The sequence below is a fragment of the Camelina sativa genome, chromosome 19 (assembly GCF_030686135.1).
Source record: "Camelina sativa cultivar CO46 ecotype springtype chromosome 19, ASM3068613v1".
Classification (NCBI taxonomy): Eukaryota; Viridiplantae; Streptophyta; class Magnoliopsida; order Brassicales; family Brassicaceae; genus Camelina; species Camelina sativa.
The window spans coordinates 18576362-18720540 of NC_141898.1; the positions used below are offsets into that span (position 1 = coordinate 18576362).

The window sequence follows — 144179 nt, forward strand, 5'->3', positions numbered from 1 at the left end:
TGGGTAATCAACCATACATTCTTTTTTCTCAACAAGACTTCTTACCTTATTATGACCACAGAGAATATCTTCATAAGGCAAAACTTGTAGCCTTCATCAGTATAACTAACCCTCAATGCCATAACTTAGTCATATCCTCTGTACAAATATTTGTATATGTATCTGATGTACTATAACTATGAAAGTTTACAGAATACCTATATGACACCTTCATATTCAACTGATCTAAGTGATCTTTGTGCATACCTTGCTGCATTTGCAGTCAAGATAGACAATGTTTAAGAATCAACTTGTTTCTTAGAGATTTTGTCGGGTACAAACTCTGCAACTTCACCTAGAGACTAGTAGAAGTATTTTTCACCTAAAACTTCAACTATGATATCATATTATCACATACGAAACAAGACATGAACGTTAAGTGTGCCTCATCTTCCAAACATGCCATTTAAACAACATCGTATGTACTTCTTGTCCTCTACGTAATTGGGCTTTCCACAAGCTTTGTTGCTTCCAAAAAGCTTGCATCTTTATCTGCCAAAAGCTGAAAATAATTTTCTGAATAAACTTTATTAAACTCCGATACATTGGAGAAACCAAATCTGAGAAGTAAAGAGAAGAATATCAAATCGTAAATCTAAGACCATCTCCGATGGTTTTCCCTATTTTTTTCCTCTATAATAGAGATCATTATAATAGAGGTGAGTTTTACTCCAATCCACCTCTATTCTCACCTCTAAAATAGAGTTCCACTATTTATAGAGGAACCCTTTGTAGAAAAAAATAGAGTTCCTTTATAAATAGAGGGAAAAATAACAATCTCTATTTTAAAGGTGAAAATAGAGGTGAATTGGAGCAAAATTCACCTCTATTATAGAGGATCTTTATTATAGAGGAAAAAATAGAGGACCATTGGAGATTCTGACAAAAGAGAAAACTTTATTAATCAGATAAAAAGTTTGTAACCAACATTGAATCAGCATCAGGTTAGCCAAAGTTAACCGGTCAAACCATGTATCCAAATACAAATCGAAACCTGAAAAGTCAAACATTAAACGACGTGGTTTAGCAACATGGTGTTAGCAACATGGTGTTAGCTACATGAAGCGGCCTTTGTCCATGGACCACTGAGGCACATCATCTTTTAATTTTAGATTACTAATAGAAGGTTTTAATTTAACCCTACACTGATCGATCCATAATTAAATCTTGAGCCCAAATGATTAATCAAGATATATTAACATTTGTTATTAAATTATTTACAAAGCGTATACTATATAGTAGTTTTATTATGATTAGAAAATAATCTGATTAAACTATAAAATATTCATAATAATAATATATATTTTTTTTGGGTAGGCCTTTTTTGTGAATAGAAATCGTTTTTTTTAAATATATAATAAGAAATATAAGATTTTGGAAATATACAAAACTATCAAAGAAAAAAATGAATGACGTTAAGAAAAAGTCATTTCATTTTTATATAAAAACATTGCATGAATATTTTAGTAACAATGTCGTAGTTACCAATAAAATACAATTACAGGAAATATTATGAAAATATTCATATGCACAAAGTTGACAAATATTCGCTAAAATTTAATTTTTATAACCATATATTTACCGAAACTTTGTTATATTTATGGCCACACAAAACGCGAGGTAGTTTTCGTATCTCTATATAAACCATGTTTACCAATCACAACACACAAACAAAGCTTGGAATAATCAAATTATCAACTAACAAAAATGAAAGTCATTGGCTATTCTCGCATTCTAATAATCTTGGCAGTCCTTGTAGGTGCTCTTGTTGTTCTCTCCAAAGCTCAAGACGGCAACCAAGATTATGTAAACGCTCACAACCAGGCACGATCCCAGGTAGGCGTAGGCCCCATGCAGTGGGACGAGGAGATTGCAGCCTACGCTCGGAGATACGCAGAGCAACTAAAAGGCGACTGCAAACTCGTACACTCCAATGGGCGTTACGGGGAGAACTTGGCCAAGAGTAGCGGTGACTTCTCTGGCGTCGCTGCCGTGAACTTGTGGGTTAATGAGAAGGCTAACTACAACTACGATTCAAACACGTGCAATGGAGTTTGCGGTCACTACACTCAGGTTGTTTGGAGAAATTCAGTGAGAGTCGGATGTGCAAAAGTGAGGTGTAATAATGGTGGAACCATCATAAGTTGCAACTATGATCCTCCAGGGAACTATCCGAACCAGAAGCCTTACTAATGTGTAACCATGCTGCAGCTGCACACACATATAAAACACGTACGTACCATATATATAGAAATATTACAATAAGGAGCTCTGTTACGGCGTATGCAGAATTTGTCTCAATATTTATTAAATAATACAAATATGGAGCTCATGTCTCTTGGTTCATGTCAATATTATATTATATTATTGATATAAAAAAGTTCCCAATATCATTTTTGAAAAGTATATCTTATATATGAGCCATTTCACTGAAAAATAGCTATTGTAATATTTAAATCTTAATTAATTCCATCAATGATGCAGGACTAAAAAAAGTTGCTCACTAAGGAAAATTAACAGAAAAAAAGCTCTATTGTATTATGTTCGTTGAACATTTGAACTTTGAGCAATCCATCTTAAAAGTTTGGCAATCGATCATAAATGTTTAATTTGACATCTTGCAACTATCAATAATATTATTTTCTTTTCAACAAAAAGAAAATCCATCGTTAACCCGAGGTCAGTTATAAGCCTTTCGGATGGCTAAAACTATACAGTCTCGTTTAAATTGAAATGAAGGGAATAACAAGAAAATAAAAGTTAATAAAACCAATAACATTTAAGATAGGAGGTATTATTAAAGATTGTATTTTAATGGAGTTGAGTGTATTTTAAAATCACATATTATTCAATTATGTATTTGGAGAAATACATTAAAATCTATCGTTACCGGATTAAACATATGTATTCTAAAATACAATTTTTTTAAAAAAATTCAATATCCATTAATTTGATTTTGTTTTATTTTGGAATTTAATGTATTATTCTTAAAACATTAACGAACACAATCCTATCATTTTCTCAAGTATTTCTTGAAAGATCAAAAGACGGATCGAAAATATGGTCAACCGGAATTCCTCATAGCTTTCTCATCGATAAGACCCGGTGATTTCGTTATCTTCATCATCACTCGATCGCTCATCTTTGTTCCTTCGGTTGAAAAAATGAATGTAAATAATTGTGAAGCCAAACATCTGCATCAGAGGATTTTACATATATATACATTAACTACAACCGCGAAACAAAGGGTAATAAAACTTTCTTCTTCCCCCTGAACCTTATATATCTTTCCTTTTCTCCGTATAATTAAGTTTTTAGTCTGCTTCTTTTTTTTTTTTTTTTTTTTTGTTGGTCAACCAATTAATTGGATCTTTTACGAGCACTAACGCGAATTGTTTGCTAATGAACATTAGTAAAGGTTTAGCTTTCGAAAAATGTGTTTGATGCTTTTGGAAACCTTAAAATTCTTTCCTACGTTGAGTGGATGATAACATAAAAATACCCCTTTGTTAGTCTAGTATATGCAAATTTTGCACTCACGAGGGTTGCGTTTGTTAGGGTTATAGACTTGGGCATGAAACTGTATGTTGCATAGTCTTTTTAATAGTATTAGGCAAATTCCTTTTGTTTCCCAGTTTGGGTATTCAAGGTTTGATTGAAAAAAAAAGATGGGTATTGAGGTCTTAAATTGGTACTATAAGCCAATCGCAGAAGGATTCTGAGAAAAAGCACCGGATGGTGCGTTTGGCGCCTACACGCCTTGTCCAATTGAATAACTATAACTAGTAAAACACGTTGATATAGCTACGGGTGCTTACTACGGAAAGAGTAGTAGTAAACTATAACCACAGAAAGTTATAAATTAGTGACAAAGTATTAATTAATATAATTTGTAGCTAATTAGTTAGTTACTAAGTGTAGTTAAAATCACATGTGGAGAGTCCTCGGGGGATGTCTAGTCCACCGAAGAAGGAGACATGGGTTTCGATGGTCCAGAATAAACAAGTTTTACGGAAATTTGACGTTACTATCAATTCTTCAGAGGGAAAGGATTCCGTGGAGCCCTGATGAAGTTCTTGCTAACTCTACGCCGTTTTGGGAAGATTTTCTTCTTGGTAAGTTTTTAGATACTGCTCCTCATGTTGACAAAGTTCATGTGATTTTAAATAAGATCTGAAAGCAGGGGACTGAGTTTCCCAAGATCGATGTCTATGAAGTCAATGCTACTACATTGCGGTTTAGGGTTTCTGATCACATCCTCAGGGCTAGGGTACTTAAACGTGGTATGTGGAATATTGCTGAGGTGCCGATGGTGGTCTCGCGGTGGTCCCCGATTACTGAAAAAGAACAGCCAGAAGAAAAATCTATACCTCTTTGGGTCTATTTGAAGAAGGTTCCTCTGCATATGTTTTCTTGGGAGGGGTTGAGTTTCATTGCTAGTGCAGTGGGCTCTGAGGATGAGGAGAACGGTGAAATCACGGAAGACGTTGCCTCCGAAGCTGATGGGAAACAGTCAGCTGCGGACTTTGATATCATGGTTGGTGTGACCTCTAAGGAAGTCTCAAAACAACATGTACCACATATGACAACTGCCACCAATGATCGTGGTGGATGTCCCCTATCGACGAGAATCACTCAGCATAAGCAGAAGGAAATTGCGGAAGCTTCAATTCAGGCAACTAAGGTTGGCACCTCTGTTGCTTCAAAGAAGAGGCTTCCTAACTGCATCTTTTAAATGATGAGTTTCTCATGGAATGTGCGGGGCTTCAACAAAACTATTAAACATTCCGTGGTCCGTGAATAGACAAATGACAAGGAGATGCAATTTGGCTGCCTGTTAGAGACGAGAGTCAAGGAAAAGAAAGCAGCTTGAATAGCATCGTCCGTTTTTAGCATCTGGTCTTTTCTTTCTAATTATGAATATCACCGGTTAGGCCGTATTTGGGTGCTCTGGCGACCAACTGTCCGCTTAACTCCGGTTTACAAAAGTGATCAAATTGTCACTTGCTCTATTCTGTTAGAGGGTGAATCAGAGGAATTTTTCTGTTCTTTTGTCTATGCAAATAATTTGGTTGAAGAAAGAAGAAGTTTGTGGGAAGATATGCGCAATCATAAGGACTCACCGCTTTTTCAGAATAAACCATGGATCATTATGGGTGATTTCAACGAGATATTGAGTGGAGAAGAGCATTCTGGCTACCTCCATTCATCTCCCTTGTCTCCGGGTATGTGTGAGTTTCAAACCGTTGTGAATTACTGCAATCTGTCGGATATGGGGGCTCAGGGTCCTTTGTTCACATGGTGTAACAAACGTGAAAACGGTTTAGTCTATAAAAAACTTGATCGTGTCCTTATTAATCTTTTAATTATGCTAAATCAAATTATTAAATTAAAAACAATGCAAAAACAGAATTTAAAGGTGTTGTAAATTCAAGGGAACAAAGAGCTAGGCCTAGGGAAATTCTCAGGAATTTATGAAATATTAAATCAGTCAAATAATAGGATTCAAGCATTTAAAAATCAGATCTAGAACTCTAAACACTCTTGTAAAATAAATCAGTTCTCACTGCAAATATTATCTAAATTTAAAACCAGAAAATCTAAATCTCTTTGCAAAATTCAAGGTTAAAAATCAGCTTTAAAAACAAGTTTAGATGGTTCACAAAATTATTAAATCAAATCTCTTTGCAAGAAATAATTTTGTTCACCAAAAGGTTTTATTAGGAAAATCAATTATATTCTCATATCAATTTATTTTCCTAGGTATTAATTCTAGGTGATCAATCAAGAATTAATATGAAAAACAACCTAAGATGAAGATCATAGAAGATAATGAATCCTAAAATATCAGATCTAATGCACCATAAAAACCCTATGAAAAACCCTAAACCTAACAAACAAACTACTCAGACATATTCAATGTAGAACAAAACATCTTTTCTGAATAATAAACAATTGATATTAAGAAGTAAGAAAGGAGTTCAAGAATCTTCTCTCTACAGATGAAATCAGATCTGTCTCTCCCAAAGCTCTCAATATCTCTTTTGGTTGCAGAATAAAACTTAGGTCTAAACAATGACCATAAAAATCCTATAAATACTCTAAAACACGTCTTGGACCTTAATTGTAAATAAGAGAAACTTGGGCAAATTTTGTAAATCTTTTAAAGCTTGTGGAAACAACTTCCGTTTGGTTTGTGGCAACTACATCGATCGATGATGAGATTGCATCGGTCGATGCATAGTCTTGATCGCGTCTCCGAGCATCGTTGATCAACCTTCATGCTTTGATTATGCTCCAAATCATCCTCTTTTAGCTCCTTAGTGCTCCATCCGTGACAATGAGTACCTAAACCTATAAAGACTCAAAAACAACCTAGAAAACAAATCAAATGACTCAAAAAGCACACTTATACCATGGTTAAAAACCACAAAAACCATGATATATCAACTCCCCCAGACTTAGCATTTGCTTGCCCTCAAGCAAAACAGAAACTTGGACCTGTGAAAGAGGTTTGAAAACATGGAATCACTCAACTACATGTAACTGTTTTTCGCACTCGTCATCGCCTTGATCTTCAGAACTTACTTCATATACTTTGTCAATTGAGAAGCATCAACATTCCTTACTCAAACCCCACAATCCTTAGGAATCTCTAGTCTCACCATTGTCATCTCATTACATAAATTAAAGCAAATACAGGTGAGTTCTTACCTTGGTGTATCGATCAGTGGAATATGGACTGTCTTCAGGCCAAGACATTCTTCATACATCTCCTTTCCTCTCCCTTTTCTCACTTCCAAGGGATTGACTTTTTTTTTTTAATGAAAAATCAAAGATATAAGCGAATACCGAGGTCATTGGTAATTTACCTACCCCTCGCTTTCAAGCTTTGTGTGATCATTTGACTGAAGAATAGAATAATGAGGTCACAAGTAATTTACCTACCTCTCTAAACTGATCAAAATCATCTCATCTTTTTTCTAATCTCTTTTTTTTTTTTTTTTTTTTAAGTACTGAAGGGAAGAAAGAGGGGAGACATACTTTGAAAAATTGCACTGTCTTGTATGGCCCGAAGAAGAAGTCTAGTCCACTGATTTCCAACCCCAAAGTAAGAGATTAAGTCCGGTTAAAATCCTGATTAAAGTTGAGACAACGTTAGTTTAACCAGATATCCTTTGAATAAGGGCTTTCATGATTGTTGATACAGCTCATAGTCTTTTCTAAACTTCAGTTCTGAGATAAAGCATAATCAAGATTCATAAGAGTGTTAGCCAAAGAACAGAAACCATTAGTTAGAGATCATAATTCCGAAAAGAAATTTTTTTAAAAATTTGACTCAAAAATATGGTTTTGACAGACACACAACAGACACAAGAAAGAAAAAGTAGTTAGTTAGTAACTAGCCTCCCCCAAACTTAAACAACACTGTCCCCAGTGTTGTCAAGCCTGAGATTGACTAAGAAACAAAAATTAAATTGAAAAAGTAGTGAACAAATGAACCAGATGCGTGTTACCAACTGTTAGCCTCTGTGTCGACCGATGCAAAGCCAAAACGTCCAATAGTACGACGTTGAATCCTGTTAGCCGCATGTTAGTTGTGTTTCTCTCATAGAAGGCAGCTCTGTTAAGAATCACTCAAACACAACATTAAATGCAACATGATAGATAATGGTTCATAATGCAATACAAGTTCAATCTGAAACAAAGAACAAACTGACTCAAGGAAAAATAAAAATGACTCAAAGTGAAAGAGAAAAAGGATAAAAGAAACCGTAAACAGAAATAGGATCAATCCTCAGGATCAGCATCACCATCAGGAAGATCTGCATCACTTAAACTCAAAACTAAAAATTAATATGTTAGTAAATCCTAAAAATAAAAATAAAAAATAATTAAAATCCTACCAGTGGGTTGCCTCCCACTCAGCGCTTGTTTTAAGTCATTAGCTTGACTTGGCAGCGGATTAGGCAGAGGGTGCATCGTCCAAACGCACAATGTGTCCGTCTGGTATCCCGACTTCAGCCCAATAGTGTTTCACCCTCTGTCCATTGACAATAAACTTCTCACCCTTGGAGTTAAGCAGCACAATGGCTCCATAAGGGCGGACTTCTTGGATAGTGAATGGTCCGGACCAGCGAGAACGAAGCTTTCCTGGAAACAGCTTCAAGCGAGAGTTGTACAGAAGTACCTGGTCATTTGGCTCAACATTTCTGGAGATGATCTTCTTATCATGATAAGCCTTGGTTCTCTCCTTATATAGCTTAGAGTTCTCAAATGCATGATGTCTAAACTCATCCAACTCATTCAGCTGAACCAACCTTCTCTCAGAAGCTGTCTTGGCATCAAAATTCAGCAATTTAACAGTCCAGACTGCTTTGTGCTCTAACTCCACTGGAAGATGACATGCTTTCCCATAAAGCAGATGAAAATGTGTAGTGCCAAGTGGTGTCTTATATGCAGTCTGATATGCCCAAAGTGCATCATCTAACTTGGCTGCCCAATCCTTTCTAGTAACACCCACTGTCTTCTCAAGGATTTCTTTGATTTGACGGTTAGAAACCTCAACTTGACCACTAGTCTGGGGATGATATGGGGTGGCCACTCTATGTTGAACTCCATACTTCTTTAACAACTTATCAAACACTTTATTAATAAAGTGCTTACCTCCATCACTGATAACAATCCGAGGCACTCCAAACCGTGGAAAGATAATGGTCTTAAACAGCTTAAGAACCACAACAGAATCATTCTTGGGACTTGCAATAGCTTCCACCCACTTGGAGACATAGTCAACAACTACAAGGATGTACTTGTTCTTGTAAGAAGAAGGAAATGGTCCCATAAAATCAATGCCCGAACAATCAAACACTTCAACCTCAAGAATGAAGTTTTGTGGCATCTCATGCCGTTTACTGATTTGACTCTTCCGCTGACAGGCATCACATCTTGAGACAAACTCATGAGCGTCTTTGAACATCATTGGCCACCAAAAGCCTGCTTGGAGAACCTTGGAAACTGTCTTGAATGTAGCAAAATGTCCGGCATAGTCAGATCCATGACAATGAAACAAAACGTCAGGTACCTCAGTTTCTGCTAAACATCTTCTGTAAACTCCATCACTGCAATGCTTATACAAGTAAGGTTCATCCCAATAATATCTCCGAAGATCTCTCAAGAACTTCTTCTTAGCATACCCTGTAAACTTGTCTGGTTCCACCTCAGCAGCAAGGTAATTCGCGATATCATCATACCATGGTTGATCAAAAGTAGTTACAATAGCTATGTTGTTGTCAAACACATAACCCAACGATTCCTGGACCAAGCGTCGATCGATGCTTAGTGATGTATCGGTTGATGCAATCGCCAGTCCTGTTCATATCAAGATGAAGCATCGATCGATGCACCAGATGTGTCGATCGATGCATTGCCATGACTCTGCAAAATTTCCCGAGACTGCAGCAATGTAACTTGAGAACCAATATCAACAAAGTAGACATTCTCTTCTGGCAGTGAATCATGAATTGGAACATCATCTTTTATCTTTATCCTTGATAAATGATCAACTACTCCATTTTCAATCCCTTTCTTGTCCTTAACCTCAATGTCAAATTCTTGAAGAAGAAGAATACATCTTAGTAACCTTGACTTGGCATCCTTTTTCTGCATCAAGTATTTGAGTGCAGCATGATCTGTATGAACTATCACCTTTGATCCAACCAAGTAAGAACGAAACTTCTCAAAAGCAAACACTACTACTAGCAACTCCTTCTCTGTTGTTGCATAATTCCTTTGAGCATCATCAAGTGTTCTACTAGCATAGTAAATAACATGAAGTTTCTTATCCTTCCTCTGTCCTAGCACTGCTTCCACTGCAAAATCACTGGCATCACACATTACCTCAAAAGGCAAATCCCAATCTAGTGGTTGAACAATAGGAGCACTCACTAACTCTTGCTTAATCCGTTCAAAGGCTAAACGACATTCATCAGTAAACTTAAATTTGACATCCTTGCATAATAGAGCTGAAAGTGGTCTAGCTATCTTACTGAAATCCTTGATGAAGCGTCTATAGAACCCGACATGTCCAAGAAAACTCCTTACCAACTTCACACTATCTGGTGGTTGAAGACCTGTCATCACTTCTATCTTAGCGCGGTCCACTTCAATACCAGCTTCTGAAATCCTGTGACCAAGCACTATACCATCTCTAACCATAAAATGACACTTCTCCCAATTAAGAACTAAGTGCTTCTCTTCACATCTAGCTAGCACTTTGCAGAGATTATCCAAACAGCTCTTGAATGAAGACTCATAACAGAAAAATCATCCATGAAAACCTCCATGTAATCTTCAATCATGTCTGTGAAGATGGACATCATACATCTCTGAAATGTCGCAGGAGCATTACAGAGACCAAAAGGCATTATGCGATATGCAAAAGTACCATATGGACAAGTGAAAGTCGTCTTCTCCTGGTCATCGGGATGAATCAGAATCTGGAAAAACTCGGAGTAACCATCCAAAAAGCAGTAGTATGGATGGTTAGCTAACCTCTGAAGCATCTGGTCAATGAAGGGCAGCGGGAAGTGATTTTTCCTTGTTGCGGCATTCAGCTTTCTGTAATCAATGCACATCCGGTGTCTGGTGATTGTCCGTGTCGGAATCAGCTCATTCTTGTCATTCTTCACCACTGTAACTCCACCCTTCTTCGGAACAATATGAACTGGACTAACCCATTTGCTATCAGAAATTGGGTAGATAATCCTGGCATTCAGCAATTTCATGATCTCCTTTTTGACAACATCTTGCAAATTCGGATTTAGCCTCCTCTGATGCTAAATAGATGTCTTAGCCCCCTCCTCAAGATGAATCCTATGCATGCACAAGTCCGGAGAAATCCCTGCAATATCATCAAGAGAATAGCCAAGAGCTTTGCGAAACTTGCGCAGCTTGCTTAGCAATAAAGTGAGCTCTGCATTGTTTAAGGAAGCATTAACAATAACAGGATAAGAAGAATTCTCACCTAGAAATGCATACCTTAAACCTGCAGGAAGTGGCTTGTGAAGAAGTACCAACCAATTCCTCTTGTGCAACCAACTTCTTTACTTGCTCATTAGCATCTAGTAGCTTGACATACCGAGCATCAATGTCATCTAAATGCTCAGCTTCTTCAGTAGAAGCAACTAATGCTCTCTCAAGAGGATCTTCAGGATGCAGCTCCTTGAAAATCTCTTCAGCAAGATTAGACAATGTATCCACATAAAAAGTTTGACCATCTATGGTTGGCCTCTTAACCAGCTTATCCATGTCAAAACGCATCTGCAAATCTCCAACATTAAGACCAATCTGTCCTTTCTTGACATCAATAATGGCTCCAACAATAGCTAAGAATGATCTTCCAAAGATTAAAGGATCATTAGGCTCTTCTTCATACTTCAAGACCACAAAATCAGTAGGTATCAAACAATTACCAATCTTAATTGGAACATCTTCAAGAATACCGTCAGGAATACGAACTGATCTCTCAGCAAGGATAAGAGTAATCTTGGTGGGTTGGAAATCTGTCATCCCAAGGCTGAGTGCTACTGATCTAGGCATTAATTTGACACTAGAACCAAGATCACACAAAGATCTAGCAAACCTTTCACTGAAGATTGTACAATCAAGAACAAAACTACCTGGATCAGGAAGCTTTTCTGGGATCTTGTTCTGAATGATGGCACTGACTTGGGCTGAAATCATCATTACTCCCTAATCAACAATCAAATCCTTAGTCACCATCCTCTTAACATATCTCCTAAGCATTGGAGAAGTTCTAACCGCATCAATCAATGGCAGCTCAACAATAAGTTTATCCATCATAGCCTTACACTTAGCATCATCAAGCTCTTGTTTAGAATTTCTTGGATTCTTGGGGAAAGGAACCTTGGGTTTATAAACTCTCTCAGCAACTGGAATCGGAGTTTTCGTAACTTCCTTCTCGGTCTGGACGTTGCATCGGTCGATGCTGTCTCGCAAAGTCAATTCTTCTACGACCACTGAGGGTTGCGTCGATCGATGCATTGCAGCTGCATCGGTCGATGCTGGTTCCAGATCACCAAGCTCATCATCCTCATCGATCAGTTCCTGCAATTCCTTGGCTCTCTGCTTCTCCTCAGCTTCAGACTGTAATTGCTTACCACTCCTTAAAGTCACAACATTGCAGGAGTGCTTAGGATTGGATTCAGTTCTTCCTGGTAAGAATCCTTCTTGGCTTTTCACAGCTCCAACAGTTTGTGCAACTTGGTTCTCCAGCTTCTTAACTTGGACATTCAATGAATCAAATTTGCTAGTAAGCTCATTATAGACATTGTCAATCTTCCCATTGAATGTCACTATCAACTGCTCCTGTCCCTAAAGAATCTGCTCAAGCATTGCTTCCATCCTACTTTCAGTTGTCTTAGGAGGAGGAGATTGGTAAGAGGAGTTGCCATAGGTCCTGGTGTAACCACTGCTCTGCTGCTGTTTCTGATAATCTTGCTTAGGAATGAAGCCTGTAGAATTAGACTGATAGTTGTTGCGCTGGTTGTTTCCACTGAAAGAGCTGTTACCTTGCTGATTTCCAAACCTTTGGCCTTGATTCCCATACACAAAGTTGACATCTTCTTCTTCATTCTGCTGCTCTGGCTCAAAGATCTCAACATCTTCTGCAAAATGGACTGACTTCTTTCCAACAAGAAGGTTATGCACTGTATCCAGCTTGGCATTCACTATAGCAAACTGATTTGAATCATATCCTTCATGTGCCCTTTTCCGTTCTAAGTCCGCATTCTTAGTACTGTTGCTGGATGCTAGCCTCTCTATCAACTTTTCAGCCTCATCTGGGTACCTTATCTTGAAGTTCCCATCACTAGCAGCATCCAAAACCATCTGATACCTCCAGTCAATCCCGCTGAAGAAGATACTAATCAACTGAACCTCTGAGAACCCATGATGCGGACAGTCTCTCTGATATGCCTTAAACCTCACCCAAGCAGCTTTGTAAGATTCAACAGGTCCTTGTCTAAAGGTTGAAAGCTTAATCCTCAGCTCATCAGACATTGCATCATCTCAGAAGTAGTTCAAGAACGCCACCTTGATGTCATGCCAGGTTGTCAGAGATCCTGGTTTGAGGAGTCTTAGCCATGAGAAGCTATCCCACCAAGAGAGTAGGGGAAGAGCTTGCAGTAGAGATAGTCCTCAGTGACTCCATTAGCCTTGATGCTTGTAACTATATTCTCGAAGTGCTCAATGTGGTCTAGAGGCTTCTCATGAGGCAAATTATGGAATGGTCTTTGGCCAACAAGAGCAAAGTAGGCAGACTTTAGCTCAAAATCATTCCTTGGGAATGGAGGAAGGACAATTACGGAATGGTTCTCATAGAATAAGTCTGGCCAGTTGAAGTCCGCAAGAGTCTTGACAAGCTCTCCATTGTTGTCCCGTCTAGGCTGAAGGTCCAAATTGGCTCCATTCGCACCAGCTCCGACATTGCGTCGATCGATGCCAGCATTGCGTCGATCGATGCCTTCCTGGTTGCGTGCATCATCCTCAACCTCGACGCCACGTGCATCATCCTCAACCACGACGAGTTCTTCCTGAATAACTCGTCCTTCAGCATCAAATTTCTGGCCTTGCTCTTTGTACACATTGCCCTCTTGATCCCTCAAAACTTCAGCCTCATCAGGTCTCAATATGAGTGTTTTGACCATCTTTGCTGAGTTGGCTGATTTTGTGTTATCACGCTCTAGTTGTCCCAACTCTTGGTTTCTAAGCTTAACAACTGGACCAGTAGGATTTTTCCTGGTGCTAGGCTTAGGCATGTACCTGAAACACACAAGAGAAAAGAAACAAAAGCGTGTGAGTAAAATAGAAAAATAAAAATCTAGACAAAATCAAAGACTTTAATCTAATGGTGATTCAAAAGAGTCCCCGGCAACGGCGCCAAAATTTGATAAGCTCAAATTGTAATACCCTAATGATACTAACAACCTTTCAGTTCTAATATTCTAGGGGTCGAATCCACAGAGATTCTAGATCACACAATAGACTTATTAATCTTTTAATTATACTAAATCAAATTATTAAATTAAAAACAATGCAAAAACAGAATTTAAAAGTGTTGTAAATTCAATGGAACAAAGAGCTAGGCCTAGGGAAATTCTCAAGAATTTATGAAATATTAAATCAGTCAAATAGTAGGATTCAAGCAATTAAGATCTCTAAACACTCTTGTAAAATAAATCAGTTCTCACTGCAAATATTATCTAAATTTAAAACCAGAAAATCCAAATCTCTTTGCAAAATTCAAGGTTAAAAATCATCTTTAAAAACAAGTTTAGATTGTTCACAAAATTATTAAATGAAATCTCTTTGCAAGAAATAATTTTGTTCATCAAAAGGTTTTATCAGGAAAATCAATTATATTCTCATATCAATTTATTTTCCTAGGTATTAATTCTAGGTGATCAATCAAGAATTAATATGAAGAACAACCTAAGATGAAGATCATAGAAGATAATGAATCCTAAAATATCAGATCTAATGCACCATAAAAACCCTATGAAAAACCCTAAACCTAACAAACAAACTACTCAGATATATTCAATGTAGAACAAAACATCTTTTCTGAATAATAAGCAATTGATATTAAGAAGTAAGAAAGGAGTTCAAAAATCTTCTCTCTACAGATGAAATCAGATCTGTCTCTCCCAAAGCTCTCAATATCTCCTTTGGCTGCAGAATAAAACTTAGGTCTAAACAATGACCATAAAAATCCTATAAATACTCTAAAACACGTCTTGGGCCTTAATTGCAAATAAGAGAAACTTGGGCAAATTTTGTAAATCTTCTAAAGCTTGTGAAAACAACTTCCGTTTGGTTTGTGGCAACTGCATCGATCGATGCTGAGATTGCATCGGTCGATGCATAGTCTTGATCTCGTCTCTGAGCATCGTTGATCAGCCTTCATGCTTTGATTATGCTCCAAATCATCCTCTTTTAGATCTTTAGTGCTCCATCCATGACAATGAGTACCTAAACCTATAAAGACTCAAAAACAACCTAGAAAACAAATCAAAAGACTCAAAAAGCACACTTATACCATGGTTAAAAACCACAAAAACTATGATATATCAATATTCATCTTTGGTTGTTCTTCATATTAATTCTTGATTGATCAACTAGAATTAATATCTTAGGGAAATAGATTGATATGAGAATATAATTGTTTTCCTGATTAAACCATTGATGAGCAAAATTACTTCTTACAAAGAGATTTGATTTAGTAATTTTGTGAACAATCTAAACCTGTTTTCAAAGCTGATTATTAACCTTTAACTTTACAAAGAGATTTGAATTTTCTGGTTTTAAATTTAGATAATATTTGCCGTGAAAACTGATTTATTTTACAAAGATTTTAGAGTTCTAGATCTGATTTTAATTGTTTGAACCTTAATTAATTTATTGATTTAATATTTCATAATTACCTGAGAAATTTTCTAGACCTAACCTTTTGATATTCTGAATTCACAACACTTTCATTTAATATTTTGCATTGCTTTTTCAATAATTAAATCAACTTATTTAGCTTAATAACAAAACTCTACAATTTATTGTGTTTGATCTTGAGTCTCTGTGGATTCGACCCCTAAGTACTACAGTGATCTCTTGTTTGAGAGAGTAGCTCCAGAGATTAATTTGAGCATATCATTTTGCAGCTTATAAGCTCCTAACCCAAACACTTCAATGATTTTGTAAGGACCTTCTCTAGTGGGACCGATTTTCCCAGCTCCATTGTATTTTGAAAAGTACGTCGCAAGACCCAGTCTCCTACTTGGAATGTCTGTGTCCTGACATTTTTGTTGTAGCTCCTAGCCACTTCCTGTTGATAACACCAATTTTGGTTATCTGCCTCGATCTGTGTCAGCTTCTGCACTGATCGTTCAGCTTAGTAGTCAGGACTTCCAGCTGAGCATCGACAGTCGCGTCGACGTTAGTCGTGTCATTTCCGTTTCCCTTCATCTCACGTAGATTACTCTAGCCCCTCTCTCTAGCGTCAATTATTTGGGCAAAAATAATAGATTCGTTTAGAGACTAGGGAAACAAGTAATAGATGTTGAATAGTCATTTTTATTGTTCAAAGTCTCGAGCTCAAATACAAGAATTCAAGGCACAATGAGTCAATCTAGAAACCCTAGCCGCATTCTAGATTTGAGTTGTGTGTCTTGTTTTCTAGGTCTCTTGCTTTGCTCTCGGTCATGTCTCTCTTGGAGGTCGCTCTTCTTTTTATACAGAAATCCCTTTACCCTAATCCTTTAGGATATGTCTTGGGCTTGCCGTCCTATCTATAATAGGGTCGGTCACAAGACTCTTGGCCCATCTAGTGAAGTCGGTCAGTAGACTCTTGGTCCATTAATAGATCCAGTCATGTGACTTTCAGCCCATTGAAGAAGTCAGTCGCCAGATTCTCGGCCTCGTGACGGAGTTAGTCGGGAACTCTTTGCCCATAAACAAAGTCAGCCACAAGCTCTTAGCCCAGTAACAATGTCGGGCACGTGACTCTCAATCCATTGACAGAGTCAATCACATGACATTCAACCCATTGACAGACACGGTCACACGACTTTTCTCTTATTGGATTGGCAGACTTATGTTGACTATTTCATGTAGAATATGAGTTGAGTCTATCCAATATCTTTGTGAATATTCTCTTTGCTTCTCCTGATTTATTGGGTTTGTCGAACTAATCACAATATTTATTTATTCAATAGAGAAGAGAAAATTATACCCAACAAATATAGTACCTCTCCTACGATAGAGAATTTAGTCGATTTCTTAATCATCTCATTATATTAAATTATATACAACAAATCCTCTCAAATTTTGAATTAATTTGTGAATGGGCGCAATCTTTTAGAAAATAAGATCATCAATTGTAAAAAATTTGCTAAAACAAATTGTAACCCGCTCTGTACAGCACGGGAAAATGTTTGCATAAACTTTACTATAATTTGTTAACTATAAAATAATAGTAGAAATTCTATTTGATTTATTCTCTACATTTTAAATTTTACATTTAATTTACTTAGTTTCATACTCTTATTTCCACCCATCTTGGCTACATGATACAATGTTCAAATCCGTGAATCATATAAATTTGGTAAAATCCTAAAAAAAAAACACGTATTGAAGCGGTCATGTTTAGAAATCTCGATTTAACTTTTTGATTTATTTTTGAGTTATATATATTATATTAATAAAATATAATATTTGTGATTTTTGGATTTTAATAACATATCATTGCGTCAATGTGTAGAGCAAACAAATATTTAATAAATTAGATATAATATTTTCTATTTCAAAAATATAAGAAATGTTGTATCTTAGTTTTAAAATATATATGTTATTATTAAACAATTTAGGGATGCATATATTTGATCTTAGTTTTATAAATAAAATTAAGTGTTATAATTGTTCTAAATAGTTTATTATTGTTTCCTAAGATTTCTGAAACAATAAATGAATCTGCTAAAATAATTTCATTAAATAATTTCAAAATATTAGGCTATATATAAAAAAAAATTGTTTTATAAGATTTATTATTGTTCTGAAATATTATTGAAAAATATTTATAAAACATTTACGCTCATCAATCACTGGATCCGTTCTTGTTGAAAAACTAAATTTTTTTTTCTGCTTTTATAAATTTTTTTGAGTTGAAAAGTAAAAAAAATTAATTAATAAACACTAAAAAAAATAACTATATTAATCTGTAGGGCTCGCATATTTAAAAAATCTGAGTATATCTTTGTGATATCTTTTTTAGATTGAATTAATTTGTATAACAATTTATATGATTTTATTTTTTGGTTTTCAAATATATATTTATTCATTGGCATTTTTTATATTATGCCACATGGTAGTAGGGTTAAAGTTTAACAACATTGCTTAAATAAATATATAGAAATTTTTGCGTGAATTTATTTTTATTTGTTCATCACATAAATTTAATAAATGTGATGTTAATTTTTTTAATATACTCCTTTCAATATATTTGATAGAAACTAAAAAAATAAAAAGATAGAAACTAAACGAAAACCCTAAGTGAGGCGCATGCGAAGAATCTTCCATGGGAGTTGATCGAAGAGATACTCTCTCGTGTCCCACCTAAAGTTCTCGTTCGCTTCAGAGCCGTATCGAAACAATGGAACGCTCTTTTCAACGACAAGGCATTCATTAACAAGCACAAGATGACGTTTAGGTTCATCCTAGCAACCAAACACAAGATTTATTCGGTAAGCATCGATCCCGTGATAGTGGTACGTGAGTTACCCTTAGATACTCCTGGTTTAGAAACTCTGGAGACTTTTTCACTATCTTATTTGTTTTGGAAAAATAATTTATTTGGGGTGAACGAAACAGCAGACGTTAGATTTAATTAGCTACCCACCCTTAAGATCGGCTCGATTCAGTCCTTAGGAGAGGAGATCATAAGCACGATAACACTCTTATCATATGGTTTGGAGTCCGTCAGTCAAATTAATCCAATTATGGTTTCTGTTTATATATCTTAATAATTCTCTAGTTTATAATTCTCAGAAAAGTGATCATTTAAAAATAATGACCAAAGCACAAGTTCCGAATCATATCTCCACTTGAATCACCTTATAATATGTTGATTATGTAACTAGAATCACAATTTTATTTCATGTGACGTTAAAAAGTTTTCACCATAGATTATTTTGGTTTCAACTGGAATCAACTTATCATACTTTCACAAAAGGTGTTGAACCTCGTTTTGGTCTTGATCCTTTGGTAAATTAACTCGCAACCATTAAATTGTTTTTATTGAAAATGTCATATTTTCCTAGCAATTTTTTTTTTGTGCACCGAGCTAGCAATTATAATAAAGAGGTAGACTTTGATTATTCCAAAGTCGCTGCAAGTAACAATTACCATGGCATTATTACCGGTCACAAGGTCGTTTTTATAGAATAAGTTGAGAAGAATGGTGACGTTGTCACTTAAATCAATTTTAATATAACGATTTTAATTTACGTTTGTCGTTATTTAAAGTTGTATTTTTATCGCTAAGATATATAATTATATACTAGATAAGGCTCACACCATGTGTTGGTTCTAAAATTGTTAAAGAAAATAAATTCCAAATCTTAAACAATTTTTAAAAAATATAAAGAAAAAAAAATTATTTCTTAAAATAAATATAAAAAATAATTTTAGTTAGAAAAAAATCATATTTGTACTTACATTCATACACTTATTTTTATTTTTATATTTTAAATATATTATAACAATTATTATAATAATCTAAAGCTAAATTATACTCCACCAAAACTTTTGCCAAATACTCATCATTACAAATATTATTATTGTCAAATTTCAAGAACATTTCACAATTTATTAAAAAATATTTTACATGCAAAAAATTCATCAGAACAACATTTAATTAATAACAAAGTACAATTTTACTGTATGATTTACCATTAAAATTATGCTCTTACACCCAAAATTATTTTATGTAAAATTAGGCTCTTTATCACCACCTATAAAATGTTTTTAAACAAATTAAACAAATTTTATGTTGCTTTACTTTCATTTTGGAATAATTATAGTTCTTATAATTACTAAAATTGTTTTGTGACATAATTTTTTTAACCATGAATTTGTTTTACTCCAAAGATATTTTGGATGAACAACTGGTGAAAATTATAAGCTCGAATACAATGATTTTATGACCAACCCAATAAAAGTTTTTTTATTGAGAAATTGAAAGAAAGTTTATATAACATAAGAAAAATAAAAATTTGAAAATTATAATCATGATGGTATATATAAGTCTTAGATAATTCAGATATACAAAATGGAAACTTTATAAACAATCCAAAACATGACATATGTCATAATCACGTTAAAGGATCTATGACCTGTTTACTCCTTAGAAGTATCATATTGTACAAAACTACTTAGAACTATGACCTCGTCTCAAATATTCTCGAATCGTAAGTTCTCAACTTAGGCCCCGAATGGAGAGAGCGTATCGAGCAGAGAAGATCAAGCGGTTCAAGCAGATCAAGCGGAACAAAAGTGGATCAAGCAAATTTGGTTGTTCAAGTGCAGATCAAGAGTGAACAACATCAAAAATCTGTAGACCAGATCTGCATGTATGTCTCCTGCATTTACCACAAAAAGACAAAAAAATATGAATTGCACACAGTTCAATGCATTAACTTTTATATTTCTCTATATACCTGGGTTTAAACGGTTTACGAACCAAATTAGATAAAAAACCACATAAATCCGGTTTGAAACCAATTTTAAAACGGTTTACCGTTCTAACTTCCCAAATTTTAATATCGTTTCTCAATTACTTGATCAAGTAGCTTTTGTTTCAGTACAGGAATCATTGACATTATCCATAAGAGAAAACTCTAGATTTTGACCAGAAACACCAACCATCGACTAATCTTAGAAACTTATAACACTACTAAATGTAGAATCACTTTTGGAACCTCCATCAGTTTCTCCATCCTTGATCAATTTAGCGGGCTTTATATACTTTGATTCCATTTCATTGCATATGATAGCTTCCATTGAAGAACCTGCACGAATCAAAGACCTATAATATATAAGCAAAATTATATCAGAAAAAAACAAAGATCAAAACTTTCGATATAAACATGTAAATTTATGTAGATATAATGTTATTTTCTTAATTAGCTGTTATATTACGTTTCAAAAATAATATTCTTTTGACATAACTTATTTTATTCTTTTTAGATTTGTTATTGCTTATTTATTGATTAATAATATCTATGTTTAATGAATTATTTTTTTGCTTATACATGTCAAAATCTAATTGAGAAAACACGTATAATATAATTAGCGTACAATGAAAAATATATTAGTTTTCTTAATTTTCCTTTTTGATTTAGGAAATTTCTTTTTAGATATAAACATGTAAATTTTATGTAGATTTAATGCTATTATCTTAATTAACTGTTTTGAAAAATAATAATTTTTGATACATATCAACTGATATGATAATGGGAAGCGTCAGGACATGCTCATTGTTTGATGTGTATCTGCCAACCACGAGGAATTTGTGCATGAAACCAGTTGGAGAATCTGCTTAGCTCAATTACCAAACTCCTCGAAGAATAATCAGATCAAACAGAGTTCAGATGAAGGAGTTACGCAATTTACAAAACAGGTGATCTCCAGCTTACGCGAATTCAGACATACGCCCATTCAAAGGAGGATTATGACCAGACCAGATTGAATTAAGCTACGAACCAAATTGTTCTAAAATCTTGGTCCATCAGAGAAGCTCAAAAAAGTGGATTCAGCCCAAAATCAAGAAGAAAATAGAGATTTTCGTCCATTCTCAAAACAACATTTATTTATGTGGTTTTCTCTCTCTTACACGCACTTTAGAGTTGCTGCATTCCCAAGTTGCTGCATGTTATAGGAAATTATTGTATCTCCTCTATATAATGAGGCTTAATTCATGAATAAAAAATAAGTTTTGTTGTTGAGTAAAAATCAGAGAAGTTTCTCTCTTTAAAGATGTGATACCTTGTAATTTTTGGAACTCCATATTCATGGCGCGTCATATCTATGTTTATTGTTGGTTCAGACTTACCATAGATCCTTTCACAGATCTTTGTGGCGTCTCTCGATCCATTCCTTGTTGGTGTTTCATATCCAGCAAGTTGTCGATCCCTTTTGGTGTGTAATATCCAAAGAATCGATCCACCTGTATATCAGGAGTCTTCCGCAGCTCTTGTGCGACCATTCGCTCCACATCCTTTGATCTTTTAGACTTCACAGTCTCTTGAATGCAAAGTTTATCCCTTTCACCACCTTAGAGTGTCGACTCCTTGGGAGAATCATATCATCAACATCTCATTAGTATATTTGACACATGTCATAATTCTGTTGATGGCTAACTTTGAAAACCCAACTTTATATAATAAGATATATATATATATATATATTTCTATATTTTTTTAAAGCAATGTTGTTGAAATTTAACAATATTTTCGAAATTATTTAATAAAATTATTAACAGATTCTATCTATTGATTCCGAAATCTTAGAAAAAAATAATAAATTGTTTAAAAAAATTATAAAAAATAATTTTAGTTATAAAACGAATATTAAATATTTGCATATGTAAATCGTTTAATCATGACAGATATATTTTAAAACTAAGATAAAACATTGTTTATATTTTAAAATAATCTCTCTATATATACTTATTTAAACAATATAGTTAGAACTTTAATCAGATGTGGCATATTAAGAAAATGCTATTGCATTTTAATTAATCTAATAACTAACAAAAGAAAAGTTTACATTTTCAGAAACCTTAGGAAACAATAACAAACTAGTTAATTGGCTAAAACTTATTTTTTTTTATATACAATATTCACTATATAAACAATACTAAAGTGTATAATGTTGACAATATACATATACATAATCTAAGAGGGGGTATTCAAATGATAATTTTGGAGAATTTTGGCTTTTTATTAAAATCATCTGTTATTCAACTTATGATTTTAAAATCACTTCCCAAATCCAATGTTATTCAATTTGGAATTTCTATAAAATCATTCAAAATTACTCACAATACCATGTTATTCAATTAATAATTTGTCAAAATCATATAAAATATACTGTTATTCAAAGCATAAGTTTTTTTTAATAGAAAATCAAAACACAGATTTTAGGAGACTTTGGATATATTTTTACATGAGAAATCCAACAGAAAAAATCACACCTTGGGAGGTGTTATTTTGAAAGATTTGTTTTAAAAAAAAAATAATTCACAAAGAAAAAAGAAATAGTCCTCTGCAAATAACGTCTTCTGTAGTGAATGTGATGATACGTTTCTTTAAATACATCCCTACAAGTGATCATCATTCTTGTGTGTCACTGGCGTAAGATGCAAGACCCGGACCATTAGTGATGACCCATCTAAGAGCGAAACTAGCAAAGAAACTGTCCTGAAATAACCAAAAGGGAACAATAACATGTTAAAACCAACCAATTATAAGCAAGAGAACACCCAGATCAGTGAGAAAGACAACAAGACGTACCTGTAAGTCTTCAGTAAGGAGGACAGGCTTTACAGAGTCATAGAGTCCAAAGTACAGACCACAATAGACAATGATACCAACACAACACAAGAGATGTTAAATCCAGGGTAAAGACCAGCAATACCATTAGACTTGAGTGTCTTTCTGTAAACATAGACAAAACCATCAAATTGTCTACCACCACCTCCTTTCTTTGCAGCCTTGGCATCATTGGCAAGACGGGTACATATGTAGTCAAGGGAATACACAAACAGAAGGATATAACAGAAAAAGCGTTTGGGTATATGCATTCAAATAGTAAGCGATCCCTTCTTTTAGTCGCATTAGAGTGTAGAAGACATGATTAATTCCTTCACAGTTCGATCGCATCGTCCAAAATGGAAATGTTAGCAGTAATGATATCAACAACCTTCGAGAATTTCCTATTCGATATAGTCATGACGAGAATGGAGAATGAAAACGATAGGGTGATAATTGAAAACAATGACCTTGCAAAATTATTCACTTCATGACGAGGATGGTTTTGTTTGGAATCCAGTTTTTTCATTTTGGTTATAAAAATCTCTTAAAATCACCCAATATATTCTTTTAAAATCTCACCAAATCACAAACTATATTTCCCTTTTTAAGATTGAAAAAACTAACAAATCCACTTAGTATCCTAAAAACTCTCAAAATCCAAAATCTCCTAAATCCCATCAAATTCTTCAAGATATAATTTGAATACCCCCCTCTAATTGTAATTTTCACATATAAAGTTAATATATACTAACAAGCTATACTATTAACTGCAATAGTGTTAATAATATTAACACCAATCACTATTGTAAATTTAGTATATTAAGATCTCTAAGCATGATCACATCAATTTGTAATACCAGATCACAGGTCAATACATGTTTTGTTGGGTTTTTTTTATAACTTTACTGAATTTCTTGTTAACGAATTTGATACCGCACCCAAACCAAAATAGTAGTACCAACTACAGGTCGAAAGAAAATAGTAGTACCCCATACCGCACCCAAAGCAAGTAATAATTAACTAGTGACCCCATACTCACTAACAACCTAACAACATTCAAATCAAACAGCGGAAAATACCAACATTAAACCAACAATTATCCAAAAAATACCTCAATAGAATAAATAACCAATATCAAACATGTCTACAAATCCTAAACCAATAATTATGAAGCAAACAGCATAAATCAAATAACCAGCAACTTAAACAACTGTTCTAAACCACATCATTCCATTCTAACAACCTAACAACAACATAGAACAAACAACTGAGCCTCTAGAAAATCCTCCTCTTCACCCTCTTGATTTCACGATCACACTTTGCATTTACCTGCACCACAAACAACAATTGAGATGCGTGAGTATTATCATAAACACTCAGTGAGGCGATATTCCCATCTATTGGACTATACACACAAGCGAAAAGACAAACACAGTCAATAAACAAAGAAACAAGCAAACCAGAAAACTCTGAACACATGTCTCGTCACTGCGCCCTTGCGTTGACCGACACACTCCTTCCATCGACCGATGCAATGCCTCCTGCGTCGACCAATGCATTCCTTGCATTGATCGACGCAACATTTTTTGTCTCCATCATATCCCTAACTGCGTTGACCGATGCACACCCTGCATCGATTGATGCCTTCGCGCAAAGCTTCACCGAACACGAACTCCTCCGACTCCTCTCGGTTCCGTGTTGCCAGAAACGCCTTCCAAAGGCCACAAGCACCACACCAAACACTCACAAGCAAACACACATTCAATCAACAACCAAAATAACACAAAACAAACATCTAATCGCTTAGATGAGTCATGGTCACGAACTCACCTTTGAGAAAGATGAGTCTGATTCTAAAACCCATGAAAATAGCCTCCTAGCAAGTTCCTCTCACGTCCTTAGCCTCAGATCTCTACTCCCATGGACAGATCTCACAAGAAAAAGCTTAGAGCTCCTCAAGAACTCTTATAAAACTTTTCTCTTTTATTCTAAACTTCGTGGAAAACGACAAAAGAGACTAAAAAATCCTAAAGACAGTCGAGTTTTCCTTTTTTATACCCGATCTTACGGTTCCCAAACCTAAAAATGCAACAAAAAAAGCGTTTCACTTAAGTTTTCCTGGAGAAACGAACCTTGTATCGACCGATGCAATCTTGTGTCGATCGATGCGCATCCCAAAACAGGATTTTGGTTCACGGGCGTTAATGACGAGCTTAGTAAATTACATACCTCTCCTTCGTAAATTTCTTACCTATCTCTTCATTTATATTTGTTCTTCTTCCTGCTGGTTTATTCATTAATTTTCTCCGTCATCAAAACACATAAATCTCTCTCACCTTTTTTTTTCCAGTTGAATGCTTCATCACAAAATTCACCACCACCAACACAAATCCACTCTGTCGAGTTCATCACCATCATCTCCATAACAATCACCGCCTCCTCCATCACCTCTTCTCCACCGAATTTATCACTGTCACCTCCGTATCAACCACCACCTCCTATATCATCACTGCCACCTCTTCTCCTCTTCCCAAGTACTCTATTTTTCTCATTCTTTTTATCTCCTCCGACATTGGAACAAGCTTTTTAGAGAAACTATGTGTTTTAATATTTTTATATATTTGTGTTTATCTATCATGGTTTTTTAGAAAAAAATTGTGATTGATAGTACTTTTTTTTTTGCTCAATGACAACTTCATATTAACGAACAAAGATACCAAATGTTTGCAACTGGTCTGAGATCACATGAGAACTAATCCAATGAGGCATAATAGAGAAAAGCTTTGGAATAAAGTTCGAAAATGAAAGGGCCTCCTTTGTGATTCTATCAGCTACCATATTTCCTTTCCTAGTAGTGAAAACCACTTTTGATTCCTCAAAGAGTTGGAGCAGTTGACAAATGTCTTGTATAATTGGGTCAATATGTGGTGCGTTCGTTCCTTGGTTGATGATTGACACCAGTTGTTGCAATTCTGATTCAAAGATCAATTTTCTGTAATTGAATCGAGACAGAAAGAGTACTGCCTATCTGAGGGCTTCAGGCTCTGATTCCAAAACGGATTTGGTTCTAGGTATGGCACAAGCTCCCATCCATAATTCCTTTGCCTTTGAGTTCCTTAGTACCCATCCTATACCACAGTTCGCTCTCTCAGTGTTTCAAGCTCCATCGCTATTGCATTTAACCCATTGGTTTGGAGGTTTTTGCCAGCCACCTCTACCTGTTGTTAAGGATATTTCTGAAGAATTGATACAAGACTCGGTGGTGAGACTTGTACCGGATAGAGATGATGGCTTCACAAGCTGGCAGTCGCTTCTCTCTTGTGAAGGAAAGATGGTCGATGATGTAGATCTGACACGATGGCGGTCGCTTCTCTCGTGTGGGATCGGTAAAAGGAAGTGTTGGCGGAGCGAAGTACACCACAGAGATGTGATTGGTCTCTGATACAGTACACGAACTTAGCCTTGTGGAATCTCACACACAAGACAAAGAACAAGCTTATTCTTTTAAGAACACTTAAAGAGAAAAAGTAAGAAAATTTAGCGTTTTATTAATATCAAACGTGAAAAAATCGTACAACTGCTGCAGAGGGACTTTGTAAGAGTCCTTCAGCTAGCCTTAAGGCCGAAAATAAATGCAAAATAATGCACCAAAGGAAAGCAAATAAAATGAAACACAAAACCATTGTTTTTGGAAAGTAAATAAACTAATTAAAGAAAATACTAAAGTAGACTTGATCTCTCTTGATGAGCAAGCCTTCTAGCCGTTGTTGGGGTTGGTGGAACCTGCAAGGATCGAAAGTATTGAATAGGACTTACCTGGATGCGATCTAGGCCCAATAGACGTTCTCTAAACCACTTCTTGTTCTACTCCATGAGCTACTTCAGGGTTCTTGTCTTGTACTTGTTTGTTGGCTTGTTTATTGAAGTAGGGGTCTTCCTGGAGTTCCTCTAGAGTATCTTGATCAGTCTATTGATGCTCGTCCATGTCATCTATGTCTTGGTCTTGATCTTCACTATCTTGATCGCTTTCGGAGGTGAAGCTTGTATCACACGTCTCTTGCAGCTGTAATGTCTTCTCTTGGCTTCTTGAGGTTCCTTGACCTGCCAAAAGAGGTTTCATACCTGGTTAACTGGTTTGATCAAGGCTCATTTGGGTGAAGGCTTCAACAAGCTCTTCCTCAGCAATGTGATCATATCTGTTGTGGCGGCATGATGGTGGTACAGACCAGTTGACGTCCTTCAGCTCTAGGGAGCTTATGATGTCTTAAACGGCTAGGTTAAACCTCTTCCTTAGCTGTTTAGCCTTTGATCGTATCATAGGGCCTTCTCGTACTTCTGGTACAGGATGTGGTACAGGTTCTGGTTCAATGGTATGGTTGGTAGGTGATATGCTCAAATTTACCCTAGAGCTACTCTCTCAAATTAAGAGATCAATTGTAGTACTTAGGGATCGAATCCACAAAGACTCTAGAATCACACAATATATTTAATAATTTTTTAATTATGCTAAACAGAAATATTGTAATTAAATTGCAAAATGAAACAAAAAATAAAAGAGTTGTAAAATTCAGAAGGATGAAACGTTAGGCCTAGGGAAATTCTCAGGAAATCATGGAAAATCAGATCTATTAATTAAGCAATTTGGATTCAACTATTAAGCACCGTTCTTGAACTTTAAACACAATTGTAAATTAAAGCAGTTCTCACTGCAAATATTATCTAAGTTTTAAAACCCGAAAATCCAAATCTCTTTGCAAAATTCAAGTTAAAAACCAGCAATAAAATCAAGTTTAGATAAGTTCACAAAATCACTAATTCAAAGACTTATTCTATTTTTATCTTCCTTTGAGCTTTGCATTGTTGTTTTTTTTTTACTATCTTTTTTCTCAAAGTTGTAGGCGAATAATAGGGTCATCGGTAATTTACCTACCCCTCGCTTCCAAGATTTGTGTGATCATTTGACTCAAGAGTAGAATGATGAGGTCATCGGTAATTTACCTACCTCTCTAAACTGATCAAAATCATCTCATCTTTTATTCTCCTTTTTTTTTTACAAAGCTCTCAGGATTTTTTAACACTTGAATAAGGAAGAGGAGTACCATTTTCTTTTGTAACCTTACTTGTCCGGTATGAACGAGGAGTCAAGCCCTATGAAAATCAATCTCCTTGATGAGGTAAAAAGAAAAGCGCAGAAATTACCTCAGGCTTTTATGGATTCTGTTGGAAATTCAGATATCTCTGGTTTACTGGTCAGCCATTGGATTTTTCATTAGTCGGATTTTGGACTCAATCTACAGCATTAATCAACCAAGAAAGTACACTAAAAAGAAAAATCATAGTTCCCAACAAAAATTTTGACTTAATAAAACAATTTTTTTTTCTTTTCTGAATGACGCTCAAAAATAAAAACATAGTTAGTAATTGCCTCCCTCAGACTTAAACAACACTGTCCACAGTGTTATCAAGTAAGAGATTGGCCAAAAAAATAAAAATAAAAATAAAAATAAATCAAAAGAAAAAGGAAAAAGAAAAACCTACCAGTGGGTTGCCTCCCATTAAGCGCTTGTTTTCAGTCATTAGCTTTACTGTGTCGGATCTTAGGCATCCGGTGGATCGGAACATGGCAATGAATGCTTCTGAAAAAATGTCCTCTTCATCCAAGGGGGTGTGTAGGCAGTAGGTACATGAGATCTGCCAAGGATGTGTAGGCGGGACTGAGGTATGGGTGACTTTCTTTTATGTCCTGCAAAATCATCAATAAAAGAAACAAGCGCTCTACGATAGTCTCGTGGCGTGGTTACTGCAAAACAGTTTTTGTACCTTTGAAATTCTTATTGATGATAGGAGAAGGTTTAGGAGAAGGAGATGCGTACCTTTGCTTTACCTGTGGCTTCTGGACTGTGGAATGGTGAGATTTCAGCTTGACAACTAGTCTAGGACTTGCAGCTAAGGAATCAACTCGAGAATCTTCGGTTTTGGACAAGTCTGGACGTTCTCGTGGAGGTGTGTCGATCGATGCTTCAGCTGCATCGATCGATGTTGAGTCTGCAACTCGTGTTTCTTCAACGATTCTGCAACTCTCCTCAGCAATCCGTGTTTCCAATACAAAAACATCATCTACCAGCGACTTTTCATGGGTCAGAACATCATCATGATCTCTAGTACTGATTAGATGATCTCCACTCCAATCTTCAAGCTTAACAGCTTGCTTAGTCACTTTTTCAACAGGTTCCAACTCTTTGACATACCCAGCAGTAATGTCTCCATGAAGTTCTATGATCGGATCGTCATCAGAAACAAACTCCACAGAAAATGTCTGACCATCGATTGTAGGAGCCCTTCTCAGCTTGTCCATCTCAAAGTTCATAAGCAAATCTTCTACATTCAGAGCTATTTGTCCCTTCTTAACATCAATGATGGCACCAGCTATAGCCAAGAAAGAGCTTCCTAAGATTAGAGGATAACTAGGCTCTTTGTCATATTCCAGCACCACAAAGTCAGTGGGAATCATGCAATCTCCAATCTTGATTGGAATATCCTCTAAGACACCTTCAGGAATCCTTCTGGATAGATCAGGTAAGATAAGAAAGATCTTAGTTGGCTTGAAATCTGTCATCCCAAGTCTCACAACAATAGAATGTGGCATCAAATTGATACTAGAGCCAAGATCGCAAAGAGAATGAGGAAACCTTGCTGTGGAGATAGAACTATCTAACACAAAACTTCCAGGATCTGGTAACTTCTCTGCACTCCTACTCTGAATCACTGCACTTACTTCCTCAGATACAACCACTTCCTGATTCTTTTCCTTCTTCCTCTGTGGAGGCTGCTTCAACAAAATTGCACTGACATCTTTGGTTAGCAATGCTCCTTCCTCAGGACTCAAACTATTGGTGACCATCCTCTTCACATACCGCTTAATCCCAGGAGAAAACGTGACAACATCAATTAAAGGCATCTCAATCATTACCTTGTCTTGTGGGAGGGTTGATAAAGGGTGAGGACCAGGGTTCAAGGAACGCCTGGCGCACCAATAACCTACTGGTGGATTGGGATATCCACAGTGATGGGTTAGGATCGATGCCCTGTAGGGCCATCTTGGGGTCCGTTGGGACGGCTACCGGGGCGCTTGCTGGGTCCACGGATGGTCCGTTGGGGCAGCTAACGGGGGGCTAGTGGGGTCCACGGGACGGGTTGTCACAATCATAGCCTTGCATCTAGCTTCCTCAAACTCCTGCTTAGACCTCCTAGGCTTAGGAAAAGGAACCTTAGGCTTATAAGCTTGCTCTGAATCAGATGGTGGAACTCGAAGAGAAACCAGAGCTGTTCGTGGGGTGTGTCGATCAATGTTGATGTTGTGTCGACGACGCTTGATTGAGTCTGCATTGATCGATGCTCTTGTGTAGTGTCGATCGATGCTGGCTCAACAAACATATCTTCGTCTCCTTCCTTCACTAAAATCGCATTACAACCATGTTTGGGGTTCGACTCTGTTCTTCTAGAAGGAAGCTCCTCTTGTCTTTTGAAAGACCCAACAGTCTGAATAACTTGATTCTCCAGCTTCTTGACATGAGTGTTTAATGCTTCAAACTTTCCATTCAACTCAGTGTATACAGAATCAATCTTTCCATTGAATTCCACTGTCAACTGCTATTGAACTTGAAGAATCTGCTCAAGCATTGCCTCCATTCGACTCTCTGAAGAAGTCTTGGGAGGAGGAGACTGATAAGAAGAATTACCATAAGTCCTTGTATAGCCACTGTTCTGTTGTTGCTTCTGGTAATCCGGCTTAGGAGTGTAGCCTGAAGAGTTTCCACTGTAAGGCCTGTTACCCTGTTGGTTGCCAAATTTACGTGCCTGATACCCAGCTCCATACACATAGTTGACATCTTCTTCTGTAATCTCTAGCTTTGGCTCAAATGTCTCAACATCTTCATCAAAATGGACAGACTTCTTTCCCACAACAAGATTGTGCACTGTATCCAACTTAGCATTCACTGCAGCAAACTGATTTGAATCATGGTCTTCATGTGCTCTTTTCCGCTCTAGGTCCACATTCTTAGTACTGTTGCTTGAGGCTAGCCTTTCAATCAAATGTTCAGCTTCTTCTGGGTACCTTGTCTTGAAGTTTCCATCACTAACAGCATCCAAAGCCATTTGATACCTCCAATCAATACCACTGAAAAATATACTAATCAACTGCACCTCTGAGAACCCATGATGCGGACAGTCTCTATGGTATGCTTTGAACCTTACCCAAGCAGCTTTATAAGATTCAGCAGGTCCTTGTCTAAATGTGGAGAGCTTAATCCTCAACTCATCTGACATCGCTTCATCATATAAGTAGATCAACCTTTGGAAAAAAATGAAAAATCTTTGTTTAAAACCTTGTGTCTTTTGAAAGCTTCCTCTACTTGTGTGAAACTTGCTTGAACATTGCATCATCTCTATATTATTGGACTTAAAATAAACTTAAATTGTCTTGCTTATGGAATTTGAATACTTGCTCATGGTAACTCTAAAATCGGGTTAACACACCATTTTTTACCAATCTCTTCGTTTAACCCGATTCATTTTTCCCTACCCTTAAACCCAAACCTTTCTTTCAAATCTTGTATTGAATCGCTGAGTGAGGCCTTTTCATTGTGCTATAGGTTGTGAAACCTTGAGAGTATTGAGAACGACAAAGAACTGGCTCTTGTTTTAGCTAAGTTTAGAATCATTTGGACTAGCTAATAGAATCGGTTTTGTAAGATAGGTGGTTAGTATAATTATTTGGGGTTGGGTTGAGGAATAAAAGAGAAATTAAAAAGGAAAGTCCCTAAGGTCCAATTTAATTAGCTCTAAGTCTCTAAAAAAAAAAAGAGAAATATCTTGCTCTAGTCTCCTAGAAAAAAAAAAAATATATATATATATATATATATAATAATAGGAATATTATTAGGAGTTTAGCTAAGAAAAAAAAAAGAGAGAGCTAGATATCTAAAGATTTGACCTTAGGGATTATACAAAAAAAAAGTTAAAATCAAGGATGCGGGTAGTTTTATTCTAGGGGGTTTGATAAAAAAAAAAGAGGAGAGAGTGAATGAGAAAAGGGGTAGATTATCAAGAGCTAAGCTTTGTATGCCCTAATTGTTCTCAATTTTAGATAGTTTTCACAACTGTCTAGCATTCCTTCTTTTGAGAGTAAGCCACCAAAAGAAATTGTTTAAAAAACACCCTACCAAAAGCCTTACCCTTAAAATCGATTGGGCTAGATTCACCTTCCATTTGCAAGAATACGCCAAACACTTTAATGAATGTGAAAGAGATGTTCCTTGGAATTGCAAGTCTTTATTTTTAGTTTGAGGATAAACTAGATCGATGCATGGTGATAAGTATAGAAAAATATTTGTAATTATGTTGATTGATCTTAGCACCATTAAACTATCTTTAAGGACCATAACTTGAATCCTTCGCTTAGCTCAAAAGGTTATGAGTCCCCTTTTTAACCCTCATCCTCCTACTTCCTTGCTAGAGGACTAGCAAGATTTAAGTTTGGGTGTCTGATAACTCTTTAATTTACATGTTTTAAGCATCCCTTTTTGTCCATGTTTTGCATTGTTTTTACCCTAACCTTAGCATTTTTAGGTCATTTACTGTAGGAATCCACATTTAGGCCATTTAGGGTGTTGCATTCTTGCATTTGCATATTTTGGATGAAAACAGGTGTTTAAGAGCCAAAAATGGGGAGAAACAAGGTCAAATCCGAGCATGTACCCGAAGGAGCTATGGAGCATGAAGAACAGTCCGAACACCAACCCGATCGAAGAGGATCTAAGAACAGAAAGAACAAACCGAAGACCTACCCGAAGAGCAACCCGAGCTCATCCTCGTGCACCCCATCGAGCAGACCCTTGGGCAGGACTGGGAAGCTAGGGTTAATGGGTTTCCATATATAAACCCTCCCTCTTCTTCCTCTCGCCCTAGCACGCCGCAGACCCTCAGAACCGAGAGCGAGAGCTTCTGGGAGAGAAATTGAGCAACTCAAACACTTTCTCTACTTTTTTAGGATTTAATTTCGTTTCTTTTTGCATTTTTGATTCTATACTCTTCTATTCTACTTCTATTTTTAATACAATGCAATTTTCGATTATCTATGTTTCTATGTTTTCTGCAATGAGATCTGAGTAGAGAAGTAAGGTTTCTAGGGATGGGATAGACGATTTTGTGTTCTTGATCGGTTAGGATGTCTTAGCTTGGTTGTTTATGTTTTATAAATTCCCTTCTAGATTGGTGTTCTTAATGCTATCAACAAACCGAGAGGGTTAGATTAGATCTAGGGTGTTTTACCATCGAGAGGTGTAGATGAAATGTTTGAATCAATCAATGCTAGAGATTTACTCACTTAGCCTAAGAGATTAGATGAGTGAGGGGTTTATTGACAATAATGAATCGGTTTGTATTGCCTGCTTGGTCATGTTTCTCCAACGAGAGTTGGGTAGGGGAGTGATTAAGGTTGAATGTTTCTATCACGAGAGTGTTTTAACAAGATTTTAGAGATTCATTGTCTAGGGAATATTTGCTTGAGGCATGTAGGGCATCCATATTGGTCAAGAACACTTAGGAGTCGATTACCCCATCCTTAGGACCTTCGTATTTAGATTGTTTACATTTTTATTCATAACTCGATCACTTACCCGAACAGGTACACGATCACCTGCTTCGAGTATACCTTCGAGTTGTTCTTGCTTCTCTCATTTACTCGATCACCCCACCCGATCCTGTACTCGAATGCTTGCATCGAGTGCTTAAGTCGTGTGGTTCTTATTTATTTGCTTTCTTTTATTTATTTTAGGATTGTTAGATCAAACCCATTAATTGCTTGGCTTGACTTGCTTGTTTCTGATCGCATCCCATCTGCTAGCATAACAACCATTTGGATTGATAAACCTTTGTACTACAACTGCATAGGGAATTGATACCCTGGGTGAAAATCCTGTTACCAATTTGGCGTCGTTGCCATTTGGTTGAATTTAAATTTGCTACATTTAAGATTTCAGCACTTGCTAGATGAAGTTCTATCTTCCATTTTGGTTCGGTACTGACTTGTTTGCATTCATGTTTGTTTGTTTTGAATTTCAGGTACAACCCGAGTACCCACCCGACCCGTCACTCGATCACCTGGATTGAGTTGAACCTCGTGTACTAACTCGGTCAACTCCTTTTGCATGCAAACACGATCCAAAGGTAGCCAACACTTGAGTCCTTTCATCGACAACATCGACAGACCTAGGCTACTACGTCAACAACAAGTCCAGCAACCACAACCAACAACAATTGATGAGGAAATGAATAACCAGAATGGTCCACCAGCTCCTTAAGCAAGGACCAACATAGGAGCAGGAGATGCTCCATCTACTCACACTCAAAGACATGGCATTGTCCCACCTGCTGTTCAGAACAACAACTTTGAGATAAAGAGTAGTCTCATCCAGATGATACAAAGCAACAAGTTTCATGGATTGCCAATGGAGGACCCATTGGACCATCTGGATGAGTTTGATAGGCTCTGTAGCCTAACCAAGATCAATGGAGTTAGTGAAGATGGATTCAAACTCCGGCTTTTCCCATTCTCTTTGGGAGACAAAGCACACATCTGGGAGAAATCACTCCCCAAGGAGTCCAACACCACTTGGGAAGCGTGCAAGAAGGCGTTTCTAGGTAAATTCTTCTCCAACTCCAGAACCTTAAGGCTGCGAAATGACATCTCCAGCTTTGTTCAGAGAAATAATGAGACGTTCAGTGAAGCTTGGGAACGTTTCAAGGGATACACTACCAGATGCCCTCATCATGGTTTCAGTAATGCTTCATTGCTAAGTACACTATACCGAGGAGTGGTCCCTAAGATACGGATGTTGCGGGACACCGCAAGAAATGGTAACTTCCTCAACAAGGATGTTGATGAAGGTTGGGATCTAGTGGAGAACTTGGGTCAATCTGATGGGCATTACAATGAGGAATATGATCGCACTGTGCGATCTACTGGAGAGGAAGATACCAAGTACAAGAGGGACATGAAAGCCCTCAATGACAAGCTTTATAAACTCCTTAACCAGCAGCAGCATGTACATGCAATCTCAGAGGAAGAGCAGTTTCTACAACAAGATGGGGAGAATTCTCATCTAGAAGATGTGAACTACATCAACAACCAAGGAGGTTACAACAAAGGGTACAACAACTACAAACCGAATCCGAATCTATCCTACCGTAACCCAAATGTTGCAAACCCTCAAGACCAAGTCTACCCATCCGCCGTTCAAGGAAACCAGCAAAAGCCTTTTGTTCAATACAATCAAGGCTATGCCCCTAAGCAGCAATATTCTGGCAATTACCACCAACCAATTGCACCACCTGGATTCCAACCACAGAAAGGCCCGCAGAACCAATCCCAATAAGCTGAAATCTGCGGCCTAATTCAACATATGATCCAAAACCAAGCATCCGCTGCTATGGACAACGCAAAACGGTTTACAGAGATGAGCAACAAGATCGATTTTGGATACAACGACTTGACTGCCAAGTATGATTCCCTCAACACTAAGCTGAGGTATCTGGAGGGCCACCACAACAACCAACCACCTCGAAAGATCAACCAGCTTCCAGGTAAAGCTGTTCAGAACCCAAACGATTATGCCACTGCCCAAATCATTTTCCTTGATGATGCTTATGAGGACTACCTCACTGAGGAAAGTCATGTTCAAGATGGGGAGGATATGGATCATTATGGGATGAATGAGTCCCAATATTACATATTCGAGTAGGAACCCGAGCTTTCACCCGAGGAGACTAATCGAGTCGACGATCGAGCACTAGTTCGAGAATCACAAATCGAAGAACCACCCAAGGCAGAACCCGATGACTCACCCGATGATGGTGATCGGATGATACATCGAGTAGATGTTCAGATGACAGATCAACTTCAACTGCCTGTACCAAAAGAAGGGGAACCAGAGGAAAGGTTCAATGCTGCTCTTGACATCCAATTAGAGGCGCTTGCAGAGCGTATGGCCAAGCGAGAAGCTCCACCTCCTAAGCTCTTGCCACCACACGAACTTCGAGAGGAAATCACCAAGGAGACAGCTCAGCTGGAGATTGAGGTTAAGGAAGCAGTCAAGCAAATTGGGAATGCAATATTGAGGAGTGGAGTGTGCTTAGATCCTGAGCTATGAACCGAGGAGAAATTGGAGGATCCCGGCTCTTTTACTCTGCCGTGTTCAATAGGACTCCGGATTTTCGACAACTGTTTGTGCGATTTGGGAGCTTCAGTCAGCATCATGCCACTGTCAGTTGCCAACAAGATGAGTTTTAGCTGTTTTAAACCTAGTAGTCTGTATTTGGTTCTAGTTGATAGAACAATCAGACACCCCAATGGCGTTCTGGAAGACTTACATCTCAGGATTGGAAGAGTGGAAGTTCCTACTGATTTCATGATCCTTGATTTGAATAAGGAACCATATGATCCACTGATCCTAGGAAGACCATTCTTGGCAACAATTGGAGCAGTGATTGATGTGAAACATGGGAAGATCAGAATTGAGCATGGAGAGCATTTCCAGATGGAATTCAGCGTCAAGAAAGGAATTAAAAGGCCAACTATTGATGGTCAAGTTTTTTCCACTAAGACAAAGCAAAGAAGAGTCAAGCATCTTAAAGAAGTCTAACACTACATTTGCTGTGGAACCAGGACAAGACCAGGAGGATTGGTTGAGCCATTTTGTCCCAGTGGAGAGGATTTCAGAACCTCTCCTTCCTAAAACCCATGCTTAAAGGGCATTAAGAGTAAAGCTTAGTGACTTTAAACAAGCTCACTTGGGGGAAAGTCCCAAAGGTATCTTTTTATTTTTATTTTTCTTTTAATTTTATTTATTTGTTTACTTTGTATTATTTTCGATTCTTAGATATTTATCATAAAAAAAAAGAAAAAAAGAAGAAAGATAAATTTTGGGGAACCCGAGACCCTACCCGAATTCATACCCGACGCGCCTGGTCGTGTTCCCCTTCGAGTGGCGAGTGGCGTCCGAATTCCACAGCCCCAAGCCCAATCTCGGTGAAGCCCAAGAAGCCAACCCTCTCTATTTAAGAAGCCTCAACCTCACAACTCCATAATTCCCTAAGTTTTCTCTAAACCCTAAACTCTTTGTCTTCCAAACTTCTTCTCTCTCTCAAGAAATCGAGTTTTCTTTGTCTTTGTGGACTAACCCTATTAATCTCGGCCTAGTCTCTGTTTTTACCTTCAAGGATCCACTAATGGCACCAAAAAAAGAAGGGGAGCAAATCAACCTCCGCCGCTACTAGAACCGGAGGTGAAGCCGCCGAAGCTCGTGATTCCCAGGGAGGAGGAGATGTTTCGCGTTCCCAACCGTTGAGTGGACGTTTTGCATCCCCAACCCGATGCTCAACCCGATCCACCACCCGAGAAGGTGCTCGAGCAACCGATCGGGTAGATACCCGTGTTCTCTCTCTCGACCCAGTAGCTGTTGCAATCCGCCGATCTCCTCAACGTTAGGACCTGTCTACGTCCGAGAGAACCGTTACTAATCCTATGGAGGTCGATTCTGATGCCGGTGGAGGAGAACCAGAGGAGATCCAAACCTCGCGGTTAAGGAGCAGAGTTGCGGTTGCAAGAGGGAAGAGACCAGCCTCTGAAAGGGCTGAGAAGGTGGCCAAGAGAGCAGCTGAGGAAGAAGATCGAGACTCAGAGGAGGAGAGCCGTGACCAAGAGGAGGAGCAGAGAGAACGCACACGCCTAGCTTTGCGGAAGCTGATGCAGAAAGAGGTGGAAACTTCGTCGAAGCTCTTCAAGATCCTCTCGCAAGATGAGATTTTTAGGAACACGTTACCCTCACCGAGAAACTATGAAGCAATTGGGCATCGCTAGAGACGTCGAGTTCCTGTTCGACATGTGCCACCTGGGCCAGATGATGCGAGCCAACCTCGAGGCTTATGAGGAGGAGACTGTACACTTATTATCCATGCTGCGGTTACATTTTTTTTAAGACCACCCGACCCTACTACCCGATGGGGGGATCGGGTTCATCACTTTCTATGTGCAAAACAAGGAGTACCGGCTTACATTCAAGGAGATGGAGAAGCTGTATGGTTTCCAGGCTGGGAGTGGAGAAAACATGGAGGTGAGCAAGGAGGAGATGAAGTCCCTATGGCTGACAATAGGAGACAAGCTTCCCTACAAGTCTACAAGCTCCAAATCTGCTCAGATAAGGAGCCCTGTTTTGAGGTACTTTCATAAGTCTCTAGCTTGTACCTTATTCGCTAGGAAGGAGACTGGAAATGTGAACGATCATGAGCTCCAGCTGCTAGACATTGCCTTGTGTGGAGTCTTAGACAATGCTAGGGATGGTACACCGCTAGTAGGAGATGTTGCGGATACTAGCATGGTCTTTGTGCTGCTCGACCAGTTCTTCTACCTGAAGTCTTGGGCAATGAAAACTGAGAGGAGAGATGGAGCTGGAGAGATCTCCATAGGAAGTTTGGTCACACTGATTTTGGTAGCTTGCGATGTGCCCCTAAAGGGAGAGGTTCATGAGTCGAGATGGCTAGACATCGAGTATCTAACACTGGCGAGATTCTTGGCCTATGAGAGGCCAAATGGCATGTCGCTCTTCAAGTTTTTCCATCCAGCTGTCGGAGCCGCCCAAATGATCCTACCCAACGTCGTGTGCACCAAAGTCCGGCTAGGGTACAACATAGACTTCACACCACCTTTGGAGGAGCTGTACAATCTGGAGGAGGAATCTGAAGCTGAAGGATAGCAAGCAGAGCAAGGACAGGGAGATAACTCGGAAGATTTTGTTTTTGAGAAGTATGTTTTCTCTCAAAAGCAACCTGTTGGGGTGAAGGAAGCTCACAAGAGGATCAGCTGGTTGAAGAGGATGAACAAGTTTTTGGCAAGGAAGGTAAAAGACCTCACTGGCTCAGTGAAGGTAATGGGAGGCCAGATCAAGGAGCTGCAAGACAAGGCAAGCTGTGCCTCAGCCACAAGTCTTTTTCTCTGATGTAGTACAGCTCCAATTCCCAAGTCTGATGCATCACACTCTACTTCGAACATAACTTCAAAATCTAGGATGGCTAACACCGATGCTTGTGTGAGCCTCTCTTTCAACGTGTTGAAGGACTGTTCTTGAGCTTCTCCCCATGAGAAAGGCACGTTTTTCTTGATCACGACAGTCATTGGTGCAGCCACTATACTAAAATCCCTGACAAACCTCCTGTAGAAGCTTGCGAGACCATGAAAGCTGTGAACGTGTCCAATCAAAGTTGGAGTAGACCATTCTCTTATTGCCTTAATCTTCTCCTCATCCACCTGTAGGCCCTGTTTACTTACTACGAAACCTAAGAAAACACAGTTATCAAAACAAAAGGAGCACTTCTTTAGGTTAGCATAAAGGCCTTCCTTCCAAAGCGTTTTCAAAATTAACCCTAGATGTTTAATGTGGTCAGAATGGCACTTACTGTAAACAAGTATGTCATCAAAATAAACAACAACAAATTTACCAATAAATGACCTTAGAACCTGGTTCATTAGTTGCATGAAGGTGCTTGGGCATGACAAGCCACTGATAGAGACCTTGCTTGGTTTTAAACGCGGTTTTCCACTCGTCGCCTTCCCTCATTCAGACCTAGTGATAGCCGCTCCTCAAGTCAATTTTGGAGAAGACGATTGCACCACTTAAGTCGTCCAACATGTCATCTAGACTCGGAATAGGATGTCGATATTTGATGGTGATGTTGTTGATTGCTCGACAGTCTACACACATCCTCCATGTACCATCCTTCTTTGGAACCAAGAGAACTGGTATCGCACACGGGCTGAGGCTCTCTCTGATGTACCCTTTGTCCATGAGTTTACGCACTTGCTTCTCTAACTCCTTAGATTCCTCTGGATTCATTTTGTAAGCTAGTTTGTTAGGTAGAGCAGAACCTGGTACAAGAAGCTGGTTTCCACTGAATTCGGGCATCTGATGCATGATCCATCCCTTGCCAAATGTCTGTGAGATAAGTTCTCTGCCACTGAAATACAGTTATAAAGGCATCTTCAAAGGATATAGTGAATCTTTGGAGTTGTGTCCAGTCTCAAAATTTGCTGGTATAGGGGATTGATATTAGGATTAATGGCATCTTGCGGTCGATCTCTTTGAGATATAATCTCTGAATATACCCAGTAGCCAGATTTGACAAAGTAGGAACCATGCTTGGTGTAATCCCAAGAGAACCTATCTTTTCTAATAACCCCACCTGGCCTTATCTCCAAGATACCCTGACAAACATCCTCTGAAAAACTTTCTGAAATCAGCTCTGTTTTTTATTCTATCCCATTGTCGCTCAGCAGGTCACTTACTCGATTGAGTGAGGAAATCTGAGAGTATCTATTAGGGTTAACCTTTTTCACCTGGAGGATAGCTTGAGCCGGTGTTGTTTGTATCCATGGGCAATCCAAATATCAATGTCCTTCCCACTACCGATAATTGATTTAACCCCTTATCGCATCAACTCCTGAGCTTCATGAATACTCCTCTAGGCGAATGAGGGTCTTGACCCTAATGGAGCATGCAGAGGGTCGGAATTGCGGAAATATCTGCTATTATAGATTTTGGTCAGCAGGGACTCCTTATGAGAGAGCATCCTCCATAATTATTTCCCAAGAAAACCTAAATCGAAGGCCTCAATATCTTTAAAGCCGAGACCTCCTAGGTCCTTTGGTTTACTTAAGTGTTCCCAAGCCTTTCAATGCATTTGTTTTGAATCTTTGTTATTCTTCCACCAAAAGTCAGCCATAAGAGATGCTATTTGCTCACATACTGTTTTTGGGAGTTTGAAACATGACATGGTGTGAGTGGGAAGAGCCATAGCCACCGCTATAAGTAAAACTTCTTTGCCTCCCGGAGATAAGAAATTATTTTCCCTTCCTGAGACTTTCAGACTGAATCAATCCTTGAGATAACTCAGAGATGAAATATTTGACCCTCCGAATGATTCTGGCAACCCAAATACTTGCCTTGGCCTCCTTCTTGGTATATGCTTAGGTTTTGTTTAATTTCCTGTCTTCTCTCTTCCGGGATGAGTTTACCAAATGTAATACTGGATTTTTGGTAATTAACTCTCTGACCTGAAGCTAGACTATATTCTTCTATGACCTTGATGATCTGATCCAATTCTTCACTTTTTTCCTTGCAGTAAAACATGTTGTCATCAGCGAAGAGTAGGTGAGATATAGCTGGGGCTTTTTTGCTACTTTGAGGCCAGTGATCTCTCCTTTTGACTCGGCAATCTGTAAAATCTGGATCAACATTTTTGTACAGATAACGAAGAGGTAGGGGAGAGTGGGTCACCCTGACAGAGAACTCTTGATGGAGTGATATCACCATACGGCAAACCGTTAATCATTACCTTATATTTGACAGTCCTTATGCATTCCATCATCAGTTTGATCCAAGTATCAGCAAAGCCCAAGACTTTCATTGCCCCTTCCAAGAACGACCATTCCACTCGATCGAAAGCCTTTGATATTCCGTTTTGATAGCCACAAATTCAGCTGAGCATTTGATTTTGGATCTGAGTGCATGCAAGAGTTCATGTGCAACTTGGATGTTGTCACTGATAAGCATGCCTTCTATAAATGCCGCTTGCGTCTCAGAGATGATTTTGGGGAGGATTTTCTTCAGTCTGGAAGCAAGCAGTTTACTGATGATCTTGTAGAAGACATTGCAGAGGCTTATTGGTTGGAAGTCGATCATTCTGTTCACCTGCATCTTCTTTGGGATGAGGCAAATATTTGTATTGTTCATGGCAACTTCTAGGTGACCAATCTCTAGAAAGGATTTGACAATTTTAGTTAGATGAACGCTCATACTATCTCATAATTGTTGATAAAAATGTCCTGCCATGTCGTCCGGGCCTGGGCACTTGCTTGGATTGATGACAAAAGTTGCTAGCTTAACCTCCTCAGTGGTTACGACCGCCAACAGAAGCTCATTCATTTGCTCAGTGACTCTTGGCGTAATTTCCTCCATTTTATACAGATGGAAGCCGACATCTTCCGAGGTAAAAAGCAATCTGAAATAGGCTTCAGCAACTCCACCCATGTGAACATCTGATTACTATTCTTTGCCTGAATCATTCCCTAATTATTGAATTCGGTTTTGAGCCCTTCGGCTTTTATGGCAGAGTGGAAGAACTTAGAGTTTTTGTCTCCACCTTGCACCCAGGTGAGTTTGCTTTTTTGTCTCCAGATTTGCTCTTCCATTCTATACTCTTGGTTGAGATTCTGCTTTAGCTGTATGAGGAGGTGAGGTTGGAAGGGTACTTGCCTAGTTGCAGCATCAATTTGGAATTGAAGATCTTGAATTCGCTTGGAAGAGTTAGGTTTGTTGACTCACTTCCATTGTGAAATCTCCTTTTTGCACCTTGCTAACTTTTCCATCATCAAGTCCCCTGAGTCCTTCAGTTGGCTTTGCAAACATGATCCATGAATTCCTTGAAACCCCCTCTACATACTAGCCGCTTATCGTACTTAAATCCTGCCTATTTTTTCGAGTGCTCTCCCATGAGATTCTCCCATGAGATTGTTGATGAACGGACTGTGATCTGAGCAGATCTTACGAAGGTAGATAGCCTGGGACTGTGATCTCCATCCAAAGCTTATCCGCAACTGTTCTGTCCACTCTGCACTAAAGAAGTTCGTTGTTTCTATTACCATACCAGGAGAATTGGTATCTTTGATGCTTTATTTCCAATAAACCGTTTGCCATCAATATACTTTTGAAGTTTTGACATGATCCGCCTGATCTTTCTGGGCCTCCCTTCTTCTTTGAGGGATTTACTAGTTCGTTAAAATCTCCAGTCATCATCTAAGCTTGATCCCTTGTCTCTCCCAATCTTGACAATCTCTCCCAAACATCCCCTCTTTCACTTTGAACCGGTTCTCCATATACACCTATGAGGAAGAAGTGTTTGCCATGCCAGCTGATCAATGCATCTATCATTCGTTTGTTTGAGCTGAAGATCTTTACCTGAGAGCTAACCACCATTTTTCCCATCTGGTTCCACAGTATGGAGATCAAAATAGCCTAGATGTCCTAATACATTCTCCAAGTAACTTCTCTTCTTTTTGGTTTCATAGAGGAATAGAACCTCAGGGAAATCCTGACCACGTATCTCCCGTATATGTCAAACTATAGGGGTATTCTCCACCCCTTGACATTTGCAACTCATAATCCTCATGATGACTTCGAAGGGTTGGAATTAACCATCAACCCATCTTTCGAGTGTTTGCCACTGCCACTCCCAGATGATCTACCAGAAGAGTGGTGTCGGCTTGCTGCCACTGAGGAAGAAGAGTGATTTGAATCCTGAGTTGCCACATGGGCAGAATGATCAGATTTTTCAAGGGAATCAGAAGCTTTTAGACTAGAGGAAGAGGCTTGAGAACCTAGCCTTTCAAAAACTGATGGAGAGAGTGAAGACTTTCCTGCAGAACATTGCCTTTCAGATTCCTTCAGTCTCTTGGAGCTTCCACCTAACCTTTCCAAAATGGAGGGAGAGTGATCAGGTTTCTCACCGGATCCTTTTCTAGCTTTCTTATTGAATATTTCTTCGCTATCGCAATCCCTTTTATGCTTGCTATGAGGAAAAGAGATTTCTCCTGACAACTGGGAGATTTTTCCTTCGGTGTTGGGCTCCAAGAGTCTATCTGTTGGTCGCCATTCTTGAATAGGATGGTAGCTCCAGGCTGGACCAGACTATCTTTGAAACTTATGCCTTTGGAGGGTATGTCTGTAAGATTGGCTAGGGGAGCCTCCTTTGACTATTGAGAGGCGTCCTTAGAAGCTTTCTCCTTCCCTTTATTCTTACCCTTGAGCTTTACCGAAGTAGCTTGCGACTTCCCAGACTTTCTTCCACCTCCTAATACTTGAGGTTGAACTTGGAAAGGACAGATCGATTGGTCATTGGTCAATCTCATACAGGTTAAGCAGACTTTTAGCAATTTTCATATTCCAGCTCAATTATTGCTCCTCACCTGAAGAGAACCTTGCAATCTTTAGAAACAGAAATGGTTCCTCCGCATTAATCCATGCCCTAGCTCTAACGTATTCTAGAGACGATGAGTTTTTTGCATGGAGCTCTATAGCCTCGACCTTACCAAACGGTTCAATAATACTCTCGACTGTCTATTTCATCAAAAGGTGGATGGGGATAACTCTGATTCGAATCCAGAAGAGGATGAGCTTTAGGAAGTCTGGTTCCGGGTTAGCTTCCACTGATCTAAGGTTATTATCCATCTGTTCATGAACCAAGGAAGTCCTCTACAAAACGGCAAGACGAGAAAGAGACTGAAGAAGAAGCCACTTAAACTTACAAAGAGCAGAAAGAAGAGAGAGATTTCAGATTCACAGAGAAAAAAAAAATGAGACTTTAAGGGCTCAGAACTGAAAATCGCCTCTCAAGAGCATCCTAGCGGAAAACCCCTTAATTGATAGTGTTTTCTATATAATTGACATGATATATTCCAAAAAAAAAAAATCTCTCATGCTTTTTCTATTTACTCCAACCAAACATTCTATTTTTGTAATATCACATGCTATTTATACGATAATTACATGTAATTTTAACATGATTCATGCTATCTTTTAAAATTACCCTATCACCACCTATCTAATTACTTTCAGTCACCACCATTGTCACCTCTGTAACAATCACAGCCACCGTCTCTTCAACGTGTATACTCAACTTTAATTTTGGTATTCACTATAACTTATTGTAGCAGTATCTCTTTTCAATTATTCAGTCACAAATTATATATCTTATATTGGATTTTTAGATTTTGTAAAACTTGTAAATTAGAAGGTTAATTTGGTAACTACTCTACCCCTACTAGTCATTTATTAAAGAAAACTGACTCATATTTTCTCAGTTTTTTTGCATTCATAGTTTATCTACTAATATTGCTCAATAAAGAAAACTTGAAAATAGAGGACTGTGTTTGTACCTAAGCTGCATGGAATCAGAAGCGACGGATACGCGGAAGCGTTTGGAAAACGGAAAGCGAATTTACAAAAAAAAAAGGAAGCGGGTACATATTGGAAGCGTTATATAAAACATACATATATATATATATATATTAATATATATGTGTGATTAACATTGTAGATAACTAGACATATTAGGTTTTTTGGGTTAAAAACTACATATATTAGTTAAACATGTGTATTCAATTATTATTCAACACATATCTAATTTAAAGTATTTGTTTTATTTTCAAATTTATATTATTGCATTCGGTAGAATAAATCAATATTCTAATTGGGTAATTAAATATAGGTGAAGAAGATTTGATGGAAATACATTAATTAAATTAAACCAAACTGAAGAAATATAATTAATTGGGCCTCGAAGCCTTAATTGGCCAAGAGAATAAAAAAACATAACAGAGCAGTCATGTGTATAATTGTTTATCTTCTTCATTTAGATCTGAAAACCACCGGTAACGAGTAAAAAAAACTCCGATCACGATTCCGAGTTGTTAAAATTTCTTCCAACTTAGAAATGGATGCTTCTAAAACGCTTCCCATCGCCACTTTTTAGGAATCACGCTTCATTTGCGATTCTGAGCGATTCCTAGCGTTTCTGATTTTGCTTCCGATTCCAAAGCAGGAATCAGAGCTTCACTCGCGCTTCCATGTAACGTAGGTTTGTATGCACAATAAGTATATAGGGGATAGTAGTGTAAGTTTATGAATCTCCGTGGAGAGTTATGATATTAACATAAGCCTTATATAGGCATAACAAGAGTGCTCTACAAGTATATTGTTTACATTTATCAAGACTCAGGAAATATTCTATATTCCTATATTCTAACACTCCCCCGTAGTCAGAGAAGAGGTTTACAGATGCTCATGCTGGACCAAAAAGCTTCAAAGAGAGAGACCGGAAGACCTTTGGTGAAAATGTCTAACATATTGTAGAGAAGATGGAACATGACAGACCTGAACGTGACCAAGAGCTACCTTCTCTCGGACAAAATTGATGTCAATTTAAGCATGCTTGGTTCGTTGATGCTGCACCGGGTTAGAGGAGAGGTAGACAGCTCTAACGTTATCACAAAACACCATTGAAGCCTTATCAAGTTGGATGCCAAGCTCAACAAACAAATTTCGAAGCCATGTTAGTTCAGCAACGGCATTGGCAACGCCTCGGTATTCAGCTTCAGCACTAGACCAAGAGAAGGTTTGTTGGCGCTTGGAAGACCATGAGATGAGATTAGAACCACGGTAAAAACAATAGCTAGATGTGGAGCGACTTGTGTAGGACAACCTGGCCAGTCGGCATCAGAATACGCAGTGAGAGCGGAGGGTGAGCAACCGGTTTGAGGACCACTAGACCATTCAGCATCCAAATATGCGGTTAAACCGGAGAGTGTCGAACGATGAAACTGAAGACCATGAGAGATAGTACCTTAGCGAAGTATCCATTTGAGAGCAGTATAGTGAGCTTCATGTGGATCATGCATATAGAGGCACACGTGGTAAATTGCATATGAGATATTTGGACGTGAGAAGGTGAGATACTGTAAGGCATCGACAAGACTGCGATAGAGTGTCGCATTCTTCATAGGAGGAGTGTCATCATTAGCAAGCTTTGATTTTGTGTCAACCGGAGTGAGACAGGGCTTACACTCTGTCATGTTAGCCCGATGAAGCAAATCAGCAGCATAGTTTTGTTGATGCAGAAACAGACCTATTGCATTGTGAGTGACACCAAGACCAAGGAAATGATGAAGACGACCAAGATCAGTCATGGAAAACTCATAACTCAGAGAAGTAATGATCTTAGTAAGGACAATGGGGACAAACGCGATGAGGACAATGTCATCAATGTAAAGCAAGAGATAAGCTGTCTCAGGACCACAATGTAGAATAAAGAGAGATGGTTCTGATAGGCTTTGACAAAAACCAATACTCTTAGCAAAACCGCAAAGCGTGTATACCAAGTACAAGGTGCTTGCTTAAGACCATACAAGGAGCGATGCAGAAGACACACATGATCAGGTCGAGACCGATCCCGAAAACCCGGTGGTTGATGCATATAAACTGTTTCTTTGAGATCTCCATGCAAGAAAGCATTTTTAACGTCTAATTGATGAAGAGGACATTGTCTTGAAGTAGCAATACCAAGAACAGCGCGAATTGTAGCAGGCTTTACGACGGGGCTGAACGTCTCATCACAATCAATGCCCGGTTGTTTGACTTCCCATTAGCCACGAGTCTCACTTTATAACAAACAAGCTTGCTATCTGCATTAAATTTATGCCTGAACAACCACATAGAGCGAACAATGTTAGTATTCACGGGTCGTGGCATAATTGACCACGTTCCCATTTTAATAAAAGCATCATATTCCTCATGCATTACACCATTCCAAAAAAGGTCTTTAGCCGCATGAACATGGGAGAGAGGTAGTGGAGATATAGTGGTGGTATGAAGATAGAGATAAGTTACGGGTTTGCGAACTCCATTTTTCCCACTTGTGACCATGGGCTGCGTGTCAACTGGTAGCATAGGTGGTGGTTGTGGCACTGGCAGAGCAGGTGTCATAGGTGATACAGGTGGAGCGGATGGCATAGGCGGCACCGGTGTTGCTGGTAGGGAAGTGGAGGGTGTACTAGCCAGAGACTCCATAAGTATGTGAGGTAGAGGTGGTACCATAGAGGACAAAGTATTGACCATTGTGAGTCTGATGGCTCTGGTAAGCTCATTGTGTGTGTGGTGATGATTGTATGACATGAGCTTCACTAGGAGGACGTGATGGATAGGGGCCAAGAACACCATTGGAGGTGGAAGAAGCAGCTGGTGGGTGATGGTAAACAACTGATGCACCATACGAAGGAGAAGCTCCATAAGAGAACGGTGAATAGGGCCAAGCTGGAGGATTCCACGACGGATATGATGACATGGAAGGGTGAAACCAACACTACAAGAAAACATGGAATTGCCGACTGCAAGTTGCGACCTAAAACACAGTCGCTAAATTTAGCGACTGAATTGCTATTGTTTTGCTACTCAATGGCTACTAAAATAAAACAGTCGTCTAATAGTTGCTAATTCAAGACCGATGCATAATGTCGCAGTGTAGTCGCCAATTTGCGACTAGCTTGGAGACCAATTTAGCGACTGCTTTATTTAATTTGGGCTTTAAACCAAATTTGGGCCATAACAAAACGGCTCAAACCCAAATTGTTTCTCTTCTTCCCTGAGAAAACCCTAATCCCTCAAATCTCTTCCCAATTGTTTCTCTTCTTCATTCGTTTATTCCTCAAAACCCTAATCCCTTACATCCCCAACTCAATTGTTTCTCTTCTTCTCGATCTCAATTGCTCTCAATCAAGAAACGCCATAGTCCCTCCTTGTATCTCTCGATTTTGATGGCTGGAGTAAAGAAAAAAGTAGGAAGAAGAAACCCCTCAAATCGAACCTCACAAGCGGCAAATGGAAGACCCGCTAATCTTCCCAGCCAGTATGCCTTCACGTCGACGAACCAGCGAGACCCAGACACTGATTCTCAGGAAATTCCTGTCCCAATGCTCCAGAGACCTACACCTACTTACAGAGGCTATCCACCTCCGACAAATCTGTTCCAGAACTCGAGTCAACTTCAAGGAGCATCCCCTTCCAGCGAAGCTCCAATCAGGCGTCCTTTTCCTCAACCTCTCGCCTCTGCGACGAATCCACCAGAATTCTCGAGTCTTCTTTGAGAGTCTCCACAATCTTCAGTCACAAATCAACCTCGACAGTCTCCTCAAGTCTCGAATCTACCTCAACAGTCTCCTCAAGTCTCAAATCATCGTCCACCCTCTTCTCAACCTCGAGCAGGCTCTGCATCGCATCATAGTTCTCAAGCGCAAAACTCACATCAGGAAGAAGAAGACGAAGCGGATTCTGAAGATGATGGTTTAAGGCAATCAAATCTCCCAGCTGATGTACTCGCCCAATTAAATGACATGCTTGTCAAACGAGGCGTGAGTTGATTACTATTGTCCTCTCTCCCACATTAGAGCGTGGAACCCATTGATAAGATTATAATTTTTAGTTGATTAGACTGGTTAGAGTTTTTATTGGATTGATTAGAATTTTTAGGTTTGTTTGTGTTTGGAACACTTGTGTTTGTGATTGATTAGAATGTTAAGAATTTTGTACTTTCGATTTGATTCTGTTTGAAGGTTTGTTTGTGTTTGATTAAAATTGGCCATTAAAATTTTACTTTCGATTTGTTTGTGTATGAAGGTTTGGTAAGGACAAGTCAAAACTTACCCGAAATATTACAAAAGTGTTTACAAACAAGTTTGATGGGCCATATTACAATTGGGGTTGTGTTTCTAATGAAAAAAAAAAGAGAAAGATACTTCTTGGAATTCGCGGTAAACTTCTACTCCTTTCAATTTGATTTCTGTATTTATAGTTTTTTTTGGTTTTTTGATCACTAACACTAGTCTTCTTTTGTAGAAAACACACATCTGGGATCCCTCAGTAACCGTGTGGTCCAAGAAAAGTTCTAGGGTGTGTTTGCGATTTAGTACGTTTTGGAAACTTAATAGGATAGATAGTACAGTTACTATTCAAAATTGGCATATTAGTACAAAAGACTTTTTGTGTAATAGCTCTATAGTGAGAGAAAAGAGTAAAGTGGGGCATGAGTAATTTGGTTAAAATTACAAAAAGGGGCTGCTGTATTAGTGTGTGTGAGAGGGAAAATTTATTTATTTTTTATTTACCTTTCTCCTCTTTTCTTAATTTTTCAAATAATTTTTAATATAATTTTTTTAGAAAACTTCTTAAATACAAAAAAATCTATATATTTTTTTTTTACAATTTGATATGAATTTTGTTTAATATTTTTTAAATATATTATATTATCCGTACACTATTTTAAGTATACAGATGTCTATACACTTTATTAAGTGTATAGATGTCTGTACATATTATTAAATGTATAGATTAAACAAATTACATATGTACACTTGATAATGTGTACAGACATCTGTACACTTAATAATGTATACATACATTTGTACCCTTAAGAAAGTGTACGATACAAAATTTGTATTAAATATATTTAAAATCATCAAACAAAATGCATCTCAAATTATAAAGGAAAAAATGTAGATTTTTATGCTTCTGGAATTTTTGGAAAAACAAATTTACATTGATATATATATATATATATATTAGTTATAAGAATTGAAGGATAGTGTAGAAAAAAAACTTACTAAAAACAATAAAAGAAAAGAATCGGATGAATATTGTACAATGGCATGATTAGTAATTTGGTAGTTTTTGGAATGGCAAACAAGGGAGGTCAAAGTTGTGCAACAGTATTTTGTGTGGATTTATCTAATTGTAAATAGTGAATGTATTGCTTTGACCATTAAGTTTTGGAAACGTATGTCTTTTCCTATTATCCCAAAGTTCTATGCCAATTTTCAAAACCGTATGAGAGACATGGTTTCCAAGGCAGCAGCTCAGCGAGATCAAGTGAAACCGACTTGGATTGAGAAAACTATTTGGAAAGAAATGTGTGACTATTGGAACACAGAAGAAGCCATGGCAAAGAGTACAACAACTTCAGCAGCTCGAATGTCTGACCGTAATGGTCTTTGCCCTCACAAGCATGTATCAGGGCCGAAGTCTTACTTACAAATCGAACAAGAGATGGTGAGTTAACCGTTTCATTGTTTAATAAATTACATCAGATGGTTCCTAACCTTTCCATTGTCTAACATTTCAGGAAGTGGAATTGGGAAGACCGCCAACTATTCCTGAAGTTTTCTTCAGGACTCATACCAAAGAAGATGGTACTTTTGTGGATAAGAAAGCGCAAGCAGTTCATGAGGCATATAAGAAAAAAAGGGAAGCTAAGTTGGCTGCTCTGGATAATGACGAGTCTTTTGATGGAACTTCACGTCGATCAGAGCTATCTCATGAGGAGGATGATGAGTTCTTTCTTCAGGTAATATGCTTCTTTCTAATAAGCTATTAAGTTTTTCGTTGTTAAGTAATTATGTTAACTTTTTCTCTCTGTTTTGTTTATGCAGACTACTTTCATAAGCGATAAAGGAACATACTTTGGAGTTGGAAGCCTAGGGAGTTACGTCAACGGAAAGCGGAAGCTCCTTGGAAGCTCTTCTTCTTTCACAAGCCTGCAACAACAGCTTGAAGAAGCTAACCGCAAAATAGAACAACAAGCAACTCTACAAGCAGAGTGTGAAGCTGAGGCATCACGGGTTGCAGCAGAGGCTTTACGGGTTGCATCTGAGCAACAAGCAGAGATCAAACGCTTGGTGAGCTTCCTCAAGACTAACCCAAACTATGTCACCTTCCTCGAGTCTCAAACCAATGACTCCGACCCTGCTGATGTTCAAACTTAGGTTCCTTCACTATCCCTCATGACCTTAAAAACTTTTGTAATGGCCAGCAAATCAGAGACTGATTTTAACTTCTGGCAAAATTCATGAATCCTCAGGTCACCAATCACCAAGGTACAGAGGTCGATTTCAAGCTGGAGAGCACGACCGTCTTTGTTATTGTAACAACCCATCCCGTGGACCCCACTAGCCTACCCGCTAGCTTGCCCCCATAAGCCCCAAGCTGGCCCTGCAGGGCATCGATCCTAACCTTTCACCATGGAATGGAACTAGTCATCCAAATCCACCAGTAGGTTATTGGTGCGCCAGGCGTTCCTCAAACCCTGGTCCCCACCCTTTAACAACATTTCCACAGGACAAGCTGTCACCAATTGATCTTAGATTTGGATGAATAGTTCCTATCCACAGTGAGGGGTTATATATGACAACCCGTCCTGTGGATCCCACTAGGCTACCTCCTAGCCGCTCCAACAGACCCCAAGCTGGGCCTGCATCGATCCTAAATCAATTGGTAACAACTTGTCCTGTGGGAAGGTTGTTAAAGGGTGGGGACCAGGGTTCGAGGAACGCCTGGCGCACCAATAACCTACTGGTGGATTGGATGTGAGTTCCTTTCCATGGTGAGGGGTTAGGATCGATGCCCTTCAGGACCAGTTTGGGGTCCGTTGGGGCGTCTAGCGGGTAGGCTAGTGGGATCCACAGAACGGGTTGTCATAGTTATCACGAAACAGAGCCTATACAGAGAGCCAATGCTCATGGGCATAGCACTTTTTCTTCAAAACAGAGTTAAGCAAAGACTCGGATATAGTGTCATAGATCCACATCTTCACTAAGTTGTCACGTTCTTTCCACTTAGTGTCGTATCGGAAGATGGAGCAGAGGTGCCGTCAAGGTGACTAGAAACACCAAACGAGAGACAAGCATGAGGAGGAGAAAAGAAGATGATGAAAAAGAAGAAAAGAGTGCGGAGACTGGATCGAGTCTAACAAAGAAACTTTTGGGTTTTCTTTTTATGCTAGGGTTAGCTCTAATACCATATAAGTTTATTAATCTCGGTGGAGAGATAATATTAACATAAGCCTTATAACAAGAGTGCTCCACAAGTATATTATTTACATATTTGTGATTATGAAGACTTAGGAAATATTCTATATTTCTATATTCTAACAAAGTAGTAGATCTAAATAACTTTTTGATAATATTACAAGTGACACGTATTTTTAGAGAGATCGGGTTCAAACCCAAATTTAGTGAGAAGGAACATAAGTGAATACCAATGGCCCACTTGCTTTTTCATAATAGTATATGTAAATTAGGTAGACATTTTTGCGTTGATAAATTTACTTTTGTTAATTATTCTTACTAATATACCCCGTTTTAAGATATAAGATAAAATTACTAAGCGAAAACCTTAATATTGGTAAAGAGATGGCGCATCTGGAGAAGCTTCCATGGGAGTTGATTGAAGAGATACTCTCTCGTGTCCCACCTAAATCTCTTGTTCGCTTCAGAATCGTATCCAAACAATGGAACGCTCTTTTCGGCGACAAGACGTTCATGAACAACCAGAAGATGACGTTTCGGTTCATCCTAGCAACTGAATCCAAGATTTATTCGGTAAGCATTGATCCCGTGATAGTGGTAAGTGAGTTGCCCTTAGGTACTCCCGGTTTAGAAAAGTTGGAACTTAAAAACTTGGTTGATTGCAATGAGCTGTTGCTATGTGGTAAGAAGAACGGAGCCGTTGTTTGGAACCCATGGTTGGGACAGAGTAGTTGGGTCGAGCCGAGTTTCAAACGTTCTCTTATGGATTTTGACGCCATGGTATACAACAAAAAGAATTACAAGTTGTCTGTTTTTTACCCTGAAGATCAGACTGATTACTTGTGCACAATCTATGTCTTTGCCTCAGATGTGTGGATAGACCTCCAGTCAAAATCTGATGAGGAGAGTATATATGCTGAAAGTGTTGTATCCTTGGATGGAACTTTGTATTGGGTTTGCGCTCTGGACGAGCCGGATGGCTTGTCCTACTACATTAGTATATTCGATTTTTGACTGGATTATACTCTAGCCTTTGTGATGTACCATGTGGGAGAAACCATGATGGGGATGCTCTTGTCTTTAGAGTCTTTAGGGGAGATCGGTTTTCGTTGCTAAAGCAATGCATTGTAACAAAGAAGATTGAGATTTGGGTGACTGAGATGAGAATGGTGATGATGTGGTTTGGATGAATTTCATGACTTTTTCAAATCCAAACTTGCCGGAGTTAGTCGAGACCGTACGCTACTCTCAGCCAAGTTATTTCATCGATGGTAAGAGGCTCGTGGTGTGCTCTTACGACAGCAATGGTCAGGCTTGGATCTATGTTTTTGGGGAAGATAAGTTGATCAGTAAAACTCGTATATTAGATTATGTGGTTGATCCTTGGCATTTGCACTGTACCTTTGTTCCCAGTTTGGTTCCGGTTCCTGCTCGAGGCGTAAGAGAAAAATCGGCAGAATTACAAGTGTAGTTTTATTACATGTTTGCTTCTTGTTTGGTACGTTGATTTGAATTTTTGTGTGTTTTGTACACTACCATCTTCTTTGCATCTCTAGAGATTTTACTAATTTTCAGTCTCTTTTCTTTTGGAAAATAAATTCTTGCGATATTGATTGTGATGAGTGAGAATCCACAATTAGATCAGCTCGATTCTGTTCTTAGGAGATCATAAGTAGGATAACACTTATCAGATGGTTTGGAGTCCGTCGTTAGTCAAATTAGTCCAATTCTGGTTTCTTTATAATAGTTCTGTTCATCTTACTAGGATGTTCTCTCCAGTTTTACATTACAACAAAAAAACTACTTTTCTATTACAGTATGTCTTCCTTTCAATAAAGCGAAGCAATTAGAAAAAAAGGAAAATAATGACCAAAGCACAAGGTCCGAATCATCATATCTCCACTCGTCCCACGTTATAATATTTTGATGCAGCAACTGGAATCACAATTTGATTCCATGTGAAGTTAAAAAGTTCTCACTTTTTTTCACAAAAATTGTTGAAACTCATTTTGTTCTTGATCGTTTGGTAAATATGTAATTTATTGAAATGTCGTATTTTCTAGAGCGCAGCTAGCAATTATAATAAAGAAGTAGACTTTGATTATTCCAAAGTCGCTGCAAGAAACAATTACCATGTCATTATCGGTCTCAGTGTCGTTTTTGGTGAACAAGTGGAAAAGAATTGTGACGTTGTGGCTTGTGTGGTGCTAGAGTCCACTGACATATCAAATCTGATTTGGTTCATGTTGCTATGTTGTGGGATGTGGGTACCAGACTACCAGTAATTATAACAAAACAAAAATGAATGGTGTTATTGCAGCGTGATAGAACAAGTAAGAAAGTGATATCATAGACTAGAACAATCGATGTGATCCAAGCATCTTTTAGGTGCGGTGTTGCAAGACGCTTCTCTCGAAGTTACAAGGCAGCCGTCAACGGCTAGAAGACTTAAGAAAATATGAAAACTAACAAAAGAAACAATTGTATGATATGAAATATATTGAAATATTTTATCAGGGCTAGGTTTCGATTCTGGGACCGTGGGTTATGGGCCCACCATGCTTCCGCTGTGCCACTCTGATTTTTTATAAAATTTTTAAGATTTTACAAAGTATTTATGAGATTATATATATATATATATATATATATATATATATATATATATACAATTAGTTATAATGGGCTTGAATTGAATTTGTGGTTTATTTTAAGAAATATATAAAGTGCCAAATCCAAACACTACTTTTTAAGACTTAGGGGCTCTTATTAGCCATATGATTTCTAAACTCATATAAACTTGACCCAAATACTAAACCCTACCCTCTAAAAACTATATCCTAAATGTAAAAATAGAGAACCCAAACCTAAAAAAAATTAAAAAATTAATTTAACATATTGTAATTGTGTAAAAGAGGGCAAAAATGAAAATGTTCAAAAAAGGTATTTTTGAAAAAGGGTATCTTAGAAAGGGGATTTATAACAAATTCTCATTAATAAATCATTTACAATTTTTAAAAATATAATAATATCAACTAAGTATATTAATCATTGTATGTCGTATCAATATTTTCCAAAAACAAAGGTTTAAAATTATAGATTAAATTTAAAATAAATTAATAAATAATTTCTAATTTTTAAAAATATACTAATGTTAATCAAGTATAATAATAATATTTTCCAAAAACAAAGGTTTAGAGTATAATATTAGTCAAATACAAATATTATACAAATAAAATAATAATATAATACAAATAGAATATAAATTAAGATTAACCATGAATAACACAAACCAAAATAAAGTAAAACTATGTATGTGTATATTCACTTACATGGAATTATTATCAAACAAAAACAAAACAATTAGATTGTAAAAAAAAAGAACAAAAAAAGAAATAAATAACTTCTCTCAGAACAAAAAAAACTATATAAAAATTATGTGATTAAATTTGTATAAACTACAAAAATAATACACCATAAAATCAAGCTACACTAATATATCTCCCACAACAAGTAAATAAAATAAAATCTGAGATTAGTGTTGATAGTGATTTATATATAAGAACACCAACTAATGATAAATTGAACAATATTTAAGTTCCAGAATTGAAGGTTTTATATTTTAGTTTAAAATCAGTGACTTAAAAATTACTTTGACAATCAACCTAATTGCTATGCTATTCAACATAAGTATATATAATATGAGAAAATGTTAGTAATATCCTTTTATAGATATTCCTTCTCAAAAATATCATTTTTTTGGTTTATTTTCATTTTTGTCCTCTTGTGCATAATTACAATGTGTTAAATTGATTTGTAGTTTTTTTTTAGGTTTGGATTCTCTATTTTACCTTAGGGTATAGTTTTAAGGGGTATGATTTAGTATTTGGAGTCTAGAGTTTATAATTTAGTCATTTTGTATATTGAAAGAATGTATTATTAAAAATGGACAATAAGAGAAAGTATTTTTTGCAAATGGTATTTTTACAAATGCCCCTAATAATATTAAATAATACACAAAACGAGACTAAAATAAAAATATGTCTATGTACTTTTAAAAATAATAACTTTTATAACAACGAAAAAATACTATATAACAATTATGTGGTTAAATTTGTATAAACTGCAAAAAAAAAAAAAAAAAAAAAAACACAAATTCAAACTACACTAATATATCTCTCACAAAAGGTAAATAAAAAATAAGAACATACATTAGGTTTAATTAGGCTATTTGAGATTTCTCTATTTTGTTATTTTATTAGTGCATTGTTATATCTTATTATAGGGTAAACCATTGTTTTTACAATTAATCCAATTTCAAAACAAAAAAAAAAATCAATAATTTGATATATCTAAAAATAGTTACAAAAAGTATCCTGCAGCATAGCGCGGGTCTAACCTAGTTTTCTTTTAAAAATATATAATATTTTCGCTAAAAACACACAAACTAATAAATAACTACTTTTACAAAATTTAACCAATCATAAACAAAAATGAACAATATAAAATATAAAATTAATCTAAAAGTTGCAAATAAACTTAAAAACATCATATATTATATATGAAACAAAAATGTTTCTCTAAAACATCTTATAATATAAAACGAAAGGAGTAAAAGATAAAAAAATATATTCACGTTGTACTTATAATCTTGGACATAAACTCTGATCAAAATAAGCAAAACTGAAATGAACCAAAGTTTGGTAATTCGGTTAATAAGGTGAAACCAGTCATCATGATTTCATTCCGTAACCGGTTGGGTTTTTGTCTAAACCAAAACTGATAAATATTCTTTGAACCTAATTTATTCTTTTGTCTTAGATTTGAAAAAAAAATAAACAAGTTATAGTCAGTTTAATTGAAATAATTGCTGAAATTATTATCAATTTAAATACTCTTTTCATTATAATTAAGTATTGTTGTGTAAATTAACGAATGGTTTAGGCTTGTTCATTTGTTTATTTTGGTATTTGGTTTCAAACAGGTTATAATTATAATTGAATCTTATTTAGGTTCAGATTTTTGTGTAAATATATGTGTTTTTAATTCAGTTTATTATAATGAATCCATACAAAAAAAAAAGTAATTTCTTTAGTAAAAAAAAAGTACGTTGTATTTTCTCAAATTTTGGGTTTAAGAAAAGTTTGTTTGTATCTATTAATGCCCATGTCCAAATTTTGTGTTGAATTGATTATCTATGTGGTAGAGAAGAATATTGTGAAACAATAAAAGATGGTGTGCGGGAAGTGTCTTTAGTCAAGTGGTTACAACACCATACAACTCCACATTGTAGGGATTGGTTATGGATCGGACCCTATCAAATCAATGATGATCAAAAGAAAAAAATTGTGTGTGTTAAAAATTTCATATGTGTGTTTAATATGTTTTCTTTTTTGAAAAAGACATGATTCTTTTGAATTTAGCTGGTTATGTAATCTGCTATAGTTCCTCTAGACTTTGTTAATGTTGTGGTTTGATTTGTCTCGTATCAAAAGGTGAAAGTTTAAACACATAAAAGTGGTTAAACCATGAGTTATGCAAGACTTTTCTTTATTTTTTTATGGCCACACAAACCGTGAGATAGTTTTCAATTAAATCTCTCTATATAAACCATGTTTAAAAACCCTAAAATCATAATACAAAAAAATGAATTTCATTAGCTATACTCGCATTCTAATAATCTTGGCAGCTCTTATAGGTGTTCTACTTGTTCCCTCGAAGGCTCAAGACAGCCCACAAGACTATGTAAATGCTCACAACCAGGCACGATCACAAGTAGGCGTAGGCCCCATACAGTGGGACGAGGAGGTTGCAGGCTACGCTCGGAGCTACGCAGACCAACTGAAAGGCGACTGCAATCTCGTACACTCCGGTGGGCGTTACGGGGAGAACTTGGCCATGAGTACCGGCGACTTTTCTGGCGTGGACGCCGTGAACTTGTGGGTTAACGAGAAGGCTGACTACAACTACGATTCGAACACGTGCAACGGAGTTTGTGGTCACTACACTCAGGTTGTTTGGAGAAATTCAGTGAGACTCGGATGTGCTAAAGTGAGGTGTAATAATGGTGGAACCGTCGTCAGTTGCAACTATGATCCTCCAGGGAACTTTAACGACGAGAAGCCTTACTAATGTGTGAGCATGCTGCATATACACATATATATATAACAACACGTACTTGGACACATGACGTGTATATGTATTTCAATAAGAAGCATCATATGCGATGTGTATCAATGTATATGTATAAACTTATCCATTTAAATCCCACCCGTAGCTTTTAGTGATAAATGAAATATATATATAATCAAACTGGCAAGGATGGATATTCGCGTGAATTCCACAGATTCGATATCACAACCTGGAGTCCTCATCGTAGTTACCATGCACGAGCATCTAACCAAGGCCAACCTCAAAACCTTGGAATAGTAGCCTACAGCACCATTCGATTATTTTTAGTGAAAGTGTCATATTTTCCTATTTAAATCAACCTTATCCAAGACGTAGACTTTGATTATTCTAAAGTCGGTGCAAGAAACAAAATTACTATGACATTACCGGTCACAAGGTCGTTTTTAGAAAACAAGTCAAGATGGCTTTTGTCATTTTCCCTGATTGATTTGATTGATTACGTTGTGCCGCATGTGCTTAGTCCCATGCTATATCAATCGGAATTGGTTCTTGTTGCTATTCTGGTTACCAGTAATTGGTGTTGTTGTAACAAACATATTGACTGGTGTTATTCTATATTTGATGCATACCAAAAAGAATTTGCCATCTACGTAAATATGTTATATATATAATATTATTCTAAAATAATGAATACAAGAGAACACTTCAAAAAAAAAAAATTAGAGACTAATTTAGAGAAAAAAATTGAACATTTGAATATTATTATGATGGATTCCAAATCTAGCACAACATCTGCAAAATTCCAAAAATAACATTATATTTCAAAATTAAACCTTAAATTCAACATACTAAAATTTACCCCCTCAAAACTATATTTTAAATATAAAATCAAAAACTCAAACCTAAAAAAAAAATTCTAAAAATTAATTCAAAATATTTTAATTGTATTAAATAGTGCTATTTTGCAATTTGTGGACTATGTGCTACTTTTGTCAATAAAACATGTTTTAGTGCTATTTTAGGGTATTTTTTTTTATTAATAAATAAGAAAAAATTTCAGATAAATAAGAAAATTTTGGTTGAACATATATAATGGTAACTCTATCCATGATACTTCTTATTCAATTTTCTTGTATCTACATATTTCATAGGCAATGATCCTTCTAGGAGAACCTTTTCTAAATCAATACCTAATTAGTACATATTACGTATGAATTAGTGACAAATCCTTTGGTTGCTGTCTTTCTGCTTATAATCAATATATCTAAATCAATAGATGTTTGAGAAATACCCTAGGATAGCACCATTACATGTTTTTCTTCCATAACTAGCACACACACTCAATTTTTTTTAACCTAAATTCAAAATACTAAAATTTATCCCCTCAAAATTATTCCTAAATATAAAATCAAAAACTCAAACCTAAAAAAAATTCTAAAAAATAATTTAAAATAGTTTAATTGTATGAAATATTGCTATTTTTGGAAATTTGTGAACTATGTGCTATTTTTGTTTATAAAACATATTTTTGCGTTCGCAGGTTGCAGCTTTTCCGTGGATAATGTGGTATATCTGGAAAGCATGGAATGCTCGGGTCTTCGAGAATCAGGTTGAATGACCCGATGAGGTCGTCCGCGTGGCGGTAGGTGAAGCGCAGACTTGGCAGCAAGCACAGGTGGAGGCAGAGTTGGAGGACCTTCCCTCCTCCCCTAGCGTACTGCCTTCTTGGACTCGGGGCTGTCATGCTCTCCTTTCGTCGGTTTATTCAGGACATTGGTGCTTTGTGGATGGTTCTTGGAAAGCGACTGATGGTTTTGCAGGTGCAGGATGGGTTTGTACTACCGGCGTAGTCTGTCTCCGTTACATGCAGAAGTCGAAGCTTTCATTTGGGCGATGCGATGCATGATTGGACATGATTTCCGGGTGGTGGTCTTCTTCACGGACTGCTCCGACTTGCTCAAGATGGTGTCTTCGCCTCATGATTGGCCAGCCTTCGCAACATACCTAGACGATATCCAGATTGACAGGGAGGAGTTTTCTTCTTTTTTTTTGGTTAAGGTTTCTAGAACTGCTAATGTCCGCGCGGATTATTTGGCACGCCGAGCGTGTTGCTGAAGATTGGCTCATTTGAGCTGATTTCTTTTAGTTGACAAAAAAAAAAATTGTACTATTTTAGGATATTTTTCTTTTATTAATGTCCAGATGTCCTACTATATTAATTAGGAAGTACAAATATGAAACTAACCTTAAAATGTGTGAAAAATTACATTCATTTGCCATTAAATTTTTTTAATTAATTAATTAATCTTTATTAATTATTAAGAAATAAAAAATCGTAGACAGATCAAATTAAATTAAATCTACAAAATTAAATAAAATCTAAAAAACTAAATAAAATCTATTTGAATCTAAACTAATTCGTACTTGAAAAAACAATTATTAAAAATTTAACAGCTAAGATTTTAAAAATCTAATTTAATAAAATCTACAACTACAAATTTTACCTAAACAGGTTAAATTTTTGTACCAGAACAGGTAAATTTTTTTTTTATCAAAAATATAGTTAACGAAAATCTAGGTCAGTTCCGTTTAACAACTTAGATTTTAAAAATTAATAAATAACATAATAACAAAATAAATTATTACAATTTTTTATCAAAAAAAAATTCAACCTGCAGATATATATATTTCTCTTCTAATCCATTTTTTTGATAGATAAGAAATTTTTTAATCCAAGAAAAAAAATAAGTAGAACTATTATATATAATGGTAACTCTATCCATGATACCTCTAATTGAATTTTCTTGTATCTACATATTTCATAGGCAATGGTGCTTCTCATCGAAAGGAGAACCTTTGTTTTTTCAACCTAACATTAATTAAAATAAAACTCTTAGATTGGTTGTCCAAACTAGAGGAAAATTGTTTACAAAAGTCGTTTCCGACAATAACTTTCTAGAAGAACGAGCTAAACAATCCGCCTTCACATTGAACGTCCTTGGAATCTTGGAAAGGGTAAAAAGAGGCAAGGAGGCACTAAGAACCTGGAACTCATCAAGAAGCGTAGAGAAGGCTGGCCACTCCTCCGGAGCTTGCACCATCAGAACTAGCTCTGCTGAATCCGTCTCGAACGTTTGACAATCAATGCCTCTGGAAAGGATACACTCCATCGCCCATAATAATGCTTCCAGCTCCGAATGAAGTGGGGACGAACTGCGACGTTGACATCTGGCACCCACAACTAAAGTCTGATTCTCACCATCACCACACCACCAACCTAATCCTGAATTTGGTTCGTAGATTTCCACAAAACATCAACTTGATAATGAATTATCGTTTCAGGCATATGCAAGGATTCCGTCGAATCCGTACCAACCCATCGAAGACCCTCTCCCAAACTTGACGCGAATGAGGACACTCAAAGAAGGTATAATTAATAGACTCTGCCGCTAGATCACATCTCTTACATACTATATCACAAATAACTCCCCGAGAAGCTAAACGCACCGTCACCGGAAGGAAACCAGATACGATTTGCCAGAAAAAATGTCTGATTTTAGGTAATACCGGAAGATTCCAAGCCTCTGCCATCAGGGCATTACAGTTTAGGCCGAATTCAGTTTCGGCCTTCATGGCTTGAGCCACCTTATAACCCGACTTAACCGAGTACCGACCAGATTGTGTATAATGCCACACCAATCGATCTGTCTTAAAAGATTTGCTAATAGGCAAACGCTTAATAATTTGAATATCCTCTGGATTCATAAATTCCTGAAGGATAGGTAAATGCCACTCTTTAGTCTGTTGGTTAATCAAATGATTTACCATTAGGTCTGGGTGTACTTGCCGTCCCCTACCATTTGCAGGTCGAGGATATTGATCAGGAATCCAGGGGTCACGCCAAACCGAGATATTAAACCCCGATCCAACCGTCCATCGAGCACCTTTTTCCACTAAACTTTTAGTAGAAAATATGCTTCTCCACCCAAAGGAGGGAGAATAAGATTTCTTTACCATCAGTGGATGTTTCTTTCTGAAGTATCAGCCTCTAAACACTTGCGCAAATAAAGAGTTCGGAAACTGTATTAAACGCCAATATTGTTTAGCCAACAAATCCCAAGCCTCCTTCCGATTTATCTCTACACATTTTATCCAAAGCTACCCAGTGAAGCTCCCGATCTTTCCTCTCAGAGCTCCACCAGAAATCTGAAATTGCACTCGTCAATTTGATCGTTAAACCTTGAGAGAGTTTGAAGCAAGACATAACATGCGTAGGAAGGGCCAAAGCCACCGACTTAAGTAAAACTTCCCTCCCTCCCTTAGATAAATTTTTTGTTGTCTAACCATTCACCCAATCACTTAACCTATCTCGAATGTAACCAAAGACTTGAACTCTTGAGCCTCCGAGACTCTCAGGAATTCCTAAATAGGAATCCATACCCCCTTTCTTGGAGATTCCAATGACCGATTTTACCTTGGCCTTAACCTCTGAAGTCACCTTTTTACCAAACATAATAGAAGACTTATCCAAATTTACCTCCTGACCGGACGCTTTACCATAGTTGCCTATGATATTCACTACTGTTGAACATTGTTCTTCATCCGCTTTACAAAAAAACAGACTATCATCCGCAAAAAGCAAATGAGAAATAGGGGGAGAATCTCGGGCAATCTTAATACCCGAAATTTTTTCCTCCCTCTCTGCCTTTTTAATATTAGCTATCAAAACCTCAGTGTAAATAATAAACAAGTAAGGGGATAAAGGATCCCCCTGTCGCAAGCCCCGTCTTGGAAAAATGGAGCCACGGGGTTGACCATTGAGCAACACTTGATAGGACACCGAGCTCACACACCATATTATCCATGAAATCCATCTAGAGACAAACCCTAACCTAATTAAGACCGCCTTCAAAAAATCTCATTCGACACGGTCATAGGCCTTGCTCATATCTGTTTTGAACGCCAAACAATCCGATGTACACATCCTACTGGTTTGTAAACCATGAAACATCTCTTGGACCACCATGATATTATCTGTGGTTAACCGACCAGAAACAAAGACCAATTGTGTTTCAGAAATAATTGTGGGCAAAATCTTCTTTAACCGAAAACAAAGAATTTTTGAAATGATCTTATAACTCACATTACACAAACTAATTGGCCTGAATTATGCCATTCTTTTCGGTCCTTCAACCTTTGGAATCAGACAAATATTAGTTTCATTAATTATGGGATCAAAACTCCCAGTCCGAAAGAAATCCCTAACCAGAGCAACCAAATCTCCCTTAAGATAAGGCCAAAACCTCTGAAAGAGAAGCGCAGTCATCCCATCTGGTCCTGGAGTTTTCTCTGGATGCATTGCAAATAGAGCCTTCCGAACTTCCATCTCTGAAATATCCTTAACTAACTCCCTATTCATTCTCTCTGTAACAAATGGATTGACCGCTTGTACCATCTCTGAAATACCGCACAAGTCCGATTGTGCAAGCTTATTAAAATAATCAGACGTAATCCTCTCCATACCCTCACTTGATTCATCCCAAACATCCTCTGAATCAAATAGCCCTACAATCTTATTCCTAACCCTCCTCTGTTTAGTAGAAGCATGAAAGAAACTAGTATTAATATCGCCGACCCGCAACCAGAACTTTCGACTTTTCTGTTGCCAATACAATTCCTCATCATGATAGGAATCTTTTAACTTCTTCTCAATAATGTGAATTTCCGCTTGCAAAAAGGAATCATCCTTTTTATCATCCTCTAAACTCGTCTTAAGTGAAGATATAAGAGTCTTACTATTCAAAACGTTTTGCTTCCTCCACCATGAAATAGAATTCCTACAATTTTTAATTTTATCCACAAACATCGAGATTCTAAATTGACGAAAGCGTCGTCCCCCAAATTTTGGAGAAGAAGCTAAAATAGGCCGATGATCAGAACCTATCATTTCTAGATAATCCACTCGCGAACGCGGAAACAGAGAATGCCAATCTTTGTTCCCTAGAGCTTGATCCAACCGACACCGTACCACCTGGTTATTACAGCGATTACCTCGCCAGGAAAATGAATCACCCTAACACGGAAATTCTAACATACCGCACTCTCGGATCATGGAGATAAACGGAAGAAAAGATGAAGCCGGTCTTATCGCGCCTCCCGATTTTTCATGATTACCAATCAGTTCATTTAAATCACCAATGATAAACCAAGAATCCTGCCGAAGAGAGCCTATTTGAATGAGTTTGTCCCAAACCTCTTGTCTAAGCCCAGACACAGGATCTCCATACACAAAAGAAATAAATAGGATTTGAGAACCCAAAAAAGCTTGAACATCCACTAATCGATTACAAGCATAAAAAATGTCAAGTTTTATATCATTATTATAAAAATAGCTAAACCACCGCTAGACCTACAGGGTTCAACCCCGTATACAAATGATGATAACGAAATTTATTATGAAACTTTTGTAAATAAGAAAAACATCTTTTTGTTTCTGATAAAAATAAAATATCTGGTTTTTTCTGCTTCCATAAATCCTGCAACTAGCTCTCAGTCAGATTCGCACCAATGCCCTAACAGTTCCAGCTCATGATCTTCCCGTTTGAGCTGGTGGTTTCGGGAGAGACACCATCCCTTTCTTTGGTTTGCGGGTTCCTCCTCCCATATTGCCACCTTTAAGTTCTTCTGATTTGGTTTGCCCATTCCTTTATGCTTACCAACGTCACCTGCAGATTTAAACAGCAGAGCTTTAGCTAATAACTGTTTACCCGGTGAAGCAATAGCTACAACATGTCGTTTACCCCCCCCCCCTACCACCCTTAGAACCAGAAAACCAACCCGTTCATCATTTATAGCCTTAGTGTTCCCCAAATTAATGTCTTTCATAGCTTGATTAACAAGTACCAAACCCTCAACAGGGGGAGAAGAGATAGAAGCATTACCTTGTGGAACATTGTCCTCGGCCTCGGACACACCCTTCTCTATATCCGTCTAAACATAATCATCATCAGCAACAGTATCCTTAACTAGACCCGACGCCTCACCCTACTGGTATTCCCCGTCTTCGAGGAGATCATCAGAACTCACCGAGAAACCAGCCTCCTTGTCACCACCACTCAGCCCATTAACATCCTCCATCACTGAATCCTTCTCCTTGTCCACCAGATCATCAGCCGTAGGGATGACTAACTCGTTAACATTATCATCTTGTGAATCAAGTTTATGCTTCGCCTGATACAGAGGTTTCGGCCAAGCAGGACCATTCCCCTTTTTAGGAGGATGAGTGCGTGACTGATGGACCATGAAATTACCAACACCCTCTCTAGCTTCTGCGTATCTCCCATAACTCCTTTGCGGACCCATATCCCCTTGATTCTTAGCGAAAGGAGAATCGTTTCCAAGTCAATACCTAAATAGTACATATTACGTATGAATTAGTGACAAATCGTTTGGTTCACTACAAGAAAACATGGAATTGTCGACTGCAAGTTGCGACCTAGAACACAGTCGCTAAATTTAGCGACTGAATTGCTATTGTTTTGCTACTCAATGACTACTAAAATAAAACAGTTACCTAATAGATGCTAATTTGAGACTGATGCATAATGTCGCAGTGTAGTCGCCAATTTGCGACTAGTTTGGAGACCAATTTGATAGTCGCCAAACATTGCGACTAAACATCTACTCTTTAGCGACTACTTTATTTAATTTGGGCTTTAAACCAAATTTGGGCCGTAACAAAACGGCTCAAACCCAAATCGTTTCGCTTCTTCCTTGAGAAAACCCTAATCCCTCAAATCTCTTCTAAATTGTTTCTCTTCTTCTTTCGTTTATTCCTCAAAACCTTAATCTCTCACATCCCCAACTCAATCATTTCTCTTCTTCTCGATCTGAATTTATCTCAATTGAGAAACGCCATAGTCCCTCCTTTTATCTCTCGATTTTGATGGCTGGAGTAAAGAAAAGAGGAGGAGAAAGAAGAAACCCCTCAAATCGAACCTCACAAGCGGCGAATCGAAGACCCACTAATCTTCCCAGCCAGTATGCCTTCATGCCGGCGAACCAGCGAGACACAGACACTGATTCTCAGGGAATTCCTGTCCCAATCCTTTAGAGACCTACACCTACTTACAGAGACTATCCAACTCCGACAAATCTCTTCCAGAACGCGAGTCAACTTCGAGGAGCATCCCCTTCCAGCAAAGCTCCAATCAGGCGTCCTTTTCCTCAACCTCCCGCCTCTACGACGAATCCACCAGAATTCTTGAGTCAACTTCGAGAGTCTCCTCAACCTTCAGTCACAAATCAACCTTGACAGTCTCCTCAAGTCTCGAATCTACCTCGACAGTCTCCTCACGTCTCAAATCATCGTTCATCCTCTTCTCAACCTCGAGAAGGCTCTTCATCGCATCACAGTTCTCAAGCGCAAAACTCACATGAGGAAGAAGAAGAGGAAGCGGATTATGAGGATGATGGTTTAAGGCAATCAAATCTCCCAGCTGATATACTCACCCAGTTACATGACATGCTTGTCCAACGAGGCCGTGAGTTGTATACCACTGTCCTCGCTCCCACAGTAGAGCGTGGAACCACTTGGTAAGATTATAATTTTTAGTTGATTAGACTGAGTATAATTTTTAGTTGATTAGACTGATTAGAATTTTTATTGGATTGATTAGAATTTTTAGGTTTGTTTGTGTTTGGAACACTTGTGTTTGTGTTTGATTAGAATGTTAAGAATTTTGTACTTTTGATTTGTTTCTGTTTGAAGGTTTGTTTGAGTTTGATTAGAATTTAACTTCCGATTTGTTTGTGTATGGAGGTTTGGTAAAGACAAGTCAAAACTTACCCGAAAGATTACAAAAGTGTTTACAAACAAGTTTGATGGGCCATATTACAGTTGGGGTTGTGTTTCTAATGAAAAAAAAGAAAGATACTTCTTGGAATTCGCGGTAAACTTCTACTCCTTTCAATTTGATTTATGTATTTATAGTTTTTTTCTTGGTTTTTTTATCACTAACACTAGTCTTCTTTTGTAGAAACACACACACCTGGGATCCCTCACTAACCGGTGTGGTTCAAGAAAAATTCTATGCCATTTGTCAAAAACGTATGAAAGACATGGTTTCCAAGGAAACAGCTTAGCGAGATCAAGTGAAACCGACTTGGATTGAGAAAACTATTTGGAAAGAAATGTGTGACTATTGGAACACAGAAGAAGCCATGGCAAAGAGTGCAACCACTTCAGCAGCTCGAATGTCTGACCGTAATGGTCTTGGCCCTCACAAGCATGTATCAGGACCGAAGTCTTACTTACAAATCGAACAAGAGATGGTGAGTTAACCGTTTCATTGTTTAATAAATTACATCAGATGGTTCCTAACATTTTCATTGTCTAACATTCAGGAAGTGGAATTGGGAAGACCGCCAACTATTCCTGAAGTTTTCTTCACGGCTCATACCAAAAAAGATAGTACTTTTGTGGATAAGAAAGCACAAGCAGTTCATGAGGCATATAAGAAAAAAAGGGAAGCGAAGTTGGCTGCTCTGGATAGTGACGAGTCTTCTGATGGTACTTCACGTCGATCAGAGTTATTTCATGAAGAGGATGATGAGTTCTTTCTTCAGGTAATTTGCTTCTTTCTAATAAGTTATCAAGTTTTTCATTGTTAAGTAATTATGTTAACTTTTTCTCTTTGTTTTGTTTATGCAGTCTACTTTCATAAGCGATAGAGGAACATACTTTGGAGTTGGAAGCCTAGGGAGTTACGTCAACGGGAAACGGAAGTTCCCTGGAAGCTCTTCTTCTTTCACAAGCCTGCAACAACAGCTTGAAGAAGCTAACCACAAAATAAAGCAACAAGCAGCTCTACAAGCAGAGCGTGAAGCTGAGGCATCATGGGTTGCAGCTGAGGCTTTACGGGTTGCATCTGAGCAACAGTCAGAGATCAAACGCTTGGTGAGCTTCCTCAAGACTAACCCAAACTATGTTGCCTTCCTCGAGTCTCAAACCAATGACTCCGATCCTGCTGATGTTTAAAGTTATGTTCCTTCACTATCCCTCATCTTAATAATATTATTAAAAGTGAAGTACATTTTGAAAATGTCCGAAATTACGCACTTATTTATGAAATGTGCCACTAAAATCTGTTTTCGAGAATCTCCCATTAAGGGTAAAATCGGCGAGACACTCCTAAGACTTCTCACAAACACGTCTCTTGCGGAGTAAACTGTATTTGGGTATAAAATAAGTCATTCGGGTAGAGAATAGAGGGACGCGGATCTTATTTGGATCTTTTCTGTTTTTTTTTGGAATTTTATCCGTATATATTAATTGCAATTTATACTAATTAGATTTGTATATTCTCAATCACATCCCTTGAAATTTATTCTACTCCACTAATTTCGTCAATTCTTATTATCAAAACACAAATTCTACATTAATGGTTCCAAACATTAAGCAAGATAATTACGATATTGATTTGGATAATCTTTTACATATCCAAACTAATATCTTATTCTCTCTTATCATTATATCTACTCCACATAATATACGGTTGTGTATATGTTATTTGAGAACATCTAAACTATAAAATCGTATATTGACCCCGCTAACAACGGTGATTGATTAAGATTTTATTCCTTATTCTATTTTTTTAAAAATAATTCACTTTTCGTTTCCCCCTGTTCGAGACTATAAATACGTACGTAATCGTTACCTCATCTACACCATCTCACACACTGCTTTCTGCCCTACAGCAAAAACACATTCTAAAAATGGCTGCTTCATTTGCTTTCCTTCGTGACTTGCATCCATACTAGACGAACTGGAGAGTGCAAGTCAAAATCCTTCACTCATGGCATCAATATACGCCTAAGGCTGGTGAAACACTTGAGTGTATCTTAGATGATTCCACGGTAAGCAGTAGTTTTAGCAACTTATTTATCATATTTCAATACAATAACGTTACATATTAACATTATTATTTTCCCAATAGGGTACAAAGATCCACGCTTCTGTCAAGAAGGATTTGGTTGTTCGACATGCTAATCAGTTGCAGGAAGGTCAATGGAGGTTCATTGAGACATTCAGTCTAATCAATGCTGCTGGTCATTTCAGACCCATTGGACACGTCTACAATATCAATTTCCTTAACAGTACCAACGTTAGGGCGAGTGACAATGTTAGTGAATCGATTTTCTTATCCCTCTCAAAGTTTCCAAAAATCCTTGCACACGAGGTTAATACCAGCATATTGGTTGGTAAGTTCATATCATCTCAAATGTAAATTCCTATTTCCAACATTATATATTTAAATTATATACAAAAAAAAAATTCTGGTTCAGATGTTGTTGGTCAAGTTGTTAATGTTGGTGATGTTGAAGACCTTGATGTTAACAATAAACCAGTTAAGAAGATTGACTTCGAGCTCAGAGATGAGAAGTAAGTTTTTACGTAATAATATTCCAAAAGCTATAAAATTTTTTCCCGTAACTGTTAATCTAATCTACACGTTAGTGATGTGAGATTGCATGTAACGTTGTGGGGGTAAATATGCGGTGGAATTTTTCACTTAATGTGAACATGCATATGAGAATGGTATTACTGTTGTTTGCCTTTTGCGTTTTGCCAAGATAAAAGAGTTTAAAGGTATTACATTCACTATTTTTGGTTTATTACGATAACCAATAAAAGAATACTACTTATCTAATTGTGTGTTATAATTTTTTTGTTTTTTGTAGATATTATTATTGTCGCAAACTCATTTGATGTAACTCAGTTACGAGTGAATCCTGAAGTTGCTGAAATCCAAACCTTTGTTGAGTCGTAAGTTTTCTACTTTGTTAAATACCAAAATATTAGCAACTTCTATATTTTGATATATTTACGATTGTCTTATTCAGGATCCCAAAAGATGGTCTGATGCTAACCTTCCGTGGGAGTAAGCCAAAGAGACTTGCTAACTTCTCTAGAGGACCTGAGAATCTTCTTGCATTTGAGCAAAAGACGATTAAGGAGTTAAAAGTCTCCTTTGAGGTAATGTGATTTTAATTTCAGTACGTTAATTCATAAAAGACTATAATTCTATTAAACAGATTTTTAAAATTATGATTGTTATATGTAGGTTGGAAAAGCTAAGATTATGTGTACCATTTATGGTGTCGACACCGACTGGTCTTGGTATTACTTCAGCTGCAAGAAATGTAACAAGAAGGTCACACATGTGCAAACCCAATGTAAAAATGCTGCAATTACCACCAAAGCTAAGTCGCCAAAATTTTGGTGTGATGTATGTAGGGCTGTTGTAACCAACGTACTCGCAAGGTAAGTAAAGTCCATTAAAAGACCATATAATGTGTATATGAAGTTTTAACTAAATTTTCTTAATCCACTCATAGGTACAAGCTTCAGGTGAAAGTCATGGATAACACAGGTGAAACTAAACTCATGCTTTTCGATACTGCCGCTGCTGATGTTGTCTCTGAGAGTGCCTACACGGTTCTTAATGGTTCCTTCGACGAGGTATTAGTTGAAACATTGGTATATATTTATTAGATACATACTTATTATTCTTATTTCTATCACTTGATATTATTCCATCTTACAATGTAGATTGATGATCCTGAGACCTTGCCAGACGCACTAAAAAATTTAAAAGGAAAGACATTCCTATTTCTTGTGTGTATTGAGAAAGAGAATTTGTGGGATGGTCTTGAAACCTACAAAATCTCTACTGTTTTGTCCAAGCATGGAATGTTGGCGGAAGAACACACTCTTGAAGAATCTGATAACAATTTGAGTCATTCAGAGATTAACTCGGAGAATTTGGTAATTTCTGTTTATTATATTTATGATGTTTATATATTATGTTTATCATTTAATTTTATCATAATATCATATCATTATCTACCCTTAGGGGTTGGAGTTCACTTCTTTGAGCGATGGTAGCCAAGATGATTTGTCGCCTCCGTCCAAACGTTCTCTTGATTTTAAAGAAGACCTCTTTGATCAGTCTTCCATAACAAAGAGAAAGTGTGTGCAATCATCTAAGTTGGCTGATCTGGTGAACGTATCTATTGATAAACGTGACTTTGATGCAGTTGTGTGCGCTGAAGATGAAGGTTTCATCGATGATAAGAACAATATTGAAGAGGTTACTATCACCAACGGCTTAAGCCCAATCTGGTTCGAGTGAAGGTGGAGCCTAATTAAGTAGCTTCTCATTGGGCAATGCTTGCTTCTTTTGTTTCCGATTCCAAATGTTTATTTCAAGTTTTTATCATTCAATAATGTTATCATTCGAGTAGCACTATTTGCTTCTGTTCCAGAATAAAACGAATAATAAAAGTCCACATTTTAATCATTATCGAACATTTTACTTTTTCAGTTTTTAATACGGTTTTACGACATAGTATGTTAAAATGAATATTTGATATTAACATTGATAGTGGAAAAATTAATACATCAAAATTTATCCTTCCTATAATTACGTTAGTTGTTGACAAACAACCCATATACACTAAAACCTCAATAAATTAATACTCTATAAATTAATAATCACTATAAATTAATAAATTTTGTTGGTCCCAAGTCGGGCCAATGTAAAAATTAACAATATTCGATAAAATAATAAGATAATAATTTTTTTGAAATCTCAATGTAAAATATGGTCCCAATAATATCATAAATTAATAATCATGTAAATTTTTATATATAAATATATATACTGATATAATAGTGTATGTTTCTCCTAAAACTCATTTCTATAGAACATTTGTAATGTTGTATTTTCAAACTATAATGATATCTCTAAAATATTTTATAACATGTCATACAAATAATTAAATTTTAAAGTTTTAATTTTTAGATATGCATCATTTACAATTTGATAATTAGACAGATTATTAAAATATGAGAATTAATATTATTATTATTCATAAATTTGAATTTATGTATGTCATGTGTATAAGTCAATTTGTTTATAGTATTTGTAATTTATTGTCAATAATGCTTTATAAATATTACAAGTTCAATTCCTAAACCATAAAATTTATAACATCCGAAAGTTTAATCTTATTTTGCTATAATTGTTCCAATTCATAATTTAAAAAAAATAAACAATTAAAAATATATCTATAAATTAATAATTATTAATTTATAGATAAATTAATATCACTATAAATTAATAAAATGTCTTGGTCCCAACATTATTAATTTATAGAGGTATTAGTGTAGATTTAAATTTTCAATTTTAGGAAGACAAAATTGAAATTATATTGACAATACAGTTAACCTCAATGTATTAATTGTATTTACGTTCACGATAATATATTTGGTCATAACTACACTAATGAACAAAATTTCTTGGATAGTAAAAAAGCTGCTCCTATTTTACTGTTGATAAGATGTAACTTGATAGAGTATATTAAATCGATAAACACAAACCACATCATCTTTTTATTTTTACACTTATCATTTTCTATTTTCTTTAAAAGTAACCGTTTACATTTTCTCCACAACTCCTACTTCTCTCTCTCTCACCGTTTCCGAAAGTCAAGAAACAACCATGGTGAAAATTTGCTACTCTTCGAATGCTAAATCCATATACAATAAATTGGATGATACATGTGAAGGTTTTTCAAAAGTGGGAGGTGAAAGACGGTCCAGTATCAGATCTTCCGAACTTATTTTGGTTGACGAAGAGGTACTCATTTAGTCTTACACAGTAAATTATAAAACCTTTTTCCTTTGGCTAATCTTACATGATATATATATTATCCAGGGGTAGTACTGCCATGCAATAATTCCTTCCGAGTTGCATTGTTTTGATGATTATGTTGTTCATCAGAACGAGACATATGTTTTTGAGAGGTTCAAAGTCAAAGAAGATAAAGAAGAGATTCAGAAGACAGATCTTGAATATAAGATTATCTTCACTCATAAAACAGTAGTCAGTGATGCATGAGCACAGATAATTGAAAAAGTTTTCAATAACTCCAGTTTTCATACGATTCTTGATGGTCGTTTCCATGGTCGTTGGCCTTATGGTATGTTTTCTATCTTTCTATCATAATAAATTTTTATATTATGTTTTTAAGTTGTTCATCGTGTAATATTGACCATATATTTTTTTTGCAGTTAATTTGATTGGGATCATAACTCATATGGGGGAGATCCGGACCTTTGAACCGGAGGACAGTGTGAATCGGTGGGCTTTGAATAATAGATACATACAGTTCACGATCAAATCTCTTAAGTAAGTATTAATTTACAAAAAAAAATTCAGTAATACTGCAAATTATATAATCTCAAATAGGAAAATTTTGTATTTGGATTATTACAAATTGTAGGGGAAATGTCCTGCCTTGCTTTGCCACTGGATGTTATGCGAATGAAATGTTTAATAGATTCAAGTTAAACAATAGAGTTAGAGTTTGTCTTTTTAAAATGTGGAAAGCTGTCATATATTTTAACATATATACATACTGAATTGTGTACTTTAATGTTCACAGCGGATGATTATATTGTTTTGACCAATGGTGATGGCTGTTCAGACATTTTTGACGACCCCAGCGATGATCAATATCAAGACTATGTGTACATGTCAGTTCCTATACATGACACCTCATTCTTTAATCTATTATTTTGAATTTTGGTATATCATCTTATTTAAGTTTGTTGAACTTTTTTAGGATAAATCTACTGAACGAGAGGGGAAAACCAATAAAGTATCTATATCCTAATCAAACTCGATTCTCTGTGGACTTAAGGTAAGACAATTTCTAATAATGTATTCCCGCAAAATTATGCGTATTTTTTTATTTAATTTACAATTATTTATGAATATACCTTTTTAAAATACAGTGACAAACTTGAGACTTTTGTTCATCCCATCGTCGAGGACTCCTTCAAGAATATCCGTAAGCCAAAATTATAAACGTGACAATGTGCTCTGTATTTTTCTTAAACTTTATTTCGATGTCCGTTGGTTTAAAATTTCTGACCTTATTGTTATGGTAAACATATCTATTTCATCTGTTAGCTCATTATTTAATTTTGTATATGTTAATTGATTAACTAACCAAATATCTCTTGCTATGCATTACTTTTTTTATAACCTTATGCTAATCTATATTTAGGATTCATACGAAGTCATCATATTATTTAGAATTTAATTTAAATCAATATTTTCACATTTCGGATGATACTGTACGAACATTATTACCTTTTCAATTACGGAGTTAATTGTGTTTTCTTAAAGATTATTTAGTGACCTTATCTCATGCTTTATTTTCGCAAATTTAACAGATCTGTTGGAGTTAAATATCTATTAAACTTATCTTAACATGAAGATGGAAAGTTATAATATTTGATGTTAATCAATCCCTTAAACGTTTGGATCATAAGCAAAGATTTTTTTGAAACAAATTTTCGAAATTTGATTTTATTATATTCCGTAGTTAAATTTCTATGCTTTTCACTATACTTTTGAAACAATTTGACAGTTTCATTTGACTTATCAGACTCTCTACTACTTTTATCTTTTTTACACATGACAACTCCTAAATCGTTTCATACTAAGTCATATAATACTCCAACCTCTTCAAATCTACCCACATCTCATGCTCCACAAAGTATATTAACCCATGTTAAACCAAAAACGTCCATCAGTGGCTGCTTTAAACTTGAACACGTATTTAAGTTAATTCGCCTAGATCTAACCAGAAAGGATTTGAGGTGTGATCAGTCATTGGAAATACCTGTATTTAAGTCATACACATGTTCATCGAGTGTCGTAATCAAAGATAAGGGTTAGTTTCTTATTCTGTAATTGTTTTAAATCAATAATAATCTGGCCACTTATCTTTTATTTTTTGTAACTACCAGATATTCCTATCTTTTATTTTTTGTCACTTATCTTTTATTTTTCGAATGTTCAACAAGATATTTCAAATACTCTTCCAACTACGTTAACTAAAAGGAAAACAGCTTCCGGTGGGAATAAAGAGAACGAAAATCCGAATATTATATCTGGACACAATGGTTAGTTCATAATTTATTTATTTTAACTTCTTAATTACTTTTATTGTATTATATGAAAGTGTTTATTAGTAAGCATATACTATTAGAAATACTAAGTGTTAATTCTAATAGTATATATGTTTTCCTTTTAATAAATTACAGGTATTAAAAAATTAAGGGAATCAAGATTCAATACTACTATAGGAAATGTGGAGTCCAATGTTTTGCAGGATATTACTAAGAGTTATAGCAAAACAATATCGTTGGAGAGAAGAAAAGAGCCAGCAATACATAAGAAGAGTATTCATTCTTCTAATTGACTTGAAAGTAACCGTTAGCTCTTAAATTTTTATCCCGCTAACGAATAATGCGTTAAGTATATATACTATTTAGTATATTTAAAACAATTCCTGTTATTTATTATCTAGATGATAATATATACTTTGCGATTCACCCTCACTATCTTAAATTTAATTAAAATATATTATATTATTAAGTAATGTATTATATCTACAGAAGACGAATTTCCAGTTCGGAATCTGGACAAACTATTTGACGAGGTCGATGATAATTATCCCATACATGGTAATTGTCGTATTTCGTTGTTTTTTATATTTATTTCTTATGTTCGTATTTTAAAAATTTAATAGAAAACATATTCTAACTCATCAAATATTTATCTATCGCAAAAATCAACAGAAGAACTTAGTGACGTTGAGCAAACATACAATTACGAAGATAGTGATTCTGATGTAGATATTCATCATTCAGAAGAATTGTATGATATAGACGTCCTGCAGTATGACTCGGATATTGGGAGTAACCAAATTAAAGAATTACGTGATATGGCTCTAGTTGCTTCTAACGCACGCAATCGATTTGAAAGAGTAGCCTGCAAAATTAAATTCAATCCTAACAATTCACAGTATCCGGAAGGTATAACCTTCATCTACGATGTTAATTATGTTTAATTCTGTATTTACGTGCAATAGATTTGTGGATTGAATTTATTTTGTAACATATATATTAGGTTATCTTGACCACGGTGATCCTGTTGAATCCTGTGAGTTTTGTGGGGCCAAAATGTGGTATGGGGAGCGGCTTAATAAGAGAAGGAACCAAAAGAACCTGAATTTTTCGTTGTGTTGTGGTTTAGGCACTGTTAAACTACCCTTTCTGCAAGAATCGCCTGAATTTATAAATAAGCTGCTTAATTGTACTGATCCAGTTAGTAAACACTTCCAAGAGAATGTTCGTCCTTATAATATGGTCTTTTCAATGACCTCTATTGGTGGCAAAGTTGATAGGAGTATTCCCCAAGGAAGTCAGTTTAGGCTACAAGGAGGTAACTATCATGTTATGGGAAGTTTGCTGCCTAAAAAGATGGTGATTATGCTAAATTTTCGCAATTATATATTGTGGACACCGATCACGAGGTCGTTAATCATGCTTCAATACTGGGGTAATCCTATTAATAATTAAAATTTTAATATACCTCAATTTTATTTATTATAGAATTTGTTTTAGTTCTTTAAAATATATTTCATTATTTATTAAATTTTTTAATATACTTCAGGAAAAGTAAAAACGGGCAATTTTTGTCTGGACGGAAACATTTGAGGCATGATATCATCGAAGGCTTGATTGAAATGCTAAACCAGTCAAATCTGTATGTACAAAAATTTAGAGCAGCAAGGGATTGCGTTGCAGCTAACACCGATGAGGTATTCCACATGCGGATTATTAATGATAGGGTCGGTGTTGATGGTAGGCAGTATAGTGCTCCCATAGCCTCAGAGGTTGCAGCATTAATACCTAGTGATTTTGTAGCTGAAATGCCTTCCCGTGATATTATTGTTCAGTCCAAGAATACTGGCAGACTTCAAAGAATAAGTGAGATACACCCTTCCTACTTGCCTTTACAATATCCACAGATTTTATGTTTTGGAGAAGATGGTTGGAGACATGGTATAGAGAAAGCACTCACTGGTATTAACAACAAGAACAAAAGGAAGTATATTAGTATGCGACAATGGTTTGCATTTCACTTACAGGAGAGGGAGAATGAATGTCAAACTCTGATGCGGTCTAGAAGATTATTCCAACAATTTATTGTTGATGCATACACTGCTGTAGAAAGTAAGAGGTTGTCTTTCATTAAAAAGAATCAGACTAAACTTCGTTGCACTGATTTTAATTCTTTGAAAGAGGTCTCAGCAGCTGGACAGCCCAAAATATCTGAGCAAGGCAACCCTATTACCATTCCGTCTTCATTTACAGGAGGTTCATGGTATATGGTGAATAGCTACTACGATGCAATGGCTATCTGTAAACACTTTGGTTTTCCTGATTTGTTCATAACGTTCACATGTAATCCCAAATGGCCAGATACTACCCGTTATTGCAGTGTCAGAGGACTTGCTCCAGATGATAGGTCTGGCATTGTTTGTCGTATTTTCAAGATTAAACTTGAGTCTTTGATGAGAGACTTGACTGAGAGACACTTTCTCGGGAAGGCAGTCGCATGTAAGCTTTCTAATTCTTTTAACAATATGAATTATTTTATATGCTTTAATATGTGTCTATTAATGCATATTTTCATGTGGTACTTTTTCAGCTATGTATACCGTTGAGTTCCAAAAACGTGGACTTCCTCATGCGCATATATTATTATTTATGGATCAGAGAAGCAAGTTGCCTACTGCGGATGATATAGACAAGATAATTTGCGCAGAGATTCCTGATAAGAATGTCAATCCGGAACTATATCAAGTCGTCAAAAATAATATGATTCATGGCCCATGTGGTGCTGCAAATTATAACTCCCCGTGTATGGTAGATGGACTCTGTTCTAAATTTTACCCTAAAGCTTTCTCTGATTTAACCAAGATTGGGAAAGATGGCTATGCTGTATATCGAAGGAGGCGATCCAACATATCTTTTGAGAAGAGTCGTTTCCAATGTGATAATCGTTATGTTGTTCCTTATAATCCTATGTTGTCAGTTCGTTACCGAGCTCACATTAATGTTGAATGGTGTAATCAGTCTGGATCTATAAAGTATCTCTTCAAGTATATCAACAAGGGTCCAGATAAGGTTGCTGTTATATTCGAAGCAAAAGATCAAGCCGAGAAGCCGAAGAACGAAATCAAAGACTATTTCGATTGCAGGTATAAATATTTGTTTATTATTATAAATATATTTCATCTTTCGCTACTTACATTTTTTCTATTATATTACATTATAGATATGTCTCGACGTCTGAGGCCATATGGAGGCTTTTCAAGTTTCCTATACAATATAGGTCTACTCCAGTCGAGAGGCTGTCTTTCCATATTGAAGGAAAAAAACCATGTATTTATGACAAAGATGATGAGTTAGAAGATGTTTTGGAAAGGACTATCAACGTCGACTCCCAGCTCACCGCTTGGTTTGCTCTTAATAAGAGAGACTCATTTTCTAGAACTAAACTGTATGCGCAAATACCAGCCTTTTATACATGGGATGGTGCTAGAAAAATGTGGAAGACAAGAAGTAGGGGTTTCTCTTTAGGTAGGATTAATTACGTACCAAGGAAACTAGAGGCTGAATACTACGTGCGGATGTTACTTAATATTGTTCCAGGGGCTGAGTCATTTGATGACTTGAGGACATACAAAAAGGTTGTTTACAAAACTTACAAAGAAGCATGTAACACACATGGTATTCTAGATGATGATCAAATCTACATTGATTGCTTAGTGGAATCCACACAATGGTGTTTTGGATATTATCTTCGGAAATTCTTTGCGGTTTTGTTATTGTCTGGTAGTCTTTCAAGTCCTGCTCATGTATGGGATGAAACATGGCAAATATTACCGGAAGATATTGAGAGGAAAAAAAGATTAGAAGTCAACAATCCAGGTTACATATTTGTTCATATTTCGAATTATTTATTGTTTTTATTGTGCTTATATGAGTATATGTTTTATCCTGTCTATAGTTCTGGAATTAACTGCCGAAGAGAAGATGAATTTCACACTACAAGAAATAGAGCTCCATCTACTATCAAATGGAAGTTCTCTAACATCCTTCGAAGAGATGCCTCAACCTAACAGAGATGGTATGGATATCTCTAATCGGCTAATAGCCGATGAAAGGAGATACATCCGTGCAGAACAAGCAGAAGACCATGACGCATAGATTAAAATGCTTACTGACGAACAGAAACTAATATATGATCAGATAACGGAGGCCGTGTTCAATAGACAAGGAGGTGTGTTTTTTGTTTATGGTTTTGGAGGTACTGGGAAGACATTCTTATGGAGTACACTTTCTGCTGCTGTTAGATGCAGAGGTGAAATCATATTGAATGTTGCATCAAGTGGTATAGCTTCTCTTCTTCTGCCTGGTGGTCGGACTGCTCATTCCAGGTTTGGAATCCCTATTCACCCTGATGAGACAACGTATTGCTCAATTGATCCTCGGTCTGAATTAGCTGAATTGATTAAAGAAATATCACTTATTATATGGGATGAAGCTCATATGATGAGTAGATATTGTTTTGAATCTCTTGATCGGAGTCTATGTGATATTATTTGCAACCCTGGAAGCAAACCTTTTGGTGGCAAAGTCGTTGTTTTCGATGGTGATTTCAGACAAGTATTACCTATTATACAGGGTGTCGGGAGAGCTGAAATTGTTTTAGCTTCTTTAAATTCTTCTTATCTTTGGGATCATTGTAAGGTGTTAACGATGACCAAGAATATGCGGCTACTCAATAGCAAACTAAGTTCTGCCCAGTCAGAAGAGATCAAGGAATTTTCAGAATGGTTATTAGATATTGGTGATGGGAAAATAGCCAAACCTAATGATGGTGAAGCTATGATTGATATCCGAGAAGAGTTTCTTATTACTGATTCGGACAATCCAGTTGAGTCTATTGTTAGGTCTATTTATGGAGATCCAGCCCTTTTGCATGAGGAAAAAGACCCTAAATTCTTTCAGCAGAGAGCAATATTGGCTCCGAGGAATGAGGATGTCAATAAGTTGAACCTATATATGCTTGAGAAATTCAAAGGTAAACCTTTTTTGTTTGCTATTTTTTTTCTTATATCACTACTCAACATAATTTAGTTATCATTTTCAAGTTAAATGAGGTCCGAATGCATGTAGTTTTTATAGCAGCTCACGTCTTTATATTTAATTACTGATAAATATTATATATTCCAAATTGTTTAGGTCAAGAAGTGGTCTACCTAAGTGCTGATAGTCTTGATCCCACAGATTCAGATTCAAATACCAACCATGTGTTCACACCCGACTTCTTAAATTCCATTAACATATCTGGCTTACCAAACCATTGTTTACGTTTGAAGATTGGCGCACCTGTCATGTTGCTAAGAAACTTAGATCCGAAACGAGGTTTGTGCAATGGTACAAGGTTGAAAATTTCTCAAATGGCTGATCATGTATTGCAGGCAGTTGTCATTACTGGTGATCGAATTGGAGATATTGTACTTATTCCCAAAGTACTTATTATCCCGTCAGACACGAAGCTTCCTTTCAAAATGAGGCGGAGACAGTTCCCTATTGCTCTTGCTTTTGCAATGACAATCAACAAGAGTCAAGGTCAATCTCTAAGTGAAGTTGGATTGTATTTACCAAAACCGGTCTTCTCACATGGCCAGCTTTATGTTGCTCTGTCGAGGGTTATATCCAAAAAAAGTTTAAAAGTTCTCATTCTCGACAAAGATGGTAAAATCGCGAGACAGACACTTAATGTGGTGTTTAAAGAGGTTTTTCAGAATTTAGTTAGATAGTGTTTTGTTTTCGTTTGTATTTTTTGTTGTTTACTACAATTTTATTTTATCTGCCATTTTTCATCATATCGTTAATTTAGGTCCAAAGTATGACATTATAATCCGTCGTTTTCTTACTAATAAATTCGAATACATTGTCGTGATTATTTTCGATTTTAATAAATATTTTCATTAGTTATGGTAGTCTAATTATTTACACATTTTCGGAAATTTATGATAATTATTCTATTTCCCCTTAACTTAAGTCAATTTGTTTGTTCAAAATCATTACTTTCGGTAAAGAAAATACTCTTGATTAGTTTGTAACGCTTCGACCTAATAAACTACATCTATTTTCTCTAATGTTTAAATTATGGAACTATTCATTGTATGTAACATTTAACGCTGTTAGTATATTGCGTCGTTTGTAAAGCTATATAAATTACCTAAACTGAAAGTTAATTTTCCGGTAATCTTCCTTTTACTTACCATACAAGCTCCGCGAATATTTACTCCCAGCCATGGATGAGTTCCACATGATTTCTTCTTTGTCACAAAAAATTATTGGCTGGCGTATTTGTGTTAAAGTTCTTAGACTTTATGAAATTTATTTATCATCTGCGAAGTTTGTATTGGCTCTAATTTTGGTTGATTCCAGTGTAAGTTGTCGATTGCCTTTTACACTTCTAAATCATCTTTATTATTTGGTTTTTATGTTTTGGAATGTTTGTCACATAGGGTACACGTATTGAGGCTAGAATTCCTCTAGACTACGCAGCAGTATACAAGGAATGGATTCAGGAGGGTGAATGGAAAATAATCACAACATTTGAAGTTTGTCTGAACCCCGACCCTATCAAATCTACAACTCATCCTCTTGGTATTAAAATTCTGCCTCAAACTGTGATGGCTAATTCTTTACCATTGAGTGATATTCTTTTCAATCAATATACCCCTTTCGCTTACATTATTGAGGATACAGTCAACACTGATGTATTGATCGGTTAGTATCGTAAAGTCTTGATTCCTATACTTTGAGATTATATTGTATTATTATTATTTTAAAACAGCTATATTTATGTTTCAATTATTTATTTCTTTTGTAGATTTGATAGGTGAGATCATTTCTGTTGGAATGTTGACAAACAAATCCAATACCCAAAGTTTATCATTCTGTTTGAAAGATAAATTGTAAGTCATCTGTCTTTAATTTTCCCCCTCTTATTTAACACACTTTAAGTCTCCATTTTGTTATATTCTCACTTTTATTATTTATATTTTACACCAGTAATGATATCCTGCATTGTCAGGCACTGTCTAAAACGGTAGTTGAATTCGGTACAAACTTTAGGAAACATGGTCGTATCAACATGTTTATTGCACTTGGATGGTGGAAGATTCATCGGTTTTTCTCTGGAGAGAAGAATGTGATTATACAAAGCTGTGGCGGGATTTTTAAAGTGTTTCCGAATCCGGATATCTCAGAAATGGATTATTATTTTTTTATATATATATTTTGCTTTGTAGTCATGATAACGTACAGTCGTTGGAAAATATATCAAAAACAATTATATTGAATTATTTTATTTTGCCGTTTTATTTTATTGATTTCGAAATATATTTATTCAACTGTTACGTATCTTATTTCTACGTTGTTATATATTAATATATTAGAATTGTACATATTATAATGAATAATTGTATTAATATTATAGAATTCTATATTTTATAGAGTTAAACCTATCATTAGTTAATAAGGCATTCAGTTCCTTATTAGTGGCGTTTTACTTAATACGTAGTAAGATACCAAAATTACAGAAACTAATTTTACGGGAATATTTGTAATTATTAATATATGATTGATTCAGTTCGCATACTGGCGGATAATCAGTTTCATATCTCTCCAAATCACAAATTGTGATTTTTAATTGTCATAATTGTTAAGATTGACAGAAGATTTGATACTCATCAGCTTATTATATAATTCACGTTTGATTCCTCGAACTAAATAGTTGTCATCAATATGGCTGTTCAAAAAATATCAAACACTCATTCTGTTTTCATGTTATCTGATTGGCTTGCGTTAAATCATTCAAACTGTTTTGAAGAAAGTCGGGTTTTTCCTCAGGGCTCAACATGGTTCACATGGGATAATAAATCCAAACAGTGGGTACGTAATTACAGAAGTGGTTATAAATACATGCCGCTATTCGTCTCACCGGTGAGAGAGAGGATCTTCAATTTGAAATTGCTTTTTAAATATCTAGAAGCTGCAAAATCCTATGATGACTAAAGAATAATTTATGCATTGATTTATGATTCTTATGATGAAGCATCATTCGCTATGCGACTATTAGAGTAGTAAATGTTTTGCTTTGGTTTTTGATTCTCTATATTCAATAATAGAACACAAAGTGTGTTTCTTACTATTTGAGTATTTTCTATTGATTTATAACTTTTGTTTGACCTTTTAGTCCAATCAAATTACTTTAAATTGACCACCACTGCATAGTAAGAAACATAATTATCCACTAAAAATTACGAGTATACATATATACTATTATATTATTATGCCAAACAAACCATAATGCTATTAGTAAATTTAGTATATACATTATATAATAATATATAAAATTCTGTTATCTATATATAATATATACATTATTATTACATAATATTATTATTATTATAACATTAGTGTATAGTATGCGTAACATTATAATATAAATCATAACATAATTACAATATAATATAATAAATTATTAGCATAAAAGTGTCCTCGCGGTGTACCATAGGTCCATATCTAATTACCTTAAAAACTTTTGTAATGGTTGTACTTGTACTTTTGGAATGGTTGTTTGGATGTTTTCTGGAACTTATGTTGGATGTATGTTGAAACTTATGTTTTAGTTATAATTTTCATAATTATGTTTTGGTATTACAAAATCAAATAATTCAATTTTACCAGATTTATTTAAAAAACATGATAATTAAACAGTCACCGAAACACACACAAATCAATAACCAAAACAGTCGCAAATGAGTAACCAGATCAGTCGCTAAAGCATTACAATTCAGTCGCAACTTTTAGTGACTGTTTGGCAAGCGAAGAACGACCAAAATTATCAGTCACCAATTAGTAGCTATGTGCGTTGCAATTCACTCGCATTGCGAATATATATATATATATATATATATATATATATATATATATATATATATATATTTCGCTGCATGATCACTTAGTTATCAGTGTGTTTTTTATGTTCACAAAAATCGTTGAACCTCACTTTGATCTTGAGCTTTCAGTGAAATGTCACCATTGGATTAATTTTAATGAAATGCCATATTTTGATAAATCAATTTGATTATTCTAAAGTGGCTTAATTTTATTGGCCATATAATTTGTGATTTATAGAATAAAAGATTATTCTAAAATAATGAATACAAGAGAATTTTAAATAAAAAATTTAGAGACTAATTAAGAGAAAAATGAACGTTTGAATATTATTACGATGGATAATAATTAATGTTTTGATTCTAAATCTAGCAACATCGGTAAAATTTCAAAAATAGCATTATATTTCAAAATTAATCTTTCAGAGTTAACCCTAAATTCAAAATACTAAAATTTATCCCCTCAAAATTATATCCTAAATATAAAATCAAAAACTCAAACCTAAAAAAAATTCTAAAAAATAATTTAATTGTATTAAATATTGCTATTTTTGAAAATTTGTGAACTATGTGCTATTTTTGTCTATGAAACATATTTTAGTACTATTTTAAGATATTTTTCTTTTATTAATGTCCAGATATATATATATATATATACATATATATATATGTATTTCTCTTCTAATCCATTTTTTCGATAGATAAGAAATTTTTTAATCCAATCAAAAAAATAAGTAGAACTAACATATATAATGGTAACTCTATCCATGATACCTCTTATTGAATTTTCTTGTATCTACATTTTTCATAGGCAATGGTCCTTCCCAGCGAAAGGAGAACCTTTTTCAAGTCAATACCTAATTAGTACATAGTACGTATGAATTAGTGACGAATCGTTTGGTTGCTAGCTTAGCTTGCTGCCTATAATCAATATATCTGAATCAAAAGATGTTTTTTTTTTTTTTTTTTCTTTTTTTCACAAAAACCAATGTAGGTTATGCGAGAATATATATATATATATATATGTATATTTCGCTGCATCACTTAGTTGTCGGTGTGTTTTTTTATGTTCACAAAAATCGTTGAACCTCACTTTGGTCTTGAGCTTTCAGTAAAATGTCACCATTGGATTAATTTTAATGAAATGCCATATTTTGCTAAATCAACCTTATTATAGACGTAGACTTTGATTATTCCAAAGTCTCTGCAAGAAACCAAATTACCATCACATTACCGGTCCGGTCACAAGGTCGTTTTTAGTGAACAAGTCAAGATGGCTTTGGTTTTTTACCCTGATGGATGACGTTCTGCTGTGCCGTATCATTTGGTCCTTGTTGATTATATATGTAGTGGTTTACAGTTATTGGTGTTGACGTATCAAATAAGATGAATGGTGTTATTCTATATTAAATCTACCAAGAAATTGAAATTTATCATGTACGTTTTTTTTTTTCTTTTTCTTTTAAGAATTCTTTCAAACTACGCAAGCAATGCTATATAGCCTGCCTATACATATGTCATATATATTAAACAGTCAATATTTCCTATTTTTTAATAGTAAATAAGTTAAATTAAATGGTTAAAATAAAAATTTGGCATTTTTTTATTACTAATGTTTTGTTTAATTTTCATTATTTTTAAAAGTAAATAAAATATAGTTGTGATAAATAAAAAGTAAATAAAGTAAAAGTAAGTAAATAATACATATTGTGTTTTTTTATATATACATTTTTTTATCTCTAGTTCAATTTTTCCTGATTTTTATTGTGAATAGATGGTTAAATTGCATAGCAAAATTTAATGTTTAAGGTTGCAATCCTGTTTAAGATTACTAGATTTCGATATGCGTCAATTTTTAAAAAAAATAGTCATCGAGTATAAATTTTAAACAATTATAATGAATGTCGAAGTTCAAAATAAAAATATAAGATATTTTAATAGTAATATTAGTAAATATAGCTAGATAAAATTTATATTTATCATTGTAATATAGATAATACTATAGGAACTAGATGATTTTTTTTGAAAAGTAATGAGTTCATAGATGAATTTTGGTCACTTGATGAAAATATTATTACAGAATTATCAATGTTTTATTTTATAAATTCAACTCATGTCGTATTTGTAATGCATACATGAAATTTTAAAAATAATAATGAGTTTATATGGATAAATCTTGGATTATTTGATGAGAATTTTGAATGTGTTATTTTATCATTTTAATTAGTTTGGCATAAGTTAAATTAATTATGAGATTACAAGATATAGAAAAACGTATATTTAAGAATGTTAGTTTTCCAAATTCTTTTGTGATTTTTCATTTTTTACAAATTATTTTTTGTTAATTTTTAAACTTTTTTTTTAATTCCAACTAATGTAGTGATCTGATATGATGCATATATATTGTTTGATGATGCCAGAGGATAAATTAAGCGCTATCTTAGAGGATGAAACAGTTACTAATGACTGATTATCTTTCATATTGCAGTTATTGGTTTTGTTAATCACTATTCTAAATTTTGATCTGCAGATTCAATTAAAAGCATTGCAGATAGGTTAATTTACAAATTGTTGATTTGGTCCAATACTCTCAGATGATGATTGATCATCAACCTTGGTGTGGTGGTGGTGGAGGCATAGAAATGTGATGATGGTGGTTCATAGGTAGCTGTTCTGGTGGTGATCCACCTTGATGCATGTGTTGCTGTGGCCACCCATGCTGGTGCATTCCCATGACTTGAGGTGGTGGAGGCGGCCTCGTACCACCGAAACCTTGTTGGTGATGATGAAAATGAGAAGGTGGTGGAATACCTTGAGGTGGACGGAATTGCATGGGCGGTGGAACCACTAAGCCGTGTTGTTGTTGTTGCTGAGAAGGCCAAAATGGTGGCTGAGTTTGATACGCTTGTGGAGGTGGTGGTGGACCACGGGCCGGGATCGGGACAGGTTGCAATTGCATACCTCCATTAGCGAACGGACGTGGCTGGCCGTTAACTTTAGGAGCATTAAGATGCGTTGGAGGGATACTTGCGAATAGCGTATGGGGTCTGCTTTTTTGGGAACTTGGATTTGTAGCAGCCAAAAGCCTCTCTACAATTCACAAAAGTAATGTGTCGTTGTTAGAGAAACTGAATCCATAAGCTAAAACTTAAAACAATTAAAGGGTATATAAAGACGAGCCTACTAACCTGCTTGAGTACCGTGGCGCTCTCCTTTGGTGTCTTTCTTGTATGCGTAAGAGACTGTTATTTGACGATTACTCAGATATTGTCCATTCATTGCCTGCAACAAGTCATACAAAGATCAGAGGAATGTGTTGGACTCATCAAAATAATAAGTCATTAATAAAGAAGCAGAGAAGTGTACCTCTCAATAGCAGCATCAGATGCCTCAAAGGAGTTATAGCTGATGAAACCAAAACCTCGTGAGTTTCCGGTATCCTGATCTCGCATTATCTGAAACGACAAGGTTATGAAAATCATATTATTTTATCTACATATCAGATCAAGAATCATGGACTGATATCTCAAGAAATAAAGATTTTTACCTTAGGACTATTAACAACCAAACCAAACGCGCTGAAAGTATCATACAAGAGCTTTTCATCCACATCCTGTAGAGAAAAAAGAAAAACATAAAAAAGCAAAACCTTGGTCAGCTAGTGTTGAAGTTATACCAATTTGAGAGTGTTTTTGTTATTACTATATGATACTTACAGGGTCAAGGTTTCCAATGAAAAGGTGAGCACCAACATCCAAACTCTCCTTATCTTGCAATGTCTAATACAAAACCAGGAAACAAAAAATGTTAAGATCAACAAAACTCACAAAAATAATCAAAGTTAACGAGAGATACTAATTTGTTACCTTTTTAACACTTATATGTTCCCCATAGAGCTTAATCATGTTTAAAACCTTAATTGCCTGAAACAAAAACAATTGAAAACTTGTTAACAAAGAACTCTAAAAAAAAACCTCCTTCACATAAGGGAAATTAAAAGAGCAACACTTACATAGTCAGCATCTTCCTCGTTACGGAATTGAACGAAACCAAATTCTCTTTGAACATTTGTCACCTTATCTTTTGGAATAAAGACATTAACTGATGCAATACAAAGAGAAAGACGAGCTAATGTCAGACATATTATTCGAACCAAACCCTAAACCATTAATCAGCTACCAAATAAGAATACGAAACGAGATATATACATATTGATGATTAACTTACCAACTGGTCCAGCTTGTGCGAACAATTCCCAAAGCAGTTCTTCAGAGACTCGCTATAATTCAAAGAAAGAATGGATCAGTTTTAATCATTATAAAAACTAAAATTACTTTTTCTTTATGTACTTCACAAAAATAAAAAATATGATACAATAAAACTCACGATCAATCAACCAAACCAATTCAATGTTCATAAAACACAGAATCGATCATGTTAACTCTCAAGATGAGAGCTAAGCTCAGAAAAACTTTTTAGAGATTTTTAGTTTTTTTACAAATTTTAGATTCTTTTCCTGATCCCACAAATGAACTCGTCTGCTTCTTTATACTTCAGTTTCGTCACTCTCAACAACACAAACGAAGACCACGTCATTTGCTCCTTTTCCTCCAATCAAATCTTCTTAAACCACCACGTCACTTCACTCTCTTTTTCCTATATCAAAATAAGAACTAGTACGAAGTTAAAGAACCTGAGGATCTAGGTTTCCGACGTAAACGGTGGCGTCTTGGTTCCTCTCAGCGGCGTGTTGGCCGAGAAGATTAGCTCCTACACCAGGGGTTATTCGAGTCGTCATCTTCTTCTTCTTGTTTCTTTGCTCTGTTTTCGGTTTTAAAAAAAAAAAAAAAACCCTCCCGATTGAGAAATCTGAGGTTTTCGATTTCGTGTCCGTCACGTCTGGCGATTATCTTACTTTTATAACGGATGGTGAAGAAGGACGGTTTGGTTAGAGTATTGCAGCCACTAATGGGCCGATATGATTCGTTTTAGGCCCAGTAAGAATTTTATTTTTATTTTTTTAATTAAGTTTCAAACCTTAGAAAAATGTTTTTTTTTTTAAAAACTTATTTATAGGCAAACATTTCAAATAGTTTTTTTTTAAATGTTAAATTTGTTTCTCAACAAAATTTAATATAAAGTTATCTATGTATAGTGAAAATGGAAAATGAAATGATCCAACAGATTTGTGTTGCATCGCCATTACGAACCTGGCAACCTGCGATTTGAAGAACACATAGGCACAATGTTTCAAGAACTTTTGATTAATCCACGATCTTGTTAGTGATAATTGAGTTTGGTCATCATTCAATAATTAAGTATATATATATGTTAAGTTAAACTGTGTGATTGAAGGTCATGACTTATCCAATGGTAATTTTATGTCAAGAGTCATAAGTAAAGAGTTACGAATCCTACATTTCCTATTGTTTCGTCATGTGGTTTCACGTCGATAAAAGAGCTGTTAGTTGTATTGTAAAAAACCAAATTTTAAATTAATAAAAGTCGTGCGTTACGTTTATATAATACAGAAGAGAGTATCGTTAGTGATCACTATCCAATAGAGGGTAAGATACTTTTCTATTTCTTACTCCCGTTCTCAAACAATTAAGCCCATAAGTTGTATATCTCACCATAGTATCATTCAACCAACAGCCTTTCTAACCATAAACTCTTACTCACCTAACTTGACTTGGAATGGGGTATACACAATCGATCGTACGAGAATAATTTAATATCTTAACCATTTCTTTTCTGAAAATACGAATGAGCTTTTATTAGAGAAATCATACATGTAATCAAACCGCTCATTCCGTCATCCTCGTAGACGGAAGTGAAAGAGGCGGGCATAAAATCGCGGCGGTTAGTAGAGTGTGGATGGAGCAATCACTTTCGTGTAACCCCGACTGGGAAGATCTCTTCCAGAACTTCTTCAAGGCTAGTTTTGCTCAAGTTGTTTACCGAAACAAGGTTAGTTTCTGAGTTAACTCTTTTCAGTTTTTAGTTTGATTGATCAGATTAGGTCAAGATTTATGTGATCTATTACAATTTTTACTATGTGATCTTTGGTTCTTTTAGGTTGTTGTTTTGTGATTAATTATTGTTTTTTTGTTGTTGTTTTGAAGGCTGAAGAAGTACGTATGGAGGTACATACGTGGGCTTCACGTCACATTAGTGATATCATCAAAGACCCTCTTCCTCCTAGATCCGTTACAAACCTAACTAATTGGATTTATGGAAACGCATTGTACTTCAAGGGGGGGCTTAGAAAAAAGGACATCGATAAGTCAATGACAAGAGACAAACCATTTCAATGTCTCAATGGCAAATCAGTCTCTGCCTTTTACGAGAAGTCATAGGGACCATGAAGGTGTATGTGTTGACTGAGTTTTATAAGCTGTTTGAAACATGTCATGGGATTGCTACTACACCAGGATGTCATATAACTATTGTGATATATGAGATAACATGATAGAATCATCACAGATGTCTCATAGATGTGTGAAGAAAATGAGCAGAACTAACAAAGTTGTTGATGTACTACTTGACAAAGTTGTGGTAAGAACATTTGCAAAGTTCCAAAGTAGTACAGGAGGTAGTACATGAAGTTATACAGGAAACCGAACTGTGTGACTACTTTGAAGAGTTGAAATACAGAAGTTTGGGGACAACTTGGGCAAGCCAAGAGGGTCAGATACAACAGAGATGGTATGAAACATCTGAAGCAGTTCTTGTACTAGTCCGACGTTAATACAGGAAGTAGTACAAGAAGCTGAAATTGAAGAGTTTGAGTACATAAGCTTAAGTCCGACTTGGACAAGCCAAGTGGCGGTTGTTGAGCTGGATGAACATCTTGAATGGAAGATTCAAGATGGGATCATGGAGAGAAACTTTCATATTTGTTGTATAATAGGAAATTCCTATTTGTTGTATAATAGGAAAATTGTCAATCCTAGGGGTTGTACAATTGTTAATCTTCCAATTCCTATTTGTTGTATAATAGGAAAGTTGTTAACCCTATGTGTTGAGCAATTGATATAAATACCGAGAAGGCGCTTCATGAAGACTTGCGCGCTTCAAGGTAGTTTTGAGAGATGCACACAAGATGTGTGGTATCGCCCCATCAACAAGATAAATAGATCTTTTGATGGTTTTGTTGAAGAACTACACTAGTCAGAAAAGACAATTAGTGGTAGTCTTCTTTCATTGTAATTCTATGAAAGAGTGGTGGGTGCTATATAGCAATTGTAGGTTGCAGCCTTTTCTAGTGAATGAATTCTGGACTAGGTCCCCGGGATGTAGGTTATCCGAACTTCGTTAACAAAGCTTGTGTCTTGTCTACTTTATGCTTTACCGTACTTTTTCATTCGTTAATTAACATAAGCATAGGTTTAGTCACACACATGCGATATGCGTTTTCAGACCAATTCATAGAGGCTTATGATGATTTCAAGGTCCCCAGGCTTCCGTACCGACAAGGCTATAATGATACCAACCGCAAGTTTTCAATGTATATCTATCTCCCTAACAAGAAAGGTGAATTGGATAATCTTTTGGATAGAATGACATCTACTGCTGGATTCTTGGAGAGGTCATATTCCGAAATACAGAGTTGAAGTAGGTGATTTCAGAATTCCAAAGTTTAAGATCGAATTCGGTTTTGAAGCTTCAAGTTTTTTTGGTCAGTTTGAGCATGATGTGTCATTATACCATAAAGCTTTGACTGAGATCGATGAAGAAGGTACTGAAGTTGCGGCTGCTACTGGTCCAGTTTTGAGTGTTACCGACAGCTGTATGGAGCCGTAGAAGATATTTTTTGTGGCGGATCATCCATTTCTCTTTTTGATTTAGGAAGACAAAACCGAAACTTTTTTGTTTGCTGGTCAAATGGTCGATCCTTCCACATCTTCTTCTGCATTGGACCGGCCTTAAAAGGATAAGGGTTTGGTATTTTAGTTTTGGTTTTTGCTAGTTTTGGATTATAATTGATGAATTAGAACTGACATTGGATTATTTCTAGTGGGCTAAGGGTTTCAATTTTATGCTGGTTGGTCAAATTTTGGAGAAAGTCCAATGGATTTTTTTTTTTTTTTTTTTGACAAACAAACCCTATATATTAAGTTGTCGGAAGATGACTCTCTTCGAGAGAGAGCCAATTAGGTACCGACGGACTTACATAGGAAAAACAGTAACCTCGTGCTGTTGCAAATTTTATTATCAGCACGGATATTATCCTCTCGAGGAATAAAACTAATACTAAAACTAGCAAATCTATCTCTGAAATGAATGAAGTCCTTCAATTCTGATGAAAAGGTCGGCCAATCTTCGATATTAGACGTTATCGTTAGGAGGTCTGAGCAATCTGTAGCAAAAAGAGCGCTATCCACGTCCAAGTTAGTAAGCACTCCATAGCCCAAACAACGGTGTCTAACTCTGCATGTAAAGGGGATAGGCTTCTGCGCGATCCTTTTAGCACCATGTGCAGGATTCTATCAACGATAGACGCAATCCAACCGTGGTCACTCCTATTAACCTCTGTATGCCAAGATCCATCGATAAAACATACAAGGGATTCTTGTGGGATTGGGGTCGAAGGTATGCATGCTTCTACCAACCATGGTGGTATATCTCTATTGTTTGCTCTTCTCCAGACTTCTTCTTCTTGGGTGGCTTTCTCCAAAGTATCTTGTGGAGACTCAGAGATATTTTTTCAAAAACTTTCTTGTTTCTTGCCTTCCACATGTACCACATCACTTAAAGGAACATTCTCAAATTATGATCGAGCGCGCCAAAATCTCTGCCACGACCATATAGATAATCGAGGTTACTATATAGGGAAGATGAAGGGAACACAATAGGATGGAAATAAATTGTCGATAAAGCCCACACTTGGCGTGCTGGTGGGCATTCAAATAGCATATGATTTATAGTTTCCTCTTCTGCTCCATATCTAGGATAATCCTTATCTCTACCAATTTGGCGATAATGTAGGCGTTGGCATGTTGCCGCACACCCAGTCACACATTGCCAGATGAAATGCTTCAGCTTTCGTGATGTTTTTAACTTCCATGCTTGCGCCTTGAGTGTCGTAACACTGGGCCTCTGAGAAGGGAGATCGCAAACAGGGCGATAGATAGCTCTCGCGGCTTCGTATCCAGACTTAACGGTGTAATTTCCAGACTTTGTCAGGGTCCAAGAATATCCATCCCTCGAGGCATTTAAGCTCGGCTTGATTCCCAAAATTAGGGTAATTTATTCCGGGAGAAAAAGTTCCCAAAGACGCTCCAGCTTCCATTTTTTTGTATTGAAATCAATCAAGGTATTAACACAAATCAAGGGGTTTCTCTCATTGGTTAATCCTTATGGCGACCGCGTTGGTGTATCCGAGATCCATGGTTCAATCCAGATGCAGGTGTTGAAACCCGAGCATATGGTCTTACGGATTCCATATGAGAGAACATGTTTTGCCGCCAACATGCTCCTCCAGCCATATGAAGGGCGATTTGATACTTGTATCTCTCAAGGGCTACAATAACGAAAGTATCTCCCTTTGAGAACATGGCTAAGTAGGGAATTTGTATATCTCAACAACCTCTACAGCTGCTTTTCCAAAAGTGCAAGATTAAATTCTTCTAGTGTTCGGAATCCTAGCCCGCCCTCCGAAAGCTGAGTGCACATTTGATCCCATGAGATCCAGTGCAATCATTTACCATCTGCTTTGTTGCTCCACCAGAAATTGGCTATCGCACTACTTAATTTTCAACATATAGCTTTTGGTAAGAGAAAGCACAACATTACATATGTCGAAATTGCTTGCGCCACTAATTACTTCATTGCCTCCCTTGGACAAGGCTTTTGAGGTCCATAGGTTGCCCTTCTTATGAAGTTTATCTCTCACGAATGCAAAGACTTGTGCCTTTGATCCATGGATCTTTTCAGGTAAACCCAGGTATGTACCCATGTCTCCTTCTTGTGATATCCCAACTATAGATTTGATCTCTTGTCATAAATGGGAAGGGAGCTCGGTTCCAAACATCATGGACGATTTGGAGAAGTTAATTTCTTGTCCGAATGCCGCCCCATGAAAGTGGATTATATCGATAATTTCCTTGCATTGCTTAGGATCGGCTCTGCAAAAGAAGAAACTGTCGTCCGCAAAAAGTAGATGAGAAACCCTTGGGCTTGCATTCGAAATACGTAATCCCTGGATCTTCCCTTCTTTTTCTGCGTTCCTAATCTGAGCGATTAGGGCCTCCGTACACAGTATAAAAGGATACGGGGAGATTGGATCCCCTTGTCGAATCCCACGTGTTGGCCGAATCCGTCCCTTGGGATCCCCATTGATCAAGATTCGGTAGGAGACAGACGTAATGCATTGCATTATCCAACCCACCCATTTTTGATCGAATCCCATTTTTTCCACTAAAGCTCTTAGGAAGTTTCATTTGACCCTATCATAAGCTTTACTCATGTACGTCTTAATTGCCATAAATTTCTTGCGGTTGGCCTGGTTGGAACGGAGGGCATGGAAGTTTTCCTGAGCGATGAGGATATTATCTGTGATTAATCTCCCTGCCTCAAAGGCAGATTGTGTCTCGGATATGAGTTCCGGCAAGAAGCTCTTGAGACGTAAGCTCAAGATTTTTGTGATCAACTTATAGCTCACATTACATAGACTAATAGGGCGAAATCTTGACATTTCTCGGGGGCGCTCTCCTTTCGGGATTAAACATATATTTATTTCATTTAGCTTGCCATCAAAAATTTTGGAACTAAAGAAATTCTTCACCATCTTTGTGAGATCGCTTTTTATGGTGTCCCATATTTTTTGGAAGAACAAAGCAGTCATCCCGTCCAGTCCTGGTGCTTTTCCCGGATTCAGGGAGAACATAGCTCGTTTGACTTCCTCTTCTGAAATATCTATTGTGAGATATTCGTTCATAACTGGCGTAACAAAAGTAGGTACATCCTTAATGGCCAACGTAGTGTCACTCGCATTCGAGGATGAGAAGAGATTGCTAAAATACTCCACCGCTACTTTTTCTATTCCTTCTTCTGTATCAACCCATACTCCTAGCTGATTAATGATGCCTGTAATCTTATTTCTGGCTCTCCTTTGTTTTGTGGAAGCGTGGAAGAATTTTGTATTTTTATCTCCATCTGCAAGCCAAAGTTCTCTACTTTTTTGATGCCAATAGGCTTCCTCTTCTCTATAAGCTTCGCATAGCCTCCATTTTAGATTTAAAAGAGTTTCTGTAGATGCTTGATCGTCTTCGTAGGTCTCATCAATATTCTCTTGGAGATCCTTAATCAGCTTTTCTGAATTTGTTTGATTGGTTTTCTTCCAAATGGAGATAGCTCGTTTGCAATTTTGGATTTTTTTCATGATGGAACGTTTGACAGAAATGTCGTCACTTCCCCATCCATTAACCACATCCTCTTTAAGGCCTGGTTTATCAATCCATCTCTTGTCAAACATAAACCTCCTCAAAAACTTTTTTGGACGAGTTAGTATTGATGCAAGGAGGGGACGATGGTCCGAGCCCCACATCTTCAAATACTCCACATTAGTGTGGGAAAAAATATTGTGCCACTCTTCGTTTCCCATGACTAGATCCAAGCGACACCGAATCTTACCATTTGACCGTTGACCAATCCATGAAAATTTATTTCCTTGGAAAGGGAATTCAATTAATCCACATGAATCAATCATAGCACGGAAAGGTAGAAAAGAGGATTATGACCTTTTTTCCTCCTCTTTTCTCGTGATTTCCTCTGATTTCGTTGAAATCACCAATAATAAACCAGGCTTCGGATCGAATCACTCCGATGCGCATTAATCTTTCCCACACATATTCACGGTTTGCAGGGACCGGATCACCATAGATAAAAGTCATAAAAACTCGGTTTCCATTAATGATGGTTTCAATGTCGATCAATCGATCATCTACCAACAAAAACTTAACTGGATAGTCTTTTGAATAGAATAGAGCTAAACCTCCACTTTTGCCGTCAGGCTCAACAGTTTGGAGATTGTCGAATCCTAAATCAACTTGCAATGATTACAGAAAAGTCTTATCATTCTTAGTCTCAGATAAGAACATAAAGCCTGGAGAGTAATTCTCATAAATTAGTTCCAGAGGGAGGAAAAAACCCTGCCGTATTAACAATGTTTTTAGTAAAATTGTCCTTAGATGTAAACACTTCACTAAGAAGGAACTGATTAAGGTGATCACGTTTATTTCGATATACGAATAAACAGCAGCAAGATGATCTTTTTAATTTGAACACTCCCAACATCAAGGGGACAACACATCGGCCCATCAACCAAGAACACAACAGTTGGACAATCTTTATCTTTAACAGAAATTATTTTGTTGGGTTTGTTGGGCCCAATAGCCATAACAAAGCTCTCTGGCCACTCACTATTAGGGCTTCACCGGTTTTGTAACACTGATTCTTAGCACCGAGAAAGAGGCGGTTGCTAACCGAATGTCCAATGGATTGAAAGCTAACTATGTTGTTAGTGATCATGTCACTAATGATGGCATGATTTCAATTTACAATTATTTTTTCTCAAGCTTTTCACATATTAAAAAAAAAAAATTGAGGAAGTGATTTAATTTCTTTTATATTTTTGAAAATTGGCATATGTTAAAATTTAATTATATAAAAACTTACATTCAATATTTGATTAGTGGCAGCTCAATCTGAAAGGGTGTCGATATGAACTTATGAAGCAAGGTTGTAAGGCTCTTCACTTGGTTTCGGAGAATAATCGGATCGTTCAGATCAAATCTTGCTTACGCTTAGATGCAACCAAATGTTTTTGGTTCTGTCTCTCAGGGTCTTCGATGGCCACCGGGTGTTTGGGAGGAGTTGCGTGAGTAGTCATTGTTTTTCCGGGTTACGGTGAGTGATACAGGAAAAGAAGTATGTGGGATTGATGAGAAGTACACGTGGACGAAGAAGATTAGAAGTTGAAGTCACACACACGGACGAATGAGATCAGGTTGTTACAGGTCTTTGTAACTATTAAACGGAGAAGACATCGTTCTAAAGAACTAACCAGAAAAATATTGAAAGTGTAATCATCTTCTTCCTCAATTCTCTTTGTAATTCTTAGGGTTTGTTATTTCATTGTTGTTAGAGCTGTTTCTACTTCTAAGCTCTATCACATGAGATTTGAATTCTCGATTCAATTTGGTGCTTGTGATTTGGATTTCTAATTGAGTTGCAATTTCTCTGTAACAGTGAGATGCAACATGATATGATCATGTTTATTACAAACCTAAGAAACTTTTTTGAGCCCATAAATTTTTTGTTAACTGTAGGCCAAAAAAATACAAAAAAAAATGCAGAAGACAACATCAAAATTTACATGAGTATGACAATGACGCTAGACCCAACAAATCAAAGCATGTTATTTTGATTACTAAGCTTTGATCCCATGGAGAGTTGCGACGAATAAATCATTCCAAGTGTCGGTGATGCCCGGAAGGCACCAATGCATGCAATCATCGTGATTCTTACCACCAGCTGCTGCCGGATGAGCATCGGCTCTGTACTCACTCATTCGAGTTATGTCCAAAACGTGGAAGCTGCTTCTACTCTCAAGGGAGTTATGGAGGTGTTGATTCACCAGACGAACCTCTACATTTGTCCCGTTGTTTCTCACCGAGAACAATTCTTCAACCTACCATTAATATATGAAGACAGATTATAAGCGTCTCCTAACAATTTCAAATCTCTCAGCTCCTCTACCTGTTATCTAGCTATCATGTTCTTTTATTACCCTGCCTATTGCCTATTACAAGTCCCATTATCTCATGTGATCATTGTTATAAGCGTCTCCTAACAATTTCAAATCTCTCAGCTCCTCTACCTGTTATCTAGCTATCATGTTCTTTTATTACCCTGCCTATTGCCTATTACAAGTCCCATTATCTCATGTGATCATTGTTATAAGCGTCTCCTAACAATTTCAAATCTCTCAGCTCCTCTACCTGTTATCTAGCTATCATGTTCTTTTATTACCCTGCCTATTGCCTATTACAAGTCCCATTATCTCATGTGATCATTGTTATAAGCGTCTCCTAACAATTTCAAATCTCTCAGCTCCTCTACCTGTTATCTAGCTATCATGTTCTTTTATTACCCTGCCTATTGCCTATTACAAGTCCCATTATCTCATGTGATCACTGGTTCGAACTTGGAAGTACCCATACTGGCCAGACCAAACTAATGATTTCATGTAGCTTTCATGAGTGACTCGGTATGAGTATGTCATTTATAACATAATTAACTATTAGTTCAGCCACTAAATTGACAGAAACTGACTTACTTTTCCAGGTGACAAAGGTTGCAGTCGTTGACAAGTACCACCTTGGTCCCAGTCACCTCCTTCAAAGTGCCTAGGTGATTGTGTCCGGAAGAATATGATTCCTCCAGGTCGCTTTGTTTTCTCCACAAAATTTACCTATTACAATGGCAGAACGTCGTATGAGGATCACAATTTCACTACCACTAGTTTATGATATCGTACAGTTGGGTGCTGGCTCAAAGACTGATTCTTCAACACGAAACGCTACAAAGTCACACAATACTAGCCCACAAATGTCATCGCACATGTTCATTTTTGTAAACATATAATCTAGTAGGGTTGTCAATGACAGTATCTCAAGTTGCCTTACAATAATAACACAGGAATACAGAGAAATCCAGAACAGCATACCATATGGTTTAGAACCCTATCCAGGCCAGCAGAAGGATTTATAGGTGGGAGTATTGGCCGGCCGCCTTCAAAGAAAAGCATAGGAGATTTTGAAGGATCAAATTTTGATGGCGCCCACCACCTTACATAAAATGGACAACAAAAGGTTATCAACATCACAAGTTGACATAACAAATTTTTGTTTAACTGAAAGATGACAAACCAAGGTATCATTTATCTGATAAAACAAGACTAACTTTCACTCGTGAAATAAAATGCAGTGATCAAGACGAGAAAGAGATACTGCAAATATTTTGGCAAGTTGAAGGAGTTCCTTTTCATGAATCGTGACAGAGTCATATATATATGTATGTTTAAACTTAGAGAGCAGTGAATCAACTGGAACAGAAAGTAGTTTAAAACTTGAGAATTTCCCAGTTTCCTCTACAATATTTGAGCCTTAATATCTCTAAATACAGAAAACATGAACCAGTAGTAAACAAACTTAGTGACTATGGTCATATGGCATCGATCTAGTGTTGGGCTAAATCAGATGATAAAGTATTTAACTAGTTCAAAATAGTTTCATTTATATCAGACAAGAAACAGAAATTACCAGTGCCCAGTGTTCAAAATGAGAATGTCATGGAAGCTTGAAGCCTTTACCCATGAGCTGTCTGGAATATCAACATCAATTCTATACCCCTCTTTAAATCCAAGTGATTCTAGCTCACCACCATTAGCATTAGCTGGCCACCTGAACCAACAGCGAGAGAAAATATGTCTGATCAGTTTTGAAAACCAATATAAAACCATGGTATTCCTACAATGTGCGCACCACAGAGTTGAGAAAGGCACAGATAAGCATGCAAAAATCAGGACTTACTGATGGAGAATACTGTGTTAGGATAAAACAAGTAGCACGATATAAAAGCCGGAGAAGCTACAAGAATATGATCCTTTGAATTTTACTATACAAATACGAATCTTTGGAGGAAGCAGAACAGAGTAAAACAATCATAAAATACAATTCAGATTATACATTACAATATCATCTAATATCATTTTCTCAAACAAAAGATATAGGAACACCAACCAAAAAGAACTTAGCTTACCTACCATAACGTGCCAAGAGATTTGTTCGATGATACGCAATGGTCAGATTATACTGCAAAAATGTGAATCCACGATCTGCACCCACTGGTCGCCACTTCTTCAGTTCACCCTTCACACTCTTTAACATACAAAATAGTGATACAAACATGTTCCTATTCAAGGAATCACCCACAAATCCTGCACTGTTCAAAAACAAAAAAATCTTAAGATGTATAGAGAACTCAGCATAGTCAGTGTAAAATCTAACAAGTTCAACAGTAATTGGAAACCGTAGCTTCTGATTGCTCCAATTTCAAACAACAAAAGATCAGGTTCGAGAACAAAGCGTACCAATGTTGGTATTTCGATGAGTCTCAAGAAACTCGAGTGGATCAAACGAAGGAAGATCACAGTCCTTAGGCTTCCAACGCCACTTAGAGATCTCAAGGCCATTGGTTTTGTTGTTCCGAACGCAGTTCCATCCTTTGAAGATCTCTTTACAACTACTATCGTACCTAGCGGATCTGAAGTTGGAATCGTAGATCCATGAGCCGTCGGAGAAGTCGCAAGTGGAGGAGACAGCAGTGCGGGAAGCGTCGTCGGATCTTGGGGTGATGACGGCGGCGGAGCGGTGAGTGTTGGGAGAGGAGAGAGAAGCGCGACGGGAAAGAGAGAGGAGGAAGAAAATGGAGATAAAACAGAGAAGGGAGAGTAGAGGGAAGAGTGAGAGTTTGTTGGGTGAAGTCGTAGCCATGGCTGTGGTCTTTTAGCTCATCTTTCCTCAGAAGTTCTCAGCCATGGCGGAGGAGATTTGGGCATTAGTGAGAGAGGTTAAACCAAATTTTGGTTTAAGTTTTATTTAACCAAAAAAAACTTTGTTTTACATTAGCACCATTTTGTCCAATAACCAAATTCAAAATTTAATTGAGAATATAGTACATTATTATAAAAAAATTAGGAAAATAAGATGAGGGCCGGATAAAGAGAATTACCATTTTATTGTTGATGATATGGTGATTGGGGATAGTGATGGCCGGCGACCGGAGAAGGTGGTGACCGAAAGTAGTAATCAGAGCGGTTACTAGAAGAGGTGGTGGATACGGTAGCCGGAGCAATTGTTGGAGGAGGTGGTGACCAGAAAACGTGGTGGTCGGAGAGATTGCCGAAAAATGTGGTGGTCAGATGTATCGGCTGGAGCGGTTGCCGGAAAACATGATGGCGGGAGGTGAGAGCAGGTGTTGTTGTCCGAGGAAGAAGAGGTGGGATAGAGCCATAGAGGTAAGGGTTGATATACAAGAAGGTTATTTTTGTGATTATTATATAAAATACACAAAATCTAACATTTTTATGTTTAGTATGGTTATGAAGTGAATTAAAGATTTTGTTTTTTTTGGTTATTTCAGCCAAAATACTCTTTACATTATAATATGCAACTTTTTTCTAAATATAACATATAACTGTTTTTTATAAACCAAAGACAACCCCAAGATTTAAATTCGACTATCGAACCATGGAGGCAAGCAACTAATTTCAATTTTAATTAGTTGCACCCAATTCTTTGACGGATGAGATTTTTGTTCACAACGACCGATGATGCAATTAAGTTGTTTGATGAGAATAGTTTGGATCTTTGGGACTTCCTCATCTCTTCTAAGTTGTGCTCTCGCCAGATAGTGTGAATTGAGTAAGTCTCACAACCTGTATAGGAAAAGATCCTTACAAATCTGGAAAACCTTGCTGTACATTTCCTGTTATAACATTAAAAGCAAAATATCACGTTTTGGCAGCACATCAAGGTCTTTTCCATTGAGATAAAGAAGAGCACACATCATTTCAGTTATTAGTCGAACATTACATAGAAAATCACACATTACCTTCTCAGATCATAAGTTACAATACACTACCACAATATCTACAGCCACAGGCTAAGAAACGTGACTGACTAGACACAAAGGAAACTAACTAAAGCACAAAGAATTTGCTCATGTGATGGGGTTAAACATAGACTGGTTTGTTGTCGGTGGTCAACCTATCAGGTTTGGGTTGAATGAATTTGCTCATGTGATGGGGTTAAACATAGACACAATGCCTACAGAACGGTTTGAACTTGAAGAGGAACACAAAGAGTTCTTCAGACTTTTGAAAGTGCCTGGTGGGGAAGGTCCATCATTAAATGAACTCAGGGAAAGACTGAAAGTGTGCCGACGATGGCTAAACATTGAACCCCGTAAATGGTTGGGGCTGTTGCTTCTTCAAGCCATTGGACTTTATGGTTTGCATCATAACTCTAGAATTCCATATGAAAGTGCCAAAAGAGTTTTTGATGATGAAGCAATGAAGACTTATCCGTGGGGTTGGTCAGCATTTGAAGCCCTTGTTGATGGCATAAAATTGTTGAGGCCTACGAGAAAGACGTACACCCTTAGTGGGTTTACACCCGTGTTACAGGCTTGGGCGTATGAGTCCATAAAATGCTTTGGAGATCGATTTGGGAATGCAATAGCTGAAGATGGTGCCATACCGTTGCTTCGATATTCTAGAAACAGTACACGTTCAAGGATGGAATCGGTAATTGCTGAAGAGATCAAAGGGCTTGGTGAGGTAAGGTTTTGATTGTGTTATGATAGACTGATAGTTCTGGCTGAGTTATTGTTTAAATGATGGCTGAGATATGGTTTATTAGTGGTTGAGTGATTGTTTAGTAATGACTGAGATATTATTTAGTATAGTAATTGCTGAGTTATGGTTTAGTGATGGCTGAGTTATGGTTCTTTTATGGATGAGTTATGGTTCTTTGATGGCTGATCTATGTTATAAGATGGCTGAGTTATGTTCTAAGATGGCTGAGTTATGGTTTAGTGATGGCTGAGTTATGGTTCTTTTATGGCTGAGTTATGGTTCTTTGATGGCTAATTTATGTTCTAAGATGGCTGAGTTATGGTTTAGTGATGGCTGAGTTATGGTTCTTTTATGGCTGAGTTATGGTTCTTTGATGGCTGATCTGTGTTATAAGATGGCTGAGTAATGGTTTACTGATGGCTGAGTTAAAACTTACTAATGGGTTTCATAATCTCTTATGGTACAGCTGCGTGTGAGTAAAATGGTTATGAAGGAAAATGACTGCAAGCTATTTCATACATGGCTAGATCAAGAAGACGACCCAGCAATTGATCGCCTGATCGAAGACATACATATGGATACGTTTGTTAAAAGTTTTTGGGATGTTAAGGAAAGTGATAAGAAGAAAAAGAAAAAGAAAGCTAAAGCAGTTGTTGAGTCTGAATCTCCTCCCGCAAAGAAGCGGAAAGTCCAGAAGGTGGAAGTTTCCAACAGTCATGGTGGTGAATCTGGTGAAGGAGCTGCACAGGAGAGGAAGAAGAAAGGAAAAAAGGTAAGTGATATGGTGTATAGTGAGTTTATATTTTATGTAACCTTTCGTTAGCTTTTTTACGACAGTTTGTGTATTTGTTTCAGTATGCTAGTGAGGAGGAAGATGTGTCGATTAGAACTCTCGTTGACTTGGTGTCTAGCTTAAACTCAAGGTTTGACACCCTTGATACAAACATTGCAAATATGCCTCTGGATCTGGAGAAGAAGATTGGAGATAAAATAGAAAAGAAGACGAATGCAAGGATTGGAAGCAGGTTTGGATATTTTGAGTGTGATCTCAAACAGATGAAAGATCACTTGCTTTCCATGGGTGTTGGGCAAACTGGCCAAAACACGACTGATGCGTTTTCAAATTTCAAAATAAAGGACCTGATACCATCGGACCTTCAGGCAAAACGTCAGACACCAAAAGTTCCACCAGTCATTCCAGGAAAAATGCAACAAAACTACTCTGTCAACAGTCCTCTGGTAATGCTTGATTTATGTTAATTTTATGGCTGATTTTCCAGAATATTTAGGTTGAGTTATCATTATCTTTAATTGTATTCGCTATGTTATACAGGTAGATGACAGTGGTTTGGCTGGGGTCAGTAAGAATCTGAATAAAGAGTTTGAAAAAGATGATCCTCTTGATTTCCTTGAGAAGTGTCCAGCTGCTACGAAACCAACTGCTATGAAACCAAAACAACGGCCTCACACGAGGAAAAATGCCAAAGAAATACAGGCAAAGAAGGACAAAGAAATAGAGGCAAAGAAGGCCAAAGAGTTGGCGGCGGCAAAGAAGGTTGAGTTGGCGGCGGCAAAGAAGGCCAAGTTGGCGGAAAAAAATGACAAAAACCGAAGAGGTTGGAGATAATCCGTAAAAGAAAAGAAGTAGAAAGACTACTAAGCCTACTGTCGTGAGGCTGTTGCAATTTGGAGGTCCTGTTTTGAATGAGGCAGAAGCTTCTGACAGTAGTGTATGTGAGATGACAGAACATTTTATGGCTGAAAATGACGTACATGAACCTGAATCTGAGGAAGATGCAGAGGAACATATTAGGCTTGATAGAATTAAAGCTATAAGGCTGGAAAGTGTTAAGTTATCCCCAGATGGGAGTGCATTGAATACACAACAAGATCATCAAGAAAGGATTTTTCCTTATATTTGAGACAACGGACTGACGTGCATGAGGAAGAAATGTGTACCTACAGCTGGAATATATGATCCTCTGGCACCGGTTGATCCGGTCAAGTTGAAAAAACTTATGGAGTACCTAAAGACAGCCGAGTATGACCCTTTAGACCCTTGTTAATCACAGATGTTGTTAACATTATATTAACCTGTGTTTATTTGTTTGTTAGGAATCAACCATTACGCAAGGCATCAGTCGATATTGAATTCTATAGGACTCTCATCACCGAAAGAAAGAACTGGCCAGTGAAGGTCGATAAATTTGGGTGGTTGTGTGATGAAGTAAGTTATTATTGTTTACGGCTGAGTTATAATATATAATGGCTGAGTTATTTTGATATACAGCTGAGTTATAATACATAATGGCTGATTTGTTATTGATTACGACTGACTTATTCTATTTTATGGCTGAGTTGTTGTTTACTACTCAGTATTCTGTTTTACAGCACATGGGCGCGTATATGAGACTCCTCAGGGTTAGGTACCAAAGAGAGCCCTTCCCATTCCACAACAAACGCATTGCGTTTATAGACCTGTGGTTCACCACTACGATGGTTTGTGAGTATGCTCAGTTCCAGATAAGACCCAAATTGTTTAAATTCAAAGGCAACAGTTACGAAGAGTTAGTTAGTGGTTTGATACCACATGATCAACCGAGTAAATTGAAGTGGATAGAAGATGTGGATCACCTGTATATTATTCCACAAACTAGAGGTAATCACTGGGTGGCGCTGCACGTGGATCTCATCAAGAGGCATATTGATTGCTATGATTGCATCGTGGGACAAGCAACCAAAGAAAGTGATCTTAAAATTCTGAATGCTTGTAAGGCATTTACGCGGATGATTCCAGCAATGATGAACGATAATGTTCCTCACAAATTTCGTACACCTAGTTTCGAGCAGTTCAGTTTCAGGAGAAGGAGTGTCTCCAAGGTCCCTCAAAACATACAGGTTGGTGACTTTGGCGTGTATGCTCTAAAGTTTGTAGAATGTCTAGCGCTTGGTTTGCCTTTCGATGGCATCTGTGATGAAAATATCCAGGCTATACGGGTTAAAATGGCAGCAGACATATACGATGAGGCACATGATTTTTGGGTCAGTTTAAATAATGCATTATGTCCTTCGTTTTGTTTCTTTTGGTAGGAATTGTACTATGATATGTAAAACATTTGGATTTCTTTTGGTAGGAATTGTACTTGGATACGTAAAACATTTATTTTTTCTATTTTCAATTTTATGACTGATTTATGGTTAAGTTACGGCTGAGTTATATACTTCACACGACTGAGTTATGAATTACGGTTGAATTATGTATTTCGTACGGCTGAGTTATGAGATATGAAAACGTATTCTTCTTTCTTTCATGTGTCTTTCGTTATGTTAGATTCTTAATAAATTATCTAATTAAAACGTCTCTCGATATCACAAAAAGTGTTGTTGGGGAATCACGAACAATCCCTAATTTTGTGCTTGCTCAGATCCACACATAATAAATTCATAAAGGCAGATTTTCTCACAATATATTATTCAAATTAATCAAAAAATTTTGAATTCGAATTTTGAATAAAAGAAATAAAAAAATTCCCAACAATTGACTGATATGGATGAGTTATCGACATTGACGGCTGACTTATGAAATATTTGTAAATTAAAATTATTATAACTCAAAATTTAAATTTAGAATGGAAATATGTATATGACTATTATTATAACCAATAAAAAGTAATAATTATAGACAAAGAGTGATTTTTTCACATTCTGATCAAAATGTGTAAAACATTCAAAACATGACATTTTAGGGGTTAGGGAGGTTTATGTTGTAGGGTTCATATTCCCAACATTATGGGTTTTAATTTAACAGTTTGGTTTTGGTTCTAATGTGTTTGGTTTAAGGTGGTAATTTAGATTTACTGATATGATAACCATTTGAATTTTTTTTGAAATTATTTTCCGGTTATTTACGGTTATGGGTCGGTTAGATTAATATATAACCATAAATAAGCCAAAATATATAGTACTTAGGTAGATTAACCTAATATAACCGAAAGGAAGCCGAATATAATCGAAAATAATACCAAATTGGGAAAATTTATTTTTTTTCGGTTCGATTCAGTTTGGTTGGTTCGGTTATTTAGTCCTCTAATTGGAGGGTTAGCTGAGTTAGAGTTTATGACGGCTGATTTATAACAAAGTAATGGCTGAGTTAGGAAAATAGATTGATAAAACACCACGACATAGAGAGTTCATACCAATTCCAAAAAAAATAAAAAACAGAGCTTGACTAAGCTCACATATACTTGTTCAAGCTCTCAAACTTCTTCTCTAGCGCGTCATATTTCTTTTCCATATTCAAGATAATTTCTTCTTGAGTCTCAATGCGCTTCTTGGCTGCATCCAAGTCCTGCTTCATCTCATTCTTCTCCTCCTTAATATTGGCAAACTCGTCGCGCAATGCATCATTCCACCACCTCCTGAAACCGCAGCCTTGACCGGGACCCTAACAAGTAGTACATAACTGATATTACAATAAAAAAAAATCAAGAGCCAGAACACAAAAATAAGAGTACAGAAATCTTTACATTTGTGATTTCATACGGACAACTGAAATAAAGTTCTCCTCTCGTGCTAGGATCATTAGAAGTGGCAACGAGAACCACTGTACCACAATTACACCCGACTGGAACGCCCTTGTCGCGCCTCCGGATTTCGCCGTACTTCATTTTCATTTTCATCTACATTACCACAAACACACGATAATGCTTAGAGATTTCAGATGGTCCAGAGATGTACCTCAGTTAGTGCTTCAGAAGCAGTTTTCTCATCAGCCCTGGAGGTGCCGCCCGTAGATCTCTCTGAGCCATCATCTTCACTCGATTACTCAAGCACAAAATCACTACAATCCCATAATTTATACTAAAATAATAAATCGAACGACGTCGTTTAACAATACTATACGTGACGGCTGAGTTATGTACTTTACACGACTGACTTAGGGTAGTATATTAAATTAACATTGATGTTACGGCTGAGTTATGTAGTAGCCATATTAATGGTGTTACGGCTGAGTTATGCAACGACCATATTAATTTATTATATACTTTCTCGAGAATACAAAAAGTGTTGTTGGGGAGACGCAAACTATAATTATGTTTCTTGTTATCATCCACACGCGTAATAAATACATTATTTAACGATTTATTATTAAAAAGAAATTCAAAATTTGAATTCAATTTTTGAAATTTTTTTAATAAAAAAATTCCAAACAGTTGATTATATGGCTGAGTTATCGAAATAAACGGCTGACTTATGAGATATTTTTAAATTAAAATTTTTATAACACAAAATTTAAATTTAGAAAGGAAATATGTATATGACTATTATTATAACCAATAAAAAGTAATAATTATAGACAAAGAGTGATTTTTACACATTCTGATCAAACTGTGTAACATTCAAAATATGACATTTAGGGGATAGGGTTAGGGTTAGGGTTTGGGGTGTAGGGTTCATATTTCCAACATTATGGGTTTTAATTTAACAGTTTGGTTCTGGTGCTAATGTGTTTGGTTTAAGGTGGTAATTTAGATTTACTATTTTGATAACCATTTCAAATTTTTAAAATTTTTGAAATTACTTTTCGGTTATTTCCTGTTATGGGCCGGTTAGATTAATATATAACCATAATTAACCCAAATGTTATCCAAATTAGGTAGATTAACTTAATATAACCGATAGCAAGGCGAATATAACCGTAATTAATCGAAAATACCAATACAAAAATACCAAAAGGGAAAAAATTAGTTTTTCAGTTTGGTTCGGTATGGTCAGTTATTAAGACTTATAATTGGAGTGATGGCTGAGTTATAGTTTACGACTACTGAGTTATCGTTTAGGGTCTTCTCAATAATATGAAAACATATTCTTCTTTCTTTCCGAGGTCTTTTGTTCTGTCAGATTCCTAATAAATATTAAAACGTCTCTCGATGTCACAAAAAGTGTTGTTAGGGAAACGCGAAAATCACTAATTGTGTGCCTGCTCAAATCCACACGCATAATAAATTCATAAAGTGAGCTTTTTCACAATACATTATTCAAATTAATTAAATAATTATGATTCGAATTTCAACTTTTATTTTTGTAAAAGTATTTCTCCAACAATTGAATATTAAAATTATTATAACTCAAAATTTAAATTTAGAATGTAAATATAAATATTACTATCATTAAAACCAATAGGTATATTTATAGACTTAGAGTGATTTTTAAACATTCTATTTTGAGGGTTGGCTGAGTTATCGTTATTCGCGACTGAGTTATGTAAATTATTAAAATAAAGTGATGGCTGAGTTATCATTTCGTAATGGCTGAGATATCGAAATAACGACTGATTTATATTAATACGAAGGTACAACATAAATGAAAAAAAAAAACACAAAATCATAGTTCTTAGTTCATAGTTCATATAGAAGACGACAAAAAATTACAATGGAAATCACTTTCTGAAATCGACGTCATCTGGGTCAAATTGTTCAAACATATCGACCAAATCATTCCAAACTATGCTAGTCAGCATCTCGGGTTTATTGCCACCACTCTCCCATATCCTCTTGAGTGCATGCATCTGGGCTCTGAATAACGTTCTAGCCACCAAATTAAACTGTGTCCAGATTGTTAAAGTATGCTTTGGATCCCACGTGTATTTACGCTACAATTAAAGGAAAGAAACAATAAGAGTACAGAATAATATCAATATGGTGGTTTGTTTTAGTGATCTTACCGCAAGGAGGAGAAACCATCGTAACTTAAAGTGAAAGGGAATCAAGCGGTACGTTGGCCACGCATGGTGCCAGTTGTGTTGAAGTATTCCTCCAATCGCGATAGAGAGAACGTGAAGGAACTTGAACCACGTAACAGTGGTTGTGTCAACCCAGGAACCCACACACCAAGGTTTAGAACCGGAATATTCTCCCGATCAGTGGCGCAAATGATCGCTTCGACATCTCTAAAAAACTGTCCATCGATATGAGGAACAACTTCGTGTAGATAGGAAGATGTAACATATAGACAGAGGAAGATGTAACCGATAGACAGATCTGTGATTTAGAAGAATATAAGGAGAAACAATAGAAACGTAGAATGAGATGACAGAGAGTTAGATATATGAATGAGGAGAATATAAAGGAAAAACAATATGAAAACGAACGGTCGCGTCTATTATTAGGTTAACTTATGGTTTCCCGCCAAAATATTGCTTGACGATTGAGTTATAGTTTTACGGGAAAACGAAAAGTCTCGTCGATTCATGTGATGGTTGAGTTATAGTGAGTTATGGCTGAGTTATCACAAGAAACAATCTGAAAGTAAATGGCAAATATATATGACTTTATGGCTGAGTTATAATATTTACGGGAAAACGAAAAATCTCGTCGATTCATGTGATGGTTGAGTTATAGTGAGTTATGGCTGAGTTATCAAAAGAAACAATCTGTAAGTAAATGAGATATATATATGACTTGACGGCTGAGTTATAATCTTTACGGGAAAACGAAAGGTCTCGTCGATTTATTTGATGGCTGAGTTATAGTGAGTTATGGCTGAGTTATCGTGAGTTAGGGCTGACTTATAGTGATTTATAAATCCTTAATGGCTGAGATATCGTAATACCGACTGATTTATATTAATATGAAACATTACAAAAAGAACAAAAAAAAGTTCAGAGTTCATAAAGAAGATGACACGACAGTACAATGGAATTCACTTTTTAAAACCGATTAAGAGGAGGAGGAACCATGAACTTTTAGCTTACACCAATCAAGACGAGGAGGAGCCACACACTGTTTGACATCGGCCTCCGCAATCTCTCTCATAACCTCTAACCTCATGTGCTCTGTCTCTATGTCGACAAGTTCTCCACCCAAGATTTGATTCAGTTGGGATAGTTGAGCGTCGATTAGTTCCACTTGATGAACGAGGGCGGTCTTCTCTTCCTTCTTCTTCATATGATCATCCATCATATGCAGAATTGCTGTGTAGCGATCAGTTGTCTCCGCCTCGACCACGGCTCTCGTCTGAGCAAAAGCTTCAGACACGACCAATAGTGCTTCCTCTTCCCACTTGAAATCTGCATTTCTTTCTGGACGTTTACTGGAACTTGCTCCGGCCATGCAGATGGACGACTGATTGTCTTCGTCTCCCCACTCTGCCTTGTGTTTTTGATGTTTACTGGAACCCTCTCCGTCCATAGCTCGGCTATCAAAATAAAAACAACTGTCACCAACTGATAGGTGAAATGATCGGAAAATATGCAATAGATTGAGAGGGGACGGAGAGGAGACTTACATGTGCAATGATCGAAGGAAAATGCAATATATTGATATTGGATGTAGAGGAGATTTGAATGTGAACTTATCGACGAAGATGCAATATATTGTGAGGGAATTCATAGGTGCAATGAGCGGAGAAGAAGATGTGGTGAAGGAAACAATACAATGAACTAAGAGAATATAAAGGAAAAACAATAGGAAAACGAAAGGTCGCGTCTATTATTAGGTTAACTTATGGTTTCCCGCCAAAATATTGCTTTACGGCTGAGTTATATATTTATGGGAAAACGAAAGGTCTAGTCGATTTTTGTGATGGTTGAGTTATAGTGATTCATGGCTGAGTTATCACAAGAAACAATCTGAAACCAAACGACTGATTTATACGACTTGACGGCTGAGTTATAGTATTTAAGGGAAAACGAAAGGTCTCGTTGATTCATGTGACGGCTGAGTTATAGTGAGTTATGGCTTAGTTATTACGAGAACATGACATTTAGGGGTTAGGGTTAGGGTTAGGAAAAAAATTAGTTTTTTGATTCGATACGGTTTGGTGGTTATTTAGACTTATAATTGGAGTTATGGCTGAGTTATAGTTTATGAAGGCTGAGTTATCGTTTAGGGTCTTCTCAATAATATGAAAACGTATTCTTCTTTCTTTCCTGGGTCTTTTGTTCTGTCAGATTCCTAATAAATATTAAAACGTCTATCGATATCACAAAAACTGTTGTTAGGGAAACGCGAAAAATCACTAATTCTGTGTCTGCTCAAATCCACAGGCATAATAAATTCATAAAGTGAGCTTTTTCACAATATATTGTTCAAATTAATGAAATAATTATTATTCGAATTTTATTTTTGTAAAAGTATTTCTCCAACATTTGAATATTAAAATTTTTATAACTCAAAATTTAAATTTAGAATGGAAATATGAATATTGCTATCATTAAAACCAATAAAAATATTGCTTTATAGCTGAGTATAGTTTTACGGAAAAACGAAAGGTCTCGCCGATTCATGTGATGGCTGAGTTATAGTGAGTTATGGCTGAGTTATCACAAGAAATAATCTAAAAATGGAGACGAAAGGTTTCGTCGATTAATGTGACGGCTGAGTTATAATCCTTGATAGCTGAGTTATTAGACAAGATAAAATAAATCTACCTAACTATATCCGACAAGTTTTGACATTGTGCCCAACTTGCTTACATCGCGAACATGCGTGTTGCTTCCTAGGGCATTTATTTTCAATAGCAACTTCGAAAAATGATTTAATCCTACGCTTCTTGGGCCTTCTTGGCTGGTTCACAACAATCGGAGGCAAGCATGGTTGATTATCCACAGCCTTCAGGAACAGGGAATGATTCATCTGGAGGCATGATTGAACCAGCCCATCCGTTGACCAAATCGACACTCCTAAATTTCGGATCGCACATGTATATATGACACACATCCATATGCTCTGCAGCTGGGATTGCACGAATGCATTGTATTTTCTCGTGGTCGAATCGACGTCATGTGCATTTTTTTAGTCCCAAATTTACAACATGCAAAGATGATCCATATGTCACTTGCACACGTACAGCATCAATCGTTAGTACCTCCATAAGTCTTGCTGCGGTGACACGGTCCTAGTAGGGAGTAGAACAAAAATAAAATCGTTTTAGGCTGAATTATGAAAACAAATATGGCTGAGTTATGAAAATAATTATGGCTGATTTATGGAAACTATAATGGTTATGGTTGAGATATGGAAACGATTACGGCTGAGATATGAAAATTGTTATGGCTGAGTTATCAACATTGATAACTGACTTATGTAAACTTACCTGTAACAGTTTCTCAACACCTCGAGTGACCATTGGTAGCTGTGATTTCGCATCCTCTCTCCGTTCAGAAAACCATCTGGTCATCATATTCTGTATCGATTCTAGTAGTCGAACTATGGGAAGACTTCTAGCATTTGACAGTGCTTTGTTCATTGATTCTGCAATATTCGTTGTCATTAAATTGTAACTTTCACCCGGGAAATGAACACGCGCCCACACCTTGGAGGTATCCATGTAGTTCGGGATGAAGTGCTTCAATCTCATTGAAAGCCTCATTAAAATCAGACAGCCTAAAACACCTTGCCGCTTTTTTCACCAGAGGGAACAAATGTTTTCCTTTGAACTTCACCAAGATGTTCTTATACAAATGGTAAGTGCAAATTCCACGCAAAGCCAACAAATACACTTAACCAATCGCTTTCCCTATTGACTTATGTTTGTCGGAGATTATCGCAAGATCCTTTTCGTCAGGAATGACAACTTTGAGTTGTGTAAAAAACCATCGCCAAGACACATCATTTTCATTGTCAACAACAGCGAAAGCTATTGGGAAATTTTGAAAGTTACCATCCTGAGCTATGTTAGAAGCGTCCCTTTGTAACTACCATGGAGAAACGTTCCGTCGACAACACAACTTTGTGCATGAAAGCAAACCCAGCAATACTCGCACCAAAAGCAATAAAAACATATTTGAATCTCCCTTCATCATCTATTTGAAGACCCGTGACTGTACCCGGATTTTCCCTTCTTAACTTGTATATGTAAGAAGGCAACTCACTAAAACTATCCTTAGTAGTTCCCTGATAGATCTACCTTGCATTCATCAGCGTTCGATATGCCTTCCAATAACCCATCTGTTGACACCAGCATATTAATAAATCAGCCATAATATATAGATAACTCAGCCGATACATTCAAATAAGTCAGCCGTAAAAAATCAATAAATCAGTCATAACATGTAAAAAACTCAGCCTATACATACCTATAAGTCAACAGAATCAATATGTAAATAACTCAGCCAAGACATTCATATAAGTCAGCCAGTTTGTATTAATAATTCAGCCATAACGTAATGATATGTCAGCCATTATTATCAATAAGTCAGTCGAAACATAGTAATTACCTTCATACTAAATTTCTTACTGAAAATGATTTCGACACTTTTAGGTTTAACTTCCGGACCAAGATCACCAAGATAATCCCTGTAAAGACCTGCCAATACATCAACTGTTGCTTGGCGGGATCTAGTAGAACGTTCTGTCATAGAACATGTGTGTTCCGAATCGTATAAACGAACATGAAAATCCGGGTCATCCCCTTGTACAAATGCACGAACTCTCCAAAGACATCCTTCAACCCATCACTTCATAACCACAATTCTCGGATTTGATACTGGTATATTAAAATCAAATCTATCACTAACCGAAATAAGTTTCACGTGATTCCTCAACTCCTGTTTGCTCCTGTATCGTTGTCCTACAACAATTTTTAGCGTTGACACCTGCAACCTAACAGCCTCCGGATTCATCTTCGATCCGGCAAAGTTATCATCTTTATGAGCTTTCTTCTGAGGAGGCGGAGTCGGTAAGTCTTCCTCTTTACTCTGAGGCTTGCCCAATACAGGAAAGTTCTCGTCATCAGATGACTCACCATCGGAGTCGTCGAAAACATCAAATCGGCTTGAAAATTCATCGTCTCCTTCTTCGTCAGATGCTACTTTAACAGCTTCTTCTACTTCTTCGTTTTCTTTGTCAACGAACTTACCATAATCAAAACAAGTGCCTTCAAATCCCCCACCGTCCACTTCGTATGTAGATTCTACTTTCGAGTCACTGCTTGGTCGAATCATACTTCCTCTAGCTCCACTAGTTTCTGTAGACTCTTTTGCCGTAAACTCTACACAGAGACGTAGCTGATCGGTTTTCCATAGCCCCAAAAAACATTGCAACTGTCGATTATTGGAGACAAAAACTGGTGGAGTATCATGCACCATATGTTTCAGAGTCTTGTTCGAGAACATGTAGCTCAGCTTTAGCTCATGGCTAAACGCGTCCAATCCGTAGTCTTCAAGAAAAAGCTCCACAAGCTTGTCATGTGTTGTGCCTCCATCTATCTGCACAACTATACACCCTCTATCGTCGGTGTTGAATACATATCTTTGTGTCTTTACCCAATTACTGGAAACAACTAGTACCGGAACTGGATCCATGAAAGAAGTAGAAGAACAATGTGAAGAAGAAGTAGAAGAACAAGGTGAAAAAGAAGTGGAAGAACAAGGTGAAGAAGAAGTAGAAGAACAAGGTGAAAAAGAAAGTGAAAAAGAAGTAGAAGAAGCTGTAGAATAAGAAGGTAAAAACCATGCAAATAGTTCACTTAGTAACCAGTTGAAGAACAAGAGATGAGCAGAACGATGTTTCGTATTTCCGGAGAATAAAGATGATGACATGGATGATGCGTCTGACGTGGCAAGTCAGCCATCAAACAAATAATAACTCAGCCTAAATATAACTCAGCCATTAAACAAATTATAACTCAAACACAACATGAATAACATTACAGTAATTAAAAAGCAAAAAAATGGCTGTCAAATTCAGCCGCTTCATCAACTGAAAATATGTAACTCAACCGTATCGTTTAATAAGTCAGCCGTAATTGAATAACATTATAGTAATTAATTTTTTGCTACTAAGTCAGCCGTGAAATGGCCGAGTTGTACGATAAGTCAGCCTATGACGGCTGAGTTATAGATTTAACCATAACTCAGCCGTAACTAGAGCCAGCCGAGAAAGTTAATTCAGCCGTGTCGTATTGATAACTCAGCCAAAATTTTGACAACTCAACCATCGGGTGTAAACTCAGCCGTAATGACAGATGAATTATGCTCTAACTCAGCCAAAATTTTGACAACTCAACCATCGGGTGAAAACTCAGCTGTAGTGACGGCTAAGTTAGAGCATAACTCAGCCAAAGTTTTATAACTCAGCCGTAACGCGTGGCTGAGTTATGCTCTAAGTCAGCCGTCCGCTGTTACTCAAATGTTTTTTCCATAAATCAGCCACAACATACCTATAACTCAGCCATCACTACCTCTGTAACACGTTACAGCTGAGTTATGTAATATACGTCAGCGATTTGTGACGTGGCAATGACATTTTTATAATTACGTTTTTTTCGGTAACATAAAACAAGGGCACGCTGGGTATTTTGAAAATACCCAAAATATTCTAGTAATAAAATCTTTTTTTGTCTATTCTGGTAATATTACCTAAAATGTATAACATCTGAGTAAATCTCCCTTTTTACTATGGGGACAAAGGAAAACCGCCTGATAAGGTAGCTAGGCGATTTAAAAACAATTTTGGGAATCCAAATCATTCCCTACTGACCCTTGATCATGGGAAACAAGTGGTGTTAACACATACATCTTCTCAGGTTGATGCAAGCAACAACACTTATAGGTCAATGGGTACATGTCAATATTCACACCAAGAGTATCTCGACATGAAGGCGAGAGGATTATGTTTCCGTTCAAGCAACCCTACTCTCCTCAACATGATTGTCCCTATAAGTCTCTTAGAGCTTTGATGTTGGCATAGGACGAACCAATTATAGATGGTGAGATAATGGCTGTGTAAGAGCAAGTCACATTTTTGAATTCAGCCTTGAGGACCAAGCTGTTTTGGAGCGGTCGGCAATGTTACGAATATTTCTATTTAGCTATTTAGGATTATTTCTATTTTCTTATTTCCTTTTCTCTTAGAGTTTTACTTTATGTTTGATTATATATAGAGATGAAGTCTAGGTTGTAAGACTCATCTAAGCTAGAGAGTGCTTTGGAGGTTTCAATCGGATAAGGCTGAGGAAAGAGAACAGTTCTCTTTGGGGAGTTTTTACTCTTGTTACTTTATTGTTCTGCTTCAATACTATTAAAATAAAGGGCTTTTGATATTACTTTTGGTTTTTGGATTCTATCTCTAACAGTATCACAACAAACACTCGCTTTGCCACACAATAGCATTACGATCTTGACTACCAGTAACTAGAAGCTCTGGTGTATGTGCGTCCACAGAAGTTACAGATGAGGTGTATCCTAAACCATCTAAAGGTACAACATTTTAGGAATAATTTTTAATACACCTTACCCATCCTTAAGTATCGACTATGTTTCAAAAAAATTAATGATATCAAAAAATTTGTCAAAATTCACAATGGAGTTCTGACGCCTTTGCTTATAATCCGAATTTTGAAAATAATTCTTCAAAACATTGTCAGATAACATGATATGTCAGGATATTTATTGTTTGTTGTAGTGGTATACCCACAAATCTCGTAGAAAATAAATGGTTGCATGATTTGTAAGTAGATCTTTATTCGTTTGAGATATGTTACTGAAACACTTGTTTTCTCAGGGTTTACTTATGCAATAAATGGATGATGCAAACATGCAATCAGAGACATAAGCAGAGATGGTCAGAATGTGTGCAGGGTGTTTTAATACCCTTATGTAATTGTAGCATAAAGGATGTCAATCTATAAAGAGTGTGATATGTAAGCAGTCAAGATGTGATCAGAGACTCAAGTCAAGCCAAATATGAAAATGGTTTTGTACTAACAATCCTAATGAAAGAAATGTAAATGCAAAAAGTAAAGAGCTTTGACAAATGTAAACAATGCTGAATGTAAATTGAACTAAAGCAGGAAATAAACAAAACTATAAAGATGCAGAAATTAAACTAAATGAAACAGGAAAGAAACAGAAATTAAATAGAAGAACCTGAAGGTGCTCAATCAAGCACTCGACCGTTTGCGTGGTCGAGTTGTCGGATACGAAGAACAAATGCAATCTTAACAACTTAAAACAGAACAAAATGCAACTAAACAAGACAAGATGCAATAACAAACAATCAGTTAACAAAGTAGGCTCCTAGAGATGGATTCATGGGCTGGTGTTCAAGTTGTGGCTATCTAAACTAGTTAACAAATCTCAATCAAACATGAGCTATCTCTAGACAATGATCTTAATATCTCACTAATCCACTCTCATGACATAAGTGATCAAGTTATAGTAACATCCTAACCCAACTCTCATTGGTGAAACATGTGTTTTTCTGATATTAACCTATGAATGATGACAAACAAACAGACTTAGGCTAAGATGATCAAATGGGATGCAAGGTGTTTCAGTACCCTTATGTAGTTGTAGCATAAAGGATGTCAATCCATAAAAAGTGTGATATGTAAGCAGTCAAGACATGATCAATGCATTCAAGTTAAGACAAAGATCAAGTTAATTTGTTTCTAACAACCTAATGACAGAAATGTAAATGCAGAAAATTAAAGAAACTTAAGACAGTACTAATGCATAATTAAAATATAGAACAAGTGCAATAAACTATGCTAAGCAATAGAAGACTACTAACAAATGCAACTAAGAACAAACTAAAATGAAACAGAACATAAACAAGGAAGTAAACTGGCGCTCGAGTAGCACTCGGTCGAGTGCATGGTCGAGTGCTGCATGATTGAAGAATAGAAGCAATTGTAACAACTTAAAACAGAACATAATGCAACTAAACAAGACAAGATGCAATAACAGACAATCAATTAACAAAGTAGGCCCCTAGAGATGGATTCATGGGTTGGTGTTCAAGCTGTGGCTATCTAAACTAGTTAACAAATCTCAATCAAACATGAGCTATCTCTAGACAATGATCTTAATATCTCATTAATCCACTCTCATGACAGAAGTGATCAAGTTACAATAACATCCTAACCCAACTCTCATTGGTGAAACCATACTGAACAAGCATTAAGAATCAGACCATTACTTGTCAAAAATCACCTTATACAACCAATCTCTTGAGATAAGCATGATAATATCCAGCATTAGCTTTATCTAACAACCTAAACATTGATGTGATGCAAGGAAGGTTAAGATCTATTCTTACCCTCTCAAATATAAGAACAACTTAGAGCACATCTAACCCAGAAGAGATATATTATCAAACAAGCTTATCTAACCTAAACAACCACAGCCCTAAACCAGCCTAATCCATCTCCAGAATCCTAGCTCACTACTCAGATAATAAACATAACCCAAAAAATGATGAAATTAACATGATAAGATAGATAAGAGAGAGATCTTTAATTAAATACAAAGTATCAAACCCAGATTCTCAACAAACGGAAAGTTATAAAGATTACAAACTAAGAAAATTCTGGAAAAAGCAAGAACAAAAGTAGATAATGATGCAATAAAGTAAATGAATCCCCAAAGGGGTAAAACTAGGTTTGTTGACTCCCTCTCACTCCTAAAAAGATATTTTCTGTCTTATTTGCGGTCACAAGGTACAAGGGGTATATATAGTGAGGGAAATAAGCCCTTATTTAGCTAGCACACAAAATACTAGGGTGGCTGGAAGTGCTCGACCATAAGCGGTCGAGTGGTCTTCGGGTGTGGTGATATCTGTTCAGTAAAACAGGGATAACTCTTGAACGACACCTCTGATCGACCTAATATCACCGACATTGGAAAGGTAACTCAATTTCCTACAAGCCTAATGAAGAAGGCTGAAGCTGAATCGCAAAGGAAGATCTTCAATTGAATCGATCTTTGAGGAGCTCGTTATGAATCCGACCCTGTACTCGACTGTGTGCCTGGTCGAGTAGAATGGTCGAGTGCCTTTTTTTCCTTTTCTGATACTTCCAATCCTCTTGTTTAGCTCCAGAAATAACACCAAGTCCATAACACCCAATAATACTCCAAATGCACAAATGTATGCAATGCATGCTTCTAAACATCCTAAGTGCATATTTGGACAGAAATGCCTATAAAACCTAAGGAATCACTTCTATATGATGCAAAACATGAACTAAACAAGGACTAAAATATGGTAAAATATATGTACATCAGTTACCGAATACAAGTACAAACTACAAAGTATCTCCACATAATGTATTTAAATAGTATGCAACTTTTGTAAGTCTTCATGTTTTTAAATGGTGATTTTGTTGAATATTGTATATAGCATTTATGAAAACTTGCGCTAACCGATGAAATGTAAAAACTAATAGAGAAAATTACTCAGATGTTATAGAAAAGTAAGTTTATTCCTCGTATGTTACATTTTTAAAAAATTACTCAGATATTTAGTGTCATGGGTGTAATTACAATTAACCCCTTGATTTTATTTTTTCGATTTTAATTAGAACATTATTTAAAAAATACACATCAGCAAATTAAAATACACATCATCCTCCATAATCCACATCACTAGACAGTTTTTCCCCCAAAATCGACACTTTCTTCTTTATATCAAAAGAGAGGGAAACTGAAAGATTTTACTTTTCACAATGGAAAAAAAACTCTCTCTCTCGTTGCCGAACCCTAATTCCGCTGGCGATATTCTGTCTTTCTCTACTCTCTTGCTGTCATCTCTCACTGTCCTCGCTAGCTCTCCTCTATCGCTCTCTCTCTCTTTGTCGTTGCTCTCTCTCTACGTCGTCGATCTCTCTCTTCATCGTGTTCGTTTTCGTCTACATAAGTCTTCGTTTACGAGTTCCGGTATGGGTCGAACCTATATTTTCGAGTGTTCCGGCTGAATGAGGGTTTTTATCGATGGTTTACGGCTGATTGTCGACGTCGTTAATTTACATATGATGGCTGATTTATTAGATTTATTTGATTCGATGGCTGAGTTACTGTATGCTTTACGACTGATTTATTATTTAGCAATGCATCTGGGGCTGAGTTTGTTTTATGTTGCGGCTGAGTTTGTCTACGATTTATACGGCTGATTTATGATTTAATAATTTTATCAATGTTTTGATGACTGAGTTTGTTATATGTTTTTGCTAAGTTATTTTATGCTTTGGTGGTTGAGTTATGGTTACTAATGTAGTTAGAGCTGAGTTATCTTATGCTTTATGGCTGACTTATGTATTTGCGGCTGAGTTATTTTATGCCTTACGGCTGAATTATGTATTTGCGGCTGTGTTATTTTATGCTTTACGGCTGAGTTATGTTTTTGTGGCTGTGTTATTTTATGTTTTACGGCTGAGTTATGTATTTGTGGCTGAGTTATTTTATTCTTTGCGGCTGAATTTGTTATATATATGTTATGGCTGATTTATTTTATGCCTTACTGCTGAATTATATTTATCAGATGGCTAAGGTTATTTCTGAAAAACAAGCAAGGGATTACCCCTCAAGACTTTAAGTAGAAGGAGAGTCTCCTCTAGATGGTAAAAGCATTAACAACAATTTCAAGATAGGAGATTTCCCTGGGATTAGAGAATTAATAGGACATGATGTGTGGGATAAAACAAAGGAGACACCTATTGGAACTTGATAGTGTATTCATGTGGCCTGGTAAGATTGTACATTTTCCTACTATGTAACCAGTTAAGAATACATAAGAAGGAGATTTGGTTTCTCGTCGGTGGTCAACCTATCAGGTTTAGATTGAATGAATTTGCTCATATCACGGGGTTAAACACAGACCCAATGCCTACAGAAAAGTTTGAACTTGAAGCTGGCTACAAACCGTTCTTCAAACTTTTAAATGTGCCTGGTGGGGAAGGTCCAAAGTTAGATAAACTCAGAGCAGGATTAAAAGTGTGCCGGGAATGGAATCCTGACCAGCGTAAATGGATTAGGCTGTTTCTTCTTCAAGCCATTGGACTTTATGCCTTGCATCATAACTCTAGAATACCGTTTGAAAGTGCAAAAAGTGTTTTTGATGATGAAGCCATGAAGACTTATCCATGGGCACGGTCAGCATTTGAAGATCTTGTTGATTTTATAAAGATCTTAAGGCCTATAGGAAAGTCGTACACCATTAGTGGTTTTGTACTCGTGTTACAGGCTTGGGCGTATGATTCAGTCAAATGCTTTGGAGAGAGATTTGGGAATGTAGCCAATAATGGTGAGATACCATTGCTTCGATGGGGTGGAAACCGTACACGTTCAAAAATGGAATCGGCAATTGCTGAAGAGATCAGAGTGCTTGGTGAGGTAAGGTTTTGGTTGTGTTGTGATAATTACTGGCTGATTTATTTTTTTTAATGATGGCTGAGGTATGGTGTATTAGTGGTTGAGTTATTGTTTCGTATATGACTGAGTCCTGGTTTATGATGGCTGAAATATTAGTGGTTGAGTTATCGTTATGTATATGGCTGAGTCCTGTTCTGTGATGGATGATTTATTGTTTGTGGTGTTTGAGTTATTGTTTATGAATGGCTGAGTTATTGTTTGTGATGGTTGAGTTACTGTTTATTAATGGCTGAGTTATTATTCATGATGGCAGAGTTATTGTTTGTGATGGCTGAGTTATTGTTTGTGATAGTTGAGTTATGGTTAATAATGGCTGAGTTATTTTTAGTGATGGCTAAGTTATTATTAATAATCGCTGAGTTATTATTTGTGCTGGCTGAGTTATTGTTAATAATGGTTGATTTATTATGTGTAATAGCTGAGTTGTGGTTTGTGATGGTTGAGTTATTGTTTAGTAACTGTTGAGTTATGGTTTGTGATAGCTGAGTTAAAACTTACTGATGGGTTTCATAATCTCTTATGTTACAGCTGTGTGTGAGTAAAATGGTTATGAAGGATGATGTAAGCGAGCTATTTCATATGTGGCCATATCAAGAAAAAGACCCCGCAATGATCACTTGATCTAAGACATACATGAGGATAAATTTGTTAAAGGTTTTTGAGATGTTAAGAGGAGTGATAAGAAGAAAAAGCTAAATGCTAAAGCAGCTGTTGAGCCTGAATTTCCCGCAAAGAAGCAGAAACTCCATAAGGTGGAAGTGATCAACAGTCAGGGTGGTGAATCTGGTGAAGGAGCTGCACAGAAGAGGAAGAAGAAGAAGAACGAAATAAAGGTAAGTGATATGGTATATAGTGAGTTTATATTTTATGTAACCTTTTGTTAGCTTGTTTACGATGGTTTGTGTATTTGTTTCAATATGTTAGTGAGGAGGAAGATGCTGGGGAAGATGTGTCGGTTAGAACTCTCGTTGATATGGTGTCTAACTAAACTCAAGGTTTGATACCATTGATGCAAACATTAAAAAAGTGTCTGTGAATCTGGAGACAGCGATTAGAGATAGAGTAGAATTGATGATGGATGAAAGGTTTGGAGCAAGGATGACCAGCGTTGAAACCAGGCTTAGATTTTTTGAGAAGGAACTCAAACAGATGAAAGAGCACGTGCTTTACATGGGTGTTGGGCAAACTGACCAAAACATAAATGATGATTTTTCAAAATTATTGACCTGGTTCCACCAAAACTACGAACACCTAAATTTCCACCAAAAATGCAACAAAACTACTTTGTTACCATTCCTCCGGTAATGTTTGATTTATGTTAATTTATGGATGAATTGTCAGAGGTTCAATTATCATTATCTTATTTTTCTTCACTATGTTTGTAACGACCCGACCGCCACCTCTGAGTGGGCCCCATGTCCAATCCTAGTGCATGGGCCCACTTTCCTTAATGGGCCTCACGTCCTCTCACTAGGCCTGTGAGCCCATCTATATCCGACGGTCGGTTTGCTACGTTCGGGAGGTTTTAAAGACTTGTTACCGTCCCTACAAATCACCACATGATCTTTCACTGTGTTTTATCCTCACTTGCACAGTTCCGACAGTCACTTCCTGGAAGGTCACCCATCCTAAGACTACTCCAGCTCAAGGACGCTTAACTCTGGAGTTCTCTCAAGACCCTTGACCGAAAAGATAAGTGCACTTTAGTGACATAAGTGGTCAAATAAATTCTTTTAAACCACTAACCAAGTCGGGGTGTTATAATTCACCCCCACTAACAGATCGCAACGTCCTTGTTGCGCACCAGGACTGTCACCCCCTAATGACTCCACACTCGTGTGGGTTCGGCTCCGATACCACTTGTAACACCCCGACCGCCACCTCTTAGTGGGCCCCATGTCCAATTTTAGTCCATGGGCCCACCTTCCTTAATGGGCCTCATGTCCTCAAACTAAGCCCGTGAGCTCATCTATATCTGACGGTCGGTTTGCTACGTCCGGGAAGTTTTAAAGACTTGTTACCATCCTTACTAATCACCACATGATCTTTCCCTGTGTTTTGTCCTCACTCGCCCAGTTCCGACAGTCACTTCCCAGAAGGTCACCCATCCTAAAACTACTCCAGCTCAAGCACGCTTAACTTTGGAGTTCTCTCAAGACCCTTGACCAAAAATATAAGTGCACTTTGGTGACATAGTTGGCCAAATAAATTCTTTTGAACCTCTCTGAAAGCCGGGTTGTAACAATGTTAAATAGGTAAAGAGATCTTGCGATGTAGAGAAGGACAGTAGTTTGGTTGGGATCAATAAGAATATGAATAATGAGTTTGATAAGACCATTGCTGGTAAAGTTGGTCATCTTGATTTCATTGAGAAGTCTCCAGCTGCTCCGAAACCACGGCCTAACACGAGGAGAAATGCCAAAAAATTAGAGGCAAAGAAGGCCAAAGAATTAGAGGTAAAGAAGGCCAAAGAATTATAGGCAAAGAAGGCAAAAGGTATTCCGGTCGTAGATAATCAGCAAAAGAAAAGAAGTAGAAAGTCTACTACGGTGAAGCCATTGAAGTTTAAAATTTCTGGTTTGAAGCAGAAAGAAGCTAATGCAGTCTTGAATCTGGCTGAAGAAAAAGCCGATGCTGGTGCCGACGCTGGTGCCAACAAAACAGCTGACAGCGAGTGCAGTGTATGTGATATGATAGACCAATTTATGGCTGACAACGAAAGCCTTGAACCTGAATCTGATGATGATGAGGAGGAAAGAATTGTATTGATAGAATCAAAGCTTTAAGGTTGGAGAGTGTTAAACTATCCCCGAATGGGAGTGCATTGAATACACATCAAGATCATCCAGCAAGGGTTTTTTCTTATATTGGAGACAATGGACTGACGTGCTTGAGAAATAATTGTATACCTTCAGCTGGAATATATGATCCTCTGGCACCGGTTGATCCGGTCAAGTTGCAAAAACTTATAGAGTACATAAAGCCATTCGAGTATGACCCTTTAAACCTCTTTAAATTCGTAATTACAGCTTGTTAACACTATATGTCTATATTTACTTGTGTTTATATGTTATTTCCCATTACGCAGGACAACACCCTATATTTATTTCTATAGGGTTGTCATCACTAAAAGAAAACTGGCTAGCGAAGGACTACCAATTTGGGTGGCTGTACGATAATGTAAGTTTAACTTGATGACAGAGTTATTATTGTTTACGGCTGAGTTATGATACAGTACGACTTAGTTATTGTTGTCGTTGTCTGAGTTTTAGTACAAGAAGGATGAGTTATCGTTATTTCTTGTCTAACTTGTAGCACATTGAGGATGATTTATGATGTGTTATGTCTGAGTTATGCTATATTATGTCTGGGTTATTGCTGAGTTTTGGCTGAGTTATGCCATATTTCGGCTGAGTTATACTACATAACGGCTGAGTTTTTGTTTTTCTATTTTTTTTACAGCACATGTGTGCGTATATGAGACTCCTCAGGATAAGGTACATTCGAGATCTTTGCCCATTCCAGAACAAACGCATTGTGTTTATAGACCCGTGGTTCACCAGTCAGATGGTTTGTGAGTATGCTCAGTTCAAGATTAAACCGAAAAGGTTTAAATTCATCGGCAATGGCTATGAAGAGTTAGTTAACGATTTGCTTCCAAAAGATCAACCGACTAATATGAAGTGGATATAAGATGTGGATCACCTGTATATTACTCCACAAGTCGGAGGTGATCACTAGGTGGCGCTGCACATGGATCTGGTTAAGGGGCATATTGATTACTATGTTAGCATCGTGGGACAAGTAACCAAAGAAAGTGAGAGTCGAATACTGAATGCTTGTAGGCCGTTTATGCGGATGATTCCAGCAATGATGCACGATATAGTCCCTCAAAATGTACAGGTTGGTGACTGTGGCGTGTACACTTTAAATTTTATAGAATGTCTAGCGCTTGGTTTAACTTTCGATGGCATCTATAATCAAGATATCTAGGCTATATGTGTTAAAATGAGAGCAGAAATCTACGATGAGGCAGATCTAATGAGTCAGTTTACATAATGAATTATGTTGTCCTTTATTTTGTTTTTTGGTAGGAATTGTACTTGGATATGTAAAACATTTAGATTTTGAAAATCATCGTTTCTGGCTGATTTACAGTTAAGTTACGCCTGATATGCTAATATAAATTATGGTGTTATGTTACGGCTGATTTATAGTTAAGTTACGGCCGAGTTATGTACTTTTTTTTCTTTCCAATAACTTTGTTAAAACTCAAGATCACAATCATGGTTTACAGCAGTGATTAAGAATTGTGGACAAGAATGATATAAAGCAAACATTTGAGGACTAGTTGCTGCCTTTTTTGCAAGTATATCTGCACAAAGATTTTGGTCGCGAGGACGGTAGGTAAATTGGATAGAAGTAAAGTGTTGACACCATTGCCGTATTGACTCTAGGTAATGCCTTAGTCGAGGAGATGTTGCTTAACTATTGATAAGGTTGATCACTGTTGAATTATCACCTTCAAATACCACCGAACGATAACCAAGTGCCCAACTTAATTGTATTGCCCAGATTAATGCAATACATTCTGCTTCCTCGATTGTTGCTCTACCTTGATATTTACCCATTCCACCATCAAGGAAATTGCCAGTGGAGTTCCGTATTATCCAACCTAGTCCAGAGTCTCTAGCACTATCATAGTGTGAGGCATCATAGTTGCATTTGACCCATCCATGTATGGGGGTTTCCATTTAACACTCCTTGGTTGCGGTAGTTGGTTTACATCCCGTTGACCTGCAATTTGTTGTCCTTTTGGAGTCGCAACATTTTTCAGCCATTCTTATTTATCAGTGATAGCTTTTTTCGCTATGTCATTGGGAGTGATCAATCGACGGTTGAACACTAGGTCATTCCTGCTTTTCCAAAGTCACCACACTAAGCAGAACGGAGCATACCGGGGAAGCTTTGTGATGGCGAGATTATTATGGACGGCGAATAAATGTCTTAGCTTATCCTTAATGTTTGCTTGTGTATCGCCAAGTATGTGAGTAGGGATTCCAATCATTCTCTATATTGGTATCACATAAGGGCATGAAAAAAGTGTGTGATCACTTGTCTCCAAAGCCATACAGCAGCAAGAACAGTAGGGATTCACATTAATGTTTCGATGTGGTAAGTTCTCCGCCACACCCAATGCACGTGAGGCAATTCTCTAGAGAAAGTGCTTAAGTTTAGGCGGAATATGTGATTTCGAAATTTGAGCAGCAATATATGGGTTTGTTGCTAGCGATGCCCTTGGTGCATCCTCGCCTCTATCCATATTAAGCGCCTTCAAATAGCCTGATTTGACAACATACTTCCCATCTTTTTGTGTTACTCTAGATGTAGCTATCTGCCGTTTGGTTTTGTGGTAGGTAGATTTTGTAGATCAAGTGGTGGTCCATTGGATCGATATACCGTTGTATCTGAAGCTCATCCCATTATCGTGTTTGTGGATCAATTAGCAGTCTAACTGGTAGGTCAACGTCACATTCTTGTAACACACGAGGTGGTCTTGGTGGATTGGTTGGTAACCATGGATCAATTCCCATTTTCGTAGTGTTACCATCACCAATAATGTATTGTATTCCACTCCTTAGTAATTCACCCCCAAAACGGAGTGATTCCAACCATATGATGGCTTGTGCCCCCCAGATGCAGCAAAGAAAGTTGTATCTCAAAAATAGAGCTTTTAGCAGGCGGTAGACAAGGCTATCAAGCCTTTGTAATATTTTCCAGAATTAATTAGGTAAGAGTGCTTGGTTAAATAGGTGGAAATCCCTGAAACCGAGTCCTCATTCTTTTTTTGAGGTGAAAAGCATTTTCCATGAAACCCAAGAGAGCTTTCTTTTTTCTTGTGTTGATCCCCACCAAAAGCGTGCAATTATGTCTAGTTCATAACAAAGCTCTTTTGGTAGCTGGAAGCAGTTCATTGAATATACCGGCATAACATACGCCACTGACATAATTTGGATTTCCTTTCCTGTAGTTGATAAGAATCTGTTTTGCCACCCATCAGTCTTCTGTTGAACTTGAGTATGAATATATTGGAGAATCTCTTTTATCTTTTTGCGAATTGTTCAGGGACCCCAAGTATTTACCTCCTCCACCAACATTTGATATATGTTATGTATTCTTCATTCAGGGACCCCAAGTATTTACCTCCTCCACCAACATCTGCTCTCGAAGGTGATTGAAGATTTTTCAAAGTTGATAATCTGCCCTGACAATTTACCATAATCTTGGAATATTTGAAGAAGATTCATGCTATTGTGATGATTTGCTTTGAGAAAGAATAATGACTCATCTGCAAAGAGGAGATGTGAGATCCTTGGGCCACCATTGCTTATTTGGATTGCTTATATGCGTCATGTCTTAGTAGCTTGTGATAGCAGGGAGCTTAGTACATCAGCACATATGATAAAAAGAGACTGAGACAAGAGGTCACCTTGTCGTAGTCCTCTACTTGACTGGAAGCTACCATATGGACTCCCGTTTATTAAAATCAAGAATAAGACTGAGCGCACACATTCCTTTATCCACTATATCTATTTGGAATGGAATCCCTTTTTCATCAGTATGACTTCAAAAAAAAACTCCATTTAACTCGGTCATAGACCTTACTAATATCGGTTTTCACTACCATGTATGAGTTAGCACAGCGTTTTCTAACCTTAAGCGAGTGGAGCACTTCATGAGCAATTAAGACGTTATCCGTAATGAAACGACCAAGAATGAAAGCAGCTGTGTTTTTAGCAACAACATGAGGAAGTACTTTTTTCAGGCGCTTATTCAAAATTTTGGAGATAATCTTGTATGTGACGTTGCATAAGCTGATAGGGCATAAGAAGTTCTCCTCTGAAGAAGAATTTCTTGACCGCTACTTCAATGGCAGGCCCTATCAGTTCCCAATAGTGTTTGTAGAAAGCAGCATTAAAACCATCTAGGCCAGGGGCTTTTGTTGAGGCAATAGAGAATAGTGTTGTTATGATTTCATCACTTGTGACTTCAGAAATGAGGAGATCATTCATCTCATTAGAGACCATTGGGTGGATGTTTTGAAGAACCGTTGTTAAATCTGCTTGACCATCACTTGAGAACAATTTTCCGAAATAGCTAATCGATTATGTTGCCATGTCAGTGTTTCCCTGTATCATTGTTCCATGTTCATCGAGGATTGTTGTTAGTTTGTTTCTTGCTATGTGGTTCTTTGTTGAAGCATAAAAGAACCTGGTATTAAGATCTCCGTGATTATGCCATTGGTTTTGGCTTTCCAGATGTCAGTATTCTTCCTCCTCTCTATATGCCTTGGTCAGACTTCTTCAGAGTTGATGTATTTGTGTCAGTGATATCGACGTGTTTGTGTGTGCTGCATCAATTTCTTGCGTTAGCTCTTTAATGTGGGTTGCAGAGTTGGTAGTGTGTGTACGTTTCCAAGCAGATATGTCCTTCCGACATTTATGTATACACTCATAGAAGGATAACTCAAAGGATTCTGCCTCTTTCCAGCTTTGCTCAACCATTCCTTCAAACTTTGGGGTGTTACACAATCTTGTATCAAACTGAAATGGTTTAAGTCCTCTATATGTAGTACGTTTAATCTTGATAATGGTTTGTCAATGATCAGATTGTAAGATAGACAACTTTAGAAGCAGGATAGGTATCTTTCCATTGATCATTAGCCATTGCACGATCTAACCAACATTTAACTGTATGTGTTCTTCATTTCCCAGCCCAAGTCATATTATTAACCTTAAAAGGAAGATCTGAGACTTTGCAGACTTTAACCATATTCGTGAAATCTTTTAAAGTCCAGTTTTCTCTTGTAGGTCATCCCCATTTTTCATTGTTTTTTAGGATTTCATTAAAGTCCCCACACATCAGCCATGGACAATTTCTGCTTAGTGAGATTCTTTGTAAACGTTCCCAAAGATTATGGCATAGTTTGAGTATTGGGTGCCCATATATACATGAGAAATAGAAAGAAACTTCTTTATTATTGATTTTGCAGTCGATGATTCTTTCGTTTACATCATAGAAACAAACAGAAATAGTACCTAGGGCAATTTCTTGCATTTATCGTCTGATTCGGTCCGCCATTTGTAGTATGAACAAGGGAAAAGGGATAATTCCACTCTGATCAACTTAAGGAAGCCAGAGACCAATGCAAGGTTTATATAGGTTTCACTAAATGGCGGTTACAACATTGGTAACCAATTTACTGTTACCTAGCCCTGAAAAAACTACCGGTAACAGGCGATAACTACTCTCAGAAGAGAAGAGACACGAAGAGGGAACGAAAGGATACCGACAGTTTAACCATTTATTTAGATCAGCTGAGTTATGTACTTCACAAGGCTGACTTATGAGTAAATATTAAATTAATATTAATATGTTACAGCTAAGTTACGAAACACGATTGAGTTATGTACTTCACACGGCTGAGTTACGAAACAGTCTTTCTTTTCTTGGTCTTTCGTTCTCTCATATTCCTAATAACTTATCCAATTACAACGTTTCTCGATATAACAAAAGTGTTATTGAGAAAACGCGAACAAGAATTCTGTCTCTGCTCAAATTCACATGCATAATAAATTCATAAAATCATGTTTTCACACAATTTATTATTCAAAATAATTAAAACTATTGAATTCAAATTTTTGGATAAAAAAAAAATTTCAATAATTGACTATATGGCTGAGTTATTGACTACGACTGACTTATGAGATATTTGTATATTAACATTATCATAACTCAAAATTTAAATTTAGAATGAAAATATGGATATGATTATTATTATAACCAATAAAAAATAAAAATTATAGACAAAGAGTGATTTAATTACATTCTGATCAGAATGTGTAAAACAGTCAAAACCTGACATTTAGGGGTTAGAGTTAGGAGGGTTTAAGGTGTAGGGTTTAGATGAGTAATATTATGGGCATTTGATTAACAGTTTGGTTTTGGTGTTCTTGTGTTTGGTTTAGGGTGGTTTAGATATACTAATATTATAACCATTTGAATATTTTTGAAATTTTAGAAATTACATTTCGGTTCAATTATAAATTTACGGTTTTGGGTCGGTTGAATAAATATATAACCATAAATAACCTAAAATATATTGAACTTAAGTTGAATAACCTAATATAACCGAAAGGAAGGTAATATAACCAAAATTAACCAAAACTACATATACAAAAATATCAAAAGGGGAAAAAATAGTTTTTTGGTTCGGTTCGGTCGATAATTTAGTCATTCTAATTTGAGGTTTGGCTGAGTTATCGTTAATTACGGCTGATTTATAAGTAAATTCTAATAAAGTCATGGCTGAGATATAATAATAGATTGATAAAACAGCACTACATAGAAAGTTCATCCCAATTCCCAAAAAAAAAAACGGAACTTGACTACGCTCACCGATACTTGTTCAAGCTCTCAAACTTCTTCTCTAGCGTGTCATATTTCTTTTCTATATTCAATATCATTTTTTCTTGAATCTCATTGCGCTTCTTGGCTGCATATCCTATTCCTGCTTCATATCATTATTCTCCTCCTGTATATTGACAAACTCGTCACGCAATGCATCAGTCCACCACCTCCTGAAACCGCAATCTTGACCGGGACCCTTATAAATAGTACATAACTCATATTACACCCCAATTTGTATAAAAAAATCAAGAATCAGAACCAAAAAATAAGAGTCCAGAAATCTTTACTTCTGTGATTTCATACAGACAACTGAAATATAGTTCTCCACTTCTGCTAGGATCATTAGAAGTGTCAGGGAGAACCACCACACCACAATTACACCCGACCGGAACGCCCTTGTCGTGCCATCGGATTTTGCTATACCTCATTTTCATCTTTCTTTCTTTACAATCCAGCTCCAACAATTCTACAAACAAAATATTAAGATAATGCTTAAAGACTTCAGATGGTCCAGAGATCTACCTCAGTTAGTGCTTCAGAAGAAGTTTTCTCATCAACCCTGGAGTTGCTGCCGTAGAGATCTCTCTATGCCATCATCTTGACTCGATTACTAAAGCACTAAATCACTAAAATCATTTATACTAAAACAATAAATCGAACGACGTCGCTCAATAATATACGTGATGGCTGAGTTATTTTCTTCACACGACTGACTTATGAGTTAAGATTAAATTAACAATGGTGTTACGGCTGAGTTATGCAACGACAATATTAATTTATTATAAACCTTCTCGAGAATACAAAAAGTGTTGTTCGGGAGACACATATAATAATTATCTTACTTTGTTATTATCCGCACGCATAATAAATATTCTTGTAACGATTTATTATTAAAAAGAATTCAAAAATTTGAATTCAAATTTTTTTAAAATTAAAAAAAAAGTTCCCAACAATTGACTAATATGGCTGATTTATTGACTTAGACGGCTGACTTATGAGACATCTGTATATTAATATTCTTATGACTCAAAATTTAAATTTAGAATGGTAATATGTAAATTAACATTATTATAACTAATAAAAAGTAATAATTATAGATAAAGTGTGATTTAATTACATTCTGATCAGAATGTGTAAAACATTCTGACCTGACATTTAAGGGTTAGGTTTAGAAGTTTACTGTGTAGGGTTTAGATGAGCATTAATAACTTACACAAAATATATTGAAATTAAGTAAATTAAACTAATGTAACCGAAAGGAACCGGATATAACCGAAATTAACCAAAAATACAATTACAAAAAATCAAAAAAGGGGAAACATTAGTTTTCGGTTCGGTTCAGTTTGGTCGGTTATTTAGTCATTTTAATTTGAGGGTTGACTGATTTATCGTACATTACGACTGACTTATAAGTTAATTATGATATCACCATGGCTGAATTATCGTACATTATGGCTAGGTTATCATACATTATGGCTGAGTTATCGAGCATTATGGTTGATTTATCAAGCATTATGGCTGATTCTAAGTTAACAATGATTTGTAATTGATGAGTTATTGTACAATATGCCTGAGTTATAACTCTGTAATGGCTGAGATATCATAACAACGGCTGATTTATATTAATATGAAGTTAAAACAAAAAAGAAATAAACAAAAATTCATAGTTCATAGTTCATATAGAAGATGACACGACAGTTAAATGGAATTCACTTTTTAAAACCGAAGTCAGCTGGGCCAAATTCTTCAAATATATCAACCAAATCATTCCAAACTATGTTATTCAGCATCTCGGGCTTATCGCCACAACTCGCCCATATCCTCTTGAACGCACGCATCTGGGATCTGAATAATGTTCTAGCCACCAAATTAAACTGCGTCCAAACCGTTAAAGTATGCTTTGGATGCCACATGTATTTACGCTACAATTAAAGGAAAGAAATAATTAGACTAAAAAATAATATTAATATGGTGGTTTATTTTAGTGATCTTACCGCGAAGAGAAGAAACCATCGTTTCTTAAATTGGACGGGAATCAAGTGGTACGTCAGCTACTCATGGTGCCAGTTGTGTTGAAGTATTTCTCCAATCGCGACAGAGAGAACGTGAAGGAACTTAAACCACGTAACAGTGGTTTTGTCAACCCAGGAACCCACACTAGGGTTTAGAACCGGAATATTCTCCCGATTAGTAGCACAAATGATCACTTTGATATCTCTAAGAAATTGTCCAATGACGTGAGGAACAACTTCCATGATGATAGGAAGATGTAACAGATAAACATATATGTGATTTAGGAGAATATAAAGAGAAAATAATAGAAACGAAGAATAAGATGGAAGAGAGTCAAACCTATGAATTAGGAGGAAAAAAATAAGAAAACGAAAGGTCTCGTCGATTATTAGGTTAACTTTTGGTTTCTCGCTTATATATTGCTTGATGGCTGAGTTATAGTATTTAAGGGAAAACGAAAGGTCTCGTCGATTTAAATGACGGCTGAGTTATAATGCTTTGTGTTTGAGTTATAATGCTAGACGGTTAAGTTATTACACAAAATAAAACAAATGTATTACAACAAGACTGCATCAGACAAGTTTTCACATTGTGCCCAACTTGTTTACATCGAGAACATGTGTGTTGCTTCCTCGGGCGTGTATTTCCAATGGCAACTTTCAAAGATGATTTAATCCTAATCTTCTTGGGCCTTCCTGGCTGGTTTACAACAATCGGAGGCAAACATGGTTGATATGTTACAACTTTAAGAACAGGGACTTCCATATCTGGAGGCATGATTGAATCAGCATATCCGTTAACTAAATAGACTCTCCTAAATTTATAATCGCACAGGGATATACAAGACACATCCATATGCTCTATAGCTGCAATTGCATGGACGCATGGTATTTTCTCGTGGTCAAAACGATGGCATGTGCATCTTTTTAGATCCAAATTTACAACATGTAAAGATGTTCTATATGTCACCTGCACACATACAGCACAATCGTTTGTACCTCCATAAGTCTTGTTGCGGTGAAACAGGCCTATTAGGGAGAACAAAAAAAACGATAAGGTTAAGGTTGAGTTATCAAATCAGTTAAGGATGAGTTATGAATTGACGACTGACTCATGAAACAAATACCTGTAACAGTTTCTCAACACCTCGAGTGAGCGTTGTTAGATGCGACTTCGCATCCTCTCTCCGTTCAGAAAACCATCTGGTCATCATATTACGTATCGATTCTAGCAGTCAAACTACGGGAAGACTTCTAGCATTTGACAATGCTTTGTTCATTGATTATGCAATATTTGTAGTCATTAAATTGTACCTTTCACCCGGGAAAAGAATGCGCGCCCACATTCGCACATCAAATCTTTGGAGGTATCCATGTAGTTTGGGATGAAGCGCTACAATCTTATCTAAAGCCTCATTAAAATCAGCCAGCCTAAAACATCTTGCCGCTTTTTTGACCAGAGGGAACATATGTTTTCCTTTGAACTTCACCAAAATGTTCTTATACCAATGGTAAGTGCAATTTCCAAGGGAAGCTAACGTACACACTTCACCAATCGCTTTCCCTATTAACTTATGTTTGTCGGAGATTATCGCAAGATCCTTATCGTCCGGAATGGCAACTTTGAGTTGTGTGAAAAACCAACGCCAAGACTCATCATTTTCAGTGTCAACAACACCGAACGCTATTGGAAAATTTTGAAAGTTACCATCCTGAGCTAGGGCTGTTAGAAGTGTCTCTTTGTAACTACCATGGAGAAACGTACCATCGACAACAACAACTTTACGCATGAAAGCATACCCAGCAACAAATGCACCAAAAGCAATAAAAACATATTTGAATCTTCCTTCATCATCTATTTTGGAGACGTGTGACTGTAACCGGATTTGTCGTTCTTAACATTTACATGTAAGGAGGCAATTCACTAAAACTACTCTCAGGAGTTCCCTGATCGATCTGCCTCGCAAACAACATCATCCGATATGACTTCCAATATTCCATCTGTTTGACGCCAACATATTGATAAATCAACCATAATATATAAATAATTCAGCCAATACATACCTATAAGTCAGCCGTAAAGAATCAATAAATCAGCCAAGACATTCATATAAGTCAGCCGTAAATAATCAATAAGTCAGCCAACATGTATTAATAAATCAGCCAAAATGTATATAACACAGCCGTAATGTAAAGATAAGTCAACCAGTATGTATTTATAATCCAACCATAACGTAATGATAAGTCAACTGCAACATAGTAATTACCTTTATACTAAATTTTTTATTGAAAATTATTCAAACACTTTTAGGTTTAACTTCCGAACCAAGATCACCAAGAAAGTCTCTGTAAAGAACTACCAAAACATCATTTGTTGCTTGTCGGGATCGATTAGAACGTTCCGTCACAGAACATGTGTGTTCCAAATCGTATATACGAACATATAAATCTGGCTCATCCCTTGTTTAGATGCACAAACTCTCCAATGACATCCATCAACGCAGCACTACATAATCATTGTAGTGGAATTTGATACTAGTATATTAAAATCAAATCCATCCCTAACCGAAATAAGTTTCACGTGTTTCTCAAACTCGTCTTTGCTCATGTATCGTTGTCCTACAACAATTTTATCGTTGACAACTGTAACCCTAAAGCTTCCGGGTTTGCAGTCGATCCGGCCATTTAAATTTTATGAGCTCTCTTCTTAGGAGGCTCACCGTATACAGAAAAGTTATCATCATCAGATGAGCACCATCGGAGTCTTCGAAAACATCAAATCAGCTTGAAAAATTTATCGTCTTCTTCTTTGTCATCAGCTTTTTCGACATCTTCTTCTTCTTCGTTTTCTTTGTCTTGGATCTTAATATAATCATAAAAAGTGCCTTCAAATCCCCCACTGTCCACTTCGTATGTAGATTCTACTTTTGAGTCAGAACTGCTTGGCTGTTTCATCTTTCCTCTCGCTCCACTAATTTTGGTAGACTCTTTCGCCGAAAACTCCACATAGAGACATAGTAGATCGATTTTCCATATTCCCAAAAAACTTTCCAACTCGCGATCATTGGAGACATAACCAGGTGGAGTATCATGCGACATATGTTTCAGTGCCTTGTTTGAGAACATGTAGCTCAGCTCTAGCTGATGGCTAAACTCGTTCAATCCGTAGTCATCGAGAACAAGCTTCACAATCTTGTCGTGTGTTGTTTCTGCATCTATCTGCACAATTCTAGACCCTCTATCGTCGGTGTTAAGTATATATTTGTGTTTCTTTAACCAATTATCGGAAACGACAATTACCGGAACTTGATCCATGAAAGAAAACGAAGAAGAATATTTTAACAAGAATGAGTGTAATTCAGAAGTGGAGAACAAGGAGAAATACAAGGGGAAAAACAAGGTGAAGAACAAGGTGAAGAATAACACTTTTAAACCAGTTGAAAACAAGAGTCGAAGGAAAGACGTTTCGTATTTTCGAAGAAGATGATGATATGGAATGATGACATGGGTGATGCGTCCGAAGTGGCAAGTCAGCCACCAAACGAACATGTAAATCAGCCATCAAACAAAATTATAGCTCAGCTGCAACATGAATACTATTGAAATAATTAAAAAGCAAAAAATGGCTGCCAAATTCAGCCGCTTAATATCATAACTTAACTGAAAATTTGTAACCCAGTAGTATCCTTTAAGTAGTCATCTATAACTGAATGATGTTCAAGTAATTAATCTTTCGCTACTAAGTCAGCCGTAAAATGGTCGAGTTTTCCGATAAATCAGCTCATTACAGCTGAGTTATAATACTTAGCCATAACTACATCTCATAAGTCAGTCGTTGTTCATAACTCAGCCAGATTCAGAAAGTTAATTCAGCCGTGTCGTAGTGATAACTGAGCCAAAATTTTGACAACTCAACTTAGCCATAACCACATCTTATAAGGACAGCTGAGTTATGCACTAATACAGCCAGATTTCATTAAGTCAGCCGTAACTCTTGGCTGAGCTATGCCTCGTAAGTCAGCCGTCCACCTATAACTCAGCCATTTTCCATAAATTAGCCGCAACATACAATAACTCAGCCGTCGTTACCATGGTAACGCGTTGCGGCTGAGTTATTTAGTACACGTCAACGATTTCTGACGTGGCAATGACATTCTTTGTAGTTATGTTTTTTCCTGTAACATCAAACAAGGGCACGTTGAGAATATAAAAAATAGCCGAAATATCATAGTAATAAAAAAAAGTTTTGTATGATTCTGGTAATATTACCTAAAATATATGACATCTGAGTAAATCTCTGATATTAGAATCCTTGTTTGACCTTATTCTAATGTGAAAGTTTTTATTATATATTTCAGTGACTTAGAGCATGATTACCGGTAGTTCTCTTAGCAGTACTCTTAATTAAAAATTAAAAAATTATAATAAAGGAAGGTAAAAAGTGAGCAACGCTTCTTCATATAGAATTGAATGAACCGATTCTTTTGACAACCACTACATGTGGCGGTTTTTAATAGGCTGTTTTTTTCCAAATTTAATATTTAAATAAATAATAATATTTTAAAAAAAGTAATTAAAATATATTATTTGGAGAAATGAGAAGCGTTGCTGGGATAAAGATGTGAGAGCGTTTGCACTGAGAACGATTTCTGTTGGTTTCTGGTTCGAAGCATTATTAATCTCGATCCGACGATTCGGACCGACAGCAATCGATCTCCGATTGTGATACGAGCATGGATGGTTTATCTGATGGACTTACGGGGGCGGCGAGGTGCACCGGCAATGTTAGTTATCATTATTCAGTCGTGATGGGGATTGTCTAGGTTCATGTGGAAAGAATCTGAGGTTTAGGTTTGGTTTCGATGAAGCTAAGATTAACAGTTTTGTGATATTTGAGTTTTTTTGTTTGTTTGTTTCCTTTAGATTTAATGGCTGCAATTTATATATTGAATCGATTATGCACTCTGATGATTTTGATTTTTGTTTGTGATGAGATCGTTCGTTGTTTAGACTTGGTAATACAGATTTGATTGGTCTTTGTATTTTAGAAATCTCTCTAAACCTAAGGTTTTTTCTTTTATTTTCTGCTAGGTCTTATATTGTTCATGCTGTTGGGTTATTTCAAAACTTTATACTTCATCTCTTTGTATAAAATCTGCTTGATGAGCACTGTATTTAGCATTCCCAATTCAAGCTAATCAGAAAGATTGTAGAGATGAGATTGACGAGAAACACCTATTAGATGTAGTGTTATATAGCAACATATAGGTAAAGGGGATGTATTTGTGCAATGCCACTTTACTGATTTGCTTTCTTTGTCTGATTACTCTTAGACTTCCACTTATCTGCTTTGTGAGAGCTTGTTTATAAACACTTATAATATTTCTTGTTTGTGCAGTGTTTGACGGTTTGGAATTTCCAACATGGATCGGTTTGTGATACTCAGAATCATTTCCTCCAAAATAGAAGCTTCCAGCTTTTGGAGTAGTTGGTTCCAAGCTCTCTGAGAAAGTTTGAATCATGCCAAGGACCTCAGATTTGAAGTTCACCATCCCTCCTGATGCTAGTGATTTCGGTTCATGGAGGAATCTTCCCAACACGGATATTGAGCTTGAGAGACCGCCTCATGTTACAAAACCTGCACCAAATAACGCCAAGAAGATTCTCAATGGCTTGGGCTTACATTTGACAAGTAATGTGTCTTTCAATAGCAATGGGGACTCTTCCGATCAACCTCATGTCAAGACTGTTTCCTCTCTGGAGATCTCAGAGTGTAAAACTTAAATATAAAGCATTTGGACAAGTCAAAGCAGATGCTATAGTGACCAGACAAATGGCTTCATCCACACAAATCTTTTCATGAAGCGAAGGAATTGGCTTACTTCTTTTTTTGCTTTCATTATTAATTTTGTTACATGAGAGATCAAACAAACAAAAATATACGAGAGAAAAACAAATAAGCTAAACAAATGGCGTTTACTTCGAAACCTCTACTACTTAATCTCACTTCTAAGAACTTGTACAACACCTGTTTTATTTCTTCTTGTTGTCCTTCAGTATTAAGCTTCCTGTGTGAATTTTCCATGTGATTTTCCAATTTCTGTCATAATCTCCAATTATGTAGATTATGATATAAATTGTAATATTACCAAATAGCAAAAGAAAAAAACTGTGCAAAAGTTAAAATTTGGTAAAATCTGTTTAATATTCCCGAATTCTGTAAAATATTTTTCTATCCTTTTTAAATGTAATATAAGTAATGAATATAACTTATTTCTCATTTTATAATTATTTAAATGTGTAGATTATTAAACAATAATTTAAAAAAAATTATTTGTATGATTGAGAAACCTTTGAAGGTTTCTCTAGTGGAAATATGAATTTTGATAAGTACTTAGTGAATTGCTTTGATTAGATTAATAATCATTATATGATTAATTTATTTGTGAGCAACCCATATAGGTTACTCCACTCTCCATGGACTTACAGGACTCAAAGATGTGAATTTGGATATATCTAGAAATTCGGATCAAACATAGTAACATAGTTATCTTGTTTTTTTTTTAAGGTAATATATTAAAATACCAGTTTTTTTAATTAAAAATAATTAAAAAAGAAAACCTTATTAGAGAAGGGAGTTTTGAGATTTTCTGAATAAATTTAGGGACTTTCCAGATGATTGCTCCTCACGAAGAATAGGATTTATAAAATGACATACATCAATAAACATAATTTATATGATCAACGTTATAACCATCAATTTAGTCACTAATTTGTGTATTGCGCAACAAAATTCTGTAAAGTTTAGAAAGTTAACATATAATGTGTGGACAAAGTCTTATCAGTATTCTTATATAATATATAATATGGATGATTGGCCGTTAGTACACTTTCATAGAGTGTTAAAGTACATCTACATTTCATTGAACTGTGAGTTTGAATAAGAAAAAAAGTGGTTTTGCGTTGATATGTTTTTTGAATTAATAAGAGAAATGATATGGATAGAGTGTTTTTTCTGCTCTTCTTGTTGTTTGGATCTTTGACGTCCAACCAGTATCACCAAACACTCCACTTCTTGCAAATAAATACACGCTTAAATGGCCAATTATGAGTTTTTGCATTCATTATAGTTAAAACCTCCACTGCTTGCATTCTAGTACTATAACTAGTAACCTTTTTACTTAAACAAATTTTGAGTTGTTCTAAAAAGTTTTAGATTTTTTTTTTTTTTTTTTTGGTCTTCATACACTAGCGTTTTATGTTTCCTTTTTTACACTAAAATTGTTTCTCTTATAAATACTATGTGTATTTTGTTTTTCGGAGTAAGCATAGAAAACAGCTAAAGAGAGAATGATAAAGAGGAAGAGAAGATAACTTTTAATACCTCTAAACAGTTGATTATAGTAAAAAAATATGCAGTAGGTCCTTGGAGAGAACAAAATATTCTTTTACGGTGAACCATGTGTTTTTTTCTTGCCCTTTAAAATTAGAATTATAACAATTTGTGAATGTCTATTTACTTATGTTTCTAAATATAGATAAGGTTATAACCAAAAACAAAATAAAAAGTGAGACAACAAATCTTAAATGATTTGTTATTACTAGAAAGTACAAATTTTGGGACAAATCTAGTAGATTAGAGTACAACCATGTGAATCTTGATATCCGATTTCTATCATTGGAATTTCAAATATATAGTTTCTGTAACTGATTAAATTAACTAGATGTTTGTTTGTTATTTTCTAAAACATGTGATCTTAGTTGGCTTCAACTGTGAGCATCCCACATCTATTTAAATTCTCATCTTCCAGTAGATTTCGTAACTCACAATAAACTTAGTTTGTTTTTTCTGCTAATAACACTCTTTTCTACTTACCAATTCTTTTTCACTGTAAGTTTTACAATCACGGTGGACACAATGAGTTCCTCAGGAGAAGAACGAGGTGTTGTTGTTGCGGAGCCCGAGCCGCCAAGAGGGAATAGAAGCCGATTTGCTTTTGCTTGTGCAATCTTAGCATCAATGACGTCTATCATCCTTGGCTATGGTTCGTATATGTTATGAATTATTATCATTCACTAACGGCCCATATCAAGGTTGGTTGGTTTGATTTACGGTTTAGATAATTATCCTTACATTTTATAGATGTTGCAGATATAGGAGTGATGAGTGGAGCTGCAATTTTTATAAAAGATGATTTGAAACTGTCGGACATACAACTCGAGATTCTTATGGGGATTCTAAATATCTACTCTCTAATCGGTTCAGGCGCGGCCGGTAAAACTTCAGATTGGATTGGAAGACGATATACCATAGTGTTGGCAGGAGCTTTCTTCTTTTGCGGTGCTCTTCTCATGGGTTTTGCCACAAACTATCCTTTCATTATGGTTGGTCGTTTTGTAGCTGGTATCGGTGTCGGTTATGCTATGATGATTGCGCCTGTTTACACCGCTGAAGTCGCTCCTGCCTCTTCACGTGGTTTCCTTAGCTCTTTCCCTGAGGTACAATATATTCGACCTTTCTAATTATATGAAATATATATATATATATATAAAAGAATTGTGCATGGAGGTTGATAATAACTTTTTTTTTTATGCACTGAAATAAATATATATATATATATATATATATATATATATATATAAGAATTGTGCATGGAGGTTGATAATAACTTTTTTAAATGCAGATATTTATCAACATTGGTATACTTTTAGGGTATGTGTCCAACTACTTCTTCTCTAAGCTTCCCGAGCATCTCGGCTGGAGGTTCATGTTAGGGGTTGGAGCGGTTCCCTCGGTACTCCTAGCTATTGGAGTGTTAGCAATGCCGGAGTCTCCACGGTGGCTAATCCTCCAAGGTCGCATTGGAGATGCTTTTAAAGTTCTTGACAAAACCTCAAACACTAAAGAAGAAGCCATCTCTAGGCTCAATGACATCAAACGTGCGGCTGGAATCCCTGATGATATGACAGACGATGTTATAGTCTTGCCGAACAACAAGACTGCTGGTGAAGGCGTGTGGAAAGACCTTCTTGTGCGACCAACCCCGTCTGTTCGACACATCCTCATAGCATGCCTTGGTATCCACTTCGCCCAGCAAGCCTCTGGAATCGATGCAGTCGTGCTTTACTCTCCGACCATTTTCTCAAAGGCTGGACTGAGATCCAAGAATGATCAGCTCTTGGCTACAGTGGCTGTCGGAGTTGTCAAGACCGTCTTCATCGTGGTGGGAACTTGTGTGGTTGATCGGTTTGGACGTCGTGCCTTGTTGCTTACTAGTATGGGCGGAATGTTTATTTCCTTGACCGCACTTGGAACTAGTCTCACAGTAATCGACAGGAACCCCGGACAAACTCTTAAATGGGCTATCGGTCTTAGTGTTACGACGGTGATGTCTTTTGTGGCAACATTCTCAATAGGTGCAGGTCCCGTGACGTGGGTTTACTGCTCAGAGATATTCCCCGTGAGGTTAAGAGCTCAAGGTGCAAGTTTGGGAGTGATGTTGAATAGACTTATGAGTGGTATTATCGCAATGACATTCCTGTCCCTTGCTAAGGGTCTCACCATCGGTGGTGCATTCCTTCTTTTCGCCGGAGTTGCGGCCGCCGCATGGGTCTTCTTCTTCACTTTCCTTCCGGAGACACGTGGTGTGGCTTTAGAAGAAATGGAGAGTCTCTTTGGGAGCTACCGCGCAAACAAAAAGAACAATGTTGTGAGTAAAGGTAAAGAAGTTGTTGATGAACAATGAGAGTGAGACAAAATTTGTTTCCATAAGATTCTCGTAACCGAGTCTTCATGGGGTAATAGACAATTTGACTTGCCATGTTTAATCGATCGATCATATTGTATATAGCTTTAATAAGTCCTTTTCTTTTTTTTTTGCAAAAAAGAGTAAGAAATTCTTCATCTGTAATTTCTATAAATATTAATGCTATATAGGTTTGAATTACTTTCTTTGGACGATTTATTAAAGTACGTTTTAGTTATTTGCAAGTTTATAACTCAAAAGTTTGTTTGTTGTTTTTTTATAATAATCTTTTTAAAAAATTTAATTAGTTAATATAAAATTAACGTTTTTCTAAATTTTTTTAATAATAACTAGATATTCACCCACTGTACACCACGGAACTATATTTATTAATAAAAAATAGTTCATGTAATTTTTTTAATAGATTAATTGTATACATCACTATAGTTTTTTACCTTTTAAATGTACAACCTTACAATTATATATCTATTAGGTAGTGTAAAAATTGGTTTGTTTAAAGTTTATTGTTTTTTACTATAGGA

The 144179-nt window shown here is 36.5% G+C and overlaps 6 protein-coding genes, 3 long non-coding RNA genes, 2 other non-coding genes and 6 pseudogenes across 13 annotated transcripts; 13 read left to right on the top strand and 4 right to left on the bottom strand.

Moving 5' to 3' along the window:
* The first annotated feature begins 1722 nt into the window (after positions 1–1722).
* On the top strand, positions 1723–2427 carry LOC104766672 (pathogenesis-related protein 1 pseudogene; annotated as a pseudogene).
* Positions 2428–13006: 10579 nt separating this feature from the next.
* Positions 13007–13113, top strand: LOC147920767 (small nucleolar RNA R71). Its single transcript, XR_015591938.1, has one exon. It is a non-coding gene; the product is annotated as a small nucleolar RNA R71 (small nucleolar RNA).
* A 21823-nt stretch (positions 13114–34936) lies between these two features.
* LOC147920768 (small nucleolar RNA R71) lies at positions 34937–35043 on the bottom strand. The gene has a single exon (XR_015591863.1). It is a non-coding gene; the product is annotated as a small nucleolar RNA R71 (small nucleolar RNA).
* Positions 35044–50746: 15703 nt separating this feature from the next.
* LOC147920769 (uncharacterized) lies at positions 50747–51681 on the top strand. Its single transcript, XM_087501222.1, has 3 exons — positions 50747–50972; positions 51046–51263; positions 51349–51681. The coding sequence occupies exons 1-3, from the start codon at positions 50747–50749 to the stop codon at positions 51679–51681; spliced, it is 777 nt and encodes a 258-aa protein (XP_087357348.1).
* A 1394-nt stretch (positions 51682–53075) lies between these two features.
* Positions 53076–54296, top strand: LOC104767973 (F-box protein At2g14710 pseudogene; annotated as a pseudogene).
* Positions 54297–58193: 3897 nt separating this feature from the next.
* LOC104766671 (pathogenesis-related protein 1 pseudogene) lies at positions 58194–59010 on the top strand (annotated as a pseudogene). The gene has a single exon (XR_015590882.1). The product of XR_015590882.1 is annotated as a pathogenesis-related protein 1 pseudogene (transcript).
* A 7786-nt stretch (positions 59011–66796) lies between these two features.
* Positions 66797–68890, top strand: LOC147920770 (uncharacterized; annotated as a pseudogene).
* Positions 68891–69855: 965 nt separating this feature from the next.
* LOC147920771 (uncharacterized) lies at positions 69856–70638 on the top strand. Its single transcript, XR_015590500.1, has 3 exons — positions 69856–70113; positions 70198–70294; positions 70370–70638. It is a non-coding gene; the product is annotated as an uncharacterized LOC147920771 (long non-coding RNA).
* Positions 70639–70645: 7 nt separating this feature from the next.
* On the top strand, positions 70646–72170 carry LOC104767972 (uncharacterized). Its single transcript, XM_019241243.2, has 5 exons — positions 70646–70888; positions 70977–71176; positions 71251–71374; positions 71465–71680; positions 71769–72170. The coding sequence occupies exons 1-5, from the start codon at positions 70775–70777 to the stop codon at positions 72045–72047; spliced, it is 933 nt and encodes a 310-aa protein (XP_019096788.2). The 5' UTR covers positions 70646–70774; the 3' UTR covers positions 72048–72170.
* Positions 72171–73256: 1086 nt separating this feature from the next.
* On the top strand, positions 73257–74971 carry LOC147920772 (uncharacterized). The gene is made up of 6 exons (XR_015590585.1): positions 73257–73556; positions 73635–73899; positions 73991–74108; positions 74365–74455; positions 74545–74622; positions 74717–74971. It is a non-coding gene; the product is annotated as an uncharacterized LOC147920772 (long non-coding RNA).
* Positions 74972–76241: 1270 nt separating this feature from the next.
* LOC104767971 (uncharacterized) lies at positions 76242–80056 on the top strand. The gene is made up of 9 exons (XM_010491928.3): positions 76242–76245; positions 76391–76459; positions 76574–76810; positions 76905–76937; positions 77031–77310; positions 77451–78400; positions 78492–79044; positions 79122–79777; positions 79857–80056. The coding sequence occupies exons 1-9, from the start codon at positions 76242–76244 to the stop codon at positions 80054–80056; spliced, it is 2982 nt and encodes a 993-aa protein (XP_010490230.3).
* Positions 80057–87286: 7230 nt separating this feature from the next.
* On the bottom strand, positions 87287–89643 carry LOC104767968 (uncharacterized). The gene is given in 9 exon segments (XM_087502855.1): positions 87287–87921; positions 88020–88115; positions 88202–88286; positions 88379–88444; positions 88548–88610; positions 88698–88754; positions 88844–88932; positions 89059–89106; positions 89512–89643. Coding segments are annotated over 9 exon segments (1104 nt in total). The 5' UTR covers positions 89630–89643; the 3' UTR covers positions 87287–87439.
* A 546-nt stretch (positions 89644–90189) lies between these two features.
* On the top strand, positions 90190–92763 carry LOC109130863 (serpin-Z2-like; annotated as a pseudogene).
* A 224-nt stretch (positions 92764–92987) lies between these two features.
* LOC147920773 (uncharacterized) lies at positions 92988–97726 on the bottom strand (annotated as a pseudogene).
* A 321-nt stretch (positions 97727–98047) lies between these two features.
* LOC104766670 (protein trichome birefringence-like 13) lies at positions 98048–102094 on the bottom strand. 2 transcript variants are annotated; one of them, XM_010490594.3, is made up of 6 exons: positions 100991–102094; positions 100660–100837; positions 100161–100301; positions 99566–99686; positions 99176–99310; positions 98048–98527 (listed from the first exon to the last, which is right to left on the bottom strand). In XM_010490594.3, exons 1-6 carry the CDS (start codon positions 101391–101393, stop codon positions 98267–98269), a joined length of 1239 nt encoding a protein of 412 aa, XP_010488896.1. In that variant the 5' UTR covers positions 101394–102094; the 3' UTR covers positions 98048–98266. The 2 variants fall into 2 exon arrangements, with proteins under 2 accessions (XP_010488896.1, XP_087359008.1); XM_087502882.1 differs by having other exon boundaries at positions 100660–100842; positions 100991–101977.
* Positions 102095–138480: 36386 nt separating this feature from the next.
* LOC147920774 (uncharacterized) lies at positions 138481–139878 on the top strand. The gene is made up of 2 exons (XR_015590563.1): positions 138481–138742; positions 139290–139878. It is a non-coding gene; the product is annotated as an uncharacterized LOC147920774 (long non-coding RNA).
* A 1838-nt stretch (positions 139879–141716) lies between these two features.
* Positions 141717–143866, top strand: LOC104774423 (putative polyol transporter 2). Its single transcript, XM_087501535.1, has 3 exons — positions 141717–141936; positions 142044–142390; positions 142576–143866. The coding sequence occupies exons 1-3, from the start codon at positions 141810–141812 to the stop codon at positions 143635–143637; spliced, it is 1536 nt and encodes a 511-aa protein (XP_087357661.1). The 5' UTR covers positions 141717–141809; the 3' UTR covers positions 143638–143866.
* The last annotated feature ends 313 nt before the right edge of the window (positions 143867–144179 follow it).

Bases quoted from the DNA above. Each gene is read 5' to 3' on its own strand.
- LOC147920769 (XM_087501222.1), top strand. From the start codon at position 50,747: ATGAGAGACATGGTTTCCAAGGCAGCAGCTCAGCGAGATCAAGTGAAA. The intron at 50,973-51,045 runs GTTAACCGTTTC...CATTTCAGGAAG, and splicing joins AATCGAACAAGAGATGGTGA to TGGAATTGGGAAGACCGCCA. The intron at 51,264-51,348 runs GTAATATGCTTC...TTGTTTATGCAG, and splicing joins ATGATGAGTTCTTTCTTCAG to ACTACTTTCATAAGCGATAA.
- LOC104767972 (XM_019241243.2), top strand. From the start codon at position 70,775: ATGCTAACCTTCCGTGGGAGTAAGCCAAAGAGACTTGCTAACTTCTCT. The intron at 70,889-70,976 runs GTAATGTGATTT...TGTTATATGTAG, and splicing joins AGTTAAAAGTCTCCTTTGAG to GTTGGAAAAGCTAAGATTAT. The intron at 71,177-71,250 runs GTAAGTAAAGTC...ATCCACTCATAG, and splicing joins GTAACCAACGTACTCGCAAG to GTACAAGCTTCAGGTGAAAG.
- LOC104767971 (XM_010491928.3), top strand. The intron at 76,460-76,573 runs GTAATTGTCGTA...AAAAATCAACAG, and splicing joins TGATAATTATCCCATACATG to AAGAACTTAGTGACGTTGAG. The intron at 77,311-77,450 runs GTCGTTAATCAT...AATATACTTCAG, and splicing joins TTGTGGACACCGATCACGAG to GAAAAGTAAAAACGGGCAAT.
- LOC104766670 (XM_010490594.3), bottom strand. From the start codon at position 101,393: ATGGCTACGACTTCACCCAACAAACTCTCACTCTTCCCTCTACTCTCC. The intron at 100,302-100,659 runs GTAAGCTAAGTT...CTGTTGGTTCAG, and splicing joins CTCTTGGCACGTTATGGTAG to GTGGCCAGCTAATGCTAATG. The intron at 99,311-99,565 runs GTATGCTGTTCT...CCATTGTAATAG, and splicing joins ATAGGGTTCTAAACCATATG to GTAAATTTTGTGGAGAAAAC.
- LOC104774423 (XM_087501535.1), top strand. From the start codon at position 141,810: ATGAGTTCCTCAGGAGAAGAACGAGGTGTTGTTGTTGCGGAGCCCGAG. The intron at 141,937-142,043 runs GTTCGTATATGT...TAGATGTTGCAG, and splicing joins GTCTATCATCCTTGGCTATG to ATATAGGAGTGATGAGTGGA. The intron at 142,391-142,575 runs GTACAATATATT...TTTTAAATGCAG, and splicing joins TCCTTAGCTCTTTCCCTGAG to ATATTTATCAACATTGGTAT.